At 44.0% G+C, this 144,179-nt stretch overlaps 1 protein-coding gene across 1 annotated transcript; it reads left to right on the top strand.

The window, feature by feature from the left end:
- Positions 1-69,204: 69,204 nt before the first annotated feature.
- On the top strand, positions 69,205-127,754 carry GAP43 (growth associated protein 43). The gene is made up of 3 exons (XM_026037222.1): positions 69,205-69,305; positions 100,856-101,480; positions 125,737-127,754. Exons 1-3 carry the CDS (start codon positions 69,276-69,278, stop codon positions 125,823-125,825), a joined length of 744 nt encoding a protein of 247 aa, XP_025893007.1. The 5' UTR covers positions 69,205-69,275; the 3' UTR covers positions 125,826-127,754.
- The last annotated feature ends 16,425 nt before the right edge of the window (positions 127,755-144,179 follow it).

Raw genomic sequence — 144,179 nt, 5'->3', positions numbered from 1 at the left:
CAAGAAGCCGCAGCAGGCTTTGCAGATATCCTGCACATGCAAAACCTTTCTGCAGCATACTAATCAGCAGGAGGGCTGGGGGCAGAGAAGGGGCTCCTTGCTGTCTCACAGCTGTCCACACAGCGCCAGTGACCTGGCCAGGGGACCCTGGTTTGCTCTTGGTGCTGAGCCTTCCTGACGCACTTGGTAGCTTCATGCAGACAAACTAGGGCGATGTGTGCTAAATCGTGTACCCAGCAGGACAAAGGGTTTTCCTAAGAGTCTTAGACATTTAGTTTCAGAGGAGCTGGATGAAGTCCTTTCTTAAGCCTCCCTTGAAAAGTGTGGCCTGGATGCTCACCAAATATCCTGCTATCATGGTCTCACCACTGTCTACTCTCTGTTGCCATCAGAGCTGCCCTATGCCCCTTCCAAGGCAATGGGCCCCTCTAATGAGCAGTGTAGACCAAGCTARGATCCCTTCTCTTCAGAGCTTCATGAGGAGGCTAAAGCTCCCTGTCTGGGGCAGAAGATGTGGACTAGGACTAAGCAGTAGAAGCAGGTGCAAGAAGCACCAAGCTCAGCCCCACTTTGCAATTCCCAGCACTTCTATCCCACTTACRTGCAAGAACAGGGAAGGGGTAACCAGAGAGGGGCAAGAAGAGGGGCACATGGCAGAGGGGAGCGGAGCTTTCCTGTGTTAAAACTTGAGTATTTTGTTCCCCCAAAGCTCCTTGTGGGGTGTTTCACTGCAGCACAGCCAGTCACAGCACTTTAGCTTCCTCCAGCATAGGTTTTTTTGAGGCTGGGCCACAAGTAAAGAACATTTGGCAGTTTCAGGTAATATAACAAATGGCAGCTACTGGCTGTGGTGTGTGTCTCCGGGAAATGCCAAACACCTGTACTCACCAGGTGGCATCCAGGTAATTAACAGATAAAATCCAAGAGAGGTAATAATGAGGTATGTCTTCTAAGACCTGCACATGAGGTGAGTCCAGCACCTTTAATGTGGAGGAAAAGCTGGGGGCTGGAAGTCTCCAGAAGCTGCAGAAGATGCTCTGGTTTGGAGCTGCCTGCCCTCAAGGGTCTGGCAGGGCAAGGATGGTCCAGGGATGCACAAACAGCTTTTGAAGGATGCTCTGAGAGGCTGGAATTATTTTTCTAGCTGTGGTTGCTGCTGAAGTCTTCGTTTGAACTCTGACAGTATGTTAGAAAATATATTATATATATATTTATATCATATTATAGCCTCTATATTTGACATGATACCATATTTTTACATGCACTTCAGTGGCTTGATAAGCAGATTCTGTTTAATGATGTAAGTCAGATGTTTTGTAGTGGCCTTTGCTGTTTCTCGTACAAGGTCTGCTGCTCTGTGTCACATATGGGCCATTTTGCTCTGGCCTCTAACTCAGGAGTTCATCTCCTATGCAGCTGCAGTGTGTCTTAAGCTTCAGGGGGTCAGTTCCCTTTTGAAGCAGGAGCATTTTCTCATTGACAAGATGACTTTAAAGTGAATGCACTCACGTAGTTCAGACAAAAACATTCTTCAGTCAAAAAATGGGAGCGTACTACAGGGAGGATTTTCAGCAGGAAAAGACTATTTGCTCTCCAAAGAAAAGGCAAAAAGGCCTGGGTGAATCCCCCCTCCTGCCCTTATCATCACACATCCACCTGAGCAGGAGCTGAGTCTCATGGGAAACCCACATTTTCATCTCCCTCTTACTCCTTTCTTCTCCCCCACCCCCTCGCTATTTGTATGCTGTGCGCTGTGGTCTTTTGTTGCACTGCAGGAGAGGAAAAACCCCTGCTGAAATATCCAGGATTGAAGAGTATTTGCTAATGCCCTGGAAGTACTCCATCTCTCTCTCTCTCTCTCTCTGTATTTATTTATTTTATTTTTTTAAATAAATCAGGGCTAATTTGGCAGCTAAGACGGGCTTGTGCCACAGCCTCATGTCTGCTGATGAGAGCAGCGAGCCCAGCGCCTGTGCACAGGGTGACATGACAGCAGTGAGGTTGCAATGGGGGGCAGGTCTGTCCCCAGGGACAGAAAGCTGGAGCACCAAGGGCCTTGGGGAGCTGCAGCCGCCTGGACAGGCTGGCCTGGAAGCTCTCAGCTCATGGTGCTGCCCRAGGACTGCTATTTCAGCCCTAAAGTTGTGGCTCAGGCACCACAATAGAGGCAGTGAAAACTGAGTGGAAACTGGTTAGATTGAGTACTCTCTAACTTGGTATTGCCACACAGTCAGAAACCAGGGCCAGAGCTGTGCTTTGTGAGCACAGTGAGTAATGATCTGATCTATAGATTAGCCCGTAAGTGAATACTCAGCTGGTATATCATGATAACGTCATTCCTGCATCCATTCCACACAGTGGAATATGTACTGTTAAAATATTGGCTGCATAATCAGTGGGTGTTGTTGCTATTTTACTCCCTTAAGCATATGATGGACAAACATGTTCTGCACTGTACATTTAAACCACTTCCATCAATTCTAGTCATCTATCCAGGACAAATTATATAGGGAAAAACGTGTAGGTGATGAAATTGCCCTCCATTTTTATCTATTCTTTTTTTTTTTTTTTTTTTTTAAACTGACAAAGGGACAGCAGATGAGGTGTGTGTTGACACAGATGTAGGTGGAAAACATAAATAACTTATACTTCCAGAAGAAAACCCTAAAAGCCAGCATGACTCCTTCGGGAAATAGGCCCAGGGGCGGTTTGCAAGATAGGATGTTGGTGTTCTTGTCTTCTTAAAGCTTTCTATCTCTCTCTTCAATCTCTCAGCTATTTTTTTTTTTTTTTTTTTTGCGGTCTTCTTAAAAACAAAAACAAATGAAGATCCTGTTTCACAGGGATTAGAGTTTCCATGGAGAGCTGCAGCCTTTGGCGCCTGTGGTAGGTTGCGGCATGGCTGTAATAACAGCCCTCGTATGGACCTGTCAGTACTGAGACATTAGTGTGCACGCAGACACGCACGTGGAGGGACACACACATGCACACACATGCACTTGGTCTTTCATTGAGCTTTAAGCAGCAATTTAATGCATGTGCAAAGTGCCACATGGACCACACTGGAGGGAGAAGTTGGTTGAGCACAAATGGGGTATATTTGAGGTGGCAGGTGTAACATCACTAGTGAGTCTRCTGGTGATGTCTGAGTCTCTGCAGCTTCCTTAGTCCTTGGCCTCCTCAAGAAAATGACCAACAAAAGGCTTTTGTGGACCAGCAGTGCCAGTGGTTTTTCTGATGTGGATGTTGACCACTGAAACTAGAAGAACGCCCTCTCCAAACTTCCTGATGTTTCTTTCTCTGGACATTCTGCGTCCCACTTTCCAAAGCCTCTGGCCAAAATGAGCCCAGGGTGGAAAAAACAGCAACTAGATGAAAAAATTAGTTCTTAGGCTCTGAGAGAGACTACAAAGGTCCTGGCACAAGGGAGGAGTGGGGCATATGCAATGGAGACTGACAGGGACCTCAGAAGGAGCAAGGATCTCTGCAGAAGCAGTGAGAAGGTGCAGGAGGGTCAGAGATGAGACTAGCAGCAAGGAGGCTGAGACAGAGACTGAGGTGGCGATGGGCAGGGCAAAGGCAAGAGCTGCAAGTGAGCAGCAGAGGTGTAAGAGAGAAACCATTGCAGGGATGTGCTGCTTGCTTTTACAAAACCCTGCTTTCACACGTGCAGGAACCAAAAGGAGCAAAGGTTTCAATGAGAGACACAAGTGATGTATTACCCGAACGACCTTCATTAGGCTTCGTAGCACATATGGTCTGTATCAGGCTCAATTATGTGTTCACCTCTGATTTCCTGCATATCTGTATTATGACAAGGTGGGCTTTGTCTTGCAGTCCAGGGATATCTCRTTGCCCTGTGCTCCACGCAGCTGCCCTTTTGCAAAAAGGTCTTCAAGCCTCGCTGAAGGGCCAGCTCTCAGTGTGGGTCAGCAGCTGGCTCCTTGCTCCCATCCCAGAGGCCTGTTCTGCTGCAATGATGGTCCCCACTCACAAGAGAAAGTCGCTCAAGTGAGGGCAAGGCTCAGGGTGTTMCTTAGCCAGCTCTGTAGCTCTAGAGTGCTTGAAGGGTAAAGCAAAGAGTCTGTTAAACTTCTATACATCAGGTTCCAGCTATGCCGTCTCTGGAGAGCTTAAACAAGAGGCCAGCAGGGTAGGGACAGTGGTGTTTTGGCAAGCAGAGAAGTGGTGCTTGTTATTGCAGTCTGAGTCATGAGAAGTGGGTAAACTTGTTTTCACCCACAGTGACTGCTGTGCTTGGAGGGAGCCCTAAGAGGGCACACACAAGCAGCTGGGGACTCAGGAGCTMTCACGGAATGGCTCGGGTGGGCTGCAGCCTCCTTCCTATCAGTGGGGCTGTCCAAAAAGTGAACGTGGACACATGCTCTGGAGATGGAAGAAAAAGATTATTAGACTTTTCACAGTCCAAGCCGACTTGGAAATCTGTGGGACCAAGAGTCTGAATCCATAAAGACAGACCAGTGTGGACTCAGCTTTGCTGTTCTGTTCTTTTCTATTCATTCCTTCCCTATTCAACATAGGATTTTTAAAACTTCACCAYTGCTTAATTTATTCAGTCTAAAAGATACACATATTATCTCTACAGCACCTGCAGACTSTTGCTGTTCTGCTGTATTAGCTGTAAGCTTGCTTGGGTACCTGGCTCTAGATAGGAGGCAATGGGGACTGACAGTCAGAAAGGACTGAAGCCAACCTGAGCTCATTTTGTTGCACTCTGTGCACCTGGRCAGACATTATTTACAGCACAACAGTAGCGTGCAACTCCTGCATTGCAGTATAGAAACATGTGCTTGGCATCTGKAGCAGAAGGAAAATTAAAACTTGATCTGTTTCTGTTTAAGGCAATTTTAGTCACTGACTTGAGATGGAGCCGACTCGGGACCCAAGAGGACAGCCTAGTAGTTTGTTGTACAGCTACTGATCTCACACAGGTACTGCTTGTGCTTGTACAGGGGAGTGAGGAAGCGTGCTCAGAGACAGGGGAATAATTAGCAGTGCTTATTAAAAGCTATAGTGATTATTCATTGCAGCTGCTGTTGGCCACCCTGTTTCATTCAACTGCATGGGCTCTAAAGCAGCAGGTAGGGGGAGGGGGAAAGAGAAGCAAATGGGGGCCTTCACCACTCCAGTGTTCCCGTCTCTTTTCCAGAAGACGGATGTTGTGCTCTGAGAACCTCTCCAGAGAGGTAATGGCCGACATGGCATTATTACCAGCCTGAGATGAGCTCCATTTTTTTTTTTATGATAGTAATTTGTTACACCGGTTTGCCACACGCCCGCTGCTTCCTTGTTAATCCAATAATCTATATGAGAAAAGCAATTTGACATTCCTCCTTCCCATCTGCCACCCATCACCCAATCTATATCTTAACTATCAGTGATTTATTAATGGTGTCTGCATTAAGCACATCTCCGCTTCATTGGCGCCCTTGTTCCCTGCCTCCTAGACGCACTCACTGGATACATTTAGAGAAGAGAGTCAGCATGGAGAAGAAAAGCAACAATAAAAGCAGCCAAGCCAGTGGAATTCTGCCATTTTGGTCAAACAATCCACATTCTCCCAGGTGATGGAGTCCAAAAGCCTGCAACTGCCCAGCTGAGAGTCTGAGACTCAAGTATGTGCCCACTCGGCCTCACTTCTCCCAAAAACATGATGYGCTAGGAAATGCATGTGGGATTCTACCACGTTTGTGCCTATAACCCCTTTGCCAGCCCTGGTTCAAATCTAGCAGTGCTCTGTGGTGAGCAACATTAACAGCATCACTTCTTTGGATGGGGCTTAATCTGGTGTTTGTTGGCCAATGCTTCAACAAGGTAAAGCAACTAGATCCATGAACTCTACCAATAATGAAGTACAGTTTCTAGTTTCCTGGGTTTCTTAAAGTGTGCAAAAGAATACACTTACTAGCCTTTTTATCGGTGGTGGAATGAACAGCACATCCCTTATGTGGTCACTTGTTTTCTTGTCGCTAGTAAGATCACGTCATCTTCAAGCCCTCGATGCATTGGTAAATTTGGTTTGGGATTGGCCAACGAGCTCAAAGGCTACGGTGGATGAAGGGCATCAGAGCGACTAGCGTGCCCACACACGGACACTGCACCCCTGTGTGATCGCAGAGGCCTGGTCTCCTTAGAAACSGAGCTGCAAATCTACTGGTGCTATTTCAGCCTGCTTGCCAGGATTAGTGAGCAGCTCAGGGACTACTTGAGTCCTGGAAAATGAAATTCTCCTTTCTGCTGTAAGGAATGCTCTGCTTGAAACTAGATCCGGGAAGTTCTGGTTCTCGCACAGCTTGAAGCTTGTGCTGTTCCACCTGTATAGGTCACCGGAGCGGCATTCCCAGTCATTCACCTTTCTTTCTCCAAGTTCAGTCAAACGGTGACCTTGCATATGTTGGCTTGGCATTGAAAACAAGCCTCATGAATTAAACTACTCACTATGCAGCCATCACAYGGGCACTTATGACACAACTGAGCATCTCTACATTTCCTTGTATGAAAAACTCTTGACTTTTTATTTGACACATACAGGCATAATAGAAAAGAACATTCATTTTAACATCAAAGTTCCTAGTGCACATCTTTTGTATCATATTCCTAGAGATTTAAATAAACCCAGTCTTAAGAATTATGCGATTTAACATGACCAGATTTTGTTAAATCTCTGTTATATACTCTCTGTTCTCTGAGTATGAAATCTCTGTTCATACTGCAGGTTGGCTAGAAAACATTTAGAAAGCACATGGTGTAGGCAACATGGCAGATGATCTTTTTTATTCCATTTTTGCCAACAGCTCTTTTTAATGGGATTTCATTTACTTAGAATAGGCTAGCAGGACTTCTTCTGTGATTATCTTTAAAATCCAAAAAAAAAAAAAAAAAGTCATTAAAGAAGAAAGTGCTGTAAGGAGAGCCAGATTTCCAGGGAACACTGACAATGTGGGAACAAGAGTTACAGTTATAAACAAAACTGCGATGGATTTTTTTTCCTTTCTGGAGCCTGACTGAAGTTGATGTAAAGGATGAACAAACAACATGTACATGCTGTTGAGAGGCAGTATATGATCTCTGCTGGGTGGAGGGATGAAACTATTGGCACTGCCAGGTCACTTTCAAAATAATTGTCACTACCTGCATGATTTGCACTTAAGTTTTTGCTTCATGATGCTAGTGAACTGTAGTTGAGATGCTCCTCTTACTCATTGCTTGATTCCTCAGTCATTTTTGGTGCTTCAGCCAGTCTTGATATTCTTGAAGACTCCCAAGGTGAAAAATTTTGCTGTAACCTTTCTCTAGGGCTGATTTTTTTTTGAGCTTTAAGAAATGAGATAACCCACAGTTATCAAATGCCAGTAAAATCTGGATTACTACCTCCTCTAGGCTATGTGAAAAATCTTGGGATAAACAGACTGGAAAGAGTTCAGGTATGACCTCATCTTGAAGAAATGGGTGATCTGTTCTTTTCTGGGGTAGTGGTGGTTTTGTTTTTAACTTTTCCACTGAAAGAAGTGTCACTTTGGTGTCAAGGGGCACTGAACAAATTTTGGGTTTTATTGCACTGTTGTGCAACCACTGTACATCAAAAGCACAATCCCAGGCTTGAAGTGATTAGCATGTAATCCAGGATAAGGATAAATCAAATGTTTTGGGCAAATAAATTATTTCCTCATAAATTTTAAAACACTCTTTGTCAAAAAACAAATACAGCTAAGTCTGCTGAATAGCCAAAAAGCTTTTTTTTTTTTTTTTTTTTTTTTTGAGGGAGGGAACAAGGGAACAAGAAGCTAAATTCCTAAATTACAGGATAAGCAGGAACGGCCCCTGTTAATACCACCATCTGCTCCAGACTTTCAGTTACACTGGGGGAGACACGTATTCTAACCTTGTCCCTTCCTGATCAATTGGAAACTGTATTTCTCCCCAAGATTTTCCAGGGTAAAACTCTTTTATGGCCTCCTGCTGGAGCTGGTCCACTTCCCATGAAGTATTTAAATCCTTTTTGTACTGGATTCCTAAGGAGGTGATCTACATGCACTGTGTGTGTAGTACAAAGGAGATTAATTGGGAGATGAGCCTTAAATTACATAACAATCTCCTGTAGCAGAGGAGGTGGACCTAAAATGAGGAAACATAAGTAGGGTCAGAAGGAGAAAGCTAGCCCCTCTCTGCTCTGTAGGGCACTAGTAAATAGTGCCTACCTCTAGCCTTTTATTTACATGATTTCTTTCTGTTAAACTTACTGAAAATGACACATTTCTTTCTGAATTGTATGAAATGTTTCCCTTGAGCCAAAATAAGGGGAAAAAGAAGAGTTTTTTTGTTTGTTTATTTATTTGGCAAGGAAAGTCCCCTAAACATTTGAATTTTGGCTCTGCTCTGAACTACTACAATGTTTTGTCTCTTTTTTGTTTCTTTTTCTTCATCCATCAAACGGCAACAATAGTTCTCTACACAGACCTGCTGTGAAAGAGAAGCATTGGCTCAGGGTGCCAAATAACTGGGTAAGGGAGGATGAGACTTCACAACATGACAGTTGCAGTTATTCAGACTTAGTGTGTGCATGGCACAATGGGGTCACTCCAGCTAAAAAGAATAAGGGTGAGCTGTGTGGAAGAAAGGGCACGAGTTGTCCACCCTCCTCCTGCCTGTAATCCCTGCTACATTCCCTTTTCAAACTCAGATATTTTGAGAACTCCATGCATGCTGGCTTCTCCTGCCAGCTACAGTAGCATTAGAAAACCAAAAACAAATAAGCAGAAAAAAAAAAGTAACAAATAACCCTGGCAATGATTTTCATAAAGGGCCCTGCAGGGAAAGATGGGAGGCACATCTTCAGTGTAGCATTCAGCAAAAATGCAAGAAGAATCTGTATATTTGGTCTGGGCTTTCCCTTAGGCTGTTGTGTCTTAACAGCATAATCTTAAAACTAATGCTAGAAGAAGAGTAGATGCTATGGATGGACGGAAAGTAGGAAGCTCAGTCTAGATCCTGATTTCAGGGATCCTCCTCATGTACTTGATGATAGCAGAGTCACAGACCCTGGAATTATCAGCGATTTTCCCTTTCTCAGAATAGCTCTTATCCAATGTTCCAAAGAAATGATTTTAATATCATTATCTACATCTACAGTGCAATGGTGGGAAAATTTGAAAAGTCAGCATTTTATATTGTAAAGATAAATACAATCTTATATTGTAAATGAGACTGCAGGGTATTTGGTGAATTGCAGCAGAGACAGGTGATGGATTATTTGCCTTTGCTACAGTTTGTAGAAGAACTCATTTGGCAGTACTGTAGGAAGGAAGATTTCATCAGTGGTGCTGTAGAAAACACACAAACACTGAGAATTATTTGTGTACTAGCTATATATGTGCAAGAAAGGAAGGAAAGGAAGGAAGCAGTTTAACATCATGATCTTTGTACCCCAAAAGTCTTTGCAGTTACTTTTTAGATATGAAATTAACTTCTCCTTGTAATCAGTGGKTTTTTTTTTTTTTTCCCTTAGGATTAAAAGTGTGTGTGTGTATAATTCTTACATGAAACAAATGTGAAATAGTATCCTGGAAAGATAATGACTTGACAACAGTAAAGCTGCCCCAGTCTGACATTCCCTTGCATGGTACCATATGAGGTATCTGAAAACTTTTTTTCACTGGACTATTAAGTTATTGATTATTATTAATACCTCACATTTTGTTTTCTTAAAAATAAAATAAGTAGAAAAATATCAAAAAAGTATTACCCCTTTTATATGGAGGATTTTTTTGTGCTTGATGAAACCTTTTTATTTACATTAAGTCTTTAGAAAAAAAAAAGCAATTTACATTTTTGTAGAAATATTTCCAGGTGGAAAAAATAACGGTTTATGACTGTCTTTAGTTATCATGGTTTTTGTTTTTTGTTTTTTTTTTTAATTAAAATCTCCCTCTCCTAGCATTCCTGCTGCCTATTTGACAGCCTCTGCTTGTCTCTCCCGTACTTGCTCGTCATCATTTCAAAATCTCTCTTTGTACTCTACACATCCTATTTTTAATTGGAATTTTCTTCTTTCCAAGTTCTTCACCATTTCTCTATCACAACCCTTAGGTGGCTGATAATCCTAATAATATCTGAGCTGGAGCTGAACTTTAGACCCGTGACATATCTGAGTTATGTTGAGATAGCTAAAAATTATTAGGACAAGGAAGATTATTTTTATATGGTTTGTGTAAGTGGCAAGGAGATGCCACAGCTTCAGCTAAAAATAAGCTCTCATTTCCCTTCTCTTACAGATAATTAGGCCTGATGTTTGCTTTAAAGGAGAATATATCTGTGATGTAGATATGAATATTTATATATTTGTATGTTTATAAAGAATACTTCACATTCCGCTTCTTTTCTTGCCCAAAAGTGTGTCAGTCAGGCAATGTGGAAGATGACCGAAACAGAGAATAATGTRGATGAAACAACCCGTTTTGCACCTGTGGTCTTGGAAGGGTCCCTATATTGTGCATAGGGAGGGATATAGAGGCTTTGTGTCCACCAGGCTCCCCAGGCAGCACAGGCCGCTGCCCAGGAGGCCGCGTGTTTTGCTGTGTGGGGCAGAAGTCCTTAAGGCYGGAGGTCTCCACAGGACAGCACTTGTGGGGCGACCTCTGTCAGGCCAAGGGCCCGTGCCGTGGGGCAGCTTTCAGGATCAAGGCCTAGCTGAGCAGTTTTTACCACACGGATGTCTGTGACCTCTCCTGTATGTCCAAGTGAAATGGCCTCAGCATATCATGGAAAAAGTCACTAACTGGGGAGAAATTTTACAGTCTGTCTACTCTTGTGATACGATTGATATCCACTCTTTCAATTGGAGATAATAGCCAAGCTATATATGTAAAATTGTGAAGTCTAGAAGTACATGGAACATTTGAAATGAAATCTGAGACTGAAATTTGACTGGCTTCAGCTGTCAGTGCAAGCTCAAAACTCAGGTAGGGCTCATTAGGAAGTTCATCTGACCTTTCTGACTGAACCCAAAGATGGTTTCATGTCTGATCCATACAGAGCGTCTTTTTCTTTTTTTTCTCCCCTTTTTTTCTTTCTTTTCCCCTAGATGAAATCTCACTGATTATGACTCAAAGCTCCTAAGTTTGATCAAATCCAACGTTCAAAGCAAGTTCAAAGTACAGGGAGCATGTATCCATGAAAATAGGAAGAGCTGGGTTTTGAAACCATGAGATTACAGCAGCCAGGATTTGCACTTTACTGGAGCTGTCTGAGACACAGTGCCCTGAAAAAAATGAGTTAAAATCTTGGTGGATAGAGGAAAAAAGGAAGAGGCCCTAGCTTTGAGTTTGATCCCTAGCAAAGATAGCTGGCTTTCTTAAATGGCTTTGCAATACAGATGCATCCTATCAACTACATATTTGGGTAGAGGCTCCTGTGAAATGCATTGAAAATGAGTAAATTAGTGCCTAGGTGGGAGAAGAGAAATAACATCTCATCTGCTTCAGTGTTAAGTGGAAGTAGGGTAGTGCCAAGAGAGGTCTCACAGAGTGGCTAGCCAGGAGTCGCTGTCTTAAAAAAATGTGTGAGCAGTGCTGTTTGTCATCTGCTAAATGAAGCTTCCAGCCTCACACTGTACAATGGTGAAGAAATTGCCTTGTTAGACTAAAGATAAAGGCAGAAAACTGGGCATTCTTGAAGTGTTAAAAGAGGTATATGCTTGGGTGCAAGACAGTTCCCTTTTGGGGGAAGTATAAAACTAAACAGCTGGAGAAATACAAGTCTTATGTTTCCTTTTTCATTTTTTTCTGAAGGCTTGATTAGTTTGTACATGATTAGTCTGCACACTTCATGTAGCATAAAGTATTTCCTGTAAAAGCTTCAGTGTTGTGTTCTGCAGCTCTCTCTTTTATGCTGAAGTTCAGGGTGAGCCCCCACCTTAGCTCTATGGTATTCCCCTCAAAGGAGTTAGTGCTAGAAATGGGAGCTGGGAAGTAATAGTACTGATACCTTTGCTTGTTTCAATCAGTTTGTCCTGGGAAAGATTTGTAGGAAAGGGATGCATATTGTCCTGTCTGAAGGCATGCAACACAAACACGATGGACAGTGGCAAATCTTCTCAGGTGATAGGGGGATAAAGAGTGATAAAGACAGGGACTTATGGAAAATTCCATTCTGAAGGCTGGAAAGCTCCATTCATTTCGTCTTGCCTGATCTCCTTCCTAACATTAGGCCAAAAACTACCTTCAGTAATGCCCCTGCTGACCCAGAGATAAGAAGTTGACTAAAAGCACATAAAATCCTCATTATCCAGTCTAGCACAGGCTCAAACCTGACATTCCCTAGCTCTGGTTCTGTCATCATTGATACAGGACAGGGCTGTACTGCAAGCTCATCTGAAGCAATGATTGAATTAGATAATTGTGACTTATTGGGAATAGCACAGTCTGAACTTCAGCACGAAAAAAGAAATTAAAGCTTCAAGAAAGAGAACTTGCTGACTCATTATTTTGTGTATTCTGATGTGTAAATCAGGGAGTTCTCTCCACAGTATTTTCAGGCCTCTCCTCCTGTGTGTATATAATTTGTGCTAGCCATGTGGGTCTTAGAGCAATCCTGTGTACAACAGTCCCTGACCCTCTCGAGAGACTAGAAAACACAGGAGCAGTGGTCTGCTAGAAAAATTCAGTTTATGTTTCTGGCCTGGTTTCAGTAATCCTTTGTAATTGATGGAAAAATTCAAGTGTAATATATCTATGTTTTGATATAACCCTCCTGGCCTTGTGTTTGATTGCAAGATTTCATGAAAATTAGCAGATGCTTTAAAGGTGACAGAAGAGGGATGTGGACACAAGAGAGGAAAGGTTCTTTTCCRTAGCCTAGGCAAAGGTGTTTTGACTGTAAGCTGCTGCTTCACCCTGCATTGAGTCAAATGCACTTCTGTCAAATAGTATGGGTGTCAGCCATCCAGCACTTGCTCATTCTTCTGGTCCTGTTGGTAATTGAATCATAGAGCTGATCTTTCTCCTGCCTCTGGGGCACAGCGTCCACTCTGGAATGAAGAATAACACTGGCTCTGTTTCTCGTACCCTGCCTCCATTTCCCTCCTGCTGCTTCTGAACCTGCTGACCCTTTCAAAGGCAGCTCCATCTTTTATTGAATTGAATTGCAAATCTGAGGAGGCCGCAGTGGGAGCAAGCCATCCATTTCAATTCCATGTCCCTGTTGACCCTCCCATGGGACAAGTGCAGACCCTGAGGAAATACAGTCAGTCACTATCGGCAGAGGCCTCTGATGAAATTAACTTCTTGTTTAATAAGAACTCATTTGGATGGTCCCAGCTGTGTTTGGTCCCATTCAGACAAGATTCAAAACAGAACAAAAATTTCTKAAGCTCTCCATAACCTGAGCCACTCATGGGCCATGTCTCATGCTTCCAGCAGTGTGACTGGAGTAACAGACTTGCAAAGCTTGACTTGACATCCCTGCTGCCCACTAGGGAAAATGAAGTAGCTGTCTGATTAGATGGCTTAGGCAAGACAACCTGCCTACCTGCCRTCAGACAAGACGTGTCTGACACTGGCCCTCCTCAACAAATGGCCCTTCTGCCGAGGAACCATGGAAGATGGATGACCAATGGGAGGAGCACCACGACCTGCAGCTGCAGGGAATTATAGTGCCCTCATCCTCAAGCAACCAGCATGGACTAGAGCACCAGGGTCTGTGTCCTTACTTAGACTGACTAATTCTTCATCCGACTGCCAGAGGTGCGAGGTCAGAGGGAGAGGTCAGAGTGGGTCACAGATCAGTGGAGAGAATACAAATCAAAGAGAAACCCTTGGCCTCTCAGTTTGGTTTGTATTAACAGTCATATCTGTCTTTTTTTAGCTCCAGCCTTGCTTGCTCTCTGGAGCAAGCCCCTCTCCTCCAAACACCTGTGGAACTGCAGTTCAGAAGGTGGCAGCCATGCTCACAAGGTTTGTGCTTGACATTTCTCTACGGTAACCCCATGGCAACAGGATTTCACTGCCATGTCTCCCTGGAGCTGCTCCTGCTCCGATTGACTTCAGTGACAAAGCTTCCAGGCTTTTTAAGTTGTGCAAGACTTGCAATAAATTGCAACATGTCATTGCAGCTGGTAGCTCAGATAAAATTTTCCTCTCTGTTGTGCTCAGTGGCACATCAGCCCTTGTGTGATCTGCTTGGTGCCTTGCAGTTGTCTTGTAGAAGCCAACCAATGCCCCCTTCAGCGTAGTGTTTTTATAGTGTTACTAGGGACTATTTCCTTTCTCCATTACTGCTCTCCCAAGGGTGCCTGTTACCAAGTCTCATGGACTTGGCATCTTGTAGATTCTCTGTGCATCACACACTTAGTGTTTTTGTGTGTGTGTTTCTAGTGATAACAACAAATGAGCTTGCAATCCTATTTCAAATTTTTGGTTTTACTTTTTAGATGTTTGGAAGGCCTCTATTTCACTAAAGCAGAACTCTGTTGAACTTGGGTTCTTCCATGCCACCCCTGCAGCCCTGATTATGGCTGTCTTAAAAACAATAGTTGATTTTGCACAAGATTTGCAGTCTTTACAATTAGGTTTGATTCCAAAACAGAGAATCCAAAAGAGCCTTCTGGCTGTTTCTTGAGAAAGGAAGCACTTTTTTCTCCAGCTGGTCATTACCCAGTAGGACCGGCATGTGCTGATGGCACAGGGGTGCTAGCTAATGCAGAGTACTGATGGTTGCTCCCTTGCTACTGTATTCTCAATTCAGAGAGTGTGCTGCCTCACCTTTCTTTAAAAAAATTATTTATTAGTGTTTCCTTTTAAGGAAATGRTAATACATTCTCTCTTTCCCTCTCTCCAGGTTAGTTTGATCTAGTGGATTTTATAGGTGGCCTGTCCTTTGGCCTTGGGGAGCTGGCCCTGGGGGCAAAGTTGTTGATTTGGTGCCTATTCAGAGCCTTTAGCAGGGAGCAGGAGTTGCAGGTTTTGCCGTAGCAGGGAAACATGCTCTAGCTGTAAAGAGGATAATGGGTTGTAAAAAAGCATATGGCATGTCTCTGCGTGAGCACGGCAGTTATGTTGACAAATTCGGCCTTGTTGACAAAATGACTATGGGGTGAACTCTTTATGCTGTTATGCCTCTATCAGTACTTCTGATTAGAGTTATTATCTTGAATATCATTCTTTTTTTAAAAAAATTGAGAGACGGGACATGGGTCTAGTGAGAAATAGTAAAGTCAATAATCCTAATAATCCTACCTCGATATTTCAGCAGGCTCACTCTTTTGTGTGTTGGTAACACTTAGCAAATATCTGAAGGTTTCCTTGAAATATAAGATAGGGGAATTTGTACACAATTTGTATATTGTTACTTAGAATATGTAGAATATAATCTGCTTTTATTGAAGGAATGTAACACTTCCAGCTGGGTGGGAAGGCCAGACTGTGCTAGGAAAAGGTGGCCTTGTGGCACACTTGGCTTTCCATGTCTATAGCTCAAGATGGGCTGCCAAGAGCCAAATCAGGTTCCACCATTTCCAAAGGTGTCTGGGGCATTGGTGCCCATTACAGTTGGTGAATACCAGTGCTCTAGTTTATAGATTCCTTTACTTAGTTGTTGAATAGAAGCTGACTCTTCAGCTTGTCCTTCTTGTCTTTTTTTTTTTTTTTTTCCCTTTGTTCTTAGTACTATTCTTTATTATTTTTGCCCGTCTATAAATAAAGAACACTTGAGGTAGAAAGGGCTTTACATTCAAAAGGCCATACAACATGGTCAGTATTGTTGGGAATACAATTTGGTCAGTATTGTTGGAATAAATAATAATGAAAGTAGTGCTGAGGGTGCCTCTTTTATGGGGGAGCTGTTCCTTGAGTCCTGGCAGCTGCCCTTTTTTCCCATCTTCAGAGGCCAATGGTGAATCTAAGCATGAGACTGCAGGTAAAAGAGTTTGGATATTATTTAATCCCCTATGCTGTGATATAGGGATTGGATATGTAATACCGCTATTGCTTGTAGGCTTTGGCATACAAGTAGGGGGAAACTTAAGATAGCAGCACTMGATTGGGAATGTTCCCAAAAACAGCTGTTTGCACTAGCTACACAGGCATGTCTCTGCCTTGAGCATTGGCAAATAGAAGTAGCTCCAATAACGTGCAGCCAGCAACAAATTGTATGAGSTTTGTTGTTGTTCTGTGAGGAGAGCAGTAATACCAGGGATTGGTTATTTGGAGAGATTTTTAACATGTCTGATGAAGTCCGTGTTCTTTTGTGTTTGTAGGTTGATGAGTGAATCTCTGCATGGGGATTTTTTTTTAAATTGTTTTTTTTTTTCTTCAACAGCTTATCCAGGAACTAAGTAGATGTTTTCTGTACAGATTCAAACAGATAAAGTTAACAAGATTGCTTCAGTCTCTGGCAGGAAAAGGGAGATCTTTCTTACTCAAGACGTTAATGAAAGGATGATGTTTGCAAGCCCCTTCTTAGACTGCTTAGGTTATGGCCCAGAAAGCTTCTCCAAAGTATTTATTGGGCTATTTTTGAACATCTCTTTTAAATTAATATTTATGTACTTAAAAATTTCCATGTCATTCCTCCACCCCCTAATACACACACACACACACACACACACACAGATTTGTTTTATTAGCTCCCTTTTGAACAAATTATGTTTTGGTTAGGGAGGGGGGATGAAAGCCATCTCTTGATGAGAGATGAGATAAGAATTATTGGGCACATCACTGTGTTACTTCCCAGCAGTTGACTGGTATGCCACTGTTAAGCTGAGCATTTGCTTCGGTAGAAGACAGCCCCTGTGGTTGAGYGCTGATGACCCATGGAGTAGGGCATAGACTGAAAACCAACACCTCAGCACAGAGCAGTAAAACTGTCTTACTCATTTTTGTTTTCAGCGGTAGCCAGTTGTGTTGTTCCTTCTGCTTTTACAAAGACGACAGTGAGTACTGAGCAATGCTTTCTAAGCAAGCCTTCCTAATTTCCAGCAGGTAAGTTCGTAAAGAAATTCAAATTTGCATATGGCCTATAATGTTACACAGTCACCAGCAGTGAAATAATCTGTTCCACTTCTCAATCCATTTCTATTTCTCCTCTGTATAACTTCTATATATCAAAAGATATGCTTTTATTTAAACACTGTGTGCAAGAATTGCTTCTAATTAAACCTCACAATTCAAACAATTCTAATGATTCTTTATTGGGAAGAAAAAAAAAAGCAACAACAGACTTTGTTGATAGTCTCGTTGGTTTATTTTTAATTACTACAATTGTTTAGGCTTTTGGTGAAAACTATTCTTTTCATAGACTTGCCACYTGACCTCAGTTGAGCAAGACCAGTWTTTGGCTCCAAACTCACACATCAAGCACTGAAAAACCCTCCAGCTATAAAGATCTTCACTGGAGGAATCTTCACAGGACTCTTGCTACAAATGTATCTCTGCACCTGCCTTCTCTATTTGCTTTGCTTTTTTTGTGAGGAAAGAAGAGACTGTCTCGTGGCCCTCAGGGCCCAAGCACCCCACCAGGATTCACTGCACGTGATGCACTGTGCAGCTGCGGCGATGCTGGAGTCTCCCGTACTGATGGGGATCAGCACATCTCAGGGGGGACGCGATCTGCTTGAAGACCTCAATGTGTAATGTAAAATAGGAATATGAGATTACTGAGAGGAGTCTGTGTAGGAGATTACTGTGGCTCTTACTACACTACACAGGCGCTACAAATTCAAAGCACATTTATTTTCAACCAGACGCTTTTGGTTGTTGATGAAATAGCTTTGTTTGCAATATTTGATATGGAAAACTCAACTTGTTTCATTAACAATTTTGATTAAATTGCTTCTCTGCTATTTCACTGAGCTTTTCTAATAACAAATGACAGCAAATTCCTGATGTTGTTAGAATGAACCTCTGAGCAGATGCTTCTACCTTTCCATAGCAATTTCTTACATAATCCCCAGTACAAGAGGGATGTCTTGTACTGGCTCCCCAGTACCAGAGGGATATGGAGCTGCTGGACAGAGTCAAGCGCAGGGCTACGAGGATGATCAGGGGCCTGGAACATCTGCCCTATGAGGAAAGGCTGAGGGAGCTGGGCCTGTTCAGCCTGGAGAAGAGAAGGCTGAGGGGGGACCTCATCAGTGTCTAWAAATACCTCAAGGGAGGCAGTGAGGAGGAGGAGGCCGGCCTCTTTTCAGTGGTGGACAGCAACAGGACTAGAGGAAACGGCCACAAGCTGAGGCACCAAAAGTTCCATAGGAACTTAAGGAAACACTTCTTGACRGTGAGGGTGCCAGAGCCCTGGMACAGGCTGCCCAGAGAGGTTGTGGAGTCTCCTTCTTTGGAGATCTTTAAAACTCTCTTGGACGCAGCCYTGTGCCACGTGCTCTAGGTGACCCTGCGTGAGCAGCGGGGTTGGACTAGATGACCTCTCAGGTCCCTTCCAACCTTAAGCATTCTATGATTCTATGAATCAAGCCCAAACTTCTGGACAACTTCAGACTCCTATGCCCAGTGGTCTCCTTGCTCATCACAGCTGAAAGAAAAACACAGGCAAACAATTCTCAAAGCAGCCAAGGCCCCTGAGCSTAAGCTTTATTCCAGTGCCAGCTTAAAGAGTAGATCAAGTCAGCAGTTGCCCAGGGCAGCAGACTCCTGGTGGCAGCAAAAAGGTCGCGGTTCCACTGCCCGCATCTCTGTGTCACAGTCACAGGAACAAAGCTGACCGCTGTAACGWAGCACTGGGCCAAGGTCTATGAGCCAGTGGCTATTCCTGGGTGTGGACTGACTCCATGGGAGCAGCAATCACTGTCTCTCCTTCTCCCTGGCATGCTTGGGCATGCCCAAGGGTGGCAGTCCTCCAAGCTCCCATCCTGCTGCCCATTCCTCGGCAGCCAGCTCCCATCCTTGGCTCCTGCCAAAACAGGGCTTTGTCTACACTGATGAAGTGCTTTGAGAATGGCCTCACATAAGATTTAGCCATGTAAGGCCTGCCATATTTTTACAAATATAATTTAGGTTTTTCTCTCACTCCTTTCATTTGGAAAACTGTGTATGCTGTATTTCTACCATGGAATTTTCTATAGCATGGAATTTTCTATATCTATTTTCATAGATAGTTTGAATTGTTGTGAGACATGATTTGTTTTTTCCACAACCAGCCTTTATACCTTTAGAGAACTTCACTTGTCTGTGCTTTTTTTCCCACTTGGCTCCAGGTAAACATTTGTCAATGTGTGGGATGGGAGGATGGGAGGAATGATGGGAGGAATATATGTTTCGTGTGTGTGTGTTGTGTGTAAGTCTGTGACRTTTTTTCTTGATCCTCTCTGCTTATCTAATCATATACTTGATGGGGGTTTACTATGGAAGGTTAAAAATATGTCTGGTGGATGTATTTCCCCTGATATTCCCAATAGTGGTTGTAAAGCATCATATACCAGCTGAAGAGAGGCCCAGTATGGTTATACTCTACAATGTCCCTGGTTTCTGGGACTGGATATCATAAAGAGGATCCTGGTGCATACAGTGTTTTCTAGTCATACACGAACAGAGTCACCTTATTCCAAAAGACATCTGAGGTGGACATYTCTAGTCAGAATTTTGCTTCTGTCCTCTGTTTAGTGGAGAGCTGCAGAGCGGAAAATCTAGGTGCACCCAGCGGCTGATGTGTCCTGCKTGCACCTACATGTGGTGGTCTGTAACGCACCAGACTGGGCAGCGAGAGGATGATGGGCTTGGTTCATTGGAGTGGCTTATGCTGGCAGGCGCCTTGGGCCTGGGCAGACAAGCTGGGTGGAGAAGCTGTTGCTGTATGGACACCACAGGGCAGAGATGCTGCTTTGCTTCAGTACGTGGCATTTTCCCAGGTGGCCTTTCCCTTTTTGCCTCTCTGAGGGGATCTTCACCTCATCTGCTGAGTGACCTCCTCATCCCCTGCCTGCAGCATCAGAGAGAAATTAGCACAGATGCGAAAACAAAGACGAAACCTGCTGGAGTCAACATGGGAAGGTCTGCGTYGGGAGGAGGGAGCAGCAAGGTGTCTGAGCATGGCTGGTTTGTCTCCAGGGGACCCAGACATGGGATGGTTTCAGGCCCTGGCGCCACTGCTTCGGTGGGGAATTGCAAGCACTTTAATTAGGAGCTAGCTTTAGCATTTCCCTGGAGCAGAGGGAGAGGGAGGGCATGAGAAGAATTGCTGGGGAGGAGGGGTAGCTGGAAATCAGCAGCAAAGAGTGCAAACTGGCATAGATTGACTGCAGGGGATATCTCTATTACATCCAGGGATACCCTGCATGTGCAATATTTTCTGGAAGGGCATAGAAAAAAATAAAATTAAAGAAGCAGCTGTGATTGATGAAAAGTCAAATCAGCTGGGGAAGATTTTTTTGTTCCAAATATCAGGCATTCCCAGGTTCATTGATCAGAGTGAGCTTAAAGCACAGTTGCCTCGAGGCTCTGTGGTCTACTGTGGGTTATGTGCAGATTACCTCACTAAGCGTCTTCATCTGCTGTGCAGTGGCTGAGAATTTGCTGCAGGACCCCTGGAGTTAGTCACAGACTGAGGGGAAGGAAAAGAGGGCTGGGAGATGCAGGGGGCTGGCATAGTATCTGTGAGGGAAGTGGGGTGAAGACCAACACCACTTTCTGAGGGTGAARGATTGCACCACAGTTTGAGGGGAATTAAGTGTTTGCAGGTTTGAAGGTTTCATCAGGAGATGTGGATAAGGGAAACAGAGTTATGTTGGGTGAGCAGGCGAAGAGCAGCTTCTGGTGGAGTATGGCAGGGCATGACCAGCCTTCTCCCTGCAGCCACATCTTGTCTATCTGTTGCTGGACATAACCTGCATGTAAATGTTYATTCCCTGGGCCTTAGCCAATACATTAAGGGTTAACACTCCATGTAGTAGCCATAAATTTAACCCAGGGTGCTTGTGTGACAGATGAGTGGGCTGGAAATGTGTATTAAGGAGAAGCCGCTGTCAGCAGCACGTCTTTTATTAGTCTGTACCTTCCTTCCTTCCCCCTAATGAAATGTCCATTGACATTTATAGTCTTGTCACCTGGTGAGAAAGCTGTTGTCACCTCCACATCACCACTTCTGCCATCACAGCAGGCCTGATTCTAGCACTCAAAAATCATCATCATCATCATTGTCTTTTTTTAAATGGATAAACCTTTCCTAGRTAGATTTTCTTGCCCTTTGAATAGGCCAAAATCATTGCACAAAGCTTGTCAGATGGTAGTAAAACAAGCCTCTAGGGCCTTGCTTTCTGTGAACCACACMTGTGCGCTCCGGGGGACACCTGTGGAGTCTGTCCATGGACAGTGACTGTGTTATTACTCCCTCCTCTCTAACATCTAACTTTTGCTCTCTCACTGCTGTAATGTGTCTTGGTAAGACATCCACTCGTGACTCTTTAAAAAAAAATAATCTGTATTTCCTGTCAGTGAAGAGCTAACTAATCAAACTGCTCAGTTGTCTTTGGTGACTTGTATTTTCCTGGGCTTTTGTTTTGTGGGGAGGAGAGAGGCAGATAAGTAGGAGATACTTTTTTCTTTCAGGACTTCTTTGAAATAGTTAATCCTCTTAAAATAATTGGTGACTTGTTTCCACAGTTGCAAGGGTGGGATCCCAGAAACCCTCTCCTGGTTTCTTGGTTGAGCTCTCAGGTTTCTGGTAGTCACCTATGCCCACCTCCTCCAAAGAAATGTTGTGAGCTGTAAGGAAGGTTGGTTCTGACCTGCATGCTRCCAGCTGGACCTCTCTCCTCTCATAGTTACATGTAGAAAAGGTATTTCTCTTACATGTACTCTTGTGATGATTTATTTCTGAATATGAGAATTGATAAAGAGCAACTAAGTCCAGGGGTGTGCAGGTCTCCCTACTTCACATGGAAATTGAAATAAATGAACTTCAGTCCTTCACATCACTCCTTGCAGCAGAGGCAGGAAGTTTCCTACTAATTTAAGGGTGTGATATGAAAGAGTTGCTTCATCTTCTTTCAGTTAATACCACACATATACCACACATCTGAAAACACATACTTTTATTGATTTAATCTTTTGACAGATCAGTATTTACATTATGGCTAAAACCGTCTGCCAGAAAGGACTGTTCCTCAGCTCTCTCACAAAATTTGGCTTCAGGGGAACTTTCACTTGTGTCTTCCTTATGCCAGTAAAGAGCAGAATCATTTCATCATTTTCTTTCTAGTATTTCAGGGCCTTTCCGCTCTCTGAACCTTTGCTTTGTAACAGCTGAACCATGGGTCATCATTATTATTTTTTTTAGCCTTTGCTAGATATAACACTAGCTCTATAGCCTTTCACAACACTTTATTGTCCTCCTTTTTCTCTCTTCTATTATTCCTCAACTAACTTTCTGGTCTAGACATAAAACTGAGAGATAGCTCTTGTGATTTATTTACTCTAAAGAGTTTTTTTTCCAATTCATTTGATAAAATGTGAATAAGTAAATCAAACCTGATCTGCAAAATGGTGTTTTAAGAATAATGCAAGCAGAATTTTTTTKCAGAGTCAACAGCAGCCTAAGCTTGTAAGATTAGTACAGTTAATGATAGTAGACGTAAAGCATCATACCATAAGACCCACCTTGAATGTCTATTCTAGATCTTTTGAAGTATCTGCACAAAATTTGTTGCTAGACCATACGATGCCAGGTGACAAGCATGTGCTGGGCTGCTAGATTTCTTTCAGGAATAGTTTCAATTTTCACAGAAGCTAATGTACAATCGCTGACAGAGACAACATTTTAAATCTCAACTGTATTTATGTTAAAGGTATAATTCCCATTGAATTCCTTTTGGCAAAGATTCTATCCAATGCATACAGGCAAGTCATAGGCAAAAAGAAAAAATACTCCCTGCAATATGTCTTCACAGAATGTGAGCTGGATCTCTTAGATACACTTTTATAGTTTAACAATAAAGACAGTGTTTTATGTCTATAGGAATGAATGACTTCTTTTACAAACTTATAGTTTTAGGACCAGTAGGGACTATTACACTATCATTTAAWCTGACCTCCTCTATCACACATGCCAGAGACTTTTATCCAGCTGTTTGAGTAATGAGTCCAGTAACTTATGTGTAGTTAAAATGATTCTTCCTGTAAGCCATCTGATCTTGATTTGAGAACTTCAAAAACATGCCAGAGCCAGGATGTTTTTACACATCCTTCTTGTTTTGTCAAATGTTTGCTCTTTCCACTGCTAAAAAAAAAAAAAAAGGAGCCTCATTTCTCACTTGAATTTCTCTGATTCTCACTTCCCATTAATAGTTCTTTGTCTCTCTCTGCAGCACTGAAGATCTTGCAAGCACTGGACATTTCTCTTAAGTTATTTACGAATGGTAAGTCATCCACCTCTTGGTCTTCTCTTTGATATGGTGAAGGGACCAAATTTTTAATACTTTTTTTCCCCCTTCCCCTTAAGACATGTGAGCTGCCTAATGCCATGTTCTCTTCTTAGCCTAGACTTTTTACCATGACAGTGTTCAGGAACAACTGAGCTGCACACAGCCCCTGTGCTTTGCTGATACCCTCTTTGGCATCTGTGCCTTTCCCATCTTGAACGGGGCGTCCCCACCTATGCATAAAATGTGCTCTCTATAGTTGTTGAATCTTGGCTTGTATCCACAGCTTTGCTGGGGAAATTCCTTCATGCAGTTGAGTCCAGCAGTCTGTGTATGTTTGCATTTCAGTCCTACTGTGCCATCATCTTCCTCACCCTGTGCGTTTCATTATGGCAATTCCTGGACAAGCACGACTTCATTTTTACCCACAAGATGTGCTTTTTGTGATCTATGTGGAGCTGTGAAGCTCGGCATAGAACACACCAGAGAAGCACAGGCATCCCTGGAGCAAAGGACATGCAACTCAAATGTCATATTTTTGCTGTTACTGTAGGGCTGTAGGGAAAGCCCTCTTTTCTTAACCCGTCCCAATTTTTATTTTCATTAGACTCTTGATGCTAAGATCTGAATAACTTCTAAAGTAAACAGCCCATAAATATTGCACGAGACTCCAATACTAAAAGCTGATAAAGTTTATAGCACTTATAAAATAAATAGAAGGAAATGCTTTTCAGTTTCCTATTTATAGGTCTCAGGAGGGATCTCAGGTATGATTTATTACTTCAATTTTAACTGTATTAGTCTCTCCCCATCACATACACACAAGTCTTTTCCTTGGTCATTCCTTCTTTTTTTTTTCTTTTTCTCACACACAGCTGCTTCCTCTTTTCTCTCTAGACATGCTCACACCCACACAGCCATTTGCCCTCCACATCCTTTGCTAACAGGCAGGAGACTCTGTGCTATTTTACTAAGTGTTGAGTACCATCGGTTTTCACCAGAGTCAGCAGGCGTTGAGGGTTCTCAGGATATAGCAGAGGCTCTTAACGATATGTAATGCAAAGGAAAAACTACTCTAGTCAAGTAAAAATGGCATGAGGCCAAAGAAAGATTAAAAAAGAGGGAGGCAACATTCTGGACGTGGGTGGATCATTAAAGCACAGAGAGTATAGTTAACGTAGGGTATGTTTCTTTTTAGGGCATCCCTATATGCCTTCCAAATGATAACGTTTCCAAATGCACAGTATTCCTTCTGATAACGTTTCTAAATGTACAGTGTTCATCCTCAGTTGCTCGTGCACTTGAACAGATAAATGCACTGTGGCTACTAATACACTTTTTGTTGGGGCTAATGAACACCATCATTTCTTCCCTTTCACAGAAGGGGAGCCGCACTCAGAGCCAAGTATCACAGGTCTAAATTAGCATTTTATTTTGTCTTGGTGGTGCACTGGAATCTCCATGAGTGAATCCCCTGGTTTTCTCCGTTTAGTTTATTTTGGATGAACCTCATGGGCCRTTGTGCTTCAGAAACCTACCTGTTAATGGATGTTCTGATAACGAGACCAGACTACAGCTAGGCCAACTTAAAACTCCCCAAATAGTAGGCATCAGAACCTTAGTACCATCTGTTTTATKTCAGAGCTCCACCCTTACCATACTGCAGTGTTTTCTGCTGTAGCAAGCCACAATCACCATGATAGCATTTGACACCACTGCATCCTAACCATGTTTCTCTGCACTAGTTCTGTGTTAAAAAACAAAGAAAAAGCAATTAAAAGTGCCTTTCATAATTGTAAATGAAATAAATACACTTGCATTTGAAATTCCCACTGACTGGTTTTGTACCCCAAGGTTTTGTACCGCAAGAGGTACAAAACCTTGGGGTTTTGAGGTACTATTGATACACTGACAGGAAGGAAAATGGTAGACACCCAAAACCAGGATCCCACAAACCTGGAGTCGAATTTTGCTCTAAGGAAATAAGGGGCTTAAAATCACTCCTTCTGCAAGTGCCTTTGTTAAGCACCCACCTCCTCATCATGGGAGGGAAGCTACAGTTCTAGTAACATAAACCCTCATGCTAGAAGGGGCTCAAGTGACTGGGTAGGTCAGGATCCATCTCCAGGAGAGATGGATTGCAGAAGAAAGGTTCAACAATTAAGGAAACCAACTGCTGCAAGCTTCAGTGTGAGGAAAAGGGAATTCTGTCAAGAGTTATACACTGAGAAATCCTGCGTGGGCACAGAGTGAAGAGGATTCTGCACAAGCAGAATTTCTCTTCCCATTTGTCAAGAAGCAGTCTGGCTGCTTGGAATTTGTAAGGCCCTTCTTACAGTTTCTCCATAGATCTTTTTGTATCAGTCTCTTTGCRCATGGAAAGCAACTGAGACACCTTCACTCTCAATGGCTCAAGCTCCATTATTTAGTGGTGAGCTTCTGCCATTCATAACTTACTCAGGCTTCATAATCCCAGCAAACCTGGGTTCTGTGGCCATTAAATGAAATATTCTGGTTTCACTCATCTTTTATCTTGTTTGATAAATTTAACCTGCTGTAGAATATTGAGGAATATTCATAACTTTCAGGAAATACTGAAGTTATAAGAAGGCAACTATATCTTAAGATGACTCACATCCCTACCATTTAAATCACCCTGTTGCTGTCTTGAGACTGCTATGCATGGGGTTTGTTTCAGCTGAGTTTAGCCATCTAAAAATGGGTATCTGGCTTCAACATGAATTCAGACTCCCTCTGTAATCCATGGGAAGCCATAGGCATTTACAAACGATGTTCCTTCCATCTGTTAGAGATGATACTTTTCATGACTGGATGAATGTTGCTATGTTAGGAAGCTTGTCTTACCTATATAGTTAATGGAAAGGGAAGGCTCCTTCATGCGGATGATTCAGAGACATACTTGGGGTGCAGGAAGAYGCAGCAGTAAAGCTGTCTGTAGGCAGAGGCCCAGCATGCAGTGTGCAAACGCTCATCTTCCTAAAAGATTTCATTGAGCGTCAGAAGGATAGTGTCTTTCTGCTTGTAGGGCAGGATGTGTTGTATGAGTTATTGATTATTTTTGTGGCAAAAAGGGAATCGCTGAGCTCCTTACATAGTAGATGGTCAGTGCTTCTTCCTTCCCCACTTCGATGCCCATGGCTCAGTCACTGTCTTTACAGGGCCTTTGTACAATGCAATTCCTCTACAGCAGCAAAGAGGTTAATGAAAAAGCCACCTGATACAGTCTGTCTTGGATAACAACAGATTCAGATGTTGAACTGCCTGGCAGATACAGCAAGGCCAAGTGGCAAATAAATATAGCAGCAAAATAGAAGATGTGCCTGCTAGCTGAGGGAAATGAGCAGGGCCTGGAGATGGTTGGGGGAAGTAACCTGACAGGCAGTCATCTAAAGCCAGGTGGATTTATTAGCCTGTCAAAAAGAGACAGGGGGAAGGAGATGTGGTGAAAGCAATATGTTAAATGTAAATGTCAGTCAGAAGCATGAAGTACAGAGCACTGTGAATAGCTTCTAAAGACCAGGCCTGATGTGCCCCAGAGCCTTCATTTCCAGAGGTCAGTCATCTTCCCTGTCAGCAAGCAGGGAGGATAGAGTGAGCTTTCCAGATCCAGAATAAGACATGGATCCTATCCATCCATTTTATTCTGTGCATCCTGATAACTCTATATCTCACTGAGAAGTAAGACACCCATTGCTAAAGAGCCAGTCAACATGAGGACTCCTTTGGTCCTGCGGCGCAGATCACTGAAGATCAAAACAAACAGGATTTCCCTTCCCAAGGCCTGACAAGTTGGGAATAAGAGACCAGGTACAAATCTGCGGCTTGCATGCTCCCTAATTTCTTTCCTGAAAGAAATGGCTTCTGTAAACTCAGTAATCCTCCTTTATCCTGCCCTGTCCAGAAGCTGCAAGATGATACTCTTTGGCTCAGCCCTCAGAAACAGGAAGAAGAGGCCACTGAGCCCCCTACTTTCTTTCATAATGCCTCAGCACAGCAGTGGTGGAGTTTTTCTGGAGGCAGAAAATACCAGTTTAGCCTCCATGGTCCATTCAGCCGTTAGCCTCTCCACTGGGGATTGGTAATGAGAGCCAGCGTAGCTGGCTCCAGAAGAGCTGTGGTTTTAGTGGTATGGGCACCTGTCCACTAGGAAGTGAACGGAAACCTCTGGTGCATTTCATATGTTCCGCCAAAGAGGCATCAGACTCTAATAACATTCAATCACTGCTAACCAAGGCTGATTTTGTACCAGATGCTTGGAAGGGAAATACTGCTCATCCCACTAGAAGCCCCTGCCATAAGTCAATAATACRTTATAGTATTTGAAACCAATAAAACGGCGCTTTTTATTATATGCCATGGCTTTCTTTGGGAGGTACTACAGCCACAGTTGAGTTTGGAAACTTCACACATAGCTTGTTTTGTCTTTAATGACTTCATATATAATATATATATATTATATATATATGTATTTTTTACCAACTCTTTTGGCCACATGGTATTTTTTAAATTGTAAGGAATATTCTGTTTCCTTCTATTTTTGTTCAGCAATGAACTATACAGTCTTCTTCTTAACTGTCTTTGTTGACTGTTCAGACAGCATTAATACTGCCTGTGATTAGAATAAACCCTAATTAAAACTCCATCTCTTACCACACCCCAGCCTACACAATGGCCAGTGCAGTGCCACAGTCATTGAGGCACCTGGAAACTTGATATCTGAGTTTGCACCCTGGTCTAGCCCTGTGCAGACAGCTGCACCAACTCTAATGATATCTGGTCGCTTTTGCAGATGGTCAAGTGTGACCTGGTGCCAATGATGGCCATGCCACTCACATGATAGCCGTTGGCTAACGGTGATTTGTAGCGATGGAGCAGTGGGAGGCCACATGCAAAGTCAGTTTTGTGTGAGGACAACCTCAGTGGCAACTGAGTCCTGTTGGCTGTGAAGAAGTCTCCCAGGAAGTCTCCAGAARCTCTGGTAAATAATCCTCATGTCTCCCAGGCAGGTATCATCTGTGAGCATTGCCCTAAGTCTGGGAAGAAGGGAAATTTGCAGCACTAAGGGAATGCAAAAGGTTGTTTTTGTTTCATTGTAATTTGTAAAATAGGTATGTAAAACAAACAAACAAACAAACAAAAAAGAACAGGTGTATAAAATCTCAGTTCTAGACTCCAATAAAAGGAAGGAGAGGCTCAAGTATGAGTTGTATATTTTTATTACAGGTCAAAAGTGAAAGAGGGAAGAGTGATAATTAAGTTAAGTAAAAAGTGGCATGTGAAAACACCCTTAATGAAGACCCATTTTTTTCAGTTTCCCCGAGCCATGTAAAAAAGCAAAATAACAACTAAGGTTTTAAGAAAATCCATGCCTGAAAGGAACAGTGAACTGTTGCTCTGCGGCAAAATGAGAAACTGTCCTCACACTTTCCTTTTGAGTCCTCCTTTCCTCCCCAGCCTTCACCGCCCCCTTCTCTGCTCTGCCTTCCCATTCTCCGGCCTTCCAGCTGTGCTCTCCTCTCATCCTTCCCTGTCTTTAGGATGGAAGCTGTTCCCTAGCAACAGCTGTCTCCAGCTGAGGTAACAGGAGAGAGAAGACAGTTGCAGGTAGAGTGCGGGGCTGCTCTACACCCATCCCTGCTCGGGGCCTGAGACAGGAGCAGTCCCTACTGCTCTCTCACGCTCCCCCTGCTCTTTCTCCCATTTGATAACAGCATCTTGCTCAGATTGCTTCACTGGGAATGCTCTCTGCAGGCCAGGACTTTTCCTCAATCTTAACCTAGACTAATATGCTGCTAAAATGCCGCTTGACTTAGGAGTCCAAGATTTTTTTTTTTTTTCTAAAATGAGAAAAAAACTTCATCTTACGTGATGAAGTTGCTCTGGAAAATGTGATGCAAGCTTTTAAAGCATTTGGTGAAACTTGAAAACTGGACCTGAATCAGCCCTCTGTGATATCTAGTTACTTTAAAATAGTAAAATAAATAAAATACACTAGTTAAAATTGTACTGGGCATACACTTACATAAACCTATAATCCCAAGTGATCAATGCACCTGACAAGACCCCAGAAGTCATTCCATTTTAAAGTGATATGTAGCAATTCATTAAGAGAAAAAGAAAAAAGATAAGGTTTCATAGAAAGATTCTTCATCTTTATCAGTACATCATCCTGTTAAAAAGCCTTAAAAGATGTAAATAAATATACGTAGGGACTATATTGCTTTTGAAATTTTTATTGGACATCCAATAAATAATAGATCAAATTTATGGGTTACCTACGGCAGCATTATCAAACAAAGCAAGTGGACAAAGTTTTTTATCAAATGCCTACTGATGTCTGGATTCTGTGATAGTGCCTTATTCATAGGTTTTTCTGCTCTTGTTTATTTCCAAGCTTTTCAGTTATCATGTTAAATGGAGGTATGTGTGTGGTGGAAATTGTGTGCCTGGATGTGCTGTGGATCTGCCCTCACCTACACACTCTCAGCCTTGCTCAGCGCTGCGTTTTGTCCGTGCTTTGGGGCTCGGCAGCCCTGCCAGCTGGTGTGTCTTGTGCAAGAAACACATCGGTCACCCACTGTTTTACCGCACCTCCCACCACCTGGCACGGTGTCTGCATCTCTGCCTGTTCCGTGCTCCTCTAACACATTCCCCCTCTGGCACCCGCTGTATCCGCCAGCCGGCTGCAGCCAGGGTCGTGGGTCCCAGAGCAGGAGAGAGGTTGCAGCCCCACACAGCTGCTGGGGATTATGCATCTTCTAATGGGATCTTGCCTCCCCTGTGCCCCATGGCAGCGTGCTCTTTGGAGGAGTGGACTTCTCCCTGCCCATCTCCATGTGACTTGACACGTTAATGACATAAGGATGCTCTAAGAGGGCGTACTAGGATGAAGACAGAGAGCAGCACTAGGGTGAAGCCTGAGGTCCAGCTTTGAAATGGATAACTACATGACTAGGCTTTCCTAGCCTGAAGAGACCTTGTCTGCACAGCTTTTGCTATCCTCTGCATCAACAGCAGTCATCTGTACTTGCATCCCTCTCCTCTGCCTCCACACAATGCAAGCATTTCCCCTTTCCTAGCTGTGCCCTGTGCCTCCACCCCTGCAACAGCAGTCTCTGCTGCCCAGAGGAGCCTTTGTGCACAGGAGGATGGGATGCAAATGGACTATGGATGGGATGGAGGATGTTTGTGTGATCGGAAGGCTGCTCAGGGACAGTGAAGTATTTGGGAGAGCTGGAAATAAAGCTCTAGGGCCTGAGGAAGGAACAGAGGACACTAGGGGAAATGTGGTGAGTGAGCTGGAGGAGGGGAGACAGATCCCACCTGATATGTGTGGAGATCTATTTTTTCATAGATCTTGAAACCTCACTGGTAAACTCCTGCTTACATTTCTCCCCCAAAAACTATTGCCCTTTCTGCCACTCTAATGCTGTCCAAAGCACCACTTTTTTTCCTATGCTCTTCCCTTTGAAATCTCCGTCCTAGCTCTTTTGCACTGCCACAGAATTTATTTTTCCCTCTCCAAATGCACTAGAAGCAGAAAAAAAATCTCTGAGGCGGAAAACCCTTGAGCTGCTGGTGCTGCAATTCATTTTCACAGAGTTTTCCTCCAGACTCAGCCTGATGCCTGCTGTCAGGCTAGCCTGACCCCAGCTGTGCATGATCCCACACCTAGCTCTTTGATCCAACCCCAAAAAAGCAGAGGCCTCCATTGCTGCAAAAACACATCAGCTTCTTATGGCCACACATTTTTGCCCTTTGGATCCTCTCCTAACCTCTGTTTGTTTGCTTGTTTGTTTGTTTGTTTGTTTGTTTGTTTTTCTGGTTCCTGCTCTTCTGTGTGCTCATTTCATTCCTCCTGCATTGCCTTCTCTAGACCATGTTCACTTTTCACCTTATCTCCAGTTCTAATCCTGTCTCTTTGTCAATCACTGAGGATAAGCAGCACTAGAGTTAATTCAGACTAAGTGCCCTCATTAGACTTAAAATGAGATCAATGACGGGGTACAGCTCGCATATCTCAGGCACTGTTTTAAGCTCTCCATTGTCTTGGGCAGAGATCCTTCCTTTAGTTATACCAACTCATATATGATACCTTCTCTTCTAGTTCAGAGGCAAGACTTCTTTTGTTTTTAAAGGAATTCTTATACACTGCAAAACTAGAATATGCCATTTGGGCCACATAAATGTATGTTGGCCAGATGTTTAATACCTCAGTTTCATGCCTTTTGCTGACAATAAATGAATAATGGATGTTCCTACAGGACATTTTGATGTAGATTAGGTACAATGAATGCATTTTTGACATTCGAGTGTGTTTAGCACAGCAGAGACAAACAAAATGAATGAAATGAAAATTCTGCTCTTCTTCTTCTGTGAACTTGGTGTGAGGTCCAAATCCTCAAGTTTGAATGTAAAATATGTTACAAATTGACCAGCAACATATTATAAAAACAAAACAGACACTCTCCAAACCCACCGACAGTGAAAGTCACATAAATCCTCCCAAATGATGGCTCTTTGGAATCAGCCCTTCTCGGATAGGTATACTCAGTAGGTATTGGATGCACTCCAGCAGGAGTAAACTTGGCCAAGTAAGGAAAAAGCTGAAGTGTTTCTATGTTCTGCCCATAGACATGATGAGCATTCAAAATTAGTGACACTAGAATGGATCATATTCTGCTGTAATATATATCTCTTATAATACTACAGGAGCTACTGCATGTGTGTTGGTGTAAGTGAAAGCCTAAGATTTATGGAAGCAGTTTAGTGGAGCAATAAGCCTATAACAGATTCACACACACACATACACACACCCAATTTCTGCATTTTGTAAACTGCTATCAATCTCCAGGACTGTCACTAGAGAGAGAGTATCTTATTTTCTACAATAAAATATATTCTTTCTAAATTTGATGCTAGGAATGTTTATTCCTTGCTCAGCTCCACCATATGAATAAAAAACTCAGAATGACTAGATGAATTTCAACATACATCTGTTGGTATGGAGCATATTTTATGTCGTATGGAGTCCTTCAAGTTAAATGCTCAAATATGACACTAGCCAGCATCCTGACAACCGGGAAGATGAAATCTTAGTTCTCCTAAAACCAGGGTCTAACTGTGCTACTGTTTCCAATTGTTGTCTCTGGGCAGCCTCATCTGGATTTGTACTAGAATCCTCTTGCAAAGCAGGGATCACAGATGAAAATAGTAGGTTGATACTATGTGCTTAAAATGTATTTTACAGCTAGCATTGGTCCTTAATGGAGTGTTATCTTCTAACTCCCTAGATCTTTGATTCCCAATGACATTGCAACAAGGGTAGAAGATGTACACAGTGATACAGAGCTGCAATCACCTCAGAAAGCGGCAGGTATGTTGTCCATTACCTGAGAGCAATGCTTTTCACTAGGGAAAGGGACACTCACCAATGAAATCAGGAAGTACAAAAGAAAAGGACAGAAAATGGTGTTGAAGCAGGACCTAAAATGAGCCTAGGACAGGACTAGACCATACTACATACGGAATTTGTAGAGCTTGGATTGGCACTTCAAAGACCTGAACTGTTTTTCTACTGACCAACTCTTCCCCAACATGTTTTCTTCTCTCTTCTGCTGCTTGTGTTCCTCTCTTTTTCTGTCCGTTTTTGGCATGTAGCTCTTCTGGGGAAGGATTTCTCTCTTCTTACATGGTACTGTGGTGCTCATGCTAATGAAGACCTTATCTCTGTAAGGATGCCGAGATCCTTACAGAAGGATMCTGTGGATCCTGTGGAAGGAAAATATCCTGTGGGAAATAAAGAGTAAGCAGGGATGAAAGTGTGAGAGATGAAGTGTCATCTCTTCAGTAAGCTTTAGAGATGCAGTGCTAGCCAACTGATGCCATTAAGAGAGTCTTTTTAGAAGAAGTCTCCATTTCCCAAAGGTGGAATTTCCCCGCCAGGTGTGTAAATCCAGAAGGTACCCAGCCTCTGTTTGAGGCCAACCCTGGTGCCCTGGGAAGAACATAGCAGGGCTTCCCCTGCATACTATCTCAGCCTCCAGCAAATTTTGGCTGAAAAACTCTCTGCAGGACAGAGCAGCAGTGCTGTATCAGATAGCTTCAGATGTCTTTTTATTCCAGGACTCTTCCAATTGTTTTGGGGCTCATGTGAACTCTATTAYACACAAAATCCCAAGAGAAGGTACTGCAAAGCTTGGCTATGCATTGTTTAGAGAAGCTGCCTCTTCACTCTGGTTTGAACCTGTCCCCTGCCAGCCTTGAACATGTGCTGCGCTGTGATTCCAGCTCAGTGTTCCTGGTCTTTCCTCTAAGCTGAGGTGTCAGAAATCACATTTGCAGACTCAGCAGTGTCACAAAGCACACACCAGTGTGGGAGAGTTGCACAGGAGGTAGGGTTATTTTCACATCACTCCTCCTGGGCACACAAGAACTGACAGGCTTCTGGTCTGCTGGCCCATCTTACAGACTGCATCTGGCTTTTTGCTTTTTAGGTGGATGGACTGAATGCCAGTTATTCCTGGCATAACGAGTGACCTGACTACCAAAAAGGATTTTGAAGACAGTCTGCTATGATTTTCTTCATTCCTCTGATTCACAGTTGTGTTTCATTTCATCAGGTGTTTCATTTTACCTCAGGTGACAAGGGGGTTACTCAGGACTATTCAGTGTTACTGTGTTCAGGTTATTCACAGTTATTCCTTGCCTGTGCAGCTGAGTGAGAGCTATGGTTTCCAACCTCACTAGCAGCTGTGCACACTGAAGGCACAACTGTCTTGCCAGCACAAAGAAGTCATGTGGCTTCATGACTTCTTCATTATAAAGAGGATGGAATAGATCTCCCAAGCTGCACACAGAAGTGCATAACACAGCCCCTCTTCTCCCAGTGCATCACTCTTCAACTGATGTAAATGTAACATATTMAACACCTTTACAGGCACCTTATGGCCTCTCATTCCCCGATAAAAGATCTTGATATACAARAAACATTTACATGCCTTCTCAGGCCTCAGTCATGGAGGTTCAGCACTGTCGGCTGCACAATAAGTGCACATGCAAGCTCAGGGCTGCTGACACTGCTGCAGGGGTAATGAGAAGGAGCAAGCCGGGCTGGAGGTTGCGCCCTGCAACGCCTGTGCATGCTGCCTGGCTCAGTGTAGCCAGCCCTCTGCAGTGATCTCAGTGAAATATCCGATAGCAGAAACACTAGGAACAACAGTGCATTTCATCAGCATTAAATTCTCTGTTCCTCACAGAGAAATTGCGTCTCTCCTGTGCTGCCCCCAGACTGGCCCCTGCTGCATGCACTGGAGTCCTTGCTGATGGTTCCCTCTCTCTTGTGTCTCCCAAGACTGCCACTGTCCTACAGTAGGAAGAGCTGTCCTTATTCCTCACCCTTGCTGCCCCTGTGCACCTCTTCCCTTCTGGGAACAGGCTTTTTCTTCTTCTCTCCCTCTAGAGCCTCCCTAACCTCTCCGCTGCCCGTGAGCCACTGAAGCAGCACATGCGCAGCACTGCTTGCGTTGAATGCTGCACTGTCCACTGCTAACCCGGAGCTGGATGTGGCAGGCAGAGGCTTGGCTCCGGCCTGGTGGTGAGGTTATGACAGCCGTGTGACAGTGTTAACTGTTTCCTTCCTGAACACTTTGTCTGTGGCATGACAGAAACTGCCTCAAGCTGCCTCAGCAAGCTTAGATAAAATTCATCTCATGGCTGCATCAGCCATGGAGCAATTTCTGCATCTTCCATTCTAGCAGTCTAGGCTGGATATGAAACCATGKCTTTAACAGGAATATGGTGTAAATATTTTTGCATCTTACCCACACCTCATATGCATGGCTTCAGTGTGCAAATCTAAGAGATGCTTTTTATAGGGGTTTTGCACATAGAGGCTTTTCCTCTGGCTGTAGCCCACAGGATGTGTTGAGGAGTCAGCTGGATCTGACCACTGGCTTTCCAGAGATGCAGAATCAGTCATCTCTATTCACAGTGAGGATGAAAGAGAGTCACAGAAATAGGGCCGGATATGTAGTAGGAAAAGCATCGTTAAAGAACACTTCAGGTCCCCTCAGTTCTGGAATACTTGGGAAAATATGTGACTGTGGAACTAAAAAATGTTCCACTGGGTTGCTGCACAGAGAGTAAGCCAGCGAAAGAGAGTTCTTGCATTGCATGCTGAAATACTGCCAGTCTCTCTCCCCCGCCTCCAAATATGTTCACGACGCTTAGACATAAAGTTCAGTGTTTCTTTCCAGCTCARTAGGGATTTTATGACTAAAGTGCTGAGGATAAGAAAAGACCAATTTATAGTTTTATTGATCAGGCTAAAGGTCAGGGGCAAACGTGTAGGTCATGGCACTTCCTCTGATCAGATACGGGACCAAGCGCCTACCTTCTGAAAACTGAAAGATGAAGCAGGGAAGGGGGAACCTACACTGATAATATGTGACAACTGAATTGTCAATCATGACCAAATTGGACAGGCACTGAGACAGGGGGCCTCACAACAACCGTAACTTTGCCCCCATGCCTGCATGCACTGGCAGAGGGGCTTGGGTACTCAGACTGTGATGTGGCATATGGGACAACGCCAGGACAAAATTAATATAATAAAAGCATAACTCATGCTGGCTAAGTTTATGAGATCAAATTTCCCAGTCCTAGCTGAGCCACATAAAGCATATACTATCACTACAGGCTTTTTGGCTGTGTTGGTAGGGACTTCTGCACGGAGATAGACTAGAAGGTACCATGGTCTACTCTGGGCTGTCCACAGTAACAGAATAACACAATATTGTATTGATTCATTGTCAGGAATTTACAATTTAAACTTAAAATGTCATAAAGTGAAATAGTTTCCACAGCAATGTCAATTTGTCTCTCCTACATATATTAATTTTGTCCTCATATGCCCCTCTGAATCACCACTGAAACTGAAATTTGTTCTCTGTAGTATGTTCTGTTTCCAGTCTCTTTGTGTAACAGTCTACGCTTGCTGTAAGAGAGGACTAAACACAGCTTTAGTGTAAGACGGCTTTAAGATAGCTTTGTCCTCCCTCATTCTTAACTGGGCCATGAATCCACTGGTGTAATGTCCACAGACCCACCTTCTGCCCATCGTTTGCTCTGCCTCCTCTTGGGGGGCACCTTACATCTCCCTAAGCCATGAAGCTGGCTTGTTCTTCATGCTTGTGGCAGATTTCCTCCCTCCTGTGAGAAGGTCCTAACTTGGCAACTCACAGCTTTCACACTACTCTGATCCCATTCCTTAGCCCATGAAGCCTGGCAGCGGAAGAGGCTCCCATCCTGATCCACTACTTTCCTATCATTTGGGGAAGAGGCAGGCTAGGTAAACACTGTTGTAGGTTGCTTAATTTCAGAGTTGCATTTCCTGACCTTACTTCTTCAGCTGTAGTCTGTACAAAGGAAAAATAAGGTTTTGTTTTACGGTAATTTTTGAATCCTCAGGTGCAAATGAAGAAGGATTCCTAATTCACAGCTGATAACAGAGCTAAGCTGTTTGAAGGCAATCTGGAGACCTAACTTTCCCTTTCAATTCCCTTTCCTGCATTAAGATGAGTCAGACTAAGCTTGAAAACAAGCTGGATTCTGTGTCCCTGGAGAAGATGTTTCATTAAGTGCACAGAGTATATCTGAAGTATTTGTCCCATCACCAAGACAGCCTTGATTAATACCTCTTATTCCACTGAGTTTATGATGAAGCCAGTATGGGCATTTTTTGGTAGTTGATCCTGGCTTGGGTGAGGAAGACTGACCAGAAGGTTTATTGGCAACTCTTCCAGCCCTGTCTTATCTGGTTCCGGAGTTAACAGAGAACCAGTGAAAGGGCCTGGGGATTAGAAGTTCAGAAAGAGTTTATGTTACCAAATAGAGCTATCAGGAACTGGGATGGTCTAGCACATGCCCTAGGCTTTTAAAAAACTCAAACTAAAATGGACTACTTTTATTTACACTTTTCTGTTCTCTCTCTCTTTTTTTTTCTGCCTGTGTTGCCCTTATCATGATGGTTCCTGAGTTCCAAGCAAATTTATGTTATCAAAAAGACCCACAAAATCTAGTTATTCCACTTTCTTTTCATGTTGTATTTCTTTCTTTACTTCTTGATTAGCTAAGCAATGAACTTTCTGGTTGGTTCTTGTGATGCTGAGATTTGAGGCCGCTTGAAGCCATGTGTTCTACATAGCTTGTTGTCAAATGGTTCTCTCCTACACAAGAAGCCTTCTAGATGCCTGTTGTACTGCAAGTCAATTGTAGCTTCCTCTGGCTTCAATATTTCATGACTGTGATGGTCGTAAGAATGTGGATGTCTTGTCTAGGACTTAATTCTAAAGAAAAACAAAAATGCAGCCTTATGCTTAGGCAAGGAAAAAAAACAACAGTTATGCACACCTGAGTAGCAATCCTTGTGTCCAGTGCAGCTCTCAGCAATCATTTGTTCTATACCTGTTCTCTGGACCACAGAGCTAAACAAAATGGCCCCTAACATCACTTAACAGGGATTGAATAGCTTATGTTGTCTGTGTATTTAAATTATAGTCTTAATGTTCCATTACTGTGCATTTCTAGCACCTTCAGTACTTGTATATTTGAATGTCTGGTAAAAAGGTTGTTCTAAGAGGAAAGAAGGGAGGGTGATGTTTACTTAGTGTAATAAGAAAATAAAGAGGAGCAGAAAATAGAGAGCTGCCAGCTCCTGTACCTAGCGTTTTGCAGCTGAGGGTGTTTGTTTCTAATAGCTATGTCTATTAGACCACATCGGATCATATAATTAACTAACAGCAGTGGGTGAGAGGCATTCCCTGGATGAAACCAAACAGCAGTTGCAATGTCAGTGCCATATCATTTTGGGGAGTAACCCCTCACTGTGAAGGTTTGAGAGGACAATATCAAAGGAAGAAATTCTTAGCTGCAAATAGCTCAACCTTTGGAGGAGATGGGTAAGAAAAAGAGATTATTACAAGAAAAATGCAGGGAAGGAAAGTTGGTGGCTGTTAGGCAGCCATCATCAGTTTGATTTAGAAGAGCTGAGGCAGTAGAGTTGCACCTCACACACTAGCAAAAAATCTCATAAGTTTATGAGTATAGACATCACTCCTTTTGTTCTTAGGGTCCATGTATATATAATCTGGTTAGGGATACAGTGAAATATTCCAAAGAAATCGAACAGAAAGAAATGTCTTCAACCATATAATTAAGGATGGAGTGATAATAGAGTGAGATCTCAGAAAGGTAAGATTAGGGCAGAAGACAGGTTTGGCCCGGAACAAAGTAGGATTACAGGTAAGGGCAAAATTGGGCTTTCCTTTGGCCTTATGTATGGAGTAGCTGTAACGAGTGTCTCACTGTTTAAACTAGAGATGAAGTTTTTCTAGGCAGGAAGGTGAATATGGGGTAATGGTGGTAAAAAAACATATAATTCACTGTAAATAGGCATATTTACAGTGAAATAGGCATAAGCAGCAAAGTGGAATTGCCTGCTTTTGCTTCAACCTCCTTTAAGGACATAATTTGGCATATGTTTCCACCACAAGGCTAGGTTCTCCAGATGGGCACACAGATGAGAGCAAATCCTGACCTGCTCCTACAAGATCTGCATTTTGCTAGGGCTTCTGGAGACGCTTCCYGTTTGTGCTTCACGGTGCAATTCTTTCCGAGGGAACTGTGAGCCATTTTGGCCGTGTGGGCACACATGGGAACTGTGTGAAAGGAGACAAGCTCCGAAGGAACTCAAGCGGGCTAGTGCAAACTTTTACCGCAAAGAGAGTAGGTTACAACTCCACCAGACTGAAAGCAGAAATGAATGTGCGTGCGAGGGTTTTGTTTGTTTTGTGGATGAAGTTAATGTGTCGTGCTCCAGGGGAGCTTGGCTATTGGAAAGTCATAGGGCTTCCCCGTGGAGCGGAGCTGTAAGAAGAGTGAAACTCTGAATTCAGCTCCAAATCGTTCTTCAGGGCCAGAAGAAAAGGCCAGTGCTTTATCCAAAGCTTTTACCTTCAAGGCTCAAGCACAACAGTGGGAAATGATGGGACCTCCCAGCCCCTCCATAGTTAGCTAGTGGTGAAGGACCCAGGGCTAGGCCCATTTGGCAGCCCTGGTGGCCATGTCCAGTGGATGGCAGCCTGCTCTCCTTCCCCTGCTTCCCCATGGCAGGGGAAGCCAGGCGCCCCTCGCCATGCGCCACGGCTAAAATGGCCTCCCTGCGGGCAGGCTTTGCATCCGTTGGTGGCCGTTGGTGGCCGTTGGAGCCCACTCGCCACCRCCTTCAACGGCAGCTGCTCGGGGCTGGTTTCCATGGCGACTGTGGTGGAGGGGAGAGGTCTGAGGAGCTGCAGGAGCATGGGGGMAGGGAGCAGCGGAGGGAGAGTGAGGGGGGAATGGCGGGTTAACCCTGCGCATCTCCGCACACCCACGCCCTTCCCTAACGCCGGGGGACGATGGAGGGCACGGAGGGACCACGGGTGTATAGCATGGGGCTCCCTCTGCAGCAGGCTGCTTTCCCCAAGGCCTGACCTGGGGACAGCTAAAGGCATCTCTGCATCCTCTGAGGAGCCGGGCCGCAATGGGCTCCCAAGAGGCACCGGCCATTCTGCCCGTAAAATATTTAGCGGGTGAGCCCGGCCACATCCTCCGGTGGCAGCCCTTGATGGGACTTGGGGGAGCACTAGGTCATCTCTGAAAGGCTCGAGTATTCGGTTACAGGATGCAGGAAGGTGCTTGTTGAAGAGCAAAGGCACGGTTGGGATTTGCAGAGAGAGCAAACTGCATGTGTAAATATAGGGAATTAGTCTTCACGCAGGAGTAAGTTCCAGAGTTCAAAATGATTGTTACGGTATAGAAAAGTGCTTATCTCCATGGTGACCGAGCAGTGCTGCGCCTTCCTGGGAATGGGAAGTGCCAGTCCCAGGGCTCTGCTGCATGTGACCCAGTGGGTTAAATGCATCTCGCTTTCCCTTTTGAAGCCTGGGATTGCAGGTTGTGTCACAGCTGTACGTGTGCCCATAGATTGGAACTGGCTGGAATCAGCCCGATCTCCACCTGATAGCTGTCTATGTGCAGGCTGGTGAACATGATAGGTAGTGCCATCCTAAAGAGAATCTTGCAAAAACCAAAAGAGCATCAGGGAGTACTGCAGGGCAGGAGAGGGACAGTGGCAGAGCTATCAGACTACCCCATGCTTTGAATATTAGACTGTGTTGTGTCTTAAGTCTAAAATATATTGTTAGCATTGAATAGAGAGGGACCTCATTGCATTGAATTACGGAGAGGGACCTGGGAGTCCTGGTTGACACCAAGTTAACCATGAGTGAGCAGTGTGCCCTCGTGGCCAAGAAGGCCAATGGGATCCTGGCCTGCATCAGGAGGAGCGTTGCCAGCAGGTCAAGGGAGGTGATTCTGCCCCTCTACTCAGCTCTGGTGAGGCCGCACCTGGAGTACTGTGTTCAGTTCTGGGCACCCCAGTATAGGAGGGACGTGGAGCTTCTMGAGAGGGTCCAGAGAAGGGCAACCAGGATGATTAAGGGAATGGAACATCTCTCGTATGAAGAGAGGCTGAGTGAGCTGGGCCTGTTTTCTCTGGAGAAGAGACGGCTCAGAGGGGATATGATTAATATGTATAAGTTCAGGAAGGGAGAATGCAGGGAGGAAGGGGACAGGCTGTTCTCACTGGTGGCCAGCGACAGGACGAGGGGTAATGGCCACAAGCTGAAGCATAAGAAGTTCCGTCTCCAGGTGAGGAGCAACTTCTTTACTGTTAGGGTAACAGAGCAGTGGAACAGGCTGCCCAGGGAGGTTGTGGAGTGTCCTACTCTGGAGGTCTTCAAAACCCGCCTGGATGCCACCCTGTGCCACATGCTGTAGGTGTGCCTGCTTGAGCAGGAAGGTTGGACTAGATGATCTCTAGAGGTCCCTTCCAACCTTAAATATTCTGTGATTCTGTGAATCTGTGATTCTGTGAATAGGAGTTGAGATTCACGATGCTGTAGCTGAGGGGCTTGATGCATACCAAGTGTCTAAATATCCACCTAGACAGGTATGAAGATAGAAGATGTTAGATATCAAACCTGGGAGTGGTCTCATGAAACATTCTTTGTTTTTCTTTTGTTTGTTTGTTAAGCATTTGAATAAAATTCCTTATTGACAAGTGAACCAAGAACTTGCTTTTTTTCTTTTTTTCCTCGTAACATTGCTTAATCTGATAGAAGATATTACTGCTTGCAACAAACTTTGATCCTCTTTGTGAAGTCCAAAGTATTCAGCCTAGAAATCTGAAAAACAAACAAACAAAATCCACCACCAACAACTGTCTTTAAGGTGCCTAAGAAGAAGTTAACCATGAGCTAACCGTGGTTAACATGGTAAACATGGTTAACAAGTTAAGCATGAGCCGCAGTGTGCCCTCGTGGCCAAGAAGGCCAATGGGATCCTGGCTGCGTCAGGAGGAGTGTTGCCAGCAGGTGGAGGGAGGGGATCCTGCCCCTCTACTCAGCTCTGGTGAGGCCACACCTGAGTATTGAGTGCAATTCTGGGCTCCCCAGTACAAGAGGGATGTGGAGCTTCTAGAGATGGTCCAGCAGAGGGCAACCAAGATGATTAAGGAAGCGGAACATCTCTCCTATGAGCAGAGACTGAGTGAGTTGGGCCTGTTCAGCCTGAAGAAGAGAAGGTTGAGAGGGGATCTAATTAATATGTATAAATACATTAAGGGGGAATCTGGGGAGGAAGGGGCCAAGCTCTCCTAAGTGGTGGCCAGTGATAGGACAAGGGGCAATGGGATTATTTGAAACACAGGAAGTTCCATCTCCACATGTGGAAGAAGTTTCCTGTGAGGGTGATGAAGCCCTGGAAGAGGCTGCCCAGGGAGGTTGTGAGTCTCCATCTCTGGAGGTCTTCAAAACATGCCTGGATGCCACTCTCTGCCACATGCTCTACTAGGGTGTCCCTGCTTGAGCAGGGAGGTTGGACTAGGGGCCTCTCTAGAGGTCCCTTTCAACCTCAACCATTCTGTGATTCTTTGATTCTGTGATTCTTTGAGAAAGTGTTGGTAACTCTCAATGGCTTCTGTCTAATCCAAATCTCCTCAAAGTTGTGGTAGCTTTGGCTGATTTTTCGCAGAAGTAGTGGCATATTCCTGAAACATTTTGAGAAGATTTTGCTGAAGATGAAAGGGCTGGAGCTTTTGAATGCCAAAACTGCTTGCACTGCAGAAGGCAGTGCCCAAGAGGAAGATTAAAATAACACTTATGAATGAGCTTCTCAAGGTAGGTTCAGATGGGCAAGGCAGTGCTATACTGTATCTGAGTATGCACCACATGAGCTGGTGTATCTGTACGATGGGGTTCCATGAGATATGAGCTAGGGCCGCGGAAGCAAATTAGCTGTGTTAACGTAGTGTGACACTGAGGTTACTCTGCCCCATTTCTGAGCAGAATTCATAGAGGCTGAAAGCTGTGCACACATGGTTGTTTTTTTCTGCCCCAGCTTTGCGGGGGCAGAATTACCTATGACCAACTCTAGCAACAGGCAAATTATGCAGTAGGTGCAAGAGACACTGAAATAACCAGCAACCCTGCTGTTGACTTTGAAAGGGCGGGGGGTAGAAAAAAGGGGGAAAAAAAGGGAGAAAGTAGAAAGCCAAACTGGTACCATCCCTGTAAAAAAGGTTGAGATGTGTGAAATATCATTTGCAGCTGAGGATACTGGCTTTTTAGCATCTCTGCAGCATTTTTTCTCTTGGCGGTCTGAGACATCCCCATTCAAGTTCTTTCCTCTTTGCTCTCTTCCCCTTCGCAGGCTTTTACCTTCCTCTACATGTGTAGAAACAGTGCACATTGGATCCCCACATCAAAACTGCATTTTGCCCACACTCCTTAGATTCTACCAGCCAGCCCTGGCATTGCCTGGAATATCTCCGCTTGGTGTAGCTATATCCTTTCAGAGCCCTAGGTCAGGTGTGTTAGCCATAGGTAACTCTGCAGCTCCTTCCCTCCCTTGTACTTCCAAGACATTGTGGGAATGGCTGCAGTGGCGGAATAACCTGACCGCTTTTCAGAAGAACATATCCCAGAGCAAAGGCAGTGGCCCCAACCACTCAGTGTAATTAAACACAAACATCATATTTGTGTAGTCTGTGCCGTGGCAACTGAGGCAGTTATTCAACTGGAAGGTCTGGAAGACAAACCCRTGGTATTTCAGAAAATATCCTCCTTACAGGCTGTGCCCTAAACTCTTTCACTGAATGAAATATACTCGGAGTGGAAGGGGGAGGAAAAAGGAAAGGCAGCAGAGGGATATAAAAAAGAAAAAGAGAGGATAGGACCACACCATTCCTGGCAGTCATTCAGTAGCAGCTCTTGGGGCAGTACGGGATATACTGTGAGGATGAATTTTTTTTCCACATCTTTTTTTTTTTTCCTCTCTTTTTCTCCCAAGTTACTCAGAGAGGTAATATATTGCCTTCCCTCTTGTCAAAGGGAGAGGGGGCTATTTGCATAGAGAGGTCACTGTTTCTGTTGAGGGTGGAAGGAAAGTGCTGGCTAATTCATGCACACAGATGAGAGGACATGGGCCTGTACTGTCATCCATTACAGGAATCAGCAGTGAGACAAGAAGAACAGTGAGGCTGCTCTGCACAGTGGACATAGCACTTGCCAGCAAACCCTTGGATCAAAGTAGTGGAAAGATTAGTACTGAGGAAGAAAAGCCAGACAGATAGGGAGAAGCGGACAAGATAGGACAAGAGATGAGGAGTCAGATTTTTTTGGCTATAGCCCTACATTCTTCATGGAGCTACAGTGGGGAGAGAAAGGATGTGGCYGCAGTAGTTTTGTGGGGGAGCTATTTTGGACTCTGATAACACCCAACATACAGCCACACAGTGACACTGCCAAGGGTAGAGTAGCAAGCAGAAACTGGGAAATGCCAAAGGGACTGTAAGCTCACTGGCCACTTCCTGATGSGCTCTGCATTATGCAGTAGGTCCTGAGATGGAAAGCCCCAAAGCAAGACTGTGACCTGCTGATGGGAAGAGCAATGTTTCTATCCAGGCCAGCATCAAAGAGTGTAGGACTGGAGATCCTCTTTTGAACCTCTTTTCAGCTTAAACATTCAGTGCTGCTGCCAATGAATGCAGAGATTTGGCAATTGTCTTTAGCTAGTGCAGGAGAGTAATATCATCTGAGTCTTACACAGTTCTTTTCATCAAGTGATCTCACGTCTGTGCCACTAATTCTAGGTTTTTATAGCTTAATGACATAGAGAAGGCAAGGGGACTGCCCAAGATTGCCCAATAAACGAGTAATAAAACAAAAAGAAAACCTGCTTCCTCACACTACCAAACTGAATTCACTCATCACACATGGGAAAGAAACAAAATGCTTCTCTCTTCTACTCAGTCCTTTTGAGATAAAGCAGAGAGCTCTCTCTGAGGCTGTGGCTGCTGAGACCTCATGTGCCAGGATAGCAGATGCCTGCGCTGTGTGGGTCCCATGCCCTGTGAGGATCATTGTCCAGACAGCATGTCTCACTCTGCAACTGGTCTGCGGTGTTTGTTCCTCACGTGGGATAGCAAATGTGAGGGAGATAACTAGACTGATCTCCCTTGTAGGCCTGTGCCTGGGACTTGGTACACAAGTTCCAGATGGTACAAAGCCCCTGCTGCTTGGATCTGCACAAAAATTGCGTCTTCCTCAACCTATTTCACAACAGATTTGGCTTTCACTCAGTTGGTTGCTATTTGTACAAATTAGGCTGAGCTGCCAGGAACGTTTGCAAACAGTGAAAAGCAAAGTGGGATGCACAGGGCAAGTCAAAACAGGTCTCTTGTCTGGCGAAATGCCTGCAGGTGCTTATAGCATTTGACTTACTCTAGCCCATATTATTATATTACTCACATGCACACTCATTCATCAGACTTTCTCCTGCCCTCACACCCACACATTCTCAGCATTCACAGGTTCATTCACCTTCCCTTCTCCCTCCCTGCTTTCTCTTCCAAACACAATCATTCCCCCACACAAATCCACCTGACACTCTTTGTTCCCTRTACACAAATACACACAGAGTGATGAGTGCTGGAGTGCAATATCTGTGGGTGGTATATTTAAATTCATATAGCAGTCTAGGCCACAAGCATGTATCTGTGGGGCAGAAAAACCCTTGGGATTCGCGAACTGAGATTTCTGATTGCCTTTTTTTTTTGTTTTTGCACATAAAATAAGACTGGTCCAGTTCATGGAACTGTCATTTTCTCTTTTTCCCTGTCGCAGCCTGAACTCTCTGCCCCCATCCTCCTCAGACCATCCCTTTGTGTTTGTCTTTGCCTTGCTGCCCTTGATTCCTTGCTGCCCTCAGCTTTCGTTTCCCCCGTTATCTCTGAAGACCACAGGGCTGCAGAGAGCTTGGTCCTTCCTGTTTCTCTTCATGACCTGGTGCTAGCCCTGATTRTATCTCAAAACGAGTGGGAACTGGGATGAGCAATGGGCCTGCCACGCGATGGCAGGRCACAGCATGGCAAATACTTCAAGGAGTGCTGAGCTCAGAGGCAGAAATGGTAAGCGGTGGAGTAAGCTACGCTGCTGTGTAAGCCGTGCTCCATCCTCCTGGCATTGAGCCTGCCTCTAATGGAATGTGACCCACCGCTGGGAATGAGCTCATCTGTAATCCACTTAATTGAGTTTTACGAGCAGGGCGCTCACATCGGGGAGCCAGCCTGCCTTCTTCCTAGCACTCGCCCTTCTGCACTCGCYGCCTAGCCAAGGAAAGGGGGGCTGGGGCACGTGCAGGGTGAGTGCTCCACCGTGCTGCTGATCAGCAGTTGGTCTTGGACTTTCCCTCTGGATGGGGGGAGCAGCACARCCATCCTCTTCAAGATAGCCACCGTCTTGTGGGCCAATACTGTTTGGTGCAGAGAACRGCTCTAAAATTTCTGTCTAAATATGGGTGATGCTGTCAGGACTGTAGAGCTTTAAGTGATCCCAGCTTTTTCATCTCTTTGTCAGGGCTAGGGATTCATGGGAGGGGCTTCGGTGTTTCCTACAGATATCCTGTACACTTGAACCATCTCACTCAGGAGTCCAGATGAAGTGGGAGTCATTTTGTCCTCAGTCCTGCCTTTGGTGTGCAGTAAAGTAATGGAGCTGTCAGGATCCCACAAGAGCATATTTTTATTCCCTAATGTCCTTCTGAATTTAACATTTGCATTATCATTTGTCTTTACTCTGACTTGTCACTTAAGGGCCAACAAATAGAGAGGTCTGTTTCCTGTCTGTTGAGAGATTTACAGGCCCGAATCCGGAGCTTGGTGAAATATGCAGCCCTTTCTCTTGGTGAAGCAGAAATAGGGAGAGAAAGAGGGTGGGTTTTTTTTTTTTTTTTTTTTTTTCTTCCCAAGGGAAGATTGCTCTTCTTGAGAAGGGCTGGGAAAGACCCTCAGGTGTGTGTCATTGGGAAGTATCCCCTCCAGTAACTGGCATAAAGACCTGTATTTGAGATACATGCTGGGAGCAACTCCTGCTGCCTTTCTGTCCCTTCTGGTCTGCCTTGTAGGGAGGAATCTTTGACTTCAGTTCAAATCCTATATTACACACACACTACCTGCTTGATAGCTCAACGGATCCAGAAGTCCACACTTAAGGTAAGAACGTGACATATGACATATGGAAGGGACGTGTGCAGAAGCATTAACACAGGAATCACAACAGGCCTCTGCTGGTATCACCACTCTGCACTGTGTGATACTTATAGGTACTTTAAGGTATTCCTTAAAATCCCAAGCCACTGGAATCATGGGAATACATGATAATAGAAGATTTCATTTTGATAAAAGTTCATARTTCTTTTAGTTTTCACAGTTAGGGGACACTGCAAAACTGGACCAGATGAAAGCTGAAGATGCAGATCCTAGAGAGGAAATGAAAAAAACTCAAAATATATAATTTTTTACCAATGATTTTAAGCCATTTGCACATGGAGATACAGTAACTTTCCTAATGCTAGGTCAGTGGAATGATTTTAGGGGCATATTGCAGCAACAGTACAGCTGAAGTGCATATTTTTCTTCCTTGTGTTTTCCGAAGTTCAAGACTCCACAAGTCAAATGTTGCTTTTGAAATAGTCTTCTTGTCTTGYGGGTGTCTAGGATGTTTTCCAAGGTGGCTCTGCCACTTTTCTTTCTTTTCTTTCCTTTGTTTCAAATTCTTGCAAAATAAGCATTGTTCTTCAGCACAGAGCACTTCCCCTTCACTTCTTCCTCTCTGTCCCAGTTCCCACATCCACAAATGTTTGGAAGAACATGTTTGGAGAAAGAGAGGAAGGACATTAGAGCAGTGACTATTGCTAGCAATGTAACAGTYAAATCTTTCAGAAGACAACATTGAAACACTGATAACTCAGTTTGACAAACTTGGGTAGAGACTGCCTTAGGGTTAACAAAGATACCTTTTTATTCATACACTTTAAAATCTGAAAATAGATACCCCAGCATGATATGAAGTCCCCAAATGACCATGCAATCTGGATGGAGGAAAGAATTTTCCRGAGAATACAGTACTGGAAACTTTTTCTCGTGATTTAAACCCATTCTCTCGCTCTGTCTCCTCAGTGGGAAACTTCAGATACCGCATTTGGTACTATTTTGGTATTATCCCATGAGTAGTAAATAGCTTCAAAAGTGGCAGGAGACCCTCAGTATTGCCTCTGTCTCTCTCTATTTGTGGGGTCTGCACAAAACATATGGTGCACAGAGAAAGGAAGAGCTGTTGAAGGGATGAAAACTGTTCCAGTAAATGTGGTCATTATGAGCCAGTGGAATATCTGTCAGTGATCAGAGCAAAATATTTTCAGATATTTGTAGTTTATGGCGCAAATGCTTTTTAGAGAAGTTTTGTAAAAAGGATTTTTTTTTTTGAGAGAGGTACACAGCCCTTCTGTTGTATCTCAGAGCACTGAAAATGTCAGTTTTTGTAAACATCTATACAGCGTCTCACTCCACTATTTGTTTCAAACCCAAATAGAAGCCTTCATGTTTCCAGACTCCTTCCTTCTCACCTAGAGAAGTTGGACTAGTAAAAGTTATTGCCTCTCTCTCTACAGCACTTGCCTTTTGCTTAGATGTTCAGGCAGTAGTGGGGGCTGTCTTATTTCTCCAAGTCAGGAAAGATCCAAATTGGAAGTAATCACTGCTATTTCTCCTTCCTTCCCCCACTAAACGTCTTCCATGATAATTCCCCAGACTTCCTTGTGGGGATGATTGTGGGTRTTAGGATTAGGAGAGAAATTACTGACAGGAACTGTAGTAGCCCATGGAGGTCCATACCACATTGCCTGTGRAAGGTCGTGCCTCTCACCTCTGGCAGTGGTAAATAAACAGTTTGGCCTAGGCACCACCTCAAGGTGATGCTGAGCAGGCAGCTTGCAAAGTCAACAGACTAGCCCACAGGTGGTATTTCCCTGTAGATCCTTGCTGAAGTGTTGAAGGGGATTCTGAGAGTTAAATGTTCCTTTCACACAACCAGCAAGTCGATTTTAAGGTCAGTGACTTTTAGGGAGACAGGTGAGGCCTACCATAATTCATCAAGCAGGCATGACATCTAGATATCATTCAAAATACTCAGGGTGCCTAATACCAGAACAAGGTGTTAACAGGGACAAGAAAAGTTTGGAGCTATTGAGGGCAGYTGAGCTGGTCTCCCAATCTGTTTTTAGGGAATATCTTCTTTTCAGTAGTTGTCCAGACAGCCATCAGATATCTCAGGATGGGGGACATGGCCATATAGGCCACAATGTCAGGGAGTCGGTGTGCCATAGCCAAATGCACTTGAGTTTTTCACTCTATAGAGGGAGGCTTAATGAGGTTTTCCTGTCTCATGGGTCAGGTGGGATTGGGTTTTGTGAAATGCCCTGGTCTGCCCAAAGCATCATGCTGGTGCTGTGAACAGCCTTGCAGACAGGACTGCGGACACTTGGCACCTCTTTCAGAGGACAATACAGTGGGGAAGGTACACAGGGGAAAGTAGATCCTGCATCTGCTCCTGCTCTGTCGATTTTATGGATAGGAAGAGGCTGATGTTAACCCGCACCGTATGGATTTTGCAAGGTCTGYGGTGATACGCGCTTCCTGCAATACATCAGAGTCAATTTCTGTCGTGTCAAAAGTGGTTAGAAGGAGTCTAGATTTTTAATGTGCTTGGGTTTAGGTAGTTAGGTAGTGTCTGAASGCTGGGCTGACGTTACCCACTGCTTCAGGCTTTCAGCTGGATGGAAGCCTGACAAAGGCCAGAGTATTGCCCAACCCAGGAGTTTCCCATGACCCGTTCAGTGCTGCTGACCATGTACTCGAGATGTCTAGAGGTGGCATGAACAGGGACCRGGAGTCCTGCTCTGCACCTCTGTGTGTAGCTCCTCAAGCTCCAGCTTTTCTCCTTCTTAAGATGCGGTCCTGAGTCTCATTCTTAGACCTCATCCCTTCACTCAGATTGCCTGTGATCCCAGTCAGTCATAGCTCTTGAGTCTTCCTGATGGGATATCTGTGGCCCTGCTCTCAAAGAGGTAGCTGGACAGTGGTCTCAAAGCACAGTATTATTAATCTGAATAATATGACACGACATTAAACTTTTTATTTATCCCCTTCTGGTGGTATGACAGATGATTTYGCTTCTCTAATGTCTGAGTAGAGCCTGTCCTTTGTAGGTTAGCACTACACAGAGATATTCCCTTTTCCATATTTCCAAGACAGGGCTTTTGAAGCCAGAGTTCCTTTGGCCTTAGCAAAGTCCTCTTACAACCTGGAAGAAGTAACATTTTCTCAGGGGCTATGGCCATTGCCACTGCCTTTTGGTGACCCCATAACCTTTAGCCAAAGGTGCTCATTTAGAGTCAGAATAAAAACTTTCAAGCTGGTTTCCTGAGAAGCTCTTTTTAAAATCAAGTTTTCTTCTATTGTTTTCCTTRGAGCCTTGTTACATTCAGGTAGTAAAAATTCCGGTCCAGTAGTCCAGGCTGGCTCTGAAAAACTCCCCCTTTAGCCAAATTATAACATCATTGGGAACTCCAGGTTCTTCATCATGTTCCTATTTTAACATTTGCTTCTTTTATGAGGAAACTTGGAGGCTAATAATCAGCATGGAGACATGAAACTCGCTTTTGCAGAGGTTCCTCAGTGAACTACCAGCTGACTGCCCTGACTCCCAATCAATGGTCAGACATGCAAGAGAATGATTTTTTTATCTGATTTTTATCTGATTTTTATTTTTATCAATTTTCATTTTGCAAAGAAGCTCCCAAAAGCAGACATTCATCTAAAATTCCCATTAGAACAATTCTGTTAATACAACTGATTTAAGCACAGACTTTTGTTGTAGAAATAATAGCTTAAGTGGAGGTGGAACCTCCTCTATACATCTTTCCTTTTTTTTTCTTTTGAAATTTTCAGGTCTACAGCATATAACATGTCACGGGAAATACTGGTGTAACTGCATATTGTAATTTGCTTGCAGCGCATGTCGTGGAACATATCAATGAAGTGTTTGACAGTGATAACAATACAGGCAATAATCTGTTTGTATGATCTAGCAGGCTTTTTTTTTTTTTATCAAGCTGTTGAGTCTCTTATTATTTGTTGTTGGTGTAATATCGTAACAGAAAATACTGTGTAACCGATACTGCACCCAAAGTAAAGTGTTACTTGTCATGAAATCTCCATGGTAAAACAAAGCCTGGCCAAGAAGGGCCTCCTTACCTGGAGACCTGAGCACGTAGGCGTTTGTATGTCAAGGACTTCCCTCCCCATGCTCCCATCTCTGCAAGCATTTACGTGGTTGTGAGTGATGTGGTCTACAAATGGAAATGTCAGGCAGAAAGTGCTTAGGCAATTTTGAAATTAATGTAGATGCTGTAGCTCAATCTGAGAGAGAGATAAGATTACACTGTGTCTGTTTGTGTGCCTGGGTATATGAAAGAGAGTGAGTGAGAGGGAGATTACATTGTGGTAGGAAGAGAAATGACAGTATATATTATGGAGAGATAAAATTGTGTTTTCAGGGCCTCTGCGTGTTAGAAAGATTTCACTGTACAGGTGTGTGTATATCTGCTCTTATGTTAAAGAAAAGATCAGTTTGTGTGTGTTTAGAGGGTGTGATTACACTGTGCGCTTGTGCATGTTAGGGATGCAGCGTGAACGAGCGTATGTGTGTGCAGCCATATATATGAGAGAGAGACGGCGCTCTGTATGAGAGGAAAGACATATGTCCTAAAAGGATACTGTTGTAATATACGTCTATTCCACAGAAGGAAAATGTAAATATGAAATAGCACAGTATGTATGTTTATATGCATGCGTATGTGTGTGTTTTAGATAACTTTAGATAACTATACTCTTTCAAATTTATTTATAAAGTAAACTGTTGTCAGTATTTTACTGTCAGTATTTTACTGACAACTGATTTAAAATACTGAAAGTATTTTAAAAACTACTTTCCATAATCCTGGAATTTCTTTGGTCTTTTTGAACTTTATCACTCAATTCATTTGAACTTTTAAAAATTGCTATTAGAAATATTTGTTGAAGATGCGAAACTCTGTCCAAGGAAATATGACCTAAAAAAATAAAATCCSTCTCCCTCTAAAGAAAGAAACAGTTGGAGTAAATGATCAGTCCATTGATGAGCAGTATTTGAAGCAAACAGAAAAATCAGTGACTGTCTAAACTTATATTTCATCCAAGGCAAATTTTTCTGACACTTGTTTGATATTTCATGATAAATTCATTCAAAACAGTAAGTAACCAGAAAAGCAGCCTTCTCTTCAGGAAACAACAATGTGTCACTGGTGATTCAGAAGCTAGAAGTTGTGGTACAAACACTTTATTTATTTTTTTTAAGACTACATTGTATTTTTTTAAGTAATTTGTGAATCTGAACTTGCTAGAAGCTGCCTGTTTTTATTTGGAAAATAAAGTCTGAATAGTATGTGTGTTGAGGAAAGATAACATTTTGGGTATGTAAGAGAGAAGGTGTGACTGAGGCATATGATGGAGAATTTAGATACACCTTTTTATGTGTTGGAGAGACAGAGAGAGAACAAATAAACAAACCAACCTATCAAAAAAAAAAAAAAAAAAAACCCACACTACTCTCTTCTCTCTGATTTAGACCTCCCTTGCATCATAACTGCAGTGTCTCAGCTTCCCTCTCTCTTATCAGTATTTTGCTCTCAGCACCAGGCACCCCGTGTCTTTACAGCTCTGCTGGGATGCAATGGCCTTTTCCAATGAGCCCACGCTGCTTTTGCAGGCGGGGGTGAGGGTTCCGTCTGCAAGGCAGCATGACACTGGGATGCCAAAAGCAGAGGTCTTTGGAGGAGGAGGCACTGCAGTGGCCACTGTCTGTGGCCTACAATTTACTCCCTCTGGCAATCATCACTTGAGACAGAAACAAAGTTCAGGTCTAATAGTAGGACCACTTGCAACTGCTTAAAATACTTTAATCTGACCTTAGCTTCATCATTTAGGCTGCTGGTGCTCCTGTGGCTGGATATTACTAYGTATATTTGAGATGTGGTCCCCCTGCCCTCTTCTACTTGTAGTCACTGAGGTGAGTGGATACTCTGCCTTACTTCATGAAGCAAGTAAAGGAGAACTGGATGAGCAGGACTCGCCTCTGCTAATCTGCCTGCAGCATCTGCATGTAGGCTGGTGTTCTCCACAACAGTGATTCATGTGCCCATCACTTCCATGTCATGGCAACCTTGGAAGAAACTGTCATACTGCCAGCACTATCACCACACGGGTTTTGAGAGATGTGATTGGCATCATCCTTCACATCTGCTTCTCGTAAGGGGGGTACATTGTGCCTGGAAGTTCGCATAGGCTTTTAAGTTCAGCAAAGCCATATGAAAGGGTCAGGGAGGAGGACATGAAGAGATGTTTTCATCTGGACCACACTAGTTCTTCTCAACCTGGGATGGAATTTAAATCTTACTGCTAGAAGCCTTTTACTATCAACATCCATAAATCATGGATTCAGTAGGTGTTAAGTCTGGATATTAGTAGGGGTCTGATATTAAAAACAGAAGAGATGAATGTGCAGACAGAGCTTTCTTTTTCAGCACTAACCCAAACTGAAGCTGTACTACCCGCCATGCTGTTTAACCATTAAACATTTCTGCTACTTGGTGCTACCACATGATGAAGCCATCGCGGTCTCCCATGCTCACCTAGGCAGACATTTGGACATGCTCTTCTCTATTCTTATGCCCAGAATAATGTGTCTAAATCTAGACCACTTTGGTTTCAGTGCTGCTGGAATAATGGGTCTGCTACACTTAGATAACATCTCTACAGCTTGCCTTGGTGACAGGGTTTCACCACACAGAAACACCCAACAAATTCTGCCCTTTATACCTACTTATGCACTCTGTAACCAGTGCATCTGCTAGTCCTCCTGTGTTCTCTTATGTTTACATGCACTCACAGTGTTGCTAAGTCTCAGCATCCTATTGTGAGGCTCATTTTATTTACTACCTTTCCCTAAAATCTGAGCTGCTGGAGTTGGGGGTTGCATTCAACTGTTGGTTGCTGTTTAAATATGCATAGGCATTTTTAGTCCTTCTTTCTGTTGTGGAGAAAGCCTGTAAATGTGGTCCTATAATGGACCAAACATCAGGCAATAAAAATTTTTGATTGATTGGTTTGTAAGTCAACTCAATGACTGGAGTGCAAAATTCACGTTTTGAAGATCCAGTGTGGATTAAGCTTTATGCCTTTCCAGCTTCATGTAGAGAAATACATATTTTTCTGCATGTAGAGGCATGTGTCCACCCCCACCTACCAGCTGCACACATCTTCTTGTCACAGAAATCTTTACTCTCTCCCTGCCTTGCTCCCACACATTTCTYTTTCTGCAACTTCTGTCCACCATCCTTCTTAAGTTATGGAATTTCCTCTGTTGCTTGTACCGAGTAACCTTCTCCCCCGCTCTCCCTTCCTCCTTCTCCTCCTTCGCTCCAGGAAGGCTCTTTCTGATTCTCTTTTCACTGATGTCTGGCATTCGTGCCTCGGTAGACAGAGAATGGCAGGAAGACAGTGACGTGAGCAGACAGAATAACTGGGGAATAAAGAGGCGTTGGTTGAGAATCTGTAATTAGAAGCCCAATTTCCATTTCCTTCTCAGGCACTTTTAAACTCCTTTTCAGGGGTTTCTTAACTGTCTCAAAATTGAATGTCATTGAGATTTTTTCTTTTTCTTTTTTTTTTTTTTGCATCCTCCTGTTTCCTTGGCAACAAGTTGGTGATGCAGGCGCTAGAAATGTGCTGTGTCTCCGTGGAGATGTTGGCGTGGGTGTGCCATGGTGACATCCACGATGGACGCACAGCTCTGCCAATCCTACCTCACTCCTTGCAATAAGCACAATGGGCCCAACCTCAGAGGCGATGCTTTTATTTTTAGCTTGATAGGTGTTAATCATTTAATCACCTCTTTTCATTGCACATATGCCATGACGATGGGCTGAAGGATCCAGAAGCCTCATTAGTTACATCAGCACAAATTAAGTAACTTGAGGAAGGCTTTCAGGGTCAAATCTTAAGGTCTGAATTCTGGAGTTTCATAACTTGGAAAGAAAAGTTCATCCCTGTGTGGCAGGGGTAGTAACTGCAATGATTTAAGTCTTCTCCCATCTCTTATAGAAGAAATAGCAGTTGTTAGTGAAAAAGACCGTGAATCAGAGCTCTTGTGGTTGATTTTATCCTAAATGAAGTTATTTCTCCCTTTCATACCTCAAGAGCTACTCATTTGGAAAGCAAAAAGGCTTCTATTGCTCTTGTCCTGGAGCACAGGAGATTAAATTTTATTGACATGATTCGCTGGGGGGTTCCAGGTTTCTTGGTTGTATCCTCCCGTAAGACAGAATTGTCACTTCCAAAGAGTCATTGTTGCTCAGATTGCTTAGCCCTGGTTTGGCTCTGCCCAACAGCAAGCAGGGAGCCTGTGGAAATGCTCATAAAACAGCACTAAGTTGGGCAGACATCTGAGACTAGACCTTCCCAAATACCTCAGTATGATGCTGTCTCTGCCTCCTTTCCCACACCCTCTACATTTACAAAACTTGTGCATGGATCATAAAACCCTTTCAGCCTCATTGCTGCATGTTGTGCATTCATCAGCACCAGGCCTGCAAGCTGAGCTTCTCAGATGTGGCTTTTGATATACCCCAGAGCAGAGAGAGGCTAGCCACAATGTCTTCAAGTAGCCAGAGCTCCTGCAGCTTTCTCATTCCCTAGAAGGCCTATGGCATCACACAGAAATGGTGATGTCAGCAAGGAGCCCTCCAGGTTGGATTTGGAGAGGTTGCTAAGAATCTCCTCTCTGCCAAATGAGTGTAACCTCGTCCCAATGGGATTTGCAGTAGGGCTCATCCTTGCAGCAATAAAGCCAAGCACTCTTTTTTTTTTTTTTTTCTTGCCAGAAAGACCAATTAAAGGATTAAATGTGAAAAGCTGAAACCCATAACATCCACAGTGACAGGGTTTTCTTTTCTTTTTTAGACTGTAATCATCTTTGTAGCGTATTGTTATGGGATCAGCACCCTTGGGGATACATTAGTACAGCGATTGACGGAAAGAAGCTGGAGAGGGAAATCGAAGTGAACCCAGCCAAGTCAAGATAAGCTTCTCTTCCAGCCATTCTGGCAGGTTTCTTTTGTTTTCTCTCCTGTACTTCTTCAGCAATTCAGGCACAGACTGTTTTTTTTTTCTTCTKGTTCCAAGATGTCAAGGTGCTTGTTCAAAAGGTATTTCATTGTATGAAGCCAGAGGAAACATGAGGAGCAATCAGATACCAGAGGCACATTAAGAAGATGGCTCATTGGCACATTATGTCAATGAGAAGGAGTGAATCCAGTTCTGTTTTAGGGACATTATGTTCTAAGACACACACATAAATCTGACACATACATAAATGCTTTGCTTGTTGGATCTGAATCTGGAGTTTGTTCCAGACTGCCACTGAAATCCAGGTGAGATTTTTCTTTTTGTTTGCACTGGTATTAACAAATGTAAGGAGCTGGCACATCTGTCTGGCTTCAGSACTATACTCAGCACTGTACCTGAGGTTGGCTTAGTTAGAGTCCTCCAGGAACTAACAGCCCATAGGCCTGCTTTGGTAAGATGCAGAACACTCTCGAAGAGATGCTGCTGTTAACTTTGATGGGGAAAAAGGCTGCATGTATATGGCGAAGTGACAAAGCAGTGCCCCCAGTTGGAAAAGCAGTATGTGATGAGAAACCTGGAATGAACAGTAAGGAGAGAACTGTGGGAAAACTTGGTTGAAGGCTTGTGTCTAAAATCATGATAAATAAATAGAAAGGAAGATGAGTTCCTCCTCATTGAGCATGAATAAAAGGTCATGCTCAAACACATGGGTACAACTACTGTGACAGGGCAGGGGGCTAGATGCACTTGACAGAAACTACTGTCTGCAGAAACACCTAATCAAAAAATTGTGGTGTTTTTGTTTCCAGCCCCTAGATTGTTACTGGTTTTGAAAGGGAATCAAAATATCCCTGAGGAAAAAAACTCTTATGCCCTATCTCCTATCTCAGGAGAACCAGGATGATACTGACAGCTCAAGTTACTCTCCATTTCAGACAGTTRTAGGGAAATTCCAGATCAGATTTCCACTTACCAAACAGCAATATCTCCTTCCATGCAATTTAGAAAGCTGGTACAATATGAAATAGAATTAATTCCAGATTTTTCTAGCATTTTATGCTGCTGCCTTATAGTTTTTTGCTTTTATTAGCACCTGGTTGTGCTATGTGCTGCACACATAGAATGCACGAGTGTCCTCGCCCTGTCTCCTGTTGCATGCATTAAACTAGCATGCACTAGGTGATTGCTTTTGATTCCTCCTTCCTTCTCATCCTTTTCCCTGGCTGAGATTTTCCATTTTCTGCAATATGACAAGTTCTCATCAGCTGTCAGGGCACTAAGATAAACCTGCAGCTTKTCTCCATAGACCTGAATGATGGGGCAGGCGAGAGGTGCACTGCAGCCAGGCAGCYGTTTCTGACGAATGCTTCTTTAACCTCACTGCATGCTAACACAGCAATCTGTAGCCTGGCAGATTTGCTGGTTTTCCTTGCAAGACCTACCAAAAGAGGCAACTCAGCTTCCTATATCTCCCTATGAAGTGTCTTGTTTCAGTGGGTTATAGCATTATTTCTCTTGCCTGCTTCCTGYAGTGGTGGGTGTGGGTGGGAGCCAAGACACCAGTCCGATGCTAAAGAATGAAAATCTTGCTAATTCTGTTAAATTGGAATTGGCTGCAGAAATGGCCTAGGGGCACACATTGTAAATTAAGTTGAAACCAYGCACCGTGCAGTTGGAGGGGAAAACACACACACACAAAAACCCTTCCTGTAGGGAGAGAAGGCATTACATATTCAGACTTCAAGCATGCACACCATTGCCAACTAATCCTTCTTGCTCCACAAGGCTAATTTCAAACTGGCATTTCTATGGCATTGTTTGCTGAGGAGGGCACCGATGAATCAGTTAGCTGCCCTTTATATGCCATGGGCAATTACTTCTTAGGCTGCTCTTTTCTACTGCCTTGCCCTCCAGCCATCTCTCTGCCACAAGCTTCTCATTCAAAGGGCACCTGTTGGACAGACCATGCAGCAAAGTTACTGAGCAGGGGCAATAAATAGAGCACAAATGCACAGTGCAGCTCAAACCTCTTCTGTATAGTCCGGCCATGCAGGGATTCTCCAGAATGGCCATGCTGATGTTTGAATGAGRAATGATAAGCCTGTTATTTACTTACATGGCTTTGCAACTGATTCCTGCTGAGTGGGAAAGCCTAGAAGAGTGTTGTTAGCACTCCTACTGCTGCAGCTCCATGCAATTCTTTGGCACCACAGGCATCTCGAGCTTTATCGGTGTCCTGCTTTGTGGCCATGACAGAATAACGTTTGGTTAAATATTGCTGCATGGTAGCAAAAGGGAAGCTTGGAAATTGCAGAAGAAATAGGAGACCCTCCCCAAGTTTTCAGGCAGCTACTCTAGCAGGGGCTTTGGATCTGAAATGCCATGTTCTCTGATTCTGAATTCTACCAGTGTGGTACATTGTATTAACAGTGCACTGTAGCTGCAGGAAAACCTATGCAACATGATGATTGTTCCATCGGGGCACAACATTGATCTGCCCCTATCATGGAACTTTTCAACTCAGTGATTAATTCACAATTAAGTCACAAACACAGTTCAATTTCTAGAGTTTCAAGAACTTTTCTCCGGGTAGAGGACAGAGAGTGATTCAAGTTGATGAGGGAAAAGCAGGCAGCCTTGGTCTTTACTCAGTCTTTTGRCCAGCTTGGGAATGGCCATTGTTGGGTAGACCAAAGGTCCATCTAGTCTAGTGTCTTTATTCAGAGGATAAAAAGAAGGGTGAAGAGTAGCAAAAAATGATATTGCAGTGATGCTTCTTACAAATACTCACCCAGCCTCCAAAAGATTGCAGCACTAATACTTTCTGAGGCAGAAATAGTGTCTGTGTATTTACCTGACTGCCTGATGAACAGACATTTAGCTCTGAGAGATCCATGGGAAGTCTGCTTCTTCTGTTAATGTATTGATACAAAAACAAACAAACAAACAACAACAACGACAAAAAACTCAAAAAAMCAGTAGGAACTATGGGAGTCAAATCAATGGGCAATGAAAGTTCAAGGATATGGATGTGACAGGGGAAAGATTATATAAGATACAGTAAAGAAGAAAGTAAAGAAAATGAGGAAGATGGGGGAATATTGTGCTGCAGTGTCAGAGTTATGAAGTTATGAGCTGGGTTTATTTTCTTAGAGAAGGAGGAGGAGGAATGTCCATCAATCCATGAGAAAATGGGCTGTGTTTGGTCTGCTACTTACAGGGAAACTTGTTCTGTATTCAAAACATTCAGTAACTGGTGATTCCTAACACTTTGTAGAAAAGGATATATGTGATCCTGAATAAGAAAGTACGTTAAAGAGGATCAGATTTTAGATATTTCAAAAACATCCTCATTGCATAATGCGTATGTTAATTAGAGTAATATTATTTTAACCATGGATATATTCAGCAGTCACTAATAAGAAAAATAAACTATGATGTGTCTCAAAGGGACTTAAATAAGGATGTGTGAGGATTTTGTTCTTATTTTGTGATATGATAATTGGGAAGCTGAAGTACACGTGTGTGAAGAAGATTTATTAAAGGACTGAAAGAGTTTGATGAGATGGTAAAAAAGTCGATGAAACAAAGTCAGTGGGCACAGTTTAGTCCAGATTAAGTCAGGCACGGTAGCTAAACATCCCTTAGGAGACCATTTGACTTCTTGGATGACTGAACATACAAAGGATGTACCAACATCTAGGAATTAATACCCTTCACTATCTTTCAAGCAAAAATGCCAAATGAGCAATGTGTTTCAGCAACTTTGCTCTTCCTTTCTGGCTCAGTTTTAGCCTATGAATACCCACTGGTTKCAGGAAATATTGGAAGATCTTGAGGGTATCACAGTGCCTCAAGCTATGGCTTAGTAGCTGTTGACCTTAAAATAAGAATAAAAATGACCATGTTGCTCTCTGTTTAACATTGGGCTAAGCCGGGGTGTCTGGAGCTTGTCATGTGTTATACAGAGATTACTTGATGCTGCAAGGTTGTTGCCTCTTTGTGTTTAGTGTTTCCTGAGGACTCTGTGTTTTGATTTTCTCTCTCTTTTTAAGCTATCATCCTTAAGAAGGAAGTTGATATCATTTAATGTTAGTCAGGACTCTTCTTGAACAGAAAGACCATGCTAGTCTTRTCTTTGTGCTATGTCTAACCTTGACAAGATTGGTTTGCTTTTCTAATATTACAAAGAGTTGTTTGGTTTTTTTCCTCAATCTTAAAAAGATATGCTAGGAGATAGTATGCAAAAAGTGGGCTGAAAAATGTAGATCCCTAACTTGAAAAGAACTCTAAAATGAGGAAACTCAGAATTACAGCTCCTACAGCAAATGAAATTGTATTCTCTTGTATCTATTCTTAACAATAGAATCTTTCAATATATGATCATATGATACAGATAAGATTGTCAAACTTTCCATCATTTACTATGGAACATTGTTCACACTTGAGCTTAGCTTTCATAACAAACAGAGAATGAACTTCTTTATCCTCCTCTCTAGATGAATAAATTAGGGTAGCTCGGCAGAATTACCCTTTGTATTTTGCAGCAGACAATATTCTCCTTAAAATAAATATTAACTTGACCCCACTGAGATGAACACACATGAGAAGATCAGCATACTTGTATTCTATGATGAGTAAATAAATGCTTTTTTCCTTCTTTCTTCCTCAAGCTGAAGGAAACTACTTGCATTGAGCACTACATTTCCCCACCATTACATGAATGGGCATAAATTTCCCAGGTCCCTTGACTGCTGGTTCCTGTCTTCTCCCTTGCTGCTTCCTGCTGCCTTCTTCACGTTAATGTTTCTCCTATGTCTGGCCTCTGCTCTCATTATGATGTACCTCATCTACTGGATGGAGGATGCTGGCTGCTGTAGCTGATAATGAAACAGGAGGATGGGAAGCAATGGGTGAATTGTGAGTACCAGGTGCAGGACAGAGAAAGGGGTCACACAGGAGTAAAACATGACTGGCTTCTCTAGTATGTCACAGTAGGTATGCATGACATATTGAATAATATACAGTATGTGTCGAGTAGAGAGGCTGTATAACAGCGTGGATAGATTTGGCTGCTCATCTTCAGAAAGCTTCCTCTTTTTCCTCATCACCAAAATCACTTGGAAAGAAGCTGCCCCCAGATTTATACTGTAACAAAACTCACCGTTATTCCTGGAGCTGCTTTTAAACCTCCAGAAAAACATGCTCGAGATGCACAGCTCGGTACCCTGTGGAGCTGTGCTCAGACAGGGCCTTCCTCTGCAAAGCAGTTTCTATGCATAGGGCAGCAGGTTTGGATTCTTGCCTGCACAGTCCTGGAATCTTAAAGCTCCATCTGTGTTTCCTGCCCTTGGGGGTGAATTCCTTTGCCTAGCAGTGGGGTCCTGGAAAACAAATAACAAATGCTATACTAGGGCATTATTATKAAGGCCAGGCACGGTGTCATTCTATTGATGTGGCAGAACTTTTTTTTAATGCACACTTGCTCTGACGCTGCTGGAATGAAGTGATGATAATCGCAGCTATGGGAATTTTAACTGAATTTTCATTTTCCAATACTGACGATTTTATGGAGCAAATTGAGCACTTTTTATCCTGTAAGTGCACTGCAATCCATGTAGTTCTGATGCTGGACTGTATCAAATTCTCCCATATCTTGCAGTCTTTTACTAAAAGAGAAGGGGAACCCTAACAAGATTCTGGCCATSGTGAGACCAAACTACAAGTTAGCCATCTGCCCAAGTCTTGCGGTCTGTGTTTTGGACTGGGGAGCAATTTGAGGTTGAGGTTCATATTGTGGGTCCTGCTGCAAGGGAACAACCCTCAGCCTATGCCATGCCTATCTAACAAACTGAAGGATATGCAGTTTTCTCTTTAGTGTGTGCCTTGTGTCATGAAAACAAGGGACTTGAAGCCCTAAAGCAGGCATCARAAAAGCCTGTGTTTCCATTCAGCCAATGTTTCCAAAATGATTGCACAGATTTTTCCTCATGGGTATGTTTAGAGTGCTTCTGACCATTTAATTAGTGCTGGATCTTTGCTGTTCTAACTCCCTAACTTACAGCTATGGACAAGCCAAAGGGTCCTGCCAGTTCATGGTACCTCCTCACACTTAGAGAGTGCAAGCACTTCCTCCATGTCCTTTAACCTTCTCTGTGGTTTGTGGAGCCTGCTTCTGTGATCCTAGACAGTGCATGGCATAGTTCACATTTAGAGTCATAGAATCATAGAATCATTATGGTTGGAAAAGACCTTCAAGATCATTGAATCCAATCATAAACCCATTCCCACCATGCTTTCTAAACCATATCCTAAGTGCCTCATCCACACATTTCTTGAACACTGCCAGAGATGAGGAATCCACCAATTCCCTGGGCAGCCTGTTCCAGTGCTTCATCATTCTTTCCATGTAGAAATTCCTCCTAATATCTAACCTGAACTTCCCTTGGTGCAACTTGAGGCCAGTTTYTCAAGTCTTATCAGTGGTCTTATCAGTAGTTATTCTGGAGAAGAGACCAACTCCTGCCTCACTACAACCTCCTTCCAGGTGGTTGTAAAGATCGTTAAGGTCTGCCTTGAGCCTCCTCCAGACTGAATAATCCCAGCTCCTTCAGCTGCTCCTCGTAAGGTCTGTGCTACAGCCCCTGCACCAGCTTCATTGCCCTTATTTGGACACGCTCAGCACCTCCATGTCCTTCTAGCAGTGACGGGCCCAAAACTGATCACAGTATTCAAGCTGCGGTCTCACCAGTGCTGAGTACGGGGCGGGGTGACAGCTTCCCTGGTCCTGCTGGCTATGCTGTCCCTGATACCAGCCAGGAGGCTGTTGACCTTCTTGGTCACCTGGGCACACTGCTGGCTCACGCTCAGCCAGCTGTCCACCAGCACCSCATTGAGTTTGGCCTCAGCTCATCGATTGAGCCTGTCGAGCTCCCTTTGCAGAGCCTTCCTACCCTCAAGTAGATCAACTCTTCTTCTCAGCTTGGTGCCATCTGCAAATTTGCTGCGGATACACTCAATGCCCTCATCCAGATATTTGATAGAGATATTAAAGAGGCCTGGCCCCAAAACTTACCCCTGGGGAACACTACTCGTCATCAGACTATCAGTAAAGCATAGCCATGGTTAGGAATTCTTCATGACATTTCCTTAAGGCTGAAGACAAGAGCAGATCTGATACACTGAGAGCTCTTTATCCCCAAAAAGTTCACTGCAGAGTGGACATTGCAGTGCCAAGGAGTAGAAAGGCCTTCTCCATCTCTCTCTTCTCTCATCCATTTCCTGGCAGTGACCAGGAGACCCCAGGTACCCCCCTCCCGTGTAGATTTAGCCTAGCCTAGCTATTTTGCTGGCAAGAAGGAGCTTGATCAGCTGAGAGGACAGGAAGGTGGGAGGCTGCCATGTCCTAGTGCTGGAGCAGCCAGGTCATCGTTGTCATTGTTCTTTAAAGGATGGGATGGTGTGGGCAAGTGCAGAGCAGCACCAGATACTCCAAGGAGGGCTCAGGAAATTGTGAGCCACACCRTACTGTCACATCATCATGCTGGTATCACTGGTCATTTTCCCATCCCTCCCCGCCATTCCATACCCCCACACCACAGTGTTAGGGTGATAGTAATACAGGGGAAGAGAGTGAAATGATCCTGGAATGTGCTTTTCTCCTCCGTGCATGCCCTGAAGTTGGTGTGCAGGCCTCACAACTCAACATTTGTTTCTGTTACARTTCCATCATACCCTGCAGCATGGAGTGGTGTAGATATTCCTTGGTATTCCCCAGGCAGGGCTGTAGGGTGGCCAGCTTGGCTACTTACAGGAACTTAGCCRTGGCACCACAGGACTTGATGGAGCCAAGCTGAGGAGGAGAGTAAACTGGCCCATGCAATGCTCCTGGTTGCCACTGATGATCAATAAAATCTTTCTTTGCTGTGCCTGTACTACAGAGGAAGGGGCTGCTGCATAGACCTAACAGCAGAGATCACAGAATGCCTGGGAAGAAAAAAAAAATAAAAAAGGAAATGGCTTCCTGGGTTGTCCTGTCTTGTATTGGTTTGGGTATGAAATTCCTCCATGATAGAGTGTAACTACTCCAGGAGTAATAACTGAGGGACCAGCTGCYTTCTGTGACGACATTTTTCTTCTTGACAGACAAGCAGATGAGATTTCGTTTTGTTGGGGAGTTAGGTTTTCATCACTAAGCTCTGCTGGGATTTAGCTGTTGCCTGTGTTTGCCTTTTTGATGACTCTGAAGCTCAGCAACAATTAACACTGGCCTAGGATTGAAAAGACCATTCCTTATGTATGTTAAAATGTCTGTACCCTTGCTTCCACTCATTTTGCATATGCCACACAAGTTATTGAAAACACATTCTTTTTCTAAGAATGATAAAATGTAGGGAAAATAGTGAGGCCATTTCTTGTTATCTTTCCTAGTGTAAAGTCAGGTGTAAGCCCAGCTGTGCAGGCATGAGAAGAAAAGAGGAATTCATGGGGAATAAATGGAAAGCACCTGTGAAAGTCTCTGACTAGGAGGATGGCAACAGGTGCTAAAGCCATGTGTGTTCAGCAGTCATTAAAGACAGTGAATGAATTAAGATGTTCTTGGAGTGGCATTGTAATTTTTGAAAAATGTGGGTTTTTTCAAGGCACTTATTTTAACCTGTTGTGTATTTCAAAATAATGTATGCTGTTATTCTTTTTCTTTCTTTCATTCTTTCAAATAATTTGGGCTTATCTTGAATCCAAGGTAAACTGAAATAAGTCATCCTCATACTGAAATTTGGGCCCTCCTCTAGGGAGGCTCATGAATATATCTAACTCAGATTAAATGTGTCAGTTTGGTCACATTATAGTGTTGCACTATTTTGTGTCAATAAGGCATAGATGAATGAAAGTGAGGCCACATGTGACCATATTTGCAAAGCTATTTAGATGCCTAAATGGCAAATGAGCSCACAGTGAGACTTTGAGGAATACCTCTTCAAATGAGGATCCTGCAAAATCTTTTAAAAAATTGGCTTTTTTTTTTGACTTCAGCATGCAAATTGACTAACAAAAAGCAAAGCTACCACTATATGTGGAATATATGAAAAAGGAGAAAACCCAGACTGTCTCCCAATGAAAGCAAGTCACTCAGCTCAGTATTTTGTTACAGAGGCTTTAAATATCTGTAGTAAAGGGATTTACACAGTGCTTCTTTCAGCTTAGTATTCTTACTACTGGGATGACTCTTCCAGGCAAACTAACTTTGTCTTTCTTGGTTTCATGCATCTTGGATTCATTCTTTAATCGTAGAAGCTGATTCAGACTTTTTGGTTCTCCAGACCAGTACCGAATCATAGCTTTTGCTATTGAACTTGAAACAGCATTTGAACTGAAAACACCTTTTCCTTGAACTAGCAYGAACCTAAACTACTAGGGTAACTGCAGCAGAACCAAACAGGGACAACGTCCTTCAGTCCACACAGTGTACTTTGTAGCAATATGTATCACTACTTTATTATGATTTKGGACTCTTTGAAAATGAAAATGTATCTTTGAATTAAAGGAGTAATCTTAATTATATGAGACATTCCCTTCTTCACAGAGAAGGAACATGTGGTATATAGCGAACAGTGGGTTTTATAGGACTTCAAATAATTCTTCTCCCTTCTTGAGGCTTACAGCTTTTGAAAATACCACACTTCTCCACCTCCTTAGCTSTCATTTAGTCTAGTCTTACATAGGAAGCTTTTAAAAATCTATGTTTGTTCTTCCTTCCATCCTGCCAGCCCCTTCCCCAGCTCCCCTATTCACATTGTTCTTCAGAGCTGTTCTTCCTTTTATTTGTATAGACTCAAAAGCCAAGGTCAAAAGGGCTTTTAGGGCATGTCTCCCTGTGTGATGTAGCATCCTCCAGAAACTGAAGGAGAGATGAATGAGCCAGCATAGGCAGTGCAGTGGAGGGACAAAAGTATAAATTGGATAAAAGCATCCCATCTTGACTTGGTGACATCAAGAAATGCGAATTCACCACTTCTCATTCCCTTGTGTTTTGCCTCTAAAGTTCATTAATATCTTTGCAGAAGATTGTGCCTCTTAAGTTTTCACTCAGATTTTTAATYCCCTTTGGCCCTTTCACTGCAGGACTTTTTCTTCTTTCCTTTTACATAGTTACCAAGCAATTTCCCTACAAGTTGAAGTGATGACATAASCAAAACGGCGGCTCAAGGGACTCTGGTGTACCATTTCCAGAAGTATGGAGCTGGTTTAGGAGTTTTACATCCATCCTTTAAAACTACTTAAGAGGTCTTGATGTGAAGGGGGGAAAAAAAAAAAGGCATTAGGACTTGAAGTATACTTAAAATTTGGGTCTTGGCGTCTGAGTGTCTTACATGAGAAGTAATGACTTTGTGGTGGACTGACCACTAATGCCACATGCCTTGAAAACCTGCCAAGGGCTTGTCTGTGCCACAAAAGTGACTTGCGCTGTGCCAGAACAGGGTGCCCGTGGCACCAGGCTTCAAGAGAGGTAATAGTTTGGATCTGACCTAAAGTGGTGAGCATCTGCTCTAGGTATGCACAGGAAGGTGGCTTGGCCATGGCTGGCTGCACTATGCAGTTGTTTTGCTGCCAACTTCCTCCCTCTCCAGGTGAACATCTGGGAAAGATGGGGGCCAGGCAGGCTTTCCTTGCCAGGGCTCCCTTACAACACAGAGGATTCCTAAAAAGGCCTTGTCAGGGGGAAGAAAACAAGCATCTAAACCACTTCTGAAGCATGATTTGTCTGACCTAGTCTGGGCTCCCGCTTTAGGATCATCTGAATCAAACCCTAGAAGTTCCTGTTTCTCTTCATTGACATCAAAGGAAATCCATAGTGATGTTCTCAAAAAGAGACAAGCACATTTGGCCAGATGAGTCCCATCTCCCAAGGCCATGCAGAGCGGTCGTGTAGGTTGGCAAGTGCATACAAGGTCATGACACAGTGACTTTCTCATAGTGATGCATTCCCAGCCACTTTTGAAGCTGKGGAAGAGGCTCTTCACTCCCAAAATACCAGTGCACTGGTGCTCCGCTCCTCAGCTCCTTGGCAGGATCTCCCTACTAGCAGTATAGGCCACACAAACACCTATCTCTAACTTGACATCCCTTGTTTTCTCCATTTTTTTTAGCTATCTTCTTTTATGATTGTATAGTTTACCACCTTCTTCTCCGTGTGCGTTTTCAAAATCTAATTTTGTTATTTAATCTTTTGGTCTCTGTGTATTACTTCTGTGTCAGCTGATGTTTGCAAGTCTCCCCACTTTACTATCTTCTCTAAATCTCATTATCACACTGTTATTTCTCTTTGCTAGACCGTATAGCCAGAGCTAACACAGATACCTGTTCCATTCTGTTCTACAAGGCACTTCCTTTAAACCACACACATATGTGGATAGCTAGCTAGCTAGATTTTGTTTTAAATGCTCTTTGCTTTCTGTTTATTTATTTATTTTTTAACCCAAGGAGTACTGGGAACTGCAATGATGTCATAGCAACTGTATATGATTAGGTAGCGTCTATGCTGAAGGATATGCCAGGAACTGTATCTATATGTGCATGTGTTTATTTGCATAAATGTGTGTGAATATTTGTCTTTAATAATGCATTTATATGTATTTAAAGAGCAAAGGACTTAGAAAAAATTTAAGACTTTTTTTTTTTTCTTTTTGATGGGAGGGGCTGTTTTACATTGAAAATAAATTGGAGGAAACTCCATGGTGTAGCAGAGAGGATGATGTCATGATATTAGTGCTACAGCAGAGAACAGAATCTGATTCTTTCAAAATAAGATAATCTAAATTTGAATTTGGGTAGAGCAAATCGTGAGAATCCAAGAATCCTTTTTYATTTTTGACATGCTCAGCATTATCATACTGTGGTTTAAATGTCTGGAATATTTTTTTCACAGTGACAGATACAGCTATTCTGCTCATATGCATTCTGAGAAAATATTGTGTTATAACTTTCTAGATATGTGTACTTGGAGGTGTATGTGTGCGCGTTAATTTTCACTCAAATTCAGGCATTGCCATGATCTTCCATGCATGCAAACCCATGTTTTTTTTCCCCACATGTGTATGGGGAGTGTGTATGAACATGCTCATCTTTCTTATAATAGCTTCCAGAAATTTGAAGGCACAAGATCAATAGACCTAGAAATTACGTAGGCATGGAAATGACTTCAGGGATATGCAGAAGGGGATTAGAAAATATGGGAAGAATCTATAGATTGTTTTTAAGCAGAATATTTTAAAAGCCTCTTGTTACAGAAGCCTCATTTTCTGTGTCTCCAGGAAGGCTACTGAGCGGCTTTGGGGACAGCAGGGCAAGTTGCCTGCTCTGCTCCGGGGGACCTTGCGGCACGGGGATGTGTGCGCACACGTGAAGGAGGCAGCATGTGCATATATGTTTGCTGGCGAGGGGGAGGGGGGCTTTAACAGCCATTTTAACAAATTTTCCCATTTCCCTTCAGCTCGCAGCTCCCACCTACGGCATGTCACCTGTGCATGAAACATCCCGCGTGCCATGGCAGTCACCCCGCGCCGTCTTCTCCCCTCCGTGCCCACCCCGCCCCGCGCTTCCTTAACGTATAAATCCCACTTCTGGAGGCGGCTGGGTGGGTGCTCAYGGCTTCCGCTGCTCCATGGGGCTCGGGGCCCCCTCACAAGGGCTCGGGCCCCATCTYGTCCCCACACACCTCCACCCATGTCCCCCTTCCACCGCAGTCCGCAGCATCCCCTTCCCCGCGTAGTCTCTGTGCAGTGGGGAAGTCATTGGGTAATTGGGTCCAGATTGGAGATTTTAATTATTCATGAGGCTGGCAAGGGGACTAGTGAGGGAGAAGCTGGGAACAATTCGGGAAGAGAGGGAGGGAGAGGAGGCAGCGTGTGTGTGTGTGTGTGTGTGTGTGTGCGTGTGCGGTGAGCAATAGCTGCGGACCGGAGAGTCACTGCTAACTGCCCTGGTGTCTGTGTGTGTGAGAGAGAGAGCGAGAGAGAGAGAGAGAGAGAGAGGGAGAGAGAGAGAGGGAGGGAGGGAGGGAGTGGAGAGGGTGGGGGGAGAGATAAGAGAGAGAAGAGGAAAAGGAGAGAGGAGAAGGAAGGAAGAAGAAGGAAGGAAGGGGACAATACGATCATGCTGTGCTGTATGAGAAGAACAAAACAGGTAGAGCTGGAGATTTTCTCTTTCTTTCGGTGGAAAAGGCACCCAGGCTGTGGGGTGTCTGTGGGGTGTCTGTGTCTGCCTCTGAGAGCRTGAGGGGCAGGGGAAGGGGCAGGGGTAGGGGGAGGAAATTTCGGCTGCTTTCAGCAGATGCCTCTTTCACGATTCTTCAGCATCTCGCAGCTGAAGGCTCCCTCCACACCCTTCAACATGACTGTTTTGCCTTTCCAGGGTGGATGCTGTGGGGAAGGGGGGTGGCCTATGGCTGCATTTGGGGAGCTACCAGGATCTCCCCTCTATATCGTATTTTTTTAATTGTGGGCAAATTGCCTGGGATTTTCTGTCTTGTGTTTCGGAGGGTGTGGATGTAGCRGTGGGGGGAGGGTTGGGAGGAAACGTGATGAGAAGTGGCTTTGCCTTGAATATAAAGGAAACAATTCTTCATCCTTTGCCAAAAAAAGAGCGGATACCCAGTGAGCCTTGATCCTTGGTTGGAAAGCTCTCTAATGCTCCGATGAATGAGAGATGCTTTATGTGCATGTGCTATGAGGCAGCTCAGAGGACAGGTGCATTCATTTTCTTTTTTTGTATTGTAACAATCTGAGTAGGAATTAATCTGAAGCTATTTTTTTTTCTTTCAATTTATGCATAATGAAAGGTGCAATCAGTTAATAACAAAATCATTAGCCAGAGGAAGGGGCTAATAGCCYTCTTTGCAATACCCTTCATATTGCAACGAGTTAGACAACTGGGCACCGGCTGGAGAAGAGACAGAGGACCACGCCTCTGCTAGCGCCAACTCGGGTGGGATAAGAGAAGCTTGCAGCGTGAACCTGTTGGAAACCAATCTCTGTGCTAGCATTGCATGGCTTTCCTTCATGGGGAATTGGGATGCTGAGAAGATTGGAGCAGTGGCTGGTTTCTAGTGGAAAAATATACATATATATATATTTGTGTCTAAATCATATGGGTAAAAAAGCTGCTCATATCATACTCCYGTCACCCTTCCTCTTTCTATTTTATGTGAAAGCCCACACGTGCTCTTTTTTAAGAGAACCTAATTTGGCTGAACTCCTTGGACTTCTTTAGGAGGATCTTGGATTTATGCAGTTGGAACTTTGGGGTAGGAGCTCATCCTGAATATCTTTATAAGAAATTTTGAATACTCCTCCTAAATAAGGATCTCCCCCTAAATAAGGTGATGACAAAGAGCTTTGGTCCTTGCGCTGAGTGCAGGACTCAGCTCAGTYTTAAGTATAGAGCCATAATGGTTACTTTCTTTATACGTTTGCATACGTACATTTGTATATTGCTTGCAATATAGTACTGCAGTACTCTGGAGCAATATCCTAACACAGAGATGCAAACAAGACATGTCACTGTGGAACAGTGCAGTGTTTAAAGAAAATCCAGGTTAAGGTGTGTTTCTGAATGGAGGTATGTGTGTTATCAAATGAAGGAGCAGTTTTGTAGAATAATGGGGAGGGGCAGGCAAATGAGATAGAAAAGGACCCTGCGTCATGTGGCTTTTTTTTCTTTTCTTTTTCCTATGCAGGTTTCAAATGTTCTGCAATTAATGATACATTCACTTAAATCTGGAGGGAGGTGGTGATGGGGGGTGGGGGGCACATTGCAGCCCGCCAGCAGAGCACATTCAGCTGGCAAATATGGGATGAAAAGAGGAGGAGAAGGAAGGCAGACAGAGAAGCAGAATGACAGAGTAGTGGGTGGAGGTGCACAGCAAATTTTAAAATAAAGTAGGTAGCTTTGGCTTCTCTTGAGCCGGGAGAAAGCTCTTGGGGAAGGGGGATAATTTTGCCCGTGCTATCACAGGTTGGTCATTAAAGCTTCTGATTAGTATTCTGATATATCATTTTTTATATCTGCCTAGACCCATACCTGTCACTTTTTACTCTAGCATATTTAGAAATGCCTGGTATGCAGGTATTTTGATCTCGTGTAGTCTTCTCTGCCCAGCCCGTGTATTAATCCACTGCATGGTACACACCCCTCTGCGCGTGCATGTGCTGCTCGCATCCCAGCTCTCCAGTCCCCTGCATCTGTACTGTACATATATGCACATACATGCGCTCATCCACATACACTTTCTGGTCCTTATGCAGCCATACATCCTGAAGGCAACTGCCTGTGTGTATTCCATGGCTTTTCCTGTGCTCAAAGCCCAACTCCTACTCATGTATCTGAATGCACATGCTTCCACACACCAAAATTGCCAGACTGCTTGTACGGATGTTGGAAATTTAATTTGGAACAGAAGAAAGACCTTGGTTTTGAGTTTGTGCTCTTCCTCTGTCCCCACCCAGATCATTCATAGAGAGAAAAAGATGGATGGGAATCACAGGCAGGAGTTCCCTTCCCAAAATAAAGACAACTCTCCTCAAATTATTTTCCCGAGGAAGCTCCTGCTGCCCTGCCTTTCTGGCAGCAAAGGAGCAAAATGTTGAAATCACAGGCTTGGGCGTGGAAGAAATCTCTTCACATTCATGTCTAGGTGTGCTCGTATGTGTCTACCCTCCCACCCCTCAAAGACAAGTATATTCACACGCTGGTACCTCGCAGGTTATTCTTTCTCGTGGGTGCAATGCCAGTGTGAAGAGTGAAGTGTCTGACTGAGTGTGCCCGCCCATGAGAGATGCAGCTAGCTTAGTGGTGTCATTTATGCCCACACGGCATCTTTTCCCACAAAATATTGAGCTAAAAGGAGGCATAGCTGAAAGGCTGGGGCAAGGAATTCCTCAGCCCTTGTTACTAGCGAGAGATGCGGTTGGTAATGCAAGGAGAGGGGTGGTTAGCTAGGTGGCTAGAAATGCAAGCGTTGCATGTGCCGCATACTGGAACAGATGGACATCAGGGGGGTATGTGCTCAGTATTGGATCGCATGAGTGATTAAACAATAACCCGCAAGCAGGTTTCCCACTTGTGGGCKAGATGATTCCCATTCATCAGCAGCCGGCTCCGACGGCTTCCTTCCCCTGGCGTCCCCYGCTCCACAGCCCAGCGCCGAGAGCCGGCGGCTGCGAAGGTTTAAACCTGCCACACCCTTCGGATGGAAGCAGGGAGCCGGGAGAGGCAGTCTGCCTTTCTTTCCCCTTCCACGCGAGCAGCATGAATAAACAGGGATCTATCTCTGAAGATGCAGTTTAATGCAATTAAAGACGAAGAAAGCATTAGGGAACTCTTTTAGCAATTACAGGCAGCCGGCGAGGTATCTTGTCATTCCCGGAACTGCGGAGATGTACAGGATGGAGGAAAAGAGAGAGAGAGAGGGAGGAAGATGCACGCAGAGTTAAGATTTTGTTGCCTCAGGATATTAAAATGTCTTGGATGTTATTTAGAGAAATTTAATTATACCACACAATGCAGATGCTTCAAGGCTTGCAAGGCATGGTCTTACCTTTAAACGCCATCATAGATGGAGAAAAAAGTAGTATTTTAAAGGGTAGGTGACCATCCACGCCCCTCCTCCCTCTACTTGCCAGCATGGTGTAAATCACCACAGCCCATTGACTTTAAGGCAGAGGCACTACATCTGCACCCGAGGAAAGTCCAGCCTCTGCCTTTCTGAGAGACACTCCATGGTTTCTGTGCTCCTCTTAGTAAACAATTGCTGCATTGAAGTTTAATTACTTCAGGTCCTTACTATTTCTCTTCCTGGAGCAATACCTGTGGGATTTCTCCTGGAAAGCAAGTCTCAGGAGAAGCACCCCTCCCACCACCCTGTCTTCCTCTGCTGCCTTTGCTGACTATTAGAGACATTGATTTCTCCTCGATCGCATAATGTAACTCTTCTTAATGGCACAGACCAGCCCCCTCCTAGGGAACTAATTGCAGGCAGACTTTCCAGGGGGAGAAAGACAGCCGTAATGCTTAGTAGGAGAGAGTAGAGAGTTTCCTACTGTAATGTGCTCCTGAATCAGAGTCTCAATACAGAGCAGGCAGGCAGCACCCACCGTAGAGGTGTCCCTGCTGAGAAGGTTGTATTGAAACTTGCATCTGCCAGGCTGGGGACGTGTGTGCACCCCAAGGGACCAACATGGATTGCCTGTGGGCTTGTCCTGCCCAATGCTGCATGTGCCTCACAATATGAAGGTGTGCAGTAACTGCTGACCATGGCCATGCCATGCTGAGAGGCTGGACATCACTTGAGGCCTTCTGTGTATTATGATGAGAAGATTGATACCTGCTGTGTATCAACAAGTTACATGAAGCCTGGGCACAGYCCCAAACTCAGACTGAGACTGAGTAGCCTGAGGCCTCTGCTTATTYTGTGGCATGTAAAGCACCTTCTCTCAGCAGGCCCCAGCCAGGGAGTCCTCATTCGGTCTTGTGGGTTGAGGTGCAAGAGGGTTGAGCTGCAAGGGTTGAGGTTCTACCTCAGATCTGCTCTCATTTCAGGTCAGCTGTCATGGTCTCTGAGATGCTACCCCAGGATTAGGAGCTAATCTGTACAGATATTACATGTCTCCCTCCCCATCTCCCAAGGAGACTTGTGTGGGGGGAGAATTTCCCACTGGTGACAGCTACTGAGGTTCACGATCTGCTTGTGCTAATGGAAGGTGACCCGGGACATGTGTGTGTTGCAAACGTTATTTGCCCCCTGCAAGATAAGAGTGGGTGGTTAGTCTCGTATCATGTTAATTAAGGACACCTGTAAGTGATGGAGTTCCCTGGCCCTATGCTGAGAGGATGTGCTCAGCGCAGTAACTCCCATGTGCTCCGCGTGCAGAGGATGTGGGACATTCATGGACTCTGCTTGGTCTATACTGTGCAGGCACATCTGTGCTGAGAGACTGGCGTATAACCAGGAAAAGCAGGACTAGCCTAAGGATTGCCTCTTGCTTTGGCTGAAATAGTATGAAGCAGAACAGCATGCTTGCTTTTACATCAAGTAGATATAAACCTGATGTCTCTGCATTCTCCAAGGCTGGAGGTGCATTGCTCTCTACCATTTGCTCAGTCCATGCTCTGCTGGCACTTGTATCCATCTCTCTGCGTAACACTCCTGTTGTCCTCTCCTCCTGCACCTAAATGACTGTTTCTTCTCTTCATTCATTTTGGTCTGCCGTCCTGCTTAGGGAGATTTTATCTGGATTTGAAAATAAATGACAGTTCCAATGATAGACTGAGGCTAAAGCAACCYCAGGATGAGAAACCTTTTGATGGCAGCACTTTGTGTAGATTCACTTTACAGGTCACTGGTGGATTCCAGGATTTGCTTTGAGACTGACAAGTCTCGGGAATAGGTTTGGTAGCAATCCATATCTGGCCACCTCTGAGCTGTGAAGGTCCAAGGTGTCAGGCAAGAACCACAGACCAGTAGCTCTGCACAGGGATTCATAAGACTGACTAGAGGAGGTCTATCATCCAGACAGGTGCTGCAGGAGATGCATGTTCACTGCTGGTAGAAATACAGAAAGAGTATCTTGGAGAGATACATTTCAACAGCAGAAGTCCAAAGTGAAACTCTAAAACCCATCTACATTGATTTAATCTATAATTCCAATCCATACCCCCAAGCATACTGGGACATGACATGTAACCTCAAAGCTCTCATGGCCTCATGGGGAGAAGGTGTTTATATATCCTTAGAGCTCTCTCTATCACCTGCTGAGTGTGTTTGTAAAACTCCCTGGCTTTTCGTGGTTGCAAGTGGCACAAACCAGTAGTTACTATAAAGGAATGAGTTTCAGGAGAGCTGTTTTCTATTCCTATTAGTGCCGTTAACCTGCTTTCTGACTTGATCTAAGTGCAGTTTTTCTCCCTGTCATGGCCCTCTCTGCAAGGTGCTTCTTTAATTCGGAAACTAAATTAATTAGTGTGTGAAAAAAATACATATATTCTGAGGCCTCCAGGTGAAAGTTACTTTAGACAGGCAAAGCTCTACTTTACCATCCTCAGTCACTCCTGTAATGCTAGGATGCCTTCAGCCACTTGGGTTCCTCTGACATGAGCCATTAATTTTCTTCCTAGAACCAAGCTTTATTACAGGGGACCACAGCTTGAAAGAATGTGCTACAACTGAGCTTTCTCCCTGCCCTCCTCCGGTGTGCTAACTCCTCCTGTCATCATGTAGTGATGTACAGTGTGGGGGAAAGGGTTCAGGTGGGTGGAGAGCTAGTGTTGTAAAAATACTGATTTGCTTTTTATGTAACAAAAAGAATCTGTTCTTTTGGAGTTGCACTCCTCCTGCTATCCCTGCCTGTTATTTGTTTTGTCTCCTCTGCCCACCTGTTCTGCTCCTTGCTTACTTCCTGCTCCCTTGACCATGAAGTCCTCCTGCTGCTTCTCCTCTTCCTTCTTTACTTCCCTTCACTTCCCTTCTTCACGCTCTGCTTCTTGAAGGCTCCTGCTAGCATCAGCACCATCTCAAAGGGCTTTTCATTTCACTTCTTCAGGCACTGGTCTCAACAGGGAAGTTGATAGGAACTCTAACTACATAGGTTCTTCCTTTGGGCATTTGGTTGCTTTTGCAGTATCCACAGTTCTCCTCCAGTTGGGCAGCTGCAGGAGCTATTGAAAAYGACCACCTACAGACACAGAGAGGTCTGTCTCTCTGCACTGGAGAGCAGTTCATTCTCACCTCTTGCTTTGCTGTCAGCATAGGTGAAAAGCTCCCCAGTTCCACCAAGCAATTGATGAAGGGCGCACTTCATCAAATCACAGATAGAAACATTGGAAAASACCTTCAAGATCACGAAGTGCAACCATCACCACCATGCTGCTAAACCATGTCTCTAAGTGCCTCATATATGTGTTTCTTGAACACTGCCAGGGATGGTGACTCCACCACTTCCCTGGGCAGCCWGTTCCAATGCTTTCCATGTAGAAATTCTTCTTAATGTCTAACCTGAACCTCCCTTGGTGCAAGTTGAGTCCAGTTCCTCTAGTCCTATTGGTAGTTATTCTGGAGATCAACCTCTTTTTCCTTTCAGGTAGCTGTAGAGAGCAATAAGGTCTCCCCTGAGCCTCCCCTTCTCTACACTAAGTAACCCCAGCTCCTTCAGCCACTCCTTGTCAGGTCTGTGCTCCAGCTCCTGCACCAGCTTCATTGCCCTTTGCTGGGTAGTCCCAGCTTCCATGTCCTTCTTGTAGTGAGAGGCCCAAAACTGAACACAATATTCGAGTTGAGGCAGCACTGAGTGCAGGTGGATGATCATTTCCCTGGCTGGCTACACTGTTCCTGATACCAGCCAGGAGGTTGCCATGTTGCCATGAGGGCAGTGCATACAATGCAAACTAATATCACCATTCCTGCTTTCTTCACTACTCATGATGCCTCCAGTCTTACTTCTCTGCTAGTAATGCCACTGTTGGCTGCCAGGCTGTGCTCCAACCGCCTGGCTGACCCAAGAGAAGAGCCCTGAGCCTGTCTTCCTGCTAGACTTGTTTGCCCTTGATTCCTCAAAAGGAAAGCTAGAATATACTTATCTTCCTTCAAATTATAACCAATACATGTCAGTCTCATTCCTTACTCATCTGACTTCTGAATTATCTTGAACTAATTCCAGTCATAATCACAATATATCTCTATTTATAGAAAAGTGGCACATTTCACAATATTTAACCATCCTGTCTGTAGGAACCACCTCTCTCCAAAGGCTGGTAATTAATAAAGTTAGATGTTCTGAAGGAATCTTGCTCAGTTGTTTTAAATGTCCCTAAATTTTTTGGTTCAGGGATATGTGTTTGGATTTGGATGCAACTCTGCAGTCAGTTTTATTCCACTCCTTCCATAGAAGCATAGGAGTGAAACCGTGCTGTCAGAAATTCTGCTTTTTATCAATTGGACTGCTTTCTAATAATTGATGATATCCAGAATAATTTATGGTTTTGATTACTTATATAATTAGTAAGACTATTATCCACTAGCATCCGGTTCATCAGACTGTTGAATGGAGTCTAACTCATTTATTTTATTAATAGTATCCCAAAACCTTACAAATTTGAAATGTTAAGTATGCCAGGGTCAACATTTGGGGCAGCAAGGTGCTATGCTTTACTCTTTTGCACAAAATGCCAGTTGTTTGTATTAGTTCTAACTGAAACCAGTCAAATGTGAACCACAATGCTTTTGATCTGACTGTTGCTTCCATGCCATCCTTGCCTCTTCTGTCTACTCTCTGCTTTAGGAGTAAGCTATTCCATGGTGGACTTAAGTAATTTTCCTTAAAGTATTTATAAATTTGGAAAGGTATATCTAAAAAAGCAAGTATGACATATTGTTTTTCTGACAAAAAGCTTGCAACCGCYCTAGGACATTAATGTGCCGGGAGGATGTTACCTGCTGCACTATGTCTGAGAACGATGGTCCGGCTGGGAGGCTGTACTGCAGCAATGCGTAACTGAAGCAAAGGAACTTTGAGAGACCTAACCAAAACACTGACTTTTGAAGGCAGGTATGCATCACTGTACATCAGAGAGTGGCACTGAAATGGCATTTGTGAATCTCAAATTCAGGAGCAGCTTCCTCAGGGTCAGTAGCTTCATTCTTAGTTTGTTTCATTGGAATAGTTGGGCTGGCAGCTTACAAATACCTGGATTGCACTATCTGAGTTAGAATTTGCCAGAATGGAGGCTTTTCTTGATTGAAGATGAAAGACACTGTTTTTTAACTCCTCCTGCTGTCTGCATTTTCAATGGCAGACCCTAAGGAACTCCAAGTCCTACTAGAGTTTTGAGGACAGACATCCACAACATGTTTAATGTTGACAGGACCTTCAAAATGCAGTAAAAGGTGTGAAAAGGATGAAACCAAGCCCACCTGCAGCACTGGGTCTGGCAAAAAGCCTTTCCTTTGTACTCAAAGGCCAGTCAGAGTACTGGCTAGAAGAGATAAAATGTACCATTTCTGTCTGAGTAGATCTGACCCTTGCATCCAGGGAGAATGTCCTGATTATTAGGCTGTAGAATATGCTGGAGCAGGTTTCTCTAGGTCTTTCATGGGTCAACTGACCTATTCTGCAACAAAGGTCTATTATTACTTGGGACAGAGCAAGAGAGTGAATCAATGTTATCCTGGCCCCTTAGCTTGGTGTTTATGGTACTTGTAGAGTACCATAGATCTACAGCGGTAAGATCTACACTGCAAACCTTCTGCTAAAATTTATGTCAGGCATTATCAATAAGGCCAGAGTGTTTCATGCCCATTGTGYGTATTTCCAGTATGGTAGTTATCTGCAACTCTATGGCTAAATAGCAGTCACAAAGGAAGAAAGATCAGGATTTAGTAAAGGAGCAGAGCAAGTCAGGATGTACTGATGAAGGAGAGTTGTTTCAAATTACCCAGGACTGATCAGCATCATCCTAGATTATTTGCAAAGATGATGGAAACAAGCTCTGACCATGAGCTTTGAAGACTTGTGAGGGTTGGGTGAGCCGTGAGAAGGCTGAAAAATAACTAACAGGATATAAGAAATTACAGACTACTCATTTTAACTTAATTCCCAGGGAAAAAAAAAAGGTGGAAATAATCAAATGAAATAAAGGAGATGATTAGGAGCCTGTACAGATCTGCCAAGAATAGATCCTGTCAAACCAATTTAGCTTTCTTCTATAACAAGCCTTGTGGATACAGTGGAAGTAGTTGTTAGATCTTGTCATTATCTCACAGGCTTTATCAGAAGTTAAGCAAAGAAACATAGTCCAAATGAAAACATTACAGCACAGATGCAGACCTGGTGTAGATAGCCCTGCTCAATGAGCAAATTTCTGATTTTCTGTTGAAGACTCTCTCAAATGCTTTTCCACCAGCTTGAACTTAATGTTTTCCTTAAGCACATTGTCCTTCATATTTTGKCTTCAACTTAGATGACAGAAACAGTCCTGTTCAAGAAATGTGTAGATGAGGCACTCAGGGATATGGCTTAGCAGGTATGGTAGTGATGGGTTTGTGGTTGGACTTGAAGATCTTGAAGGCTTTTTTCAACCATGATGATTCTATGTCATCAGCTAGGTATAAGTTGTTGGAAAWTCCTGGCATTTCAGGACAATCTTGGACCAAGGTGTMTCAGACTGAGAACCCAGGTCAACGAAGGACAGAGCATCAGAGCATTTGAAGAGCATCAAAGAGCATCAGAGTGAATAAAAGATTCTCTGAATGGGCAGAATTCACAAATTTCAACCAGCTGTCCATGGAAGCAACAGTCCAGCTAGCCATCCTTCTAGAGAAGAGACAGCATTATAGAGAACCACAATTTCTATGTTAGTCTAGAATGTCATCCTGTTGGGAGAAAAAAAAAATGGAAACATCATCTTAACTGGTTGTGCAAATGGAAGTATAGGCTGTAAAACATGTTTACTAAGGCTTCAGCTCTGATCAGCACATGTCAAGTTTCAGCTGAAATGCCACACCTAATTYTTGCTAACTAGGTGTAGTCCAATGGAAGAGAGTGCAGACTGTGGTAGTGAGATTTGTTGGACACCAAGGAAAATGTACTTTGTGAAGAAAGATTAAAATAATTAGGGCTGTTTAACGTGAAGAAGTAAGTCTGAGAATGGTTAGGATGCCAGTCTGTAAGTACATAAAAAGCAAGAGTAAGCAAATGGTAATGCTTCATGTCTAGGGTGGATAAAACAAGCACTAGGCTTTAATGGCTGTCAGAGAGAATTGGACTAGACTCTAAGTAGTGTTTTCTCACTGTAAGGATAGTGATTCACTGGAATAGATTGCCTAAGGAAGCTATGACAGCTCCCATCACTGTAGGAGCTGTAGGAATTTCTGGACCAGAGGGTGGACTAAATGATCTCTTGTGATCTCCCAGCAGCTATTTTCTATGATTAGTATCAACTATTCTCTGAAGCAGGAATTTGCAATATCTCCTCTTGCAGATGTGAGCTTCATGACTAGGATATAAAGACATATTTTCGTCTACACTCTCTGCTCTCTCTGGCTTCATTCTTATTTAATTCTTCCTAATTCTTTTTTTTTTTTTTTTTTTTTAAAGCCTAACAACTTAAACAAGAGAGGTTAGAAGCATTGTACATTAAACAGTTGCTTGCAAAGTAGAAAGATATGACTTGAGATCCTTTCAGATATAGTAGAGAGCTGGATTAGCAACTTTCATAATCTTGGGAAATTAGTCTAACCATTGACATATGGAATGAACACCTATGGTCTTGTTTTTTGCCCTTTCTGAGCAACACTTCAAGGCTTTGAATCTGAAACAGAAAATGTTTCTTTGAGAGATCAAAATACCTAACTCCAAGAAATTTAGATATCACTACGTCTTCAACATTTGCTATGGCAAGGTTCAAAAGGCATGTGTGACGTATTGTGATACTGAGGTGCCTAATTCTCCACATATTTTCTAGCAGATTCTTAAGACCCTGACTTAAGGCAATCATTTCTGCAACGCATCTAGCTTCCTAGACCTAGCTCTGAGATCTGCTTTCTGAATACAGACATCTGCTGAAACTACACACTGAGGTTTCTTTTTCATCATCCTTAGGCAATGGATTATTACAAGGGATATATCAGCTGGTGGCTTCTTCTACCTGCCTAACATGAATTGCCTCAGTGTGTTTATGCAGCAGTAACTCAGRAATTCCCAATTGGAATGGTGTACCCCTACTGGCACGGACCTTGGTTGCTTAATCCCCTCTGCTCCCATTATGATGCATCCCAGCAGTTCCTGGGAACACTGAATAAAACTTGCTGAGATATAATGTTAAAGACACTGCACCTTCAGTGGAGATCTCCTCATGCAGCAGCATAAAGCTGGCCCATGTATCTTGTGTTAGCTCTATGGACTTCTGAGTCTATATAGCCCCCAGAAAAATATCCTTTCCCAGRCTATTTTAAAAGGAGTTTAAACAACACAAGAAGGAACACCAGAATACCCTGCTTATAGTCAGGATTACCCAGCTGTTTTTGGATGAGACAAATTGTAGTAGTCAAAGATGTTCTTTCAACTACATCAACTACATTTTTTTTGTTTTTCCCTGAGCTTTACCTGTTTGGACAAAAAGCTTTTTGTTAAGGGACTTCTTACTTTGTGCTTTTTTTTTTTTTTTTTTTTTATTTGACTGTATCTGCATTTGATATACAGGAATAAGCTTTGGACATGTAATGAGTATTACAACCATTTAATAAACAGCTTTTGTGTCTTTAGTGACTACAACCAAACAGTATTTAACTACTGTGATCTAAATTATAAATTTTCTTATTTTCTGCCTTTTCAGTTTGCATTTTTAAAACAAGAAACTAAATCCTTTTCTTTTGTGCATACATTAAGTTTTCAAAGTAAAACACTTAGAATGTAGAGAACAACCTAACTAAAAGGGTTGCTAATCCATCTTTACTTTGTCCTCCCTCACTTACAGGCATAATAATGTGCTCTTTAATTATATGGTCAAATACTAGCATATATTATATATGGTTTTTTCAATAGGATCTCTGCCTGATTCAGTGCACAGAAGGGGGTATACTTAGGGACTGAAAGCGTTTTGCTGTAAATGAGGGTGTTATCTATATATTATCTGTTTCCCTTGTTGCCAGTGCTGAAGGTTGTGTATTGAATTGTGCTGGGGCGGTTCAAAAGCAGAAGAATGGTCTCATGTTAGGGCAATTCAATACTGCCCTTAAAAATTAGGTACTTCCTTGCCTTGAGGTCCACTGTGCTACCGAACAAGCCATTCAAATGAGGCTTTCCATGGTTGGCCACTAATTGGTGCATTCTCARTTTCTGGGTTCTCAGTCTGAGACACCTGGGGTCCGTCTTCCAAAAGTGCAGATCTGGCATTGTATGGAGTTCTGCTCTTAACATGTACAGAGTGTGGAAATGCWAAGCACTTTGATAATGCAAATCCAAGGCATCTCAATTTGGCGACTTAAAATTAGTGGGTTCTCTTGGCACTTTTGACCTTAACCTCTTTGTACTTTATTTCACTGGTTTTAAAATGAAGAAAATAACYCCACCTATCTCTTTGAAAAAGCATCCATTAATGCTTGTGAAGCATTGAGATGCTATGGCAAAATAGTGCCGTAGAAAAGGACATGATGAAATAAGTAATTCTGTATTCAACACTGGGTTTGAATGACGAGTGGCAAATAAGGCACTTGGCCATGCTTAAAATTAGGATAAAGGGAAAATACTGAATAGCTACCCCCTCAGTGAGCCCTGTTTATCCTTTGTACTAGCTGGGATGGAGTGAGGGAGATCTGCAGGACAAAAAAAAAAAATGTCAGGTAGTTGAAGACTTTCATAAGGCATGTGCATGAGTGAGTCAAAGCATGGACTCAGACAGTCTCCATTTTATGTTTCCTCTTTTCAACCTTTACCATGTGCCTGTAAAGATGATTAGGCCTTTGTGTCTATGAATTATCTCCAGAAGAGAGTTTACTTCTCCCATGGGGGCACATTACAGCCTAACATGTTCAGGAAGAAGTTTTATCTTAACAGAGGCTGAAATGGAAATCTAAAAATCTTAGTACAGAAATTCAGCAATCCACCTGAACTCCGTAAGATCTGCACCTATGTTTGCTGTCCTGAGATATGTCAGTACGGTATGATAAGAAACAAGCCAAATCTAACCAGTAGTTATGGCTTGGAGTATATCCCTTATGAGGGCTCCCTGTCTCGTCTTTGGAGGACTTTCTGCTGAGATTGCCCTCAGTGGCAGCTGAAGAGAGCCTGCTCCTCCAGAGTTAAACCTTGGCCTCTCAGGACTGACGCAGACTTGATGGTCAAGACAGAATGATCTGGGGAGACGCTTCATGCAGACAATGTTGGTAGATGAAAGAGAAGGCCTTTAGGCCAGGTTTGGAGGGGAGGACTCTGTCCGTCTGTCTGCCAAGAGTAGAAATGGAGAGACTGGCATTATAGGGAAGGAAAGGGCCTAGGTACAAAGTGAACTTGTAGTCTTCTCTCTGGACCGAACAAGGTACATGTTTGCCAAGAATCTAACTGAGCTATATGGCTCTTCCGATAGCATTTGAGAGGAGGTATTTTATTTATTTTATAGTTTATATTTGAGAGGAGGTATTTTATTTATTTTATAGTCCTCCCTGTTCCCAAATCAGAGAGAATTTCAGCCTACCTCTGAAGCAAACCATGCTCTAGGTGTTGTTATGTAAGGACTGTGTTGTGCAACACTACAGACATGAGAAGCAGAGGTGCAGAAGGGAACTGGACTAGGTCAGCTGATAATTTTGTTGGAAGTATCTGCAAATATATGCCTCTACTGGCTTGTTCTCCCCATAGAAGAAGCACTGACCACAGCAGATACTACTGCAACTTGCCAGCACCCACTCCAGAACTGAGTGGGCCTTCCCTACCCAAGGCTGGCCTTCCTGTCTCGCAAAATACAGTAAGTAAATACAGTAAGTGGCCTCACTGGTAGGGTTGGCTTACTTCTGTTTCTCTTGTTCCGTTGTAATTGTCCATGTAGAGGGGAAAATGGGTTCCTCCTCCTGTGCTTCCCTGCCTCCTCATTTCTGTCCCCATTCAGTTCCATCTCTGACACATGATTTATGGCATCTCACCTTCACACAGCATGATAGTATGGATGTTAATATCTCCAACCTGTATTTTTTCAGCTCCTCTCATGCCGTCAGGCATAGCAGAAGACAAAATATGCTGAGTATCCCTTGTAGGGGCATGATGGAGGTTATTCCAGAGGGGTTCTACTGTTTGGAAGTTAATTTGGGAAATCTTTCAGTAGTGCAGATATACCTGGAGAAACTGGAGTTTTGAARAACACAAGTTGCAAGTCCTGTAGTGTAAAGCGGAGGTCAGTTTGCTGTCGGTGGCATTGGAATGGCATGCACTCAGTTATACAGAGCACAGGGAAATGCTGAACAGGGTTTCATCATTCATTTCCTACACTTTCATCAAGGCCCTGAGCTCCTGCCCTGCAGCACCTCTAGTATTCCAGCTCTGATATCCAGAATAGCTGAAAAATAGGCAAGGATCTAGCTGGTCCTTTGAACAAAATAATTCTGTGTTCAGTTGCTTTTTGTGAATCTTAAATGATGAAATCTTCAGGGGGCTTTTCCCTGCTGCAGTAATTGTGCACTCATTAAATTGCCAGATAAGACTCTGTATTAATTTATTTTTTGCCAAGAAAAGCATTTAATTTTCCACTGATAATCTGGCCTCACCTAATTCAGGGATGGCCAACCTGGGGCTTTTAAGCCAAAGGCAGATATCAAGCAATTGAAGTTTAATTCCCACAAGGGACGTATGTCATATTATTGACAGCACCGTCTGCTGATGTTAGGACTACTTTTCTATCAGTACTTCCACGCGAAGGAAGCTCTAGAGAGCTGCTGAGGCCATCACCTCCTAGATGCTCTGGAACTCTAATCCAACCCTATATCAGGTGCTGGGACTCTGTAGAGTTGTTGTTTTCTGTAGCAACTTGATGAGATTTTTTCTCATTATCTGAGGTATATGCTAGGGCTTTGACACCTTTTGGACAACAGAGAATGTTTTCCAGCGAGGCTTATAAGGCCAAGAGGGTRGAACTCCCAAGACTTAATTCATTTCATTTTAGAAAGTGAAATCTGTGTAGAAGTTTAATTATGCTTCGTTACTAGGACTGGACATAGATTAGACTTCAGCTGCAACTAACAGGAGACAGCACATGTGTGGAAAAGTTTAAAATGAAGCTATTTTAAAAGGAAGTTACTAAGGCTGCTAAATTAAGTGCTCAAAAGTTAGCCAATATTGGAAATGCAGTTGCCTGTGCAAGCTCAGCATCAGCTCCTCTTCTGTATGTTTTGCAGTACACTTTTAATAACAGGAACACATCATATTTTTCTTTCTAGGGATTTCCACCACATTGAGGTCACAGAATGGATCATGCTCACTTAACAGCTATTCAGTGTTTTGTTCTCTCATAATTAGTCACTGTGTGGCCCCACAACCTTATTCAATGAGCAGTATTCAAAATCTGCTCTGAAATCAGAAATACTAATTTTCTCCTGGATTGTCACGTGATTCTGATCATTTTGCAAATGTTACTTAGTTTATTTTCACTACCTGCAGATGGAGAATCAAAGGAACAAAGAGAAGGAGTTTGATCAGCAGGATTCTCTCTTTTTTTTTTCTTTTTTTGGTGCTAAATTTGAGAAACAAAGGACCTGACTTTTAATGCTAGTTTTTGTTTTCTAATGTTGCACAGATACAAAAACATCTTCCATTAATCTCAGCTGCAGCTTTGAGTGCTCAGCAGTGCTGCAAAACAGACTCAAAATTTCTGAAGTCAGCTACTCAAAGATTTGGAGAAAACAGCTAATGACTGCCCTGTAAAAGTATAGGCAAGGAAAACTGAGAAATTCTGTGGCAAAAACAGGGCAGCACTATAGGACAGTTGTCTGTTGGCTGTCCTGATGCTGAAAGCTTCTGTTCTTCTTTGGAAAGCCTCTACTTCCTTCATTGAAACCTTCTAACTTCTGCAAAAAAATGGAACCAGAACTTTACTGTGATCCCTTATTCCCCCAAGTTTCCTTCAATTATCCAGAATTCATAATAAAGCTTTAAGTGTTCTTTAAACTCCTTTGTTATATTCCAGCAGGTCGAGGGAGGTGATCATCCCTCTCTACACAGCCCTGGTGAGGCCACATCTGGACACTGTGTCCAGTTCTGGGCTCCCCAGGACAAGAGGGATGTGGAGCTGCTGGAGAGAGTCCAGCGCAGGGCTACCAGGATCATCAGGGGCCTGGAACATCTGCCCCATGASGAAAGGCTGAGGGAGCTGGGCCTGTTCAGCCTGGAGAAGAGGAGGCTGAGGGGGGACCTGATCAGTGTCTATAAATACCTCAAGGGAGGCAGTGAGGAGGAGGGGGACGGCCTCTTTTCAGTGGTGGACAGCGACAGGTCTAGAGGAAATGGCCACAAACTGAAGCACCAAAAGTTCCACAGGAACTTAAGGAAAAATTTCTTGACAGTGAGGGTGACAGAGYCCTGGAACAGGCTGCCCAGAGAGGCTGTGGAGTYTCCTTCTTTGGAGATCTTTAAAACCTGCTTGGACGTAGTCCTGTGCCATGTGCTCTAGGTGATCCTGTGTGAGCAGCGGGGTTGGACTAGATGACCTCTCAGGTCCCTTCCAACCTTAAGCATTCTATGATGATTCTATGATTCACAAATTTCACAGATACTTACAAGGCTTGTTTCAAGCAATGGCAGGGTAGTATCGTAATTTGCAGAACCATCCCCCCTCTAAAAAAAAAAGAAATTATTATAAAAGCAGGAGCCTGGCAGGATTTTCAAAGAGCCTTGGTGCCCAATTCTCCCTAGAGTCCCCTGGGATTAAAGCATTTATGAAAGTCCCATCCCTGGTTCCTTAAAATCTATCCCTTTAATTCTTTCAGACAAGTTCACGCCGACCCACTACAACTGAAGTGTAGAAAGGTTTATTAAAATGTTAATAATTCATGAATGCTTGTAAAGTGCTGTGATAATACAATCTGGAAAAAAAGGCACTCTTGAGGGAGTGTTCAGTTTTTTGTAGGCTTCAAATTGTTTCTGCAACCAACCAAAGCATTTTTTTCCTCCATATTATACTGAGATCAAAATATTAGCTAGCTGAAAGCCTTGATAGGTGTTACAAATCTAATCTAAGTGCTCTCAGATGCTGCTAGTCATCAATCAGATCCCAAAACCCTAAGTCAGTGACTAGTTTGAAAGAGTACAAGAAGTGTTTGGGAATTTGTAACATGCTGGAAGGGATCAAATGGCTCTTGTTGAATTTAACACCTGTTTGAAGATACTTCTGTATCTCTAGTTCATTTGTGATTTCAGTTCTGCAGCATTTAGTGAATAGGTTATGTAACCTGACCTCAGACTATGGATTGCTCACCAATTATCATACTCCGCTATGCTTTTACATGCATGCCTACATATGTATATGTCTGTAGGTGCATATATATATATATATATAAAAATACATATTGTATGTGCGTGTATGTTTGTGGCACACAGTTCATGATACTTGTGGGATAGTGTTTCCTCTTACTGATGGGGTTGCAGAAGGAGAATAAGGAGTTAGGCAAAAAAAATCTAAAACTTCAGATTCAGAGAACTAAAATTTCAACTAAATAATCATTCATTCTAATGGAACTCATGTGAATTGTGGCTATTTTCATGGCTAAAGCAGTACTTTGCCTGCAAAATGGAATATAACTAGTGATATAACCTGGACATAACACAGACATTTTCATATCTGCTTCATTTGGGCAGGTTGACAGTTTGTGCTGCTTAACTGTCTTATGAAGAACTAAGTATTGTTATTTTTAATGAGTCAACAAAACTGGACAGGCAAGAACCAGTCTTGTCCTGTGACTTCCTGAAGAAGGAAGAATTATGTCTTTCTGCTAAGAAATGGCCCCATATTTTAGATTGGGCAAGGAGAAAACAAACCAGTCCCTACAGTATGTGTGTGTCTTTTTTTCCCCCTCTGTGAACTAGCATCCTGCCTGTGCAGTTTCTGRTGTTTAGCACATTCCTATTGTATTGACTCCTGTGGCTTCTTTCATTGCTTCCTTCCCCAGCACCACAAGGGAGATAGATATATCCCAGGGATGTGGAAGTAATGGCTGTCATCGTCATAAATCCTCATCCATTGGCTCTTCTCACAGTCTGTGGGCACCTCTTCCTTCATCTGGGGACTCACCATTAGGACAATAGGAACCCGGATGGAAATTCTCTAGGAACCTCTGAAAAGTGGCTGGCTTCCTTCCACTCAGTCTTATTTGTCCTAGCCTGTTTCAGCCACCCAACCTCTTAACATCCTCAGAAAACTCCTAACTGTGCTAAACAGCATTTGTGGAAGCTGGCGGAAAACACAGCAGTCAGGTGCAGGACTGTGTGAAGCAATGTGCATGGATTGCTATCCATCTATAGGACACTCAGCCATTTATAAGTTCCTCTGAGCTTTTCTTTTTTCTTTCCCCCTACTAAGTGCCTAGCTATTTTCATCACTATCTATGTTCATGACTGCAGCTTTTCCTCTGACTTGGGGAGTCTGATCCACACAGTCTGGGCTTATTTTTAGCTACATTGCTAATTATTATTTTTGTGAGTATCATGTTGCAATATTCATTAAAGCTGGGGAGACATTTTAGTCATTTCCCAGTAGAATGAGAATGAATTCAATAACCCAAACAGGATCTCTGCGGAGATCTAGGGAGAATGGTCTGGCAAAGATGAATGGTCTGACAGGTGAGAGCTATTGTTATACCAAGGAACATTATTAAGATAGCMCAAATGAGCTGTTCCCAACATGAAGGAGAAGCAAGGGGCTGACTGAAACTCTGTAGGGATCAACTCTGTAGTTCAACATTGGAATAGCAGCCAGAGAAGCCCAAAAAATCATCTTTTGTGAAATTGTATGATGAGTGGCACATAAGACACTGCTTTTTCAGGACGGGTAAAAAATCAGTCTTACTGCAGTGGAAAGTGAGAGCCTAGAGGACTTTCCAATCCACCCTGTGTTGGATCCAGATGGTTCTCAGGGATTCTGAATGACCCTGTGCTCACTTCAGAGCAGTGCAAAGTACTGGTCCTTATTAGCAGGGGATGAAACACTGCACAGTTTTCTGACGTTATTCTCTTTGTGCCTACTTCTGAGTGCCGTCTTTGCTTTACATTGTGTCCTGTGGAAAGATGCCCCTATTCCAAAGGCAAGTTCTGCTCAGGATGAACACTTGTTATCCCAAACACTTCTTTAGCAGAACAGAAGGCAGTAGAAAGGGCTGTGTGTACCCTGTCTGCCTAGCCATGTCCTGATCCTCACCAGAGCTCCCTTCTCCCCTGAGTCCTCTGCCACTGCAGCCCATGGCTGCTGAGTAAAGSCTTCTCCAGAGAGGGCTCCAAGGATGCCCGGGTAGTTTAGGAGGGCTGTGTTAAAGACAAGTCAGACAGAAGGCAATCTAAACTCTGTGCCTGAGGAGAGCACATTACAATGCGTGCTGCTTTGGGGCTACTGCTGTGCTTCCCAACTGAAGCATGGAAAAAGATAGAAAACTCTAGGAATAGGATGTTGAAAGCCAAATGAAGCCCTTTTTAATAACAACTTAAAGATGGGAGGCCCAGGAGGTTAAAAAAAATGGAAAAAAAACAGTTGCCTTACAGCAAGGAACTTAATGGAGCTCTGGCTGACTGCTTATGGGTTGGCTGTGATAAAGTAGCCTTACTGCTCACATTCCTGGTCCCACTTGTGAGCAGTGACTCCAAACACTTGAGGTTATTTATTATTTCCCCTAGCATGTCTATTCAATATATTCCTGTTGGCTAGAAGACTTAATAGCACAAACTTAACAGTGTCTACAAAGGACCTATTGCAGCATGAACTGCCTGCCCTCTTTTACAGTAGGGTTATGTGCAGGAGAGGAGCAAAGTAGGATGAAAAAGCAACTTGAAGCCACATGTGCATTTCCTATATTCTACTTCCTAGAAAAAGTGATTAAGCCCTGAGGCTGTTCAGACTCATGTTCAGCTGCCTGTGACCCCAAAGGATAGTTCCARTCACAACCACATCTGCGCTCTGGTGACAACCCTTACCTGAAGGATGGGAGAAAAGGAGTATAGAACGACATCGTGATTTTGGCTCTGTGCCACTCAAGAATGACGTCTGAAATCAGGGAGCTAATGCATCAGTTTTACAGGCTTTGAAAAGCCCTGAAGTAACGTGAACTCTGAATGTACTCAGACAGTCAAGTCCAGGTTCCTAGGTGAAAGAAGTTGTGCTATACACAACTGACAGCCTTTTCAGTTTCCAACAGACACTCATGCTTCCTTCAGGGTGTTCTTATCTTGTACTTAGAGAAGGGAATAAAGAAGAGCATCTTGCAGTACTTTGCTCTGCTACAACACCATGCATTTGAGACCTGCCGTAGTGTACATATTCCTTCTGAACATAACAGTTTCTCCTCTCCAAGACGTTTGGAGCAGCAGACCACAGGAATCTTGTAAAATTTATCCCTGCTAAAAATTATATTCAAATGAATGGAATCACACCCACTTTCACCATTTAGCGTTGCATTTGACCTTGCAGTACAAAATCTCAGTACATCTGTTTCTTAGTGAGTTGTATGAACTTTGGGATATGAGGAATAGGGAGATATGGTCTAGGTTTTCTCCCACTTTGCTATAAATCGACTTTATTTAGGAGCTCATAGTGGGACCAGGAATTTGTTTCTTATATTTGATGTTTTATAGAGTAAGTTTTACTCTTTTTACCTGCACTAGTGACCAAGGAGGAAATAGGGCATCTCTTTCTTTCTCTGCTTGTTCTTCAAATACATAAAAGGAATGAAATAAACTGTAGGCTAAGAGTAATTTCACAGGACGTTTCCTATAAGGTATTTGGCATGCAGGGCATGCTGTTACTGTGAAGAATTCAGATCCATAAGAAGGGCTCACGTGCTACATACTGATTTTGTTGACTGAACAGATGTTGTCATAAGTGAGAGCCTATCTGCTGCCTTGCAGAACATCTGTAGGGCACTGATGATACTGCTGAAGTGAGGGTGGGCAGAGGGAATAGCCAAGTCAAGTCAGGGGCAAATGTATCTGTGCACACATTAGGAGATGGCTGGGTCAGGCAAGTCCAGCTGGGCATGAAAAGTCACAACACAAATCAATAGAGTTGCTGTGAAGATGGGAGTCAGCACCCTCAAGTCTTGTTCAACACCGTTGTTTTCTGCCTCTGACAGCAAGGTTGACTTTTGTCCTGGTGGAGCCAGGGCTGGTGTTAGGCAACCCCCAGAACAGGAAGCTAAGAGCAAGAAGCTAAGCCAGCAGAGTCACTCCTGGCCAGTACGATGTAGTTCTGTGCCATGGAGACCCACCGAACCTTTCAGAACCAGAAGCTGCTAAAAACCCAACTGAGCCTGCAAAAAGATGTAGCCTGCAACAGTAGGGAGCTGCCTTTCCTGTGAATTCCTGCTCTTTGGCAATAACCAGATGCTCATACGTGCACAGTTCAGTTTGAAGAATTGGGATCAGACTATTGGGAATAAAAGCTGAAGAGGCTGTGAGAGGGATGTATTAGACTGAGTTAGCTTAGAGYCAATTTCTCAATTTGTGTAAGAGACCTGCAGGTCTGGTTACTTGGGTTTTGCTGGATGCAGTGCTGGTGATTTGAAAAATTATACTGTGCTCCCTGGGGAGCAGTGAAGCTGTTAGCTGAACGTGATGCTCTGGGTTAGGTTCTTTTCTTTCAGGAGATGAGAAAAACAAAAGACAAAGGCCTGATCAGGAAGAAAATTAATAGTAAAAGAGGCAGGACTTTACTGTCCTTGAGAGCTTGAGGAACCTGGTTTTTTCTTCAGGTCATGATGCAATTACAGGGGCATTTAGCACTCCTGTTGCCACCGCGAGTTAACTTGCTGTGTGGCTGTGGGCACAGGTACTAGCTGCAGGGTTGCACTCCTGCAGTAACCACARTATAGAAGAAAGACCTTTCCTCTGGGTGCAGGTGCTAGGTATAAGGCAGTGGAAGGGCTTGTAGAAACACCACTATCTACACACTCTGTGGAATGGGAAAGGCTCATTGCAGAGCACTACGGGAAGGCAGAGGCTGCTGTTGCACAGCCTAAGTATTTTCCTCACTGAAGCCTTAGCTAACACAAGCATAGCAGTGGATTTCAGTTGCAGAGTAAGCATTGCCCTTTCTATTTCATAAGCAGTTGGCACTTGAAGCCCATTTGCTCCCAGCTTGGGTTTCATCTCCTGTATCTCTCCACTATCTGAGAGGAGCTGCTCTGTGGCTCAGGACAGAGCTGACTGTCAGGCCACTCTGCACCTTTGTTGTCCGGGATGAGGAAGCAGCTGGCAAGGCTCTGCCTGGACCTGTCACACATCATCACATCAACATGCAAGCCAATGTGCCTCRTGACAGGGCCAGCTCCCCAGCAGGGCACTGCCACCAGCAGAGCTTGTAGGGATAGCCCGGCTGCCCTGGGGGAGAGGCTGACTCTGGGGTCCCTGGACCACTGCTGTCCCTGTCCCTGTGCAGATGGAAGCCAGGGCTGTGCAACAAGGTGGCACATGCCAGAGAGAGTGCTGCCAACACCTCTCGCAGCTGTGGCAGGGGCACTCATGCAGGTCTGCTCCAGGGGACCCTGCTCGGCTATTTAGCTGCCCTGTATTTCTTGACATTTTCTCGCTATCACACCCTTTACATGTGGATCGGTGATTTTTTCTCTCTCTCTCCCCTCATTCCTCCTTGCACTGTATCTCATCTCTCCTCTCTCAGTGTAAATCTTATTTTTTATCTCTTTTCCATCCAGTGGCTTGGCTTTGGCCAGGTTTTACCTCTCTCCCTGCCTTTCCTTTTCTCCATTTGATTCCTTTGTTTTCCAATCATCTCCACTCTCTTCCTTTTCTTCTCCTTCAGCTCTGTCTTCTCCTCCCTTGGGCTTCCTGCCTTGCAGCCCAGCTCATGCAATGCCTAATCTACCCTCCATGGGTTTCAATCCCACACTTCTCCTTTKCTCTTCCTCCCCTCACCACAGCATGACCTGGGGCAGTGTTGGAGGAGCATCCTCCCTGCATCTGTGCTGGTGGGCAGCCTTCAGAGTAGAGGCCAGTCACAGTGCAGAGCGCTCAACTAGTCACACTGGCAAAGCCCATCGCCCAAGCAGCTTCCCAAGCCACTGGGAATTAATCTGCGCCTTGCTTTCCCTAATTGCTGGGGATGTTTGTTTGATTTTAACAACCCGTAACTACTTTATCAGAAGATAATTGCCCCCATTTCCAGTGACAACAACAACAATAATAAAATTATTAGTATCGAACAAATACAACCCTGCAATTACTGCCAAAGAGGTAGGAAGCTGCTTGTTGCTCATCTCTTTCTCATCACTAGGTTGAGTGGTTTCATGGCATTGGCAGTCATGGCCTCCAGGAGTTATCCAAGGTTTAAGATTAAAAGGCAGGTTAAAAAGAGGGTTGAAGGACTGAATGGCCTTGGGGCTAGAGTCTGTCACTGTCATCTGCTAGCTCCAAAAGTCCTGGGCAAGCCAGCAGGGAACATAAATGGTTGCTCAGTCAGTGGTGGTTTTGAATGTGAAATGAGCATGTGGGACCTCAGCCTTGTTGATCCAGGAAGAATGGTCCCAGCATAGAATTCTTCAAAGCAACTAAGTACAACCCAGGAAATGTCCAGGAAATCTTAGAGAAATAGAGAGGAGGAGAAATAGACTTCCCATAATCAGAGCTGAGGGCGCAGCACTGTGTTTTCACAGAGGGCATGGGGTAGGGGATGTAGGACACAAGCTGCTGCTTATGGAAAGTGCTCTGGAGACACTGCCTGACCCTGGGCTCTGGGGAAGCCCAGCAAATGCCTGCAACAGACCTCGAGAAAGGCAGTTCAAGTTGTAAATGAAGCTCCAGCCCTGTGGTTAAAACGAAAGGAAGCATGTCCAGCTCTCCTGGGGCTGGTGCTGTGAGCACCTGGAGATGAACAACTCCTTCCTGAAAATTTCTGTGGAATCCAAAACAAAGCAAGAAGGAAAAAAGGAGAGAGAAAAAAGAGATGGGAAGGGGAGATTTTACTAATTCATGGTTTCATTATTTGGCCATGATCAGCAGAGCATGCAGGAATTCAGAGTGTGAAGTTGTTGCTTCAAGTCATATAACAGGAATTGTCCTTGATTGAAGGAAAGCCAGGAAAAAGTCCACCCAAGCCACAGAGTTTGAGCCAGGGTACTTTTTTTTCTCAGCAGTCTCATGGTATTCAAGTTTGTGTCTTTGTCTAGGCAATTGAAATATTCTTGCATTTTTCGATTTTTTTTTCCCCTAACCAAAGCATAGTTTAAGGGAAAAAAAAATCACCTGGTCCTTTCAAGGAATCTCTTCTTCAGCCTGGTCTATTTTAGGAAAGCATTTACACTGTCAGCTTGGCCAGCTTCAGGTTTCATTCCCAGACTATGACCCCTTGATGTGTGCATCTGCTGATGGGCTCCTTCTGGAGCAACACAAGCATTACCCTTCAAAAGAGGGACTAGGCAAAACTCTCAGCACATTATTCTTGTTAAACCAGGGCCTAACCTGAAGAAAGAATATAGATGTGGCTTGTGCCAAGTACCCAAGGCCATCAACATGGTATTTACAAACCTCTGAATGCCTCCACACATGCTTAGGCTGTGCCTCAGGAGAAGCAAACACGAGACCTTGACATAGCAACTCCATGACCACAGGAAGACTACACAGAGCCCAGACAAGACTGAAGGCCAGCTCAGTTTCTCACAGACATCTATGAGCTGCTCTGCTCCAGTAAACATTTCTGCATATAAGTCACTTTGCACCAGATTCAGGCAGAAGGCAGTTTCTGCTCTGGCGGAGCCCACAAACCCAACATGGTCATCATTAAGCACGATTCTTTGTTTAACCAGGGGAGCTAGAGGGACTTCAAGTTGGCAAATGACACAATGGTCAACCATGATATTAACAGAAATGAAGTGACCAACAAAAGGGAGGGTCACAAAAAAAAAAAAAAAGCTGAAGTGAGTGTAACAGATTCATTGAGAAGGCACAGCTAAAATAGACAAATATATCAAGTAGTTAGTTAACTAGTTATTTTACATCTCACTTCTCCATCACCCTACACATATGTGAACAAGATTCTTCCATCTGCCTGATCATCATTAGCCTGTTCCATTCTCCATTCCAGGCACCAGAAGATAGAAGTTTCCAAAGTGTGAGAGGACCTTGTAGAGAAAATGATGGAAACCGCATTGTTAGAGGAACTGGAAACTGAAGAGCTGGTTCCCTRGTAGTTATGCACAAAGAAACAGTCCTCAATAAGCTTTTGGAAAGATGAAGTAACCTTTTTTCTCTCAAGGGTGTTTTTCCCACCATCAACACAGCCAGTCTGGGAAAAAGAGCTCTGTTTGTTTCTTCACCTTGTTGACAGGCCGAGCTGAGAGGTGCCATCCTCTAGCCAGGTGTCTTCACACCATTTAACTGGGTTAAAAATAAGCTGTTCTCTGTGCTAAATTGCTTCCTCATTTCACAACTCTTTTCTCTCTCTCTTGTGTCCATGCTTTGCTCCTTCTGGGGAGACAGCTGGTCCTTTCTTTAAAGCATTCTGCTCCTTAAATGCTGTTTCTGGGACAAATCAGGTCAAAGAGAAGCAGACCCAATAAAGCATTGAGGTGACTCAATCCTGTGAAATCAATGGGAGAGAGGTGCCTAAATTTCATTGTGAGTCTGGGTYCCAGTGACCTTGAAGGATACCAGTGCAAGATTGTGCTGTCGTCTAGGTTATAACACTGGGTGAGGCTGCCTCAACCCCACAAATATCACAGGCCATTAGTTCTAGTTAATCACAGGCCATTGATCTAGTTAACTGAAGGGAAGATCTCCATGCATCCCTTAGTGTAGATGTTAGCAACTTCATGTCCTATGTGTCCCTGCACAGAGAACCAGGAAATTTTATTAAGAATATAGTAACATAAGGGACATTTTCCCTGTGACTGTGCTGTGGAATGGATTACTGATAACTCTCACCTGTCCTGCATGTAGGCAGCCGTTTGGCCAGTGTTGATGTCTTCTCTAGTGAAAGTTTTGTAAACACTAAATCCGGAAATCTGGTAGACAGKTTTCATAAGACCAAGGGATGGCTGGGTGAACGTTCAAAAAGAGTTCRTATCTAAGGTCAGAAAGGAGCATGAATTATGTTTCGGTATAGAGCAGCCTGATCCTAAGATGAATGTTAAAGAATGCTGACACCATCTGTAAATCATTAGATGGAGGAACACCAGGAAAGAGAGAGGTACACAGAAAGGACCTCCAGTAGGAAGCAAAAGAGACTGTATAAGATTGAAAGATTCTTCAAAGGAACAAGAAGTTCTTTCCTGATCTCTTCACTCTAGTATCCAAGGCTATTATTATCCAAGGCTATGTGATTATTTTTCTGTCCTTTCTCTCTAGTTCTTGTTCACTGCTCTTCCTGCTTTTCTTAAAGGCAGGTCAGCCTCTCCAAAGCTAAGCAGGGAAGATGCTGTGATAAGGAGCTTTGATTCAGCACCACAACACAGAAATGGGTGAAGAGCAATCAAGGATGGAGGCACTGAATCTCATCTTGTCATGCTCTTTGCCTATCTGTGGCTGCAAACGCATGGAATATCTGTGAAACATCTGGTTTCTCCATTCCACCATTCATGCTGTAACAGGATGTGGGACATTTGGATGGGCATGGAGGTTATCACGGTGCTTTCTTCACTATTAGCCCTGTGTTTACTCTTCTGAAGGTTATGGGTTTGGAGATAGAAGGTGGAAAGGAGGTCAGGGATTAGAAATCTAGCTAAGTCATGAGTCAGTGCAATTTCCAAGTTCCTGGTATCTGAGAACTAGCTCTGCCCCAACTGTGTCCTAGATATGCAGATAGACACATAAAAGTTTAACAGTGAATTAATCAGGGCAAATCCTTGCCTTGTAAACCTACTTTTGTGAGTATGTGTAAATGGTCCAAAGAAAAAATATGTGTGATATTGATTATGTATGTCCTTTTATATATCCTTATAACTATGTATTAGTGTTTTAGTGATTTCAGGTCCTCTTGACCTTGAAGGATCCATTTGCTTCATACTAAATGAAACAGAGTATATTTTTGTGTACAGTAAGGATGACACTATRCTGCACGTACACTTATGATGTCATGACATTTTAATGTTAAGTTCTAGTATGAATTTACTTTATAAATAAATGTATAAATGTAGTTTGTGCATGACTGAATAATAATATATGAAACCTATCTCTAATGGGCCTGATTCTTGGCTGGGGGCTCTGGGTTCTGTACAAGTGCTAAAAATAATAATTCACTTTTATTCCAGAAGCCACAGTACTACAACCAAGATGTCATACACACATGGCAGACAGATAAGACAGATAGAATACTTGTTTTCCACTGAGATGACTTTGAATACGCCCTGGCAAGGCTGACTCACCCTTTTAGCTTTCCAAGGAAGATAAATTGCTTTCCAGGAGCTTCACGGTGTACAGGTTATTTTTGAGCAGCTTCCTTAATTAAGGTTTATCTGCTGCATGTGTAATCCACAGATGAAGAGCCCTTGTCTCTTCTGATGAGAACAGAAGTTTTTCCCTGAACAATCTGTTTCTCACCCAACCCATTGTTATACAATATACATACTAGCTGAATATTGTGTCCTAGCCCAGAAGTAGCTGCAGGCCAGTAGCCTGAAAATATGTCATTTCAGGTGTCCAGGATGCTTCAAGCAGAGGGAGACTGAATAGAAATGGAATTTCTGAATGGCACTAAAAGCAACCTGAGTTGACACCAACTGTTACTACCTTTCCTTCAGCCATGACCTTAAGCCCTACCGCTACATCGGCCTCACATTTCATATCTTTTGTATCTGAAGGAATGCTGAAAGCGCCCTGTCAGAAATACAGTTTGCAATTTTCATCCTTATGAACTGGCAAGGACTCAAAATGATGTCATGCCGACTGGGATAAGAGGACAATGATGTCATCCCTGTAGCAAARGACCCTCTTAGCCTTGCAAATGCAGTAGGTGAAGGTGAGAGCATCCATGGAGCAAAACAGAGAGGCAGGCCGATCCTGCAGTGCACTGCAGTCACACTCACCAGGAGTCTGTCTGTCAGAAAAGCAGGAGAACTGACTCTGGGACTTGTCCTGCCCTGGGCCTCCTGCTAGCAACAGGAAGGAGAGAAGCCCTTGCAGGGCTGCTGGTGAGCCCCAACCCTGGTGGGGAAAAAGTCATAGAGTCAAGATCACACTTCATAAAAGCTGTCCTAGTTGGTGAAGGATGGGATCTGCACTGCGTGTTTTGCATTTCCTAATTGTTTTGCAGTAATCAGAATATTCCTGCATCCTGGACTTTAAGGATCTTGTTGTTATATATAAGTTTTCTTTCCGGTCTCCCAACACTGAAGCTATCTGAAACTGGCCACAGACCTTAGGTATTTCTGTGGCACCTTTCTCTCAGTGTTATACAGTGCGARCGTATAGTTAGCGTATGTCCATGTTGCTGTAGCTTCAGTTTACTGCAGTCCTGCTCAGGCTCTCTGTAAGAGAGCTAGTCCAGGTATCCAGTGGTAATGTTGCCACAGCAACATAGGACTTAGCACAAACAGCAAAACTCGGAACAAGAGGAACAAGGAACAAGATAAACGAGCCTGTGCAGAGTCCATCTTACCCTATCTGGCTCACAGCTCTTCTTTGACTAATTTAAAGATACTTCTCATCTGTTTCTAACTCTATGTGGACCTGTGCTGAAACAATGCTGAAGACCTTATCCTAGACATTGAATAAATCAGGCTTAGAGTTTTCTATGCAGGCAGAAGAGCAGGTTATAAGCACATATATATATGCACATAAATGGTTACAACATGCTAATGTGTTCATCATTTCTGAATTTGTGAGTACCCTTTTTCAGGTACCAAATGTATGTATTATGTACAGGCTTTTGTGTGCTTGATGAAATGCTTTTATGTGAGTTAGGCTGCAAGGTTTTATGGAAAGGTAATTCTTTGTGGGGTATGATGCGCTCTAGGTGCGTTTGCTTGTGCAGGGGGGTTGAACTAGAGGTCCTTTCCAACTTCAACCATTCTGTGATTCCGTGATCTCTACATACTGCCATCACCTGCTGCCTGACAAGCTGACATTTACAGGAAAGCTCGCTTTCCATGCCACATTGTTTAAAGCACTTGGGAAGAGCGGATATAAATGTTCTGCTCTGCCCTTATGATAGGCATTTTCTCCCTTTGCATAGGCAGAAGCATGAAAATTCCTAATGCTGAATCTTATATGTTGGTTAATATCCATTCACAAGGTTTTTCACTCTGCCCCTGCAGAAGCATGGTGGCACCTGGTCTCACACYCAGACTTGTGTCCTGGTGTGTTCAGACCTGTCCTGCACAACTGTGCGGAGAAGCTGACTTCCTTGGAGATATGAGGCTGGCCTTTCCTTGGATATCAAGACCCTTGAGCTCACCTACTTACTTGAGAAAGAGAGAAGGAGGATTCGCTGTTGCTTAGCCTGTCCTTCAGTGTATGCAAGTGCTAGTGTGATCCTCTTTGTGTGCAGGTGCTGGGCAGGGAGTCCTGTGCTTGCAGAGAGCCTGGAGAGATGTGGTGGGTAGCAGCTCCGAAACGACGAAGCTGAGAGTTGCGTTCTCTTGTCCTGTTTGCTCACATGTGAATGCCTTGCTGTGTTTCGTGCCTGTGCTCATGCTCTACAATTGTCACTAGTATTTGCTCGCAGTGCATTACCCAGTGACTGCTTCTGAGGTGGCCAGTCTTTTCATCTTTGCAAGCGTCGTGATTCCAGTCCTATGCAAGAACACTGCAGTGGCTTCTTCTCTGTTATTACTGATGGACCTTCTTTTTGAGTGTATTTATCAATTGTGTCCTCTGCCCACCATTCTGATACTCGACTTAGCATCTCTCAGTAGCAGTGGCCTAAGAAGTGTTTTCCTCTTTGCACCCATGCTTGATATCTTTTTCAGCCAGCTCATTTTCTTTCTTTTGTGACCTGAGCCAGTGCCGGAAGCCAGCTGGAGCCAGCAAAGAGGCCAATCCCTCTGCTTTTTTGCGTGATTCCCATTGGAAGAGAATAATATCAATAGAAGACTGTCCTTTCCTCAATATGCAGCTGAGCTGGTACTGGCTCATGAGCTAGCAAATTATTGGGATGCAACATATTGGTTTCAGTGGGGGTTTACAAGCCAAGGACTTTCCCTCCTGTGGCAGGTCTGCAGAAAGCACAGGTTCTGTCATGGTCCTTTCTAAGACTTTAAGGGGTGGCTGAAGGCACACAAGCATGAGGAATGCCAGTTCTTTCTTACAAGGCTGAATTCCACTCAGTATTCAGAGAAATAACAATAATTGCTAAAATTAGAAAGACTGATATCTATCTGCCTATTATTCCTTCACTGAAGGTATGAGTGGAAGAGCAGAGGTAGTGCTGGAAGCGCCTGCAAACGGGGCATTTGAGAGGTGTCCATCACATGAATATCTGCATGTGTGACAGTGTGCATCTGCAGGGGAGCACGTAGCAGTGCTATTCTGTGTTGGCAATCCTGAGCCAAAAAGCTATAAAGGGCCCAATGCTCAATGCTGTTAGAGACACACACCTGTGAAGCATGGTGTCATTAAAAAGAAACAAAGAATTGAAGGCATAGGTGGGAKAGGGAGAGACTGTGAAAATAACCCAATGGAAATTGAAAATGGCAGGGGGAAAAAAAGATGGTACATTTAAGGACGGATGGGAATATAAATAGTGGGAATAAATAGAGACAACCCAGCTGGTCCAAGTCTTTACAAGCTGCTAATGTGCTCTCAGCATTGCTGACTGACATGATGAGGTGCTTTAAATTCTTTTTACCAAACCTCTCTGTCTGTCCAGCCCCATTACTTAATGACAGCCACCTGGTTTCAAACTCACACTAAATGGAAAGACTATTTCAAAATTTGCCTCCTGTTAGCAGGAGAGGAAGGTGAGACATTCCCAATAAAAACAGAGCTTGGGCTGTACCTGGAGAGCTCTTAACTCATCTCCCTGTTCTCCTTTTCTCTCCTCATTTGTTTTCTTCAAAGGTTGAAAAGAATGAGGATGGGGACCAAAAGATTGAGCAAGATGGCATCAAACCAGAAGATAAAGCTCATAAGGCAGCCACCAAAATCCAGGCCAGCTTCCGCGGACACATAACGAGGAAAAAGCTCAAGGGGGAGAAGAAGGGAGATGCCCCGGCCTCTGAGACGGAGACTGCGGACAAGAAGGAGGAAGGCCCTGCTGGCGGAGCCGCGGAGAACCAAGGGAGCGAGGCGCCCGCTGCCACAGAAGCTGCGACTGCTGACAGTGCCCAGGCGGAGGAGGGCAGCAAAGACAGCAACGCGCCCGCGGAGGAGAAAAAAGGGGATGGAGTCGCTGACACGGGCTCGGAGCAGCCAGCCCCACAGGCTGCCACTCCTGCTGCCTCCTCGGAGGAAAAGCCTGCTGCTGCTGCCGCCGAAACGGAAAGTGCCACTAAAGCTTCCACTGATAACTCGCCGTCCTTGAAGGCTGATGAAGCCCAAGACAAAGAGGAGCCTAAACAAGCCGACGTGCCTGCTGCTGACACCACTGCCACCACCACCCCTGCCGCAGAGGATGCTACTGCCAAGGCAACAGCGCAACCCCAAATGGAGACAGTGGAGAGCAGCCAAACCGAAGAGAAGACAGGTGAGTGAATGACAGGCCTTCATGTCTTCCCTTGGTCACCTGAGGGTGTCTCTGAGGTCGATCTGCAAGGGCAAGTGCAAGGATCAGAATGGGAATTAACAAGGTAACTCCCTTGCTGTGTTTTAGGGGAGGGAGGGATGCAAGTTGTTGCTTAGCATGCTCTCCTCTGCTTCCCAGAAGTTTTTGGAAATACTGCCCCTCCTCTGGAAGTTCACGTTCCTCACATGTTATCCAGCCCATTCTGCATGGTGACAGGAGAGCGTCAAGCTCACCAGATGATACTAAGTTGAACTGGAAATTTCATGAGGGAAAGAGTCTTTCATACTGCACACCATCCTTGCCGATGGGATGGTCAAGAAAGAGCTGCAAAGGCCTTTTCTTTTCCATCTGCCTGTGAATGGGTGATACTGTTCTTACAACCACAAGCTAGTAAGGAACATCTTGTTATCAGAATTATCTGTAGGCTCTTCTTAGAGTAGCAGATGACAACTGCATGTATCATTTGCATGAAGCTTTTAGACATGTGTCAGCTGGGTCAGACTTGCATGATAAGAGGATCAGGTAGGGAGAGGAAAGATTAAAGGCCCTGACAGCTCTGTGAATGAGGACAGAAGAGAAGACTGAATGCAAACAATCACTCCAGGAGGTGTTTTTAGTTCTTTGTTCTTGACTGAGCTGCAGCTCTGCATAGCTAGTTCCCCTGGAAGAGGTGGAAAGTTGGGAGAGGCAAAAGTGATACTCTTTGACAGTGGCAGTACTGCAAACTATAAAGAAGAGCTGTTACTGAACTGTAATGCTGGTCTGTGTAGAAAAAAAAAAAAAAAAGCATGAAAGACCTGAAAACACTTTTGCTCTTGCTCTTTTCCTTCTTTACATTATGAAAGATATACTACGTTTAAAAAAAAAAAAAAGAGGGGAAAAAAAACCCCATCTCATCAGAGGTGATCACCACCTAAAACTTTATCAAGCAGCAGTGCCAAGCTGGCCTMCACATGCGTGAGACTCTCAGGAGCAGACTGATATTCTTCATTCATTAGTTTGTTGGGGCAAAGCTTTGGAGTATTACCTTGATATTCCAAGATGATCCAAGCATCCTGATAGGAAGGTTAGTCCCTGCATGTAATTTTACACTTGTTGATGTTTCTCCTTCACACCATTTGGTCCACTGCTTCTCTTCTCCAAATAATAATTCCCACTGTCTTGTAGACTTCCAAGCTTTGTATCTAGATCAGGACTTCTGATCCCAGTTGTACTGTTTTAGAAAGAATTGTTAAGAACTGCGAGTAGTGCTCTCAAAGAACTGAGAGCAATGCTCACAAACACCATTGTGGTAGACCACGGGCTAAAGAGTTTGAACCTAAACTGAAAGCATACTAGAAAGGGATGCTTGTTTTACCTCCTTTCATTTAAACAYTTCTGGATTTAATGCTTAAACTTGTATCCTCTAAAGTGCCTTTTTGTGGTCCAGAACCCCATCCCTTTGTTCCTGTTTTGTATGATGAGTTGAGTGAAAAAAACAAATGTTAAGCTATGTGGGAGTGATTTGAGAAATTCAGTTTGATATGTTGCATGCTGTACCTGCCTGATTTGTTTATATATATATATATATGGGCAAAGATATATCAATGATAAATATAGAACATAGTGAATCAGTGTTTGGGGCCCTGTGTACAGAGAAAAGAATATTTGAATAACAAATGATAAATTCTTATTAAGATTTGGAGTGCCTTATTCATAAACAGGAATGGTGGTTCTGTTTTGAATTAATACACTATTTTTAGCAAGATTAATTTGTTGTAATGGATAGAGATAGGAAATGTATACGTGTGGCTATTTGCTTCATTTTACCTTTTTTCAGTCTTTAGTCATCAAATAATAATTTATATTCAGTGTTCTTAATTATTTGCAAATATCTTCTGCTTGCTTTTGTTGACCTTCATATTATTTGTAGTGAGAACATTAAAATTTAATATTCATTTGCATATTATACTGTAATTTCTGTAATTATCTAGCCAACAGCTTAAGTTGCAAAATCTACAATCAAATATATATTTAAAATGAGCTCTCAGTGACTGAATGTTCAAAACCAGCACGTGCTTCCATTCATACTCATTCAATATTCATCTAGTAATATTCAAGCTTCCAAAAATTGGCAGAAATCAAACATAGAAGGTTTGTGGCCACAGTCAAACAGGTTTTGTCTGTACAATGTTAATGAATACAGATTCCCCCTCCACCATCACCCTGAAACTCCTGTCACGGTGTGGTATCAGCCTTCTGTTCACAGATTTGAATGGCTCGGGAGGCAACCCTGAGCCATCCAAGGCAGAAGTGGAAAAAGGCCTCTCCTCCATCTCTCTAAGGATGATGAGTTGAGTTCTGCTATATATTCTATGGTACAATGTCCATAGTAATAATAAACTGTTTCATCTTTAAAGAATCTTCCACAAAAGAGCATCATCATCATATAAAATGTCTCACAGCCCAGACATTATTTCCAGATATAAAGCCTATGTTCTCTTCTTCCTAATCATCTTCCTATGATTTCCTCTCATCTCTTCAAAACCGTTTGTTCTTTCTTGGTACTCACTACCTCTGCAGGCTTAAAGGTATCTGCCGTGTCTTGCCCTTTCTCCCAGGCACCTCCTGACCCTCAGAAAGGACAACACTTATGGYTGCCAGCAGAGCTGAAGTGGTTTGGTCATCCACGAAAGAGGGAGGCCTACCGWACATCTGCCACTTCAGTGCTCCTCCAGTCTGGGCCCAGATCTGCTTTCAGCTCCATCAGTCCCCTTCTCCCAGAAGTCATCCCCTTGGCTTTCAAAGGTCATCTCTTACCGTTTCTGTGATCGAAGACTGGCACAGTAGTGTGCAGTGTCAGGCTGCCAAAAATAAATCAAATTGGCTCCTAGCCAGTGTCATCGGTTGGCGGTTTGCCATGGCATGCTTGGCTGCTACTACTGTGAGGCGTGCCGGCCATGCGCTACCCTTGTGCAGTGATGTTCATCTGCCTTGCATTTTGCTATGCTGGCTGCATCATTTTAGCTACGTATGTGTTTCTCGATGAGAACAGAAGCAAAGGTGTAGTACATTTCATTTACATCCTTGAGAGCATTTTTTGCCTTCATCTAAGGACAGGAAAAAAAGATGGAAAGAGAGGGAAGGACTGAGTAACCAGATAGAAATGCATGTTTTTTAATGTTTAATATTTAACATTTCTGGAGGAGGAGAAAAGCTAGGCTATTCCTCATAGCAGTATGAAGCAAAGTGGATGGATTCCAATCAGGTTAATCTATGAAATGAGTTAATAGGCTTCAACTGGGGGCTACGGCATTCAGTTTAAGTAGGACAATCTCTTTGTACTCTTCACACCTTTTGGGAGTGATTTGGAGCATCTTTGACCGTCTTTGCCAAAACTTACATTTATTGTCTTTTTTGTTGTGATCCAATGTTTGCTTCTTCAGAGTTGGAATGATACTAGCAGAGTCTCTCTTCAATGCCTGCCTACCCAGCAGGAGAAAATTGAGAAGTAGTAGGAGGAAATTTATGTATTACGTATGGATGAGGTGAGCTATATTCCAATCTAAGTTGCATTTGCTTAAATTTATAGAATTTTCCTCAAAGCTACTGGAAAGAGTCTACATAACACGGCTTTAAAGTGAGATGAGYGACTAGCATAGCAAACTATCGAAGAAAATGGGATAGAGTGTGCCTTATAGGGAAGAGAGGAGGTTAATGTCACAGTGTTAGGTTCTCTTTGTACTTTCACAGGTTTTTGAGGCTCTCCTCCAAATCTGGCTAGCTCTCACATCAAAAGCATTCTCAGATTGTCAGGTAAGAATGTGCCAAAGCCTAGAAATGTGAAACAGTAAATTGTGCCTAAGGAAACAAATTGATCTTCTTTTGTTGGGGAATGAAGTGCGCTCTCTCCTGCTTGATGAAATGGCTTTACAATGGAACAGCTGAAATGAAAAATCAGCCAGCCAACCATTGCTGTACATGTAAGCAGCCATGCAGTTCCCTCAGGGCCCTATATCCAGGAAGAGGAACTGTGGGAAGCACCATCTTCTCTTCACTTCCTCAGAGGACGCAAGTCTCTATGGATCCTTTTTCATGGTTTAGAGCTGAATCAGTTCTTTGTTTTSAGTTCAGTCAGTATATTGATGGAAGGACAATAGTTAGTGCACCTAGGGAGCACTGGCTATATAAAGGTTTGAAAAGGGAGATTGTCTTTTGTCATTTACTAGCTAGAGGACACAGGATGCACTATGCAAGAATATTGCAGTTGTATAACTGGAATTTTAGTCTCGACTCATGGACAGCTGGCAGGAGACAGAACAACCTCACTACCATTCCTGCTTTACTGGAGCTTATCTCTTCTGCTACACCTGGCAGATGGTGAAAGAAATACAAGCACGCACTTCTCCTCATACTGCCTCTCATGAAACAACTCTGAAGAAGCTCGTCAGTGTTTTCTTGTCTGTAGTACTACCAAGCAAGAAAATAAGAGTACAAATGTGACCTGAAACCTGCTGAAAGGTGACAGAGTGTGCATCCAGTCCTCAGTTGCTTTGAACTTTTTAAGCTTTGCATCGTGTCTGGATGGGATAAAACATGACCAAATGGATTGCATAGTGTTTCACACCTCCTTTGCATTGGTGCATATACCCTTGTAAGGGGCAGTTGAGGGAAGTGAGCTGCTATCTCCTTTGAAAAATCATATTTGGACATAGATGTTTAATGTATGAAGAAGGTCTATGTAGTTATACATTATGACACATTTCCCAGAGTACATGAATCCTACACACCACCTGCTATCGACACTGGAATAGGTTTCCTGTTTTGTCGCAGAATTAAACACTGTCTCATCTCCCATGTGTGCTTTAGTGTTAAATAAGATGCAGCTTGCCCAGGACAGGTGGGAGCTGTGCTGGTGGTAAAGAAGAACCTGGCCTCTTTTAATGAAATCCTAGATAATACTACACGTATTTATGGATGACAAGGGAGGCTTAGTCTGGAAAAGGCCTTCAGAGAAGAACAGTCCAAATGCACTCAGACCATCTTCAGGAAATGCTCCAAAATCCCCATGTTGGAGGAAGCCTTTGTACTGTAAATGATAACCAAGTTTTCAGCTGAGAAAGGCTCAAATAGAAGGATGAGGAACAAAACAGACAAACAGTCGATAAAACTTTAAGTAGCTGAGACTTGCTAGAGCTTCTTGCAGAGCTCTACATGACCACCGTGGTAATCTCTTTGCACTAGGATCAAGTATGCTGACCTTTTCAGATAGACACAAGCCTGTAGAATCAGCTGGGATTTATGGTTACAGTGAGCAGTCTGTTGAAGGTAATATTACTGACTGCACAGTGCAAATGACTGCTATGCACAGAGGGATTGTGTAGTGTATTCACTCAGATCAGCACGATCAGATTATTCAGGCATTCCTTGATTGCTGTATAATAGGTGCATTAATCTGGGATGATCATTTCAAAGATAGCTTCAAATCTGTGCAGCAGCTTCATGGGCCCTAACAAGGTGAAACTGTGCTCCCAAGGGATTGTGGCTCCATGCAAACAACTGTATAGGAACATAGGAGCTGCCAAGCTAGATCAGACCCAACGTCCATTTACTGTGCTCCTCTGACAGTGGTTAGCACTACTATAGGCGTTAGCACTATCATAAGCAGATTTGAAATAAACTGCCTCTTTACTAGGACTCATCGCTGATCTCTACTATCTAGGATTTTGTTTAACAGTTGAAGCATGATGTATTATCTCTTTTGACACAAATTTTAGCTGTGGATACACGTGACATCTATATGAATGCCTAATCTCTAACTGAGTGTCGACAGTTCCCCTGACAAGTCCAAACAGATGTACAATGGCTGGAAGATTCACTAATGTGTTAAGACTGCCTTAAGCATATTCCTGTACTTGTATTTTATCATAGAAAGAACAAAAGTTTCTGAAAGCCCTACTTCATGCCATTCCTTGTGGAATATAGCATGATAGTATATATAGTATGTGAATGTGCACAGATAGCATAATACCATAGCCCTTGCTGTTCATTTCTTCCTGAAGAAAGCAAAGGTTTCTACTGCTTTTTATATGAAATGTTAGCGAGACTCCTTGTAATCTTTGCTACTTTCTTTTAAACTCCTGCAAATATCTTGCAGGAGAAAGAAATTGTAGAAAGTAGCAGGAGGCTTAGGCATCAGTTGTTGCCATTCTGGGATCTACTGGCACCAGCTCTGAGGATAGATTCTGTCTCTGGTTCTGGACCTCCAATCAACATCTGGAAGTCCAGCTTAACCAAGCTGAATTTTAATGGGTCTCTAGTCACAATTTATTTTTCAAGACAACATTCTTACTTCAAGCTGGACTCAAAGGGCTTCCATATTCCATAGCTTTTCTCTTTTTGTTGCTGTTAAATATTATTCATGACAGAAAGCACAGAAAGGCATTTAAAGAGAATACAAGGGGAAAAATAAATGGCAGGGTGTGCTACAACTGTATGCTTAGCGAGTCTCTGAAGGGGAGGCTGGTCTGTTTTAGCAAGTTACAGAAACTACACTTTTCTTCCTATGTTCTATATTTTCTGCTAAAGGAAAGGCTCCCTTTGTATATCATTTAGCTTTAATGTCCTGTACTATATAAAAGGCTTTAATGTTATCCTCTCCAAGTTTAAATATGAGGTCTGCGGAAAAGTTTCTTTGACCTTTCTCTTCCCTTAACTACATTACTATCAGCACCAGATATTGAAACAGAGCTGAAAATCTTATCTGAGGTGTTGTCAGCCAGCAGCCCATGCTGGAGATCTGCTTTTTGCAGAGCTGCAGAGCAGACTGGAAAAGAGATGTGGAAACACAGACAGGCCCAGAAAGGTAAAGGAAAATGCTGTTCTTCTAATTACAGGAGAAGTGAGACTCAAGGCTTGATATAAATAAGTCTTAGAGAGAGGTCACGGGATCCCAATGATCCAGTTCAAAGGACCCATTCTATTCAGCTATCTCTTAAGGAATGAAAGAAAAGGTAGAAGACACTATCTAACCTTTTGATCTTCCCTCAGAAAGACATAGTGACTGGAAATGCTGGTAATGGCAACTGGATGTCACCTGTGACCTACAGGCCTTAGTGGAGAAACAAATATCTCTAACATTTGGAAAAGCATATAAAGTCCTTTATGAGGCAGTGCTGAAGAGACATAACTGACAATATACAGAATATACTAGGAAAGGGATAAGAGTGTAGTATTGAAAGATGTGACCAGTCTACAGCATCATGCCTTAGTGCTGGTAACTTTGAAGCATTTTTCACAGCAACTAAGACAAACTCAGTTCTGTTACAGAGCTGGATAGATAAGCACCTGAAGAAATGGAAGAAGACAAACGATTCATAGTTAAGRTAGTTGCACCCCTCTTGCTGTTCTTAAGGGCTTTGAGCACCCATGGATGTGGAAATGTCATAAGCCTGTAATATAGAGTAGGAAGGTTTGAATGCAAGCTTGAATGGACTAAGTCTGTAAGCGAGTATAAAATGCTGCCCCCTCACTTACGCTGGCTCCAAAATAACAGATTATGTGTTTCAGTCTAAGGATCTTGTGTTTCCTATCTCATACTTTTTTTTTSAAGCTCCCCTTTGTCCCTTCCCTCCTTCCATCTTTTACAGCCTGTTCAGAGGCAACACTCATCAGCCATCACTGCAACTGCAGGGCTGACATCTCAAATTTCATTAACTTATGTAAAGCCATAATGTCACCTGTGATTTCAGCATCAATGTCACAGAATCACAGAATGTTTAAGGTTGGAAGGGACCTCTAGAGATCATCTAGTCCAACCCCCCTGCTCAAGCAGGGACACCCAGAGCATCCAGGCGGCTTTGGAAGATCTCCAGAGAAGGAGACTCCACAACCTCCCTGGGCAGCCTGTTCCAGGGCTCTGTCACCTTCACAGGCAAGAAGCTCTTCCTCATACGGAGATGGAACTTCMTATGTTTCAACTTATAACCATTGCCCCTTGTCCTATCACTGGCCACCACTGAGAAGGGCTTGTCCCCTTCTTCCCTGCGTTCTCCCTTCCTGAACTTATACATGTTAATCATATCCACTCTCAGCCTTCTCTTCTCCAAGCTAAACAGGCCCAACTCACTCAGTCTCTCCTCATAGGAGAGATGTTCCATTCCCTTAATCATCTTGGTTGCCGTCTGCTGGACCCTCTCAAGAAGCTCCYCGTCCCTCTTATACTGGGGAACCCAGAACTGCCCCCAATACTCCAGGTGCGGCCTCACCAGAGCTGAGTAGAGGGGCAGGATCCCCTCCCTCCACCTGCTGGCAACACTCCTCCTGATGCAGGCCAGGATCCCATTGACCTTCTTGGCCAAGAAGGCACTGCTGGCTCATGGTTGACTTGTTGTCAACCAGGACTCCTAGGTCCCTCTCTGCAGAGCTGCTATCCAGCAGATCAGCCCTTAATCTGTACTGGTACCTGGTGTTATTCCTCCCCAGGTGCAGGACCCTGCACTTGTCCTTGTTGAACCTCATGAGGTTCCTCTCTGCCCAAYTCTCCAGCTTGTCCAGGTCCCTCTGAAYAGCAGCACAGCCCTCCAGAGTGTCGACCTCTCCACCCATCTTCTTATAGTCCACAAAGATGCTCAGGGTGCACTCTATGCCCTCGTCTGAGTTATTGATGAACAAGTTGAGCAGCTCTGGGCCCAGTCTTGACCTCTTCAGTACACCACTGGCCACAGGCCTCCAACTGGACTCAGTCCCATCAATCACCACCCTCTAAGCTCTGCGATCCAGCCAGTTCTCAATCCACCTCACTGCCCACCTGTTCAGTCCACACTTCCAGAGCTTCCCCTTGAGGATGTTATGAGACACGATGTCAAAAGCCTTACTGAAGTCAAGGTAGACAAYATCCACGGCTCTCTCCTCGTCCAGCTGGCCAGTCATCCCATCATAGAAGGCTATAAGGTTCGTCAGACATGATTTCCCCTTGGTGAATCCATGCTGACTACTCCTGATCACCTCCTTCTCCTTCACATGCTTAGAGATGCTCTCTAGGATGAGCTGCTTCATCACCTTTCCAGGGATGGATGTGAGGCTGACCAGCCTGTAGTTTYCTGGCACTTTTCTCTTGCCCTTTTTGAAGACTGGAGTGATGTTGGTTTCTTCCAGTCCTCCAGCACCTCCCCTGCTCTCCTTGACCTCTGAAAGATGATGGAGAGCAGATGAGCAATAACCCTGCCCTTCCTTCAGCCCTCTTGCGTGCATCCCATCCTGGCCCAGAGATTTATAGGTGGCCAGTTTGCCTAAGTGATCCCTAACCCAATCTTCCTTGACAAGTGGAAGGTCTTCCTCTCGCCCAATTTTCTCTCTTTCACCTGAGCCCTGCAGTTCATGGGGAGCAGGCTTAGTAGTAAAAACAGAAGCAAAGAAGGCATTTAGTAACTCCTTCCTTGCATCCTTCGTCACCAAGGCCCCCTCGCCATTCAGCASCACACTAACATTTTCCCTAGTCTTCCTCTTACTGCTGATATATTTATAGAAGCGCTTCCTGTTGTCTTTGACATCCCTTGCTAACTCAAATTCCAAGTGGGCCTTGGCCTTCCTTGTTGCATATCTGCATTCTCTGACAATGTGCCTATATTCTTCCCATGTGGCCTGGCCCTTCTTCYGCATGATGTATGTTCTCTTGTTCTCATTAAGTTTACCCAGAAGCTCCTTGCCCATCCATACAGGTCTCCTGCCCCCCTTACTCGACTTCTTTCTTGTAGGAATGCACCGACCCTGAGCTTGGAGAAAGTGGTGTTTGAATATTAGCYAGCTCTCCTGGACCCCTTTCYTTCTAGGACCTTGACCCAGGGGACTGTTCCAAGGATCTCCCTGAAGAGGTCAAATTCGGCTCTCTTGAAGTCCAGGGCTGCAATCCTACTTCTTGCCCAGCCTCCTCCATGCAGGATCCAATATCAAGTGCCTCTCCAGTCACTAATTCTCGAATCAAGCAAAGGACGAGCCACTGGAGACCCCTCTCTTAGATGGATTCTGCCAAACTGCACTTCAGAAAGGCATGTGAGTTGAAGGTGCCTGTGGACTTCATCTTAGATCTACTCAGAAAAGGAAATTCTGGCTAGCCCTTTGTCTATGTGTGCCATCCATTATTCAGTTGCCATATTGGGGGCACAATGAAAGGAAGTAAATTCTTTATTGCCAAATAGTGAGTGGCCATTGACTGTCACCCAGATCACCTCAGTCTGTGCTATATGTGCTGAACCCTTTGAACTGTAGAGCTTCCAGTGTTTGACATGGACATTCAGGGAGCTATGGTTTTGCAAGTCAGTGGGCCCTGTGAGTATTTGAGAGACACTATAGCATTTTAAACAGTTTTGGCCCAGACATTTAAGCTTATCTTTGGTGACAAGGGTACACTGGAGCCCATGTCTACCTGCTCTACCTTTTCCTTGTGTTATACCCAACAGCTTTTAGGCAGTGAGATAAAGGTAAGGTAAGATGTAAAAGTGAGAGTGATGAAGAAGAGTTGAGATGAAGACTGGCTTTAAGCTGTTCACCCTTAAAATATAAATAGTTTATATAAAATGGATGGAAGAGTTCTCGGTTTAGCTCTTTGCATAAAACATCCTACCAATACTATCAGACTTTTTGGGGGAGACCTATTGGTGTTGTGTCAGATATGGAGACTGAAGCTCTAACCCATAACACTAACCCATAACACTAACCCATAACTCTAACCCATAACACTAACCCATAACTCTAACCCATAACACAACCTATCCTGAACACACATGAGGTTCATCAGGAGATGATACACACAAAGCACTGCTGCTGAAAAGCACCTGTTCTGTGGAAAGAAAACAGAAGACTTCAGTCTTGAGAGATGCTAGCCCAGCACTTTTCACTGCTCTCAATAAATGGAAACAAAATGGAATRAAAATGTTTCTTTGTCGCTAAAGCTAGAAGACTTCTTCATGGTTCAAGTCAAATAAGAGTGAGGAAGAAGGATGGAGTCACTCATTTTTACTTCAGGGACTGAAGAGAAAATTCCAGTGCAGTGATACAACTACTTACTGTCCTTCTTCCTAGCAAAATAACGCTGTGTACCTGAATTTGGCTGAAATGCATAGGGTCAAACCTAGTTTCAGATCAAACCATTTCCATGCAGCACTTTTGAGTTCTGCCATGCAGGGTTTTTTCAGTAAATGCTGATTTGTCCAAAAAAAACCAACCAAMCAAACAAACAAAACCCTCCATAACATACCAGTTTCAGGAAGGATGGGATTTCTAGATGAAAGTAGTAAGAAAAATCCATGCCTGCTTTTAGACTAGTTACTGCTTGAGAGTCCATGCTTGAGAGGTTGTCCATGAGGGGAACATGAGGGGACCCTGGTCTTATACTGCCTCAGACTGGAGAGCTGAAATAAATTGAGTGTGCAAGCAAACAAGCCATTGGCTCTCTGGACGAACTTCCCTTGATCTCTTCTGCTGGAGCTGTTCCACTTTGCATAAATTATTAATTATTTTTTGGGGTGGACATGTGGAGCTTGATCTCGTCCATTCCAGATGATTGCTCCAACCACTGTGCTATAGAGTCAATCTTATCCTCTGGTCCAATGAATATTTAATGATTTATACAAATGGAAAAGCTCCAGCAGGAGAAAAAGAGTGAGAGAGACATGTTCATTCACATGGATACTCCACAACATCTCCCTGTGACCAACTGCAGGACCCATGCCAAGGACCTTTACCGTGAGCAAATTCAGCCGCAGGACCAAGGGGGACAACACAAGCATGAAATTCATTCATACTTCACTGAAGTCCCTCACTGAACGCCCTCACTGAGGCCCTCTTCTATGAGGGCCATGCTCAAAACAATGACACCAGAGCCAAAAGTACAKGCTGTTCCACCCTCACAAAAGCCCCAAGGCTCTGCAAAGGGGAACTGCAATAACTCACAGATGCCATGGGTCTGTGTGGGGCTGGACTTCAGCAGGTTTCAGCTCCGTGTGACACGGTGGATCTGTTGCATGGGTAGCAGCTGCAGCTTTGTTCAGGAAGGGAGTTCAGGAAGGGAGTTCAGGAAGGGAGAATGCAGGGAGGAAGGGGACAGGCTGTTCTCACTGGTGGCCAGTGATAGGACGAGGGGTAATGGCCACAAACTGAAGCATAAGAAGTTCCGTCTCCAGGTGAGGAGCAACTTCTTTACTGTTAGGGTAACAGAGCAGTGGAACAGGCTGCCCAGGGAGGTTGTGGAGTCTCCTAMTCYGGAGGTCTTCAAARCCYGCCTGGATGCCACCCTGTGCCACATGCTGTAGGTGTGCCTGCTTGAGCAGGAAGGTTGGACTAGATGATCTGTAGAGGYCCCTTCCAACCTTAAATATTCTGAAATATTCTTTGTCCCACAGCCAAGGCAGGACCACGTCAGGTTGGCACCACCAGCTAGGGGATGATCATGGAAGTGCTGAAATTTTCTTCAACTAGGRAAAGAAGCATCCTTTTAGGCCACATTAGACACTACATATGGGTTTTTTTCCCGGCACAGAAACAATACAGCACAACTTAAGCTTTGACAGTTACAGCTCAGACAAAACGGTCTCTCTGGCGTTTTAGGAGACACAGCACATCCTAACAAGGTGTCCCCTGCCCGAGGGATGTCAGGTGGCCCTGGCACCACACTGAGGCCTGCCCGCATGACATGAGGCCAGAGCAGCGTCCCAAGCACTGTGGTGGGTGGCGTGGAGGCAGTGCCCTCTGCTGTGCTTGGCTCCACGCTGCGTAGTGGCCGAGGCCAGCTCTGGCGGCCGGCTCTGGCCACGGATGTGGCATCAGGCCCTTAGGTTCATCGAGAGATGTTTGCAGCTGGCTTGCTGGGTGCCCTTGTGTCGAGGCCGAATTCATTAGCCTCATAATTGAATTCTTATTGTGAAAAATCTGACAGGCAATTAAACCAGGATGCCTCTTTGCAAGGCAACTGCCCTGATTTGCTTGGTGTGGTATTCAAAAAGTTCAGAGGCTGGAAAGTCCCTCCTGTGGGAGGCAAACCAAGAGAGAGAGGACCTGCTAGCTGCTGCCCCCTTGACAGGGAAGACTGCCACTGGCAATGTGAACTCTCAGGAAAGACTGTCTTCTCCTCCTTCCTTCCAACTGTGCAGCCTTTCCACTGCTCTTGTCCTCAGAAATGCCCAGAGCCAGCTGCATGACTGCCCAGTGCCCTCCTTGCTATTCAGGCACAGCGCTCACTGGAGGAGCATCAGCTGTGCCCCTTAATGCTGAGATTTCTCAAGGCAGAATTAGACATGATTGTTTGGTCTGACCTCCTGCGTTAAGACATGCTGTGACATTTTGCTGTCCAATCCTTTTTCTTTTTTTCCTGGACCCTGAGAGATGAGGTGACATACAAGGGAAGATCAGGGTTTGGTAGTAAACGATGGACGGGATCCATTTGCCCACCTAGTTTTCCAGGATGGTCTGCTCCTGGTCTTTCTGCCCCAGGAAGGCTGTGACTTAGCAGTCTCAGAGAGGGACTTCCAGGTGGAGAGGAACCTGTTCTGCATCARCGATGTCATGTCGTGTTGTTTCCAAGTGGAGCCCTGCCGTCAGGCGCTCCTAGTTGACAACCTGCTCCTGTAGATATGAGCAGCAAAGGCTCCCCAGCTGTGTCTATTGGAATTATTAATACCTTTGATTCAAAGAGCTGATGTTGTTGATGTTGCAACTGCTGGGGACATCTATCAACAAGATAGCTGTGGAGAACCTGACAACAGCTGCTTAATTCATTTTAGCATCAAATTTGCAGAGCTGTGTTGTATGAAGATGGACTAAAATGAACTAATGATCTCTAAATGGAATTTCTCTATTTTAAACACAAAGTGGAAAGATGGCAAAAGGAAGAAAAACAGACATTTTATATCCTCTCTTTGCCTGTAAATCCCTGTCTTCAGCTAGATCAATATCATTTCATGCTGGAGATGGAGGCTGCCTCTGTTTCCATGGCAATGCGGGCTGTTGGAGGCTTGCAGGCTCCATGAATCCCGGATTTATCAGCCTTCTAGGGTTTAATAATGGAGACCAGCCGTCAGGCAGTTTATGAATGGCACATGTCTTCTGGATTGGGGTAGGGGGAAGAGGGAGGCGGGAGTACAGCTTRTAGTAAGGGCTGGAGCAATTTGTTTTCTTGTCACTGACAACTGATGGGGGAGGAGAACAGAGGGAGGAGCAATGCATTAATTTTGGAAGCACTAAAGGAATTTCTAGACCATTTTGTGGCAATTATGGAAGATTTTTCCTCTGGTCTCTTCTCCCTGGCCAGCTATGCTAAGGCAGGGAAAGAGGGAAGCTTCACGGCGTATCCTGTAGGACAAAGTGGGATCCGCGATGCTTCAAAGATACCAGCACTTTACATGGGTGTACATCACACATGATCCTTTACATGTGTGATCCTGTACATGTGTGATCCTGAACACAGTGATCCTCCCACAGTTTTTTGGTTCATTTTTCTCTCACTGCCCATCTGATCAAAATTGCCAAGCTGATCATCAGAGGCATAGATGGTCAGACCTCCAAGGAAGTGATCTGGCTACCAAACTTACATCACTCAGTGTGCTACTGTAGCATATGCTACTGCAAACCCAAACCTCCATCTTGAGATTGTTGTATCATTCACTCCCTGAATTAATTACCTTCTTAGGAGTGTTCTGGTTGTACAGGAGTTGCCATCAATCACTTAAATCAAGAGCTTCTTTTGCTCACTTAGCCATCATCTGCTGTGGCCATTTGAATTCCCTTTTATATCCTCCTTCCTCTACTTTCTCCCCTATGTTCACATAGGGCGGCCACAATAGAGATGTTGAAGAGTAAATGGATACATCTTGTCAAGACAACAGTACTCTTTCGTCTTTACCCCTTCTATTTCTAAATCCTCCTCCAGAACTTAACCCTGCAAGGAGGATGAGGTGACACAGAAGAGGACTATTATATGAGACAGAACACTTTTGGTCTGAATGCATATGCCAACAGCAGCTGCCAAGTGTTATATTCCACAGCTGGAAGCAAATAAAAACCTGTTTATTCAAGCTGTTTGAATCACAAGGCATTTAAGGAATTCAAAAGAGCAGGTTTTCTGGTTTGTAGGATTTAGGTAAAATCTGCAGGGAAGGGATGAGGAAAGGATATGTTGTGAATTACTTCCTCTCAGGTCTGCATATTTCAAGGAAGCTGAAGTCACAAATGCCTTTCTTCTACCTGACTTGTGATGGTTGAGAGTAAGAGAAGTTATTATCAGGCTTGCTCTGCCTTCATTTTTGGCCTGAGATTGGACTTTAGGGAATTTCTGAAGCTTTTGACTCCTTCAGAAATTGCRGACCTTTTTGCTGAGCACCTAGACCAAGGCACCTCAACTGTGAAAGTGCCCTGCTAGCCACAGTGGATGACAGAGAGCCTGAAAGAAAGAGCAGAGGTGAATCATCTTCCTGGACACACTACAAGCTCTTGTTTGACCACAGCCCTGTTCTTTACACTTTACTTAAAGGTGCAGATAAAAGCTTTTGTTTTCCTCATTGGGAATGCACAAAGATATAATACTACTTAGCTACAAATTGGACTGTTGCTACAGCAATGATGACCAGATGCTTATGCTTTTGATTACCATGAGCAATTTGGGAAGGTCACAACAGAGGCAACTTTTGCCATGAACAAAGGTCTGGGTTSACTGTAGATAAAATCTATCTATTATCCAGATATTATATCTAAAAATACCAATAAATTACTTCACTGGATAGTCAAGTAGTAGAAAATGATGAACTGTGCTCTRAGTGTCTCCAAAGATGCACCTTTCACTCTAACACAACTTCTTTTTGATGGATGTATCTACATACATCTGGTCTACATCTACATACAAGTCTGGTAGTTTAAAAGTTCAGTTGAGGGGAGTCTTTCTGCTCCAGCAACCAGGTTACTGCGCTACTGATTGGGGATCACATGAGTTCTCATCCCAGCATGATCCTCATCCCATTGACAACCTGGAAGACCCTAAGCAAGTCACCACCCTTCTCTGCATTTCACACTCCGCGGCTGTAAAAGAGCATGGAGCCTTGCTAGGTGTCTGCCAAAGACAGCGGCTTGTGGCTATTTGAGGGGCACCACTCAATATCAACCCAAAGCATCTGCCTCGAGGGCACCTGTATACTAAAAAGACTTCTTTACCATCCTTTTAGCCATTGTGCTACGCAGACTCCAGCTCGCTGAGTACTTTCTAGTGCAAAAGAAGCTTGAAATACCTTGAACCAACCACTATGACAGATCACACTGCTTCCAGGTTGGAGTGCCTGTCTTTCCTGGGGCTGCATGTGCTTGCAGTGGCGATGGTGGTTGAGGGAGAGGCACTGTTCACAAGGGAGCTCTCACTGTCTGAAAAACCTAACCACTCTGGCAGGTTGGCCCATATCCTAGCTGGGTTGCAATGGCCCAGTATAGATACTGCACATCAAGTTTGGGTTGCTGTAGACAAACTGCTGATAGTAGGCAGGGATAAAATGCCAAATGGCAGGAAACGTAGTTGCCTTGGTTTTCCGGCTTGGTGCTGACATGGTGCAGTGACAGCAGAAGAAAGAAAGAAAGACTTCCTTCCCATTCTCCTGGAAGCAAAAGCATTAGCAACCATAGCTGTAACAGGGTTAACACCTCACATTCACAAGGAGCATCCCGTGTTTTCTCTCCACCCTCTTCCTCCTCTAGCACTCCCATTTCTCTGGAGACCTTCCTGCCCATCAGCCAAAGTTGGAGTTTCCATGGCAACCAGGCAGCTGGTGTCTAGACACCATGAGAGATGTTTTGCAACGAGCTGCGAGTCTAGCTCCCCTYCGCCGTGTCCCTGCCCACCGCTCCCCCTGGTCCCCTTTGCTGCACACATGAATGCCATCGCAGGGTGGGATTTCCATGGTGCTGGGGGAAGAGAGGCGCAGGGTGGGAAGGGAATTCCCTAAGCCACAGCCTCATCAGCCTGACAAAGCGCAAAGGTGGCTGGGGTGACAGAACTGGGGCTGGCTCTCCTCAGAGGATTCAGCATGATCAGAAAAAGAGGCAGMCATCCAAGCTTGGACCAAAGTCATCAACCATGGGACTGGCAGACGTTGTTTTTCTTCTCCCTGATAAAGCAACTGAGGTTGTTGTGCATGGGGCTGAAATAGAGCTGAGGCAGTGCAGAAGTGGGAGGTCCAAAATTCCCCATATGCTGGACATCTTCATGTGTTCATTTTAACCTTAATAGACTATGTTTTGGCTCTCTCCACTCTGATATGCCACAAGCCTTCTTTATCAGTGAAGTCTGTGAGACCAACATATGCTACTCTGATTTCCTACTTCTGGGGATGCTTCTTTTCAGTAATTACTGGGCCACTTCCTTAGCCYTCCCCTATGCCACTTGCTCTGGGCCATCCCTCCCCACTAGCTTCTTGTTGGATTTACCAAGGGGATGAAGACTTCCCAGGCACTGCTTGTCCATCAGGACCCTCAGGATTCACAGGAAGCTGAAGGTACCTAAGGTCCATCTGTAGCAAGGGGGGAATTCAGTGCTGTCTAGGGAGCAACTGTGCAATGCAATCCTCTGAAACAGGGAGAGATGTTCATCTGAAATCTCCAGTTCTCCACCTCTTGGTGTTTTGCCAGGCCAGTGTGTATCTGTCACTTTTCAGAAGCAAAGAGTAGGAAGGTTGTAGGATTTTATTACTGTGGATGATGCATCATAGGGCTGACTGCAATGGGCTAATTTGAATCGGGAAGAGAGCAGTATAAGCAACAGCTCTGAACCTGAACTGCATCTCATTTCAACAGTCTCAGTCCTACTATAGTCTGCCTGGAACCGGCGTCTGGCTGGGTAGAAGGACAGATGGATTAGGACAGACGAATCAAGCTGTGAAGCCTGAATTCAAGTCTGGATCCACACATCATTAAAAATAGGAGTGGCTCAAGCTAGGGATTTTAAATGGGGCCTTCTGTAACCCAGCATCACTTACCCTCGAAAAAAACATCTCTGAGCGGAACCATCTCTGGGGCAGACCAAAGGAGGACACTGCTTGTAACAGGATTTTAAAACCTAGATCAATTTTTGAGAGCAAAGAGGAGACCTGACAAGACACAGGTTTTCCAGTCCAATCTCTGGCCAAGCTGGCAGAGGACAGAGTAGGGAAAAGAGTGAACATGGCAAACGGTGGCTTTGGACTCAAATCATGCCCGATGCTAGAGAAAGTGCAGAGGTTGAACAGACTGGCCAATACTTTAACACAAAGGCATGGGAGAGTTCTATCTGAGTGATTGATATTAGCAATAATTACGAAAACAGTGGGAAAGCAGCAAAGGCAAAATCCCTACATCTGTTGTACAATTCCAGAGTGTTTGAGCAATTTCTTTTCTCTTGGCATCAGCCATGGTAATTTAAAGATCTGCAATAGAACAGAGAGGAAAAGGAAAACAAAACCCAAGCCACCAGCCACAAAAGAAACGATCAGCAGAGAGGTTCCTGCTACTATGGTCATAAGCTGATGTCTGCTGTGATTTAATTAATCTTGGCAAGTCAGACGGGAGCTGGGAAGGTCCCAAGAGACAGTGTTTTACCCGGAAATCCACTCAACCTAATTTCCCTAATGTAGGGCAGTAAGAGGGACTTGGACAAGAGCCTACGCTCTCATCCATTAAAGCATGGTGCAGGCAAAGGCAGCTGGAAGTACCATCATCCAGCAGAACTGCTGCTTGCCTGCTTCTGCTTTTCAGCAACCAGACCTRTGCGTGTTTGAGGCGTTTGCTCACCAGCGGCTCACAGACACGATTCGCACCCATTCCAGGAAGTAAATGGAGTGCTGAGTGGCAGGAGCTCTCTAAGGCCCAACTTCAGCAAGGATCTGCAGCCCATTTCCATATAATTTCTCTTCTTTGGCCAAGGCACTTAAAACTGCCTGGCAGATGCCTACAAGAGCTGTAGGTATGGAGCACTTCTCAGCCCCTGGCCCTAAAGCTGGGAAGCAAACACACTTCAGTCTCTCTGTGTGAAGGCTCTGAGGCTGCCCAAAGGGTTTCTCAACTAGGCAACCCAGGCTACTTTCAGAGTCCTAGATTAAAATGAGATTGGTGGCAGCTCAGCTCATAGATGATTGTCTCCACTGCAAAATTATCCCACACAATAGAGTCATTTGRACAGAGGAAATCACATTAGATTTAGAAATATCAAAATAGAGTGCAAAACTGCAAAACAAACTGAAGTCCTAAGACAGTATCTGGGAGCCCCAGTGCTGGAATAACCAGGAACAATGGCAGTGAGGACTGAAATGCATTAAAAGAACTGTGAGAATGATGATTGGAAACATGGACTGCACTTTCTTTTTTTCTTTTTCTTTATTCTTTTTTTTTTAATTAAAAAAAAAAACAGCTTTTGACCTAACCATTCCTCCTTTATTCTTCTAGACAGATTTTCTTTTACTCAGTCATCTTCTGCTTCATAGTACACCTCAGACTCTTTGCCTCTTCTCCTCTTATGTTTCACACATACATGTGTTGTGTTACCAAAGCCATAGGGCTTTGGGGCCTTCTTTTTCTTTTCTCTGTACCTGGGATGCACTAGAACAAATATGGATGTCTCCATCCATGTCACCTTAGCTCAATCACTTTAGTTTTCTTGGGAAAGATGTAGGTGTTTCCAAGCTGCAATTCCTTTTGTCCAAAGGAGATGTCTAAATAGGTCTGGTTAATCACTAGAAATCCAATCTTGGACTTATTCCCAGTAACTTGAAAGAAAGCACAAGATGAGAAGATCCACTGGAGATGACTGCATGTAAACATCTAAAATTGGTCAAGATATCCACCAGCTCCCACTTTAAGATTCCCAGATTATGATCTCTCCAGATGTGCCCATGCTACCCCAGTGAAGGTCCATCTAACAAAATATCTCAGTGCGTCCTACTTGTTCTTTGCTTTGCAAGTGGACATAGAAGATTCATCTTGTGTAAGAGATCTCACAGTGTTGTTATGTTAGAAGGGGAGGCAGTTTTAGATGGGTGGAAATATCATGCAGAARGACATGATTTTGTCCTAAAGCAGGAAATGAAACATTTTAAGTTTCCTCTGGATTTTTGTCACCTTTTTGCCCATTCTAACAAAGTGCATATAAAATGCCAACACTGTACAGTTGTGTGTGTATAACTGTATCAGTCAACTACAAACTAACACATATGATAGCCCAAAGTGCAAGGAAGTGAAAAATCAAGACTAAAACTGGGTAGAAACAGCAACACTGCAGTTATTCTGATCAGTGAATCTACTGTGACCTGTGAATCTAGCAGTCTCCCCAGGGAGAGGAGAGAGGAGCACCCAGCAGTCCTTTGCTAAGACACGGAAAACTAGATTGGAGAAAACCCCAGAGAAAATACTGCAGAAATAGCCTACATCAAACAAACTGCTGAAGGATGAGTCAGATAAATCATCACACATCTCCTCATGAATTGGAAAGTGGTATTAACTGGCCGTCCTGATGTCAGCAGGATTATGCTGCCGTTCCACAGTGAGAATCCTCTGCTTTTTACCACTATGATTTAGCAATGCAACCGCTTGAACTTTATTTTTCATCCTGATTTGTGTGTCCTTTATGATATCACTTCTTGMTGATGTTCTTTAAAAATGACACTGGATTTCTTCTTGTCCTCAAGATCAATGAAACAGTGCTAAAGCTGGTGAGAAATAAGACCTAGCTTAGTGGCAATAGGATGCAAAGGTATACAGAGTATTTCACCTCATTGCTCTGGAGACATTCAAGAGAAAGAGGGGAGAGTAGCTGAGTTCTGCTTGACAGTTCTCATTGGGAAGGTAGACYTCTTGTTTATATTTAGGCCATCCACGCTAGTGGAAATTAGCTTGTTTGCCATGAATCCAATATTTTCTTTCTTTCTTTCTTTCATCTCCATTTTGCACGAGACTTGAGCATGTGGTGAACTGACTTTAAATACCTCTCTGCTGCTCCTTGACCTCAACAGCAGTCTAGATTATTTCAGGCATGGTGGGTAACAGCGATTCTGGGGCTCTTCATCAGAGAGGCATCTGCCTGGCACTAGCTGAGAAGCAACCAGGGTATCAAGAACCTCAACAGGAGTTCTCTACCATCCAGGGATCTCTGGGTGCCATCAGGATTCCCTGGAAGTTGGACTTGACCCTACAGTACTGTAACAGGAATATAGCATGGTAGAAAATTGTGTTTTAAGCTGTTTATCCTAAGAGTAAGAAAAGCACAAGAACCATTGTGAGCTCCCCTGTGGGACTCTGAGATCACCAGCTMCCCCGCTTCAAATACAACCGATTTTCCTGCCTGTGTTGCTAGGATGTTTATGAATAGCTTGTTATTGTAGGAGCAGGAACCCAGTTTCAATGCTAGTGTAATGGCAGGATCAGTGTTACTTAACAGTTTGTGTGAATTGGACAAGGCATTCAATATCAGGACAGGTATTCAGGACCTCTCAGTGCCTGATCCTGTACCTGCTATGTTATGTGTCCTTCTGTTGAACTGTCTTGAAGAGATTCTGGGGATTCCTGGCTAAAATCTGTGCACATTTTCAGTGGAAAGCCACAGAAAGTTTTTAATGTAATGAAACACTAGTGATGGTGTTCCTTAAGTTTCATTGCCTTACYTTTGCTGTGTGGTTTTACGCCCTCTCATTCATCTTGTGTTTACCTGTGAGAAAAGAGAAGCTTTGCCTCAGTAGGGCCTGTCAGAGCCTCACAGAGTTTTCTTTGCTGCTGTCTAACCGAGTCTTCAGGCTCAGACTTGGGCTTAGATGGTCATGAACTGTGTGTTCTACTCTCAACTCTGTAATTCAGCRTGTCTCCTGTTACAAATGTATTGGAGAACAGCAGAACTGAAAGCACTCCTCTCACTCCCCAGCGGTGTATGATGAAGTCATTTAGGAAAATAGCTAAAACGTGGGACAATATAACCTGTTTTTTCTTCCAACCATATCTGAGTCCTGTTTTAATCAGTAGTGTATTTTGCCTTTGAATGTTTTTATAAATAGCCTATTTTGCCTTTAGCTCATGGTTGTAGCAGTGCTGTATATAAAAGGAGTCTTTAAGTAGGAGTCGGAGTCTCAATTTTGTTGCATGGTATCAAGGGAAAGCAAGTTGATGGATGTTTTAGCTTCCAAGGAGTTTGCTGATGCAGGAGCAAAAGCTTCAGTACTGGGCCATACTGGGCCATATTGCAATAGACTTGTTTTTTKGGGRRAAAAAAAAAAAAAAGTAGTAGGAATTTAATAAGACAAAAAAAATGCTTGATGATCCAGTAGCAGATCTTTAATTAAATGCATTAGAGCTGGGAATTGCACACATCTTACAAGTGATCCATATGGAAATGCTGTGCAGGGAGATATTTAAAAGAGAGCTTAAAAAGCCAAGGGAGAGAGGGAAGTGAGGATGCACCTAGTGCCAGTGTTGGAAGCAAACACAAGTCTGCCATCTGATGGCATTGAAGGGACCAGGCCCAAAAGCATAAACAGGCTCAGTAAGCAGAGGTTCACATCCCAATTAGCATTCTCACTAATTGTAAACATGAGTGTGAGAATGATAATCCTCACAAACTAAGCACTGGMATGTGAACAATTCATGGTGATGAGCTCACAGCATGGACCGTGGCATGGTTTTTGTACATGCCAACTAGCTTTGCCCTAGGCAAAAACTAGTTCCAATTCTCTGTCCAAGGCAGCCACTCTATTCTGCAGAGTAAGAGGGCTTAGCTGTATGGACATGAGCTGTGTGGTGCCAGCTGGCCTCAGGGCTAGGGAGCAGTCCCTGCCCTATTTTATTTGCTATTATAGATGTAATCTGATAGTCCCTCAGAAAATCCAAGAACTCTCTGGTTCAAAGGGCTCTCACAGTCCTCCATGGAATGACCGCTGGACACAGACTGATGCCACAGGGGTATCTCAGGGTCTCAAGTGCCAACGYCACTGAGGTACAGACGCACCATTCTTGTGTGCCATCCTGCACTACCCAGTCTTCTGTTACACCTGCTTCTTTTCCCTGTTCTCTACCCAAACCTGAAATGATACTGTTTGATTGGCCTCTCCATTGCATATGTGTGAGAAGTTAGGAGAAATGAGGATGGATCAAACCAATCACTCCAGTGCCTTAAGACCCTTGTGTGTTATTCTACCTTACAGCCCTGCAAACCTGGGAGAACCCTCGCCTGTGCCACTAAATAGCCATCCACATGGGCACATACCTTAGTGGTTGTTTAGCCACAGCCTCAGGAACACKTTAGTGCAGCCTTCTCTTCCTGGAGAAGTTGCCCAGCAGTAACTTGGAGCCACTTAAATCAATCAGGCCTGCTGCAATGGGGCAAGAAGGTGTCCCAGGCTGGATGAGAGAAGCATGAGATCTTTCTAGCTTGAATGACACACTTTGGTTTACCTTGTCCCTCCTGATTCCACTCAAATCTGATGCCTTGTCCAATTCATTGTCATGGAATTGCTGTTAGTGTTCATTTTGACTTTTCAGGTGAGTAGTATGCCAGTACAAGGTGTCTGACTGACAGACAGACCCAGCCTCAAGTTGCCCTCATTGCTTCCCACCAGACAGCTCTGCCTTTGAAAAGAGATCCCACATAACTGGAGAGACAGGGACAACCTCTCTGCTGAACTATCTTGCTCTTGAAGGTTTAGAGACATCTCTCTAGAAATCTGTTCAATATAGGAGAAAATTGAATTCCGTTCTGTAGGATTTTCCCTGTGGATCTTGCAAGTTACAAGTGTGGCTATAGAGTTTTCTCTTTAAGACTAGGCTGGGAGTAGCAGTAATTAAGGGGGAATTATTCAGCTGTTAGCACGGTTGGCAGGCTCGGTGAGATGAGACTGTGCATGCCTGATCCAGCTCCTTCTGCCCTGCATGCCAGGAGCCTGGTCAGTGCCCCTGCTGAAATGAATGATGGCTGCCTGCTGTGTTAGCATGGAGCTGGGCTCAGAGATCCAGGTACTTCCTTTCAGAGGCCTGTCCTTTCTGGCAGGGCTAGAAGTGTTTTGTGTGAGCTAGGCACTTGTCTGCTACACTGAAGTCCATGGGCTGTGTCCATGTCACGGAAGTGCCAGACATTTTGAAACGTGGGTCACTCTGGGAAGAGAGAAACCCAAAGGGATGAAACCCAACATGCGATGACTGTGTGCACGTGCAGGATGCTCTAGATCATGGCTGACTAACGCTGGACCATCTCTCTCCCCACTAGATGCTGTAGAAGAAACCAAACCTACTGAAAGTGCCCAGCAGGAAGAGGTGAAAGAAGAAGASAGCAAGGCGGACCAAGAAAATGCCTGAACATTAAGAAATGAACTCCCCATTGCCCCTCCCTCCCTCCCCCTATCCTCTATCCTTCCTTCCCACCCCAATCTTGATCTCCCCCTTTCCTGCTCACACCTGTGAGCCTGTCCGTCCCTCTCCCATTCCCACTTAAACCCTTTTTCTCTCTGTGTGGCAAACATTTAAAGAAAAAAAAAAAAAAAAAGCAGGAAAAATCCCAGTCAAACAGTGTGGCTTAAACATTTCTTTGTTTCTTGGTGTTGTTATGGCGAGTTTTTTGGTAATGATGATCCAATCATTTTGGGAAAATTCTTGCACTGTATCAGAGTTCTTTGACCTGGCGCGTGCGTGTGTCTGTCTGCCCACCGCGAGCGCGCTCTCTCTCTCTCTCTCTCTCTCTCCTCTCTCTCTTTTCCAAGTATGTGTGTGTGCAATGTTCCGTTCATCCAAGGAGTCCAAACTGATCAAGTTACAATGAAAACAAAAAACAAAAAAAAAAAAGAAAAAGGAAAAGCAAAAAATAATCTTTTTCTTCCGTTTTCAGTGTGATGGAATGAACTAAAGAAAAAAAAACCAACAAATGAACAAAAAAAGTAATACTAACCCCAGTTTGTTTTCAGAACTAAAACAAAACAAACAAACAAAAATGTGCCAATTAGCATAAGATATGGCTCCAGGCTCCTTTTTCAACCTGAACAATAATTATAATAAATGAGAATAATGATCATTAATACCACCGTGTCGCATCTCTATGCTGCCTCACACCCTGCTGGCCTGCCTACACAGACCGATCTTTGGTGGGCTGTTTGTGGAGTGGTCCCCACCCCTTTTACTTCTCAGCCACTGCTTTGCTGTGGGTCAGCGACTGGCTCTTCTCCCTGGCACTGCCAAGGGTATTTTTGTAAGGGAAGTAGGTTGTATTTGGTGTTAGGCATTGGACCGACTAATATCACAGAAATACTGAGATTGGTTTTAGGCAAAAAACAGAATAAGTGACTCTCCAGGAGACATCTAGGCCCTAATTCAGGGGACCACAGCTATCCTGGAAGGATAAGCCCTGTGGGTCCCGGCAGAGGAACCAACTTTGGTCTAAGCTAAGGCTCTTATCCCCATCAAGGGCTGACTGGGGACAGGGGCAGTGGGGCCTGCGCTCTCCACAGCAGCAAGGTCACTCTACAAGGCTGGACTTGGAGAGTCATTCAGGAACATGGTGCAGCCCTCCAGAAATGGTCTTTTTGGCAAAACAGATTGGCTCGAGGCATTAAGTAAATGGAAGACATGGGGTCAGGTCAATGTCCAGTGATGTGAGAGCCGGTTCTTGGAGCTTTTGAGAAACATCTCACTCCTGCTTCCTGGAAAGCACGTTGCGAAACCCAGGCTGCTCATCCCCTTCTAATTAGGGCCTAGATTTTAGTTCTTATTTATATCCTTTCCCTGTGGTCAGTTAAAGGCTTAGCTCATGCCCGGTGCATGACGAATTCGCCCTCCTGACGAATCTCCACCAGCACTTCCACGGGGTGCCGGCTTTTCCTTGGTGCGTGCCAACCAAATACCCACCTTTGGGATGAGACCTGACAGACGCCCAGCCCTGAGGGAGAATGGCTGTCAGGGTCTGCTGTTCTGTTTATTAGTTGCGAAAGCGAACAGCTTAAATGTATTATGGGGGGGAAGAAATAAAAAAGTCTTTCTAAAGCCCTTTCATAAAAGCCTAGTTAAGACTGTTTTCCCACCAGCTTTTGGATGGCTCCCTGGCTGCCCTGGGAATGACAGCTAGTGCATCCTGCAGTATTGCAGTACAATACAATACTGCCCTTCACAGGACCAGCATTAATTGGCCTCACAGATATAACACCAAAAAGACGAGTCTGCYGACAACCCCAGAGCACCTCACTGGCAGCTCCAAGGCCTCCAGAGGGCTGGTGTGTCCTCCCTTCCCCACTCCTTTGTTCTCCTCCATCTCTTTGTTGGAAACAGGGAGAAAAGATGAACGGCATCTCCTCGGAGATGATCATTTTGAACGTAGGCTGCTCACTGGAAATGCCCTCGAAATGCATCAGAATTCATTTCCATGTGCTTCCTGACATTGTATAGAAGTAAGAGAGAGAGAGAGTGAGAGGATTTAAAACAACAACAACAAAAAAAAAAAAAAAAAGAAAAAAAAGAAAAAGAGAGAGAGAGGGAAAGAGAGAGTGGGAGAGAGATTGGACAGAGATTTTTAAAAACGGGGATTAGAGAGAGGAGGAAAAAAGATTTTAGAGTGGATAGATGGATGATAGGGAGAGAGAGGGGAGTATAGTTAGTGTAAGAAAGATTAGAGTGAAAAAGATGAGAGAGAGACAGGAAGAAATTAGATATTATGGAGCAATAGATGATTGATAGAGATAGTGAAACGTAGCTAGCTGAAGTAGGTTAGACAGACTAAATAGATAGAAAGATGGGCTGACTGACAGATAGGTATTGTGTCATACTTCATAAACAATATATATGCTAATATTCCCATGTCATGATGGGTGGTAAACCCTGAGACACCTTCCAGCCTGACCTCAATTCAGCAAATGTAGCGCGGACATCAGGCATTGCTTGGACCGTATGTCGGGTCTCACAAGCCTGCCTGTTTCCCCCGCGGAAGCGGCAGGTGGGCGGATGGTGTATGGAGAGGGAGAGTGCTCCGACGGACACAGCRGGCCGAGGGCCCTTCCGGACAGGCCCGGTGTCTTTGCTGCTCGTGGCGCACCGGGTGCCCAGCCTGGCTCGGATGTCGTAAACGCCTTGTGTCTCTAAGCACTGATTCAAGAGAACTGAGGTTCAACTCTCAGGAATAGTGGGAGAGGTGTTTGGGAGGAGGCAGGAAGGAGAGAGCACAGCTTTTATGTAGCTTCATCTCCTGTCATGACCATTTAAATGGGTTTTCTTAAGGATTGTCTTGCTCACAACTGCAAGGACCACGTGGTCTCCCTACTCTTCTGACTTCAGATGCCAAATTTTCATCTTGCCTACACCTTCTTATTACTTTTTTTTTACTTTGTAGAAAAAATAAATCTGTCCATCCTGTCTTCCTGGACATAGGCCACCCTCCCTCCTCAATAAACAGAAACCTTTTTCTCTCCCTGGGGGATGTTTTATATGTGCATTTTGCATCTTGGCTCTCCTTGGCTGGTGGTTTGGACATCATGTGTGTTTTCCTGTCATTTGTAAGAGCATACTTCGTCTTCTTTCTTAGAACAAAGAGCTGGGGGGTGTTGTGTTTTGTTTTTTTCCCTACAAAAGGAAAGGAGTATGTGGTTACCAATTGCAACCCTAAGTAATCTTAATACTAGCTCCTCTCCCTTTGTTCCAGTTTAAAACTGCTAGCTGAAACCTATCAATTCCTAACTTTCTTGCTGTACAGTGTGCTGACCCTGCAGAGCCAGGGAAAGAATCAGGGCCAATTCAGTGTGAGCAAGTGCACAAACCTGCCTTGAGCAGGCAGTGGTTTACATGTGGTGCACAAGATCTGTGCAGGAAGCTGGACTGTCTTCAGAGTACAGCAAGAGAACAGAGAAAAGCACTTGGACTTCCCTGAGTTGCCTCTTCAGCTAGAGTTAAAAAGCCTGAGAGGGAAGAGCAGAAAGGATATAGCAAGAGATGGAAACTGGAAAGACCTTAGAGAACAGAGGCATTTGAGAAATTATTTTCTAGCATGATATCAAATGAGCAAAGAGCAGCACAAGACATAGAAGGTCCCAGAATCAAAGGGATGGAGCAGAGTATCCTGCAGAATAGCTGGAGCCACTCTAGAATTCCTCATGCAACGGCTGACATGAATTCCCCAGGGAGTATATATCTATTGCTCTTCCTTCTCTCCTGGAAGGATGCAGAGCTTGTCTGGAGGTGCCTGTGGTTGTTGCTCAATGTATGAAGAGGAAAGAGGATGTCAAAATGATTCATATTGGGAAGAAAGTGTCTGACCTCATATACCATGCTAGGAAATTTGGAATGCAAGAAGGGCTTTTTTCATGCCTATGSAGTAAGATATGCTAGTGATCTACAKCTACATTGAATGCTTGTACCAGTTACAGGCCAGCCAGCTCCTGACATTTCACCTCATCAAAATTAAGTTTTGGAAATATATATACATATATATGTGTGTGTGTGTATATATATATATATATATATATATATATATATAAATTTAACACCCCTGTCAATGCAGTACATCATTTGCTCGAATTTGTCTGCCTTGCAATGCATGTGGCATCTGCAGATTACACATATTGATACTGTATGAAATACAACTCTTGCAACAGTTGCATCAGCCAAAAAAATTCCACCATGAGCCACATTCCAAAGGGAGGGGAAACATATCCTGCTGAGATCCCTTCAGACATGGTGTTTTCCAACCCCAACCCTCATGCAGCTCCATGAGAGGCCTTAGCTACAAAGAATACGACTACGGTGGCAGAATGAGCACTGTCATTTGGAGATTGTGTTATTTCAAATGAAAGAAATGGCCATGACTGGAGGAGAAGGGTTTAGAAAGAAAGGAAGGAAGAAAAAAAAAAGAAAAAAAAAAAGAGGGAGTTCATATAAAACTCCCCACCAAACTGGCGACATTATTTTTTCTTCTTTTTTTTCTATGCTCTCTTTATGGCACACTGTAGCATGTGAGGCTTTTTGTACTGAAGGTCTGATGTTCGTTGTAGGTGTCTTTGGAGACAGATAGAGTGGTTGTGGCTTGCAGAGGTGAAGGAAAGAGAATGAATGTTCCTGTGGTCCCCTTTGGCCAAAATGTCTATTTGGTGATCACCTACAGCTCAATGATGTGGGGTGGTGGGGTCCTCTTCCAGGCCTATGCTCAGAATCCCTGCTTTTCTACATTGTCACATTAGCACTTTCACTGGATATTTAGAGCACCTCAGGACTGGTTCTCCTCTCGCTCACACTGGGGTAACTCAGGAGTCACTCCACTGGAACCAGTGGTGTTAATCTGGTGTGAAAGTAACGTGAGAGGAGGATCCAACTCCTCGGGGGGAGGATTTTCCAGGTCCCCGAGGGGGAAAAAAATCAATGGGAGTTACATGTCTAACTGCCACTTGTGCCTGTGAAAGTCTGCCCCTTATTTACCCATATGTATATGGGGTACAATTCTCAGAATAGCCTAAATGACAAGGACACTTAAGAGCACGTAGTTCGCTGTCTTTCAGAGAAAATTAATCTCCTACAGCTCAGATGCTGGAGGATTTTCCATTTCTTACCTACTGAAAGTTTTAGGGCTTTGGCCTGAGATTCTCCAGTAATTTTTGAAAACTGAACTTAAGACCTTGAGTCATTTAGGGGGTCCTGAAAATGCTACCCTTTATCCATTTTCAGGGTGTTGATCTCAGGTCATGTGCGAGCCTGCATTCTTATCTACAATGCTTTATTACTACTTTTCTCTGTTGAGCAATACTTGGAAGAAGAGGTAAAGGCCGAGATTTGCAGAACAGACAAGTGACCAAGTGGCTCCTTCTGGAGTGCCCAGCCTGAGACATCTTATGAGGGGCCCAGTTAGCAGGTCCCCTGCGCACTCTGAGCATCAAGATTCATGTATTATACACCCAGAACCACTGGTCACTTCCAAAAATCCCAGCCTGAGACCTAGACTACTCTTGCAAAAGAAAATCCTAGGATAACCGTTCATCCAGTAGCTTGGTTTTTCTGCTCATGCCTGTTCCCGATGAACAAAACACATCCCTATGCATCACCTAAGCCCTATTTTGAGGAGTTACACTGGCATACAGCTGAAGTAACACAGTAGTAAATCAGGGCCCGAAGAAGAAGGCTACAGCCTAGAAAGTATAAAGAACTATGAGATGTTTGGAAGCTAATAAGAGCAGATTTGATGAATAGAGTGGCCCATTTCCGATGCTCTTGTGTGAGGATCTGGAAAGAGTCTCTCACTCATTGTACTTGTGTAATATGAATGTGTCCATCTGCAGAGATCTAATGTACACATATGTCCTGAATATTGTCCTAAGGTTGCAAGCTTGAAAACTGAGCAGAAAACATTCCCAAGAAGTGAGAATAATACAGATGTCTGTATTTGAAAAATTGGTTCAAATAAAGTCTCTCACTTATAGATATATGTAGTTGTGTGCAATTATTCGTTCCTTGAACAGGAATTTCTTCTTGCTGTGAATTGCAAGAAGCATTGCAATGCTTCTGTGAAAAATCTTTTTCCATTTATCCTCCATACAGCCTGTGACCTTAGCAGTCAAGGCTTGTAACTGTGGAAATACTTTCTACTTACTCTTTCTGGGTAAAAAGCTATGCTAAAATGAAAGGATGAAGTAAAAAGCCTGGTATGTTTTTACTGTTGTTAAATGTCTGTTGAGGTAAAAGATATAAGCTTGACTCACTCAAGATGTGGTCTTGATTTGCAAAAATAGTACATATTTATATAATAAGAAGCAGACACTACCACAGCAGCYCTTGACCCAGGAAAGGCTAGTGTGTGGCTGTCTGGACACTCCCTGAAACTCAGCAGAACCAAGAAAAGCTGTGTTTTCATCACCACGTCTGCAAAATGTCCACAGCAAAAATGCTAGTGCTGGGCTGTTCTAAGTAAAAGGATTTACTTGGGTCTAGAAAGCCAGTCTCTTCCTGATGTTAGTCGCCTTTAGTGGAAGTGTGTTTAAGACAAAAAAATGAGTACAAAATGGAATAAAATTGTTGAGGCATTCTGGAAAGCTTGAGCAACACTATCTAAAGGTATTAAATTCCTCAATGATTTTTAAAGATTTAGTAATTCACTGGGAAACTCCAGAAGCTTTTCAAACATAAATAAAAAATTTCAACACCTACGAACTCCCACCCAGCTCTTTCCTTTGGTATCTACTTTGTGCCAAGTGCAATGAAATATGAACAGAGAAGAGCCTGCTGCCCAAGCTGTGCTGGGCTGCTGACTTTACTGCTATCTGTCAGCAGCTCAAGAGCAGAGCTGAAATCAAACATTTTTATCACATCCATTCATCCCAGGAAGCTTTGCAACCACTATTTAGAAAGCACTTGCAACTCATCTCTGAAATACAGCAGCTGGCTTAGCAAGGGCCCAGGAAAATTGCAGATGGGGCTCTAAGGAGCTGCTTGGGAAACAGAGCAGACCTCGGCACCTCGCATGGGTTCTGGACAAAGTGCCAATTTACAAATGAAAATGACACAATTAGATGTCTGTATTCTTGCATGTAATCATCAGTTGCCCTGTGGCTTCTCCAAAAAAGGCGTGGACTCCAGCTTGTGTGCAAACAAATATTTAGCATTCAAAATCAAGTGGTTTCAATTAGTCAYGTAGCTAGATTGCAGGGCTCAACTCTGGCTGCTTTGTCTTGCATCAATGGGGAAAAATCTCTGTAAAGGGAAAGCCAAGGACTTCTCTCCAAGTAAATGGTTATCTCAGGGGTGGCAGAGCTGCCTTGCACTCTTATTTCTTCTACACAGTGTAGAGAAAAGCAGGAGTCCAAACAGCTAACCCATGGTCCACTTGTCATCTGAGACATTCAGCCTAACTTAAAGCTCTTTGCATATGATTTCCACTGTCACTTTCTTGCCATTGTGAACTGGAAATAAATTTTCTGCATGAACGGTACAAAGTGACCTATGATTCACCTCATATGTTAGCCCCTGGTTGTCTTCCTGCCCAAGTGAATCTTCTCCTCCAGGAAGTTTTCATTTTTGCAAATTACTGGGTATATACATGGACTGCTGCTGGTAGCCTTTCTGCAACTTCTGTGAGACTTAACTGGGTGGTTGTGTTTCTAAGCACAGTGGTGGGCCTGTAGCTTAGCCCATACTGGGTTGGGGAAAACGTTTTTTCCTTGGGGAAATTAGAGCTGGATCTTTGGGCAGTGTGGCAGAGATGCAGCCCTGACAATAGAAAGACCGTGCTGACAAGAATATACTATCTTGTAACACCATGTCTTACTCTTAGTAAATATTGCCATGGTCCCTGTCTGCAGCCTTCAAAGTTTCTTGAGACTACTTTGTAGTGAGAGAAAATAGCTATGTCTCATGCCCAATTATCCAAGCAAAAATTTATGGCTCTAGCCTAAGATAACTACCTGGAAATTGAAGGCATTTGATCCTTCTATAACCTCCTCAGCGCTTTCCTGCATCACGCTTTGACTGGTGGGGTTTTGGTAATACCAATATCTTGACAACCAGATTTACCACCTTTGTTCCTCTGCTGAGGTCTCTGGCAAAGATCATTGCTTCCCATATTGTTACTCAGGTTGCTAAGCCTGCTAGCCTTGCACAGAGGGTAGTATGAAGACTTTCAGAGTCTCCTAACTTGCTGCTCTTTGCCCTGTTTACCAACATATGAGTGGAGGTGGCATCCAGGACCAGCTGTGCTCTGAAGATGAGCAGAAAGCCAGACAAAAGGAAATCACACACTTCTTTACCTAAGAKGACTTTGCTTATTAAAAATGAAATTATTTGCCTCCATGTAGGACCACTTTTGTTTATTAAAGAGGAAGTCATTTTCATTTAGATTGGCATGGAATGGTGAACATGAATAATAAGAGAAGCAGGAAAGTAAAAGACTAATTCCCTCAGCAGGATGTAGCTGACTACAGCTTAGAAGCTGAATTCACAGGAAGAGGTAGTTGCCTGTAGGAGATATAGATTGCAAAAAGCTTGAAAAATAGATAAACTTTTGGGTACTTCAGTATGTGTAACTGRACCAGTTGCCTTCTGGTCTTCAACAACAAGCTCAAATTAAGAGCTGGGTACAGGTAGAGAATGACTGCTTTGAGCTTAATTTAGTTATGTCAATTGATTAAGCAAGTACTCAGTAAAAATCTAATTAGCTTTCAAGGAGCAGTGGGTGGATGCTCAGCTGGGAAGGAGATAAAAGTCATTATCTGCRGCACAGGTTATGGCTAGCTTGAGAGCATGAAGGGGTTAATTTGCATAAAGACCACAAGTTAGGTAACACCTACACTGAGCCTATGATTTTTGGTATCTCAGGCATCATAGTCATCTTTTGAAGGATTTTGTGGCCATATTTAGAACCCCAGCTGCTAAAGACTCATCTTTTCTAGAAGCAGCTTTAAGGTGCTGCTGTCACTACTGTTGCTGCTGTTGCTCTTTGTTCCCAAAAAAAGACCGTTCTTGGTTGAAACCCAGCACCCAGCAAATGGATGACCAGTTTTTGTGCACTGGGAACTCAGCTGACTTGCCACAGCAGCCCAGMTGAGGGCTTCCTGACTCCATCATCTGTCACCTGATTCTTTTGTATCAAAGAGAAGGGAGACCTGAAATGCTGAGTTCTTCCTCCTGAGAAAGAAGGATGAGAAAAGCCTCCTGTTAACAACAGCAAAGCAGGGCGCCARACCCTCAATAGAGCATATTTTGTGTCTGGAAGAGCAAGGGAATCTGCAGGCCAGAGTAGGGGGAACTGACAGAATTCATGCAAGGAAGTAGCATTGCTCCCTTGCATCTGAATCCTTCTGAAGTTCTCACAATCGYAAGAAAAGATCTCTGTGGGGAAAAAAAAAAAAAAAAAAAAAAAAAAAAGAGAGAAAGAATATAATATTTCCTCAGGAGACTTACATATCTACTTGATGCCCAGCAAAGAGACGGGAGGAAGGCCCGCTTCTTGCTGTGCGCATTGGTGTACGTGCTATATCTCGGCAGGGCTGAGGGAGGGCTGGTTTTCCCCGGTGCGGCTGCGCTGCTCCGTGCTCCCTGCCTGGTGAAGAGCCCATTAATAAGGCTTTCCAGCTTGTCACTTCCATGCTGAATCCTTTGAAAGCCGCGCTCCTCTGGGCCCATTAGAGGGAGGAACTGTCTCCACTGAAACATATGGGGCTGTCAGGCTCTGTCTGGCTGTTGCTCTGAAAGCTGCCTCCGCTCTGGCCGCTTGCTGGCCTTGAGGAGGCTGTGGCGGGGATGGTGGCTTAGTAAGGGGACTAGAGGAAGGTGATGGGATATCCGGGAGGGCTGCAGGGAAGCCAGGTGCTATCAGGTGTCGGAGGAGGAGAATTTGGGGTTGCGAGGCAGCAGGAGTGCTGGGCTGTGAAGACTGACATGCCTTGAATGCAGTAGCGGGGAGAAGTCTGCTGGATTTGAGGCTGGTTGGGATAACTGGGAACCCAGAAATTGGGCAGGTGTGTGGGGATGGGCTGCGGCAGAGGAGGATGACTGAGTTGGAATGCCCTTTAGAAAGGGGATGTGTGGGCAGAGGGGAATGTCGTGCGGCCAAACCACCGTGAAAGTTGCTATAGGTGCATTCCTGAAACCGCCTGAATGCCACTGGAGTTCCTCATTAGCCAGGGCCCCTGCCCTCAGCTCCATTTGCAGGGACTGAAGAGGATTTAATGGAGTCCCTTGACTTTTTCTTCTGAAATATTCATGGGTTTTAGCAGTGCATTTCATGCTCACCTCCTCCTCCATTAGAGAACATTTAAGACAAACTGGGTGGAAAGCACACGCTGCTGTGGGGCCAGGGAGGCAGACAAGGGAGCTGTAACTGTGACCAGAGACTGGGGGGAAGTCGTGAGCTCTTCATGGGCTGCTCCCTAAATCTCTTGCCAGGCCAGCAAAAGGATTTCAAGTAAGCCCAAGGCAGCATGCACAGGGAGGTTATTAATACAGTGGGAGGGGGAAAGCGGAGAAATAATTAGGCAGAAAACTCTCTGGAACTGCTGTTGCCACCCTTTTCCCACATATATACCTCTCATATTCGTCTCCCTGCCCATCTTCATCATCTGCAAGGCCAGGAGTCTGGTAGAAATCATACAAGCTGATGAAAAGTGCCTAAGGGCAGCTAGTTTCCTCCTTGACTCTTTGTGCTCAGATGTTTTTTTCCACTTGGCTGGTACCTCTTGCCCAGATGCTGCAAGTCTCCTCTACTAACCCATTAAATATTTGGGACAGAGATTGCATGTTGTCAAGAAGKGGCAGCAGGGTCATTCAACAAGACCTCAGAGAGGTGGCGAATGATGCAGATAAAGGAGATGCTATGGAGAGGTTCAGGACTCAAGGAGCAACTCAGAAACCTGCCCGAAGCAGCAGYCCCGACAACACGAAGACTTTCAGCAGTTACTGCACTGTGCCAGGATCCAGCGAAAGCCCAGAGSTTCAGTGAGTCTGTGCAGAAGCATGGATGTGAACTGCATGCTCTGTTTACAGTAACTGATACAGCAAAGACCTGCTCGAAAGATCTGGAAGAAAAAAAGATATAATAAATTCTAAGCAAGTACTTATCAAGGACGTAGCATATTTCAGTAGGAGCTGGACTGTGCCTTAAGAAAAGAGGTTCTTTGCACACCTCCTGCACAGACATTTTGCTGAGGCAGAGTGGAGTATTGTTGGTGTAGCAATGAGGGGCTCCCTGTCCACTTGAATTTTCTCTTCATGAATATTTGGATGGGCCAAAAAAGAAAAATCTTCATGCTAATGGTCTGTTCACTCCGGCTGACAGTGATAGGAAATGAGAATATACATTATAAATTCCTATGGTTTCCTCCTGTTGGATTAAAAAAACAGAACAAAGCCACAGATGCAATAGTACCTATTTATTCTTACTCTCAAAACAGTTGTCAAACTGCTTCCCCTTCCCTCCACATACACACACGTGTGCGTATGTGCCCTGGGAATCAGATGTTCTCTAAGTGTTTGCAGGATGTTCCGCATCACCCTGAAATGATAATCAACGTGCCCAGAATCAGCTTAATTACTAGGTATTCATCACACRCCCACAGATTCTTGCAAGGCAGCTCCACGCGGCACCGCTATGAATGAGTCTGCATGTTTTCACCCTGCCACTCACTACTGCTCATGATCGAGAGCACAAACCCTCACACACTGAGCTTCTGGATTGTCTGAATGTTCATTTATTTCCGGGAGAAAAGARAGAGTTTTGCAAAGCCAAAGCAGGGCACTTGCAGACAGAGAGGCTCTACAAAGCTGTCCACATGGTTTTAAAGAGGTCTTGTCCTTTTATAGCAGAGGTTCCCTCCCAGAATAAAAACATCAATGATCCTTGTTTTAAATGAGCCAGATCAGAGGTTCAAAACAGTTTCAAGGTCTGGCAATTAACAGTCTCTGCAGAAAAGGCGTAAACCAGGAGTGTAAGGAGCAATAAGCATGAAACTGAAGCTTTGCTTCCCAAGTGTCACACCCCGACAGACAGACATAGGCACTCTGCAAATAGGCATTTGCTGAAGAACCCAAGAACTGCTTATTTTAACTGAGACAGTTAAAAGGTAATGTGAGCTGGGTGTTTCACAAGTTCCGTATCGCTAACAGCTCTTTCACCACTCAGAAATTTGAGTTTCTTTTCTGCTTGCTCTGCCTCTTCTCCGTTGTGCTGTGGTCTCCCAAATCCTCACTGTGTTTCTGCCTTTCTCTTCTCCCTAGACCCCATTGTCTTTTGGGGCTGGTCTATGTGGCTTTGTTGCATGTTGGCTGAGGTGGTCACAGCTACGTCCGTGTTCGCTTGTGGGTGCACAGCCATGTAGGAGTAAGGTGCATGGTTGTGATGAAGTTGTTGCAGTACTTGATCTTCTCTGTCATAACAGTCAGATGTATTTTGGCACATCCTTACTCCATTCAAATCACTTGAGATGCTCCCAGAGGAAAAAAAAAAGCTATTTACATCATAATAAAACAAATAATTGCTTATACTTGTCATACTCAGAAATGCACCTGTAAGTAGGCTCAAAAAAACATGACCACACATGACTTTTCTCAAGGCTGGATGCTCTCTGAGGTGGCAAAATGCATTTCCTATAACAAAGCATCCTGCTTCTCCAATCTTTTCTGAAGGCTATTCTGGACTGAAGTTGTGGACAACTGCAAAGATCATGGTTGTGCATGATTTGATTTCTGTCAGCACACAAGGTAGCCTCGCAGCAGTGAATCCTTCACATACCTTTCTGTAGAGTATTCTCTAGAATATTTCACAGGGACAATAAGAACATATGAAAGACTTGGGTTGGCAAGATTTGAAAGCTTCCCACAACTACAGCCTCTCTGTGGCACCGCACTAGCAAAACCCATATGAAAATCCAGTCATCTTATTACATGGATTAGAAGTCTTTAAGGGCATTTAAGATTATGCTTCTTTATTTGCTGATTCATGGAACTTGGAGACTACAGAGCCCAGGACAGGGGAACCCCTTTCTTGCTCCACTGTGCTTGAAAAACCCTTCATTTAAAACATGTATCATGCTGTCAGAAATATCCTGCAATAGAGATCTGATTAAAACCAGTATTTGGGAATAAAATAAGGAGGAGGCTCACAAGTACAAACTCACTTTTAAACCCACTTACACACAGGGCATGGGGGATGTGTCTTTTCTCTTGTATTCATACATGAAGATTTAAAATGTCCAGAAATGTTTTTCCAGGTCTTCCAGGTCCCAATTTATTAGCTATTCAAGAACCTTCATATGAGCAATCTGTTGTTCATGTGAACACTTAATAGCAGATTGGTTGCATTCGCAAATAGATAAGATGCTCCAGGAACATCTGGCTGCCTGAATGGCCAACCAGCTCTATAAGTTTAAGTTTGCTGTTAATAACGCCAAGACTTAAGTCCTGTCTCTCATCTTTAGCGACGCTTTCAGTCCTCAGAAACGTGCCATCCTTAGCTTTACRCTATTTCTACCAGACTGTACCCAGGATCTGTCAGTATTGTAACAGTGTGGGCTTCACAACTTCTGGCGCATCAAGATCATTGCCACATGGGGCTCTGACRTCTCAGTCCCTCAAGATACTTCTGATACCTCATTCCGCATTATGAGGCAGGACTTCAGCACTACCCAAGGGCGCAGAACGAGTCTGCGGCAAAGCACAGAGCTCTGGGGATTTCAAGAAGATCAGATCAATAACTATTCTGCTCTCAAGTATTTATTTTGCGGGGAAGAGGATGGGAATAAAGTATACCTTTAAGCCTTGTTAAAAATACATGCCATGAAAATGGCTGTCTTCTAAGGGTAAAAGTGTCTCTAGGGAGGCTCTCCAGGGAATTCCTCWATAAACAAAACACTCAATAGGGAAAAGGCTTCTAGGGAACATCTCTGTAGGTGAAAGCTCTGCTAAGTGAAATGCCTCAGGAGAGCACGTATCAGCRCAGCATGCTGCCTAGCTCTGCCTTTCCTCAACAGCACCTCCATTCCTTGCATCTGTGAGTAAGCCCACAATAATCACACACAGAGCCCACTGCGTATGTAACTAAGGCTTCCTTTTAGTTCATGTTTAACTCAATAGCTCAAGTTTTATACTAGAAAGAGCAGCTTAKCTAGCTCAGCTCCTCTGGCTCATCAGTGACTGCTCTGTGCCAGAGCATTGAGCCTCTGGGTGCTAGATGGGCATGGACCTTCATTTGCAAAGAAGCATGGTGGTTTCTCACCAGCTAATCTTTTACTAACACCTTGCTTGAAAATGACTGTCATTCAGTCTGCAGTACTGCAGCAGCCACTCAAGCCGGGCAACTACTGCCATGTGGTGRTGCCATAGTTGGCAAAATGATGAATGAGAAGAGTCTTTTATGAGGTCTTGGTATGAGGAGGATGGAGCACTGTGGAAAGAGCAACTCTGGGAATACCCCCTGCACTGGGCAGAGGAGGTCAGAGGTGGCAGCATTGTGATGGCACCGCAGGACACTTTTGGAGGCACATCTGACAGAAGAGTCACGCCACGCTGGCTGCTCAGCGGCCACCTCAAAGGATMCCCGGGTTGCTCAGAGCAGACCAGCCCTACCTTTTTGCTGCTGTCAAGACTGCTGGAGGGGAAAATTAGATTTGCCTTTTGCTCAGCAAGTCTTGCAGAAAGCCTCAGCTCAGTGGCTGGTCAAAAAGAAGAAACCACTTAGGGCTGGTGCACTTGGGTACCAGGAGGGAGCCTGAGAGCTGCACTTTCTCCTTTGCCAGCAGGCTCCGACAGCTCGCAATGGGCATGGAGGGTTGCCATGGGGATAGAGATGTCTGCCTCCTTCTGCACATACCTGTGCGGTCCCTGTGGATTGTTAAAGGACAGCAGAGATCCATAAGATCAGTCCTCCCATAAACCACCATCAAGACCCATGGTGCATCCATGTGCTTCCTTGGTGRGCCACAGATATGGTCCAGATACGTCCTGTCCTTGGCCTGTTTTCATCCCATCAGGGGCACATCATGACAATGTGCACACTACAACAGGGAAGGGACTGCCCTCCTCCTTTCCCTGTGTTTACCCTTTCTTATTCTGGCAGGTCACCATGGAAGTAGCTGTCTGTAACATTCCCTTTCTTAAAGACACTGATCTGGGAGCAGCTTTTAAACATTCCTTGTAAGGTATTTTTTCCGTTTTTATTCATAAGCCATGGTAYAGTTTGGATTCTGACAGGTTCAGCTGTCACTGAATGAAGGCAAGAGTACAAATGACAAGAGATTTTTAGGAGAACTATATTAAACTCTGTGTAGGATTCCAGTTTAGTAGTAATACAAAACTGAAATTTGAGATGATATTCCATTATCTTGATCTTCACTGTCTCCATTCATAAAAGGATTCTGTTCCTGTCCTTTAGCTCTGATTTATTTGGGTTGTTCTAGAGGAATTTTCAACTATTAAAGGATTTGTCATCTTGCATGCTTGCGTGTATAGTAAGTGGATAGCAACTTCCATGATACTAGCTTTCTATTTATGGGCTGGACCCTGTGAATGTATCCTCTCATCTGTGCGCTATTGCACATGGGCATCTCTCCACGAAGCTCTTTCTTTGTGAATACATGTATGTCTGTATTTCTTTTCCCAAATACTGGACTATTATAAGGCAACGCGAGCAGAAAAGTAGCAAAGACAGGAATGTGAGAGTTGGGCTAGGAATAAGTGGGGGCTGTGGAGGGAAACTTCTTTTCTCTTTCCACCTGAGCAGGTCCCAGTGACCCGTCACACGTGCGTGACTTGTCTGGTTTTGCAGAAATCACAGCGTGYGGCCGCCGCAGAGGGCTGCAATGCCGCTCCCTCCAAGCCTGACACGAGCCAGAAATCCTTTGTTCTTGCCGGCTCGGCCGTGGCTCGCAGCGTCAGGCTGCGCAGCAAAGCAGCTGCCTCCGCACAGCCAGCAAAGTGCTGCCAGCCCCCGGGCACGGAGGGGCAACCTTCCCTTTGCACTGTCCTGGAAAACTGGTGCCTTCCTCCCTCTTCTTGTTTGAAGTTATAACTGTGGGCCTCACTAATACCTCATTAGTAGAATTGCAAGATGAACGCAAAGCACTGTTAAATCCCATGGGCAACATTTTGCCACACTTTACTGTAGCATAATAGTAAAACCTCCTTTTATTCAGCCTGATACTTTTCCCTTCCTGTCAGATACAGCAACACCTCAGCCTCCTGCACTGTCTGCCATCTCCTGCAGGACTTGCAGCTTCTTCTGGAGGATATCTTTCTATGCCACTCTCAAGATACTGCAAGATAAAAGGTTCTCAACTTCATAAATAATCAATGTGGGCCAAATGGCTCAGGCTTGCTCAACAAAATCATGCATAAGAAACAGAAATGCAAGAGGGAATGGCACCCCTACAAGGATCCTTTAGAGATTAACTAGCTAATGCCTATAAAAGGTGGGAGGAGATTCAAATAACAGAGAAGCAAGAGGAAAAGAGCAGCAAACAAGGGAGCTCAGTGCTCATCAAACATTTCCCTGTCTACCCACACCTCTTACCTGTTCACACAGTGTCTGCAAGCAGGTTTTGAGTTTAGCTGATTTATTCACTACAGAAAATTATTAGAGCRAACTGGTTGCCCAAGATGGCCCTCTGTCAATCCTGGGCATGGGCTACCAAGTGAGCCTAGCATCAAGGGTCACACTGTAGACATCAGGCGTGCACAGGTGACCTAATCACTTGGTAAGCACAAGCAGTGATATCACGCTGTTTCTTCAGGGTTATACCCAGGCACTGATAATGAGTATATATTAAAACAAATTAAAACAAAACAGAACAAATCTATATCGACCCTGAACAACTCTTAAACCAAAGTGATGCCATTCTTTTGAAATGAGGCTAAAAGCTATGTTAAATCAGAGCGTCACAGCAATGAGTCAGGTCTGGCACATTTAGCCCCAGAGGCATTAATAAGGACTTTAGTCATATACTGTTACAGGAATCTGGATGCTTTAGAAGCATTGGAGTAACAGGTACTATAGCAAGAATCCCTGTGGAGTGCAGTCCTGTGGGTCTTTCTCGCTCCCTTAATTTCTGCATTGCTCTGCCTTGTTGAGCACACACACAGGACAACGTGTTTCCTCCAGGGAGATGCTGGCAGAGGCACCAGGCACAGAAARATGTGCAGAGTGGGTGCACAGGCTCCCTCCCATGCCATGCTCCTAGGAAGCCACCCTTGAAGACTGCTATCCTTTAGAGCAAGAGGGCAAATATAGCTGGAAAACAACTGCATGGAGAGAGCAGGGGAGCTCAGGGATGTTTTTGGAGAGTGACAATGACAGGAGTTCATCAAATCATTGAGTGAAATTGTCCAACCATTCAAGGCTCCCTGACCCTAAATAGGACCAGTAGGTCCCCATTTTCTAGAGAGGCACATGAAGCAGAGCACAGGTCGAATTCTGGACTTGCAAGTAAGTGGTGATTTTCCACTCCTGCTTGCATTCAGTGCAGACGGAAACTATTTGGGCAGATAGGAATTAAAAAAGGTGGGAGGGAGAGAATTGCATCAAAGCAAATTCACACTTTTCCTCCAAATAAATGTTTTCTCATTCCTAGCAGTTATGTAAGAGAGAGAGATCACTAAAGGACAGAGAGGAAGAGCTCTGAGGATATCAACAGTGATCAGGGGAGTGTACAGGAGCATTGCATTACTTGGGAGATAAAGTTTCATTGCTATGGAGTTAATCTCCTGAGCTTTTCATTGCAATTTTGTCTCATTCAGTGCCTCTTGAAATGAGTTCCCATTTTGATGTGTAGTACTAATTTTTCCTCATCTCAGAATCACAGAATCACAGAATATCTAAGGTTGGAAGGGACCTCTAGAGATCATCTAGTCCAACCTTCCTGCTCAAGCAGGCACACCTAGAGCATGTGGCACAGGGCGGCATCCAGGCGGGTTTGGAAGACCTACAGAGAAGGAGACTCCACAGCCTCCCTGGGCAGCCTGTTCCACTGCTCTGTCACCCTCACAGGAAAGAAGTTGCTCCTCACCTGSAGACGGAACTTCCTGTGCTCCAGCTTGTGGCCATTACCCCTCGTCCTGTCGCTGTCCACCAGTGAAAACAGCTTGTCCCCTTCCTCCCTGCATTCTCCCTTCCTGAAYTTATACATATTAATCATATTCCCTCTGAGCCTTCTCTTCTCCAGAGAAAACAGGCCCAGCTCACTCAGCCTCTCTTCGTACGAGAGATGATCTCGTACG

Source organism: Nothoprocta perdicaria, unplaced genomic scaffold (assembly GCF_003342845.1).
Source record: "Nothoprocta perdicaria isolate Ctin4 unplaced genomic scaffold, notPer1 scaffold_193, whole genome shotgun sequence".
Taxonomy (NCBI): domain Eukaryota; kingdom Metazoa; phylum Chordata; class Aves; order Tinamiformes; family Tinamidae; genus Nothoprocta; species Nothoprocta perdicaria.
This window is presented reverse-complemented; position numbering and strand designations above follow the sequence as displayed.